Raw genomic sequence first — 122,411 nt, 5'->3', positions numbered from 1 at the left:
GGGAGAGATGTTGTCATCAAGAATTCCTCTTGGAGAGGGCACTCACTATTTAGAAAGAACACTTTAATAAGAGTAGCAGTCACTGTTACTGTTCAGCCTGTATCTTCTTGGATCCCTCTTCCTATTTCTTCATGCCCCTTCACCCCAGCTTCAAAGTGCACTTGCCTCTCAGGGCCCACAGTGGTACCTCCTCTTTGAGAGACTGCACTCAGGCTACTGAGTCCCTCACCTGCACATACAGAGAGCCTTCAGTACATGACAGTTCCTTCAGGTTCCAACCCTTCAGGTTGGCTCTGGCAGCATCAGAGCACGGAAGCCCAGTCTTCTTGGCTCAAGTCAGAAACTAGGAGTTGTAATTTATATTGCACAGGATCTGGTCAAGTCTAGGACTTCTCCTGAGGTTACACCTTTGCTTGGCTTCTTCCTCCTCTATGTTCTGCTTCCCTCACTCCTTTTCCAGTTTCTCCTTGGAAACATCTTAAATAAATCACTTTCACTCAAGATCTCATCTCGGGGTTTGCTGCTGAGGACCCAACCTAAGACAATGAGCCACTTCAGTGTTGGCTGCAACCCCAAAAGGATGCATAAATAACAAAAGGTAATCACTATCTGCCTTCTAAAATTGGTGGGACCTATTAATTGGAGAGCCCTTTGTTTCAGCAGTTTTGAGAATATGAATGTAGCAGTATTTGCTAAGATAGAGCTGATGATTTGTGCAGTATAAGCACTCCCTCACCACCACACACACACACACACACACACACACAAATCATCTCCTCTATAAAATATCAAGTAATGTCTATGTCACACTTTAAGATGTTCACACACAAGCAGATTCTTTTGAAGAACTGGACCACTTGCTGAGTTCTTCATTAGGGTGGGCAAGAAGCAAATGTAGAAATTACTCTTGTGAAACTACACAGGGCCAGAGAATTAGGGCACTTTTCTCTCTGGTTACACGTATAAAAGAGAAGATTTTGAGTTGTGATCAACAAGATGGAACACAAAAATATAACAGCAACAACATTAACCTAATCCTTTTGTGCCAAGTTTCACATTCTGTTATCTAAAGTCTAACATAATGAAGACATTTGCTTCTCTCTTTCCTTCAGTGATCAAACACTACCCTCTACCCTCCCCACTCCTCGGCAGCTCTTCTCCCACCTTCTCCTGTCTCCTTCCTTTGGGTGTCCTCCCACCTTCCTATAATTGAAGGCTGATGTCATCTTGAAAGAACATGCAGTCTCTATTTTCAGAGGCTCTGTCATCAGTGCAGCTGCCTGGCATCCTATCATTGCCCATCTCTGTCAGTTAATACAGGAACACAAACCTTCGGTGACATTATGCTAATGCATAACCTTCCCTGGACACTTTGTGCCTGATGCCAATGTCTAGGTTGCACTGAAATAACACATTGCCCACTTAGACAGCTAAAGCCTACTCTAATGGGTGTCAGAAAGACAAAGAAAAATTATCTTGACCTCATTTGCTAAGGGAATCTATAATTTCTAGAGTGGAGCAGCCTTCTAAACCAAAGATTCTACACGGAAAAATGCCTTTAGAATTCCATAATCTATGTCATCTAGGAGGAGCCCTCAATAGCAGTAGAACTTAAAACTCACTGAGCAAAATCCTGGTGCTCTAATAGGCAATGTAGGCTTTTCATGATCCATACCACACCCAAACTGAAGGGGAAGCAGAGGAAATCCAGTCTTCCCATGTTAATCACGTTCTCCTCTCCTCCCTTCTCTCTCCTCCTCTCCTTCAGGTTCATCAGGCCAATGCAAGTCATCTAGATGCACTAACATTCCAAGATGTTGAGGCATATAAACTACTGTTATTGAAGCGTCCTATTAGACTTGCTCCCCTACAATGGCTTCTCGTGACCATTTTAGCCACCAATATCCCTAGTCTTCTCTTTTACTCAACAAATATTTCTTAACTATGAACTGTGTTCAAGCACTTAAATCTTGGGAAAAACATAACATTGAATCACTAAGGGCCTGTTTTCAATGAGCTCTCAATCTATTAGGGGAACTAAAACACCTAGACACAAAAACTCCGTGAGAGATCATGCATTGCTTTAATGACTAGAAGCATTTCAAGGAGAAGTTACCATTTATAAGCAAAGATAGAGAAGGAGGTTATAGTAATTTTCTTGTTGCAGCTGTAACAAATTACCACAAACTGAGTGGCTTAAAACAACACAAATTTACTCTCGTGTAGTTCTGGAGATCAGAAATCTAACATAAGTTTTAGAGAGATAAAATCAAGCATCAGCAGGGCTGGTTCCTTCTGGAGGATCCAGAGGAAAATCCAATCCTTGCCTCTTCCAGCTTCTAAAGGCCACATTGCATTGCCTCACTCCAATCTCTGCTCCCATCTTCATGTTGCTTTCTCCCAGTCTGATCTCCTGTGTCCCTCTTATTAGGACGCCGTGATTACATCGGGCCCACCTCAATAATACAGAATAGTCTCCCTATCCCAAGATCCTTAACCAAATAACATCTGCAAATTCCCCTTTTGCCATGTAAGATAACATGTTCACAGGTTCCGGGGATCAGACATGAACGTGGACATCTTTGGGGAAAGAGGAACATTGTACAGCTATCACAGAGGTGTTCTTGGCCACAGAAGTTTTCTGATGAAAGGCATGGAAGCAGGTGGGGAGATCACTGTTTGAGGAATGACAAGGTAAGGGTTTATGTGATGGAGATGGGGAATCTCCATGTATCTGGTGGGACAAAATGCTACTAAGGAGGCTGAAAACTTTATTCAAAGATAACTAGAAACAATTGAAAGTGTAAAGTAGAAGAGTTTTTAAAATTAACACGGCAGTAATGCACAGAAGGATTTGGAATAGCAGTCTCAAATGTAAATGCTACAGGGGCCAACCAGGCACCTTACATAGGTAAAACGCTCTTAGTGCAAAGAGAACACAGTCCGGGGAGAACTATGGAGAACAGGAGAGCGTAGGCTCCATTCCAAAAAGGCCAGCACTGGACAGCCCAAGCCAGTTGCTGCCCCGAAGGATATAGACCCAGTGGTATCATAGCATCAGATTTTTCAAAAGAAGTAAGAAACCAGGATTTTATATAATATCTCTCAATTTTTAAATATTAATAACTATTCAAAACCTTTTTCCAAAACATTGTAATATTGAATCAAATATTACACTTAACACACACACAGCTGGCAGTTTGCAGCCTCTGGATTAGAAAAAGGCAAGATGAACTGACAGAGCTCATCCCACGTTCAGGGCTGGTCTCCACTCTCTATGTGGAAGCATGACTGAGAGTAGGAACATGGTTATGGACTTAATCCTTAAATTGTCCTTTGTCTGATTGCCACATGACAAATATTATCTACCACTATCATCTAGCTGGGGAAACAGAATGTAGACATGAGAGGATAACTAACTCCAAAAGGTTAGCTGTGCTAAGTGTCAATGAGTGCTACCTCAATGGTTGCTACAGGAATCAAAAGGACACTTGGATAGTTTGGCCTGATGGAAGGTTTTAGATAGCATATTTCCTAAAGTCTGATCTCAGTTATTTGGCCCCAGTTCTTATGAGTATAATCAAATATCTTCATTCCTGTAGTAGACGTGGTTGTGGCCTACCTTATAGCCAATCCCATGGCTGAGTTCTTGCTAACAGAACCTTGATTCTGCCCAGGAATCTGTATCTGTGTGTTTAGGGGAAGCTGGGCTCCTCCCCAATTCTGGGAAAAAATCTTGTTTGGTATAAGCCAATCATGGCAATTCCATTTCCCTCCCCAGTGACTGGTTGCAGAATTGGTCCAACAACACAGTTCTGACCATTGAGATGGGAAGGCAATTCTGCTGGCATAACTTATGAGGGAGTTTAGGGAGTTTCTTTGCTCTTATAAAGGCACAGACACTCTTCCAGATGTGGAAGACTGCTGTGCAGTGTCTGGAGCTGTGGCAGCCATTTTATGTCCGTGCTGGGGCAAGCATGAAAACAAGAACCAACATGCTGAAAGTGGCATGGCCAAAAAATAGCATGAACCAGTGTCAGTGGTGATATTAGCTGCTAAAAGTTAAACATGGGAACACTACAAAAGGTGATGTGTGCTTGGTTCAAGAACCATAAGGAAGGAAATCTGCAAACTTTTATAGCACTGTTTTTAATCAGACCTTTTGGCACCAAAGCCAGATTAGGTGGAAGAGCAACATGAAAAGTGAGAAAGAAGAGAACAGATGAGCACAGTGAAGTGCCAAGGGAGCAGTTAAGAGCAGAACCTGATACTGAACTTAATCTCAAGTTCATGTGCCCATGCACAGTAAGCCAATCACTGAGACTCTGGTACTTGGAGATGGAGAAAGGTTTATTCCAATTGGCCAAAATGAGAAGGAGTGAGGATAGGTTCTCTCAAATCCACCTTAACAAAAGAAGAAAGCAGAGGGGTTTATAGAGCTAAGGGGCGTGAGAGGAGGAGTTTAGGAGAAATCTGTGTTTCTTTCACTCCAGATAAGCCCTTGGGCAATCAGACTTATGGGTGTCAATGGGGGCTGGTTATCTGGTGATTGTAACTTCCTTAAAAGCGTTCCTTTTCTTCTGCAAAACAAGCTCCTAAATCCTTGTGACCCTTGAGTCACCTCTCAGGTTAAATAAGAAAACAGCAAATTAACAAGATTAACTTCTTTTCACCTCTGTCTGTGCTGGGAACAAGGTTAAAAGGTAATTACGTTCTTTTTTTCTTAAAGATTGGCACCTGAGATAACAGCTGTTGCCAATTTTCTTCTTTCTTTCTTCTTCTTCCTGAAGCCCCCCAGTACATAGTTGTTGGTCCTTCTGGTTGTGCTATGTGGGGTGCAGCCTCAGCACGGCCTCACAAGCCCTCCTAGGTCTGCGCCCAGGATCCGAACTGGTGAAACCCGGGGCTGCCGAAGCAGAGTGCACAACTTAACCACTCAGCCACAGGGCTGGCCCCGGGTAATTATGTTCTTATTGAATATCTACAATAACCCTCTGGCGCCTGGCTTCAAACTGACTGCAGAGATTCCAGGCAGTAATAATCCAGAGAAGAGCAGGAAGACACCAAGCATGGCAGCACAGGAAAGGGGCAAGCTACACCACCTTCAGGCCCTGAGGGCATCACCAAGAGCTCACCAGTCCAGCCAGCCCAGCAATCTGGAGAGTGTTCACCAAAAAGAGGATGATCTCTTAAAGAAAAATTTCAATAACTGCCTAGAGAACTGCAAATGGTCACACTGAAACCCTGCTACGCAGTAAGAATGCTGGGTACTTTCAGTGAATGGGCAGGTTAATTTCCACTCATTTAGTAACAAGCTTTACTCTATCAACTCAAACTCTGAAATAACTGAGATTGTAGGGGCTAAAGGAGGCATGTGCCTCCTTTATGATCAGACAGTGGGGGTAAAACAATAGAGTGTACAAGTGGATGAACAAAGCAAAGGAATGAAGCCAAGAAGCAGCAGAAAAAGCTGCACTCATCTTAAGAGGATGATGAGATTGTTATGCAATTTAACTAGAATAATTTAATTAGAAAAAAACTTTTATCAATAAAATATGACTTCATTGTAGTATGACCTAAAGATCAGAAAAGAAAAAGCTAGTTGAACTATGAAAATTATAATCAAGTAAAGTTAATAAGAAATACTCTGTTGGAAACACAATTTGAGAACCTTGACTATATTTTTTATATGTAATTCTCAGTAAAAAAAGTACAGATTAATTCTCTCTCCCTGTTTATTGGTAAATGAATATGTAAATTATTTTTTATTAGCAGATGTATTATGTCTCAGTAATATGTATTTTTCTGAAGGTGCTGATAGTATTTGAAAAGTCCAACACAGCTTTGAGAAGCTATATGTATTTAGGGGGAAACTCAGCAAATTGTAACTGCTGAACAAGTTTCCAAATTCAAAGATAAATTTAATACCATTAATAATTAATACTACTTCACAGGTTGCAATGCAATCTATTTTAAGGACTACTTTATAAAAATTCCACCCTACCAGGGGCCAGTGAATTACATTTTTAGGGAATTTGACCAGTACAATGTAGTTACTTGCCTAAATACCAATGCTGCGGGTGTCTCATAAAATACGGTCATATACATGTATAAATATTTTTACCATGTAAAAAAACATATGTGTATTCCTGGATATATATTATCCTATTGTCTACCTTAGTGATTCTCAAATGTTTTTTTCAGCTTTAACAGATGTAATGGATGATGTTCACATTACCATGGTCATACAGATTTTGCTGAAATAAACAAAGAAATAGCTGAGACATAAGAATTTTTAAATAGTCCCATGGATGTAATACAGAGTTAAGATTCACATTCTTTTTTATACTTTCTTTATCCTTACTTTCTTCCTTATTATAAATTTACTTATTTGGTAAAATTTTTAAAAAATAATTCAGGATGCAACTTACAAGGATTTAAATGATTTATATCCTCAGATATTATCAATACATTAATAATAGTTGCATTTCAAGGACAAGGCAGTGAGTTGTGTACAGTTTCCACCTAGCTAATGAATTGAAACTCAACTCTTTTCTCCCATACCAGAAGACAGGTGATAGAGATAGCCTTGAGTCTACCTTAATTTTTAACAAAAGGTAACTCATTTATAAATTTTGGTACTCTTGCTAGTAACAAATGACCCATACCTGGTTCACAAACCTTTTCATCACAGACATATAAGTGTAGCTTGCTGTGATTTTTGAGAACAGCTAGCCTACTAAATGCAAACTAATATGTGTTTGCAAAGAAAAAATTCAACTTCATATGTTTGCGCCTTCAGTGAAAAAAAAAAATGTGCTCAGCATAGTAATTCTGAATCTTTATAGAACATGCATTTGGAGAGCAGGGTCAGTAAATATTAATAATTTTTATTATTTTCTACCTCCCGAAGTCATTGCATTCATTCTACCTATGGATCAGAGTTTAATGAAAACATGAAATGTTATTATAGAAAAAACTGCATAAGAAAATTCATTCATCATGCAGATCCTATGCAGATTTCTAAAAATCTCATTATGACCTTAATATGGAATTTCTAATGTTTCTTGTGCCTGGTGATACACGATGGTGGGGGAGGGGCAGCAGGGAAGAAGTGGCTTAAAGGACTCAGGAGTCTGAGTTGATAGCAAAGCTCAACGTGAGTCAACAGTGGCAGGAGGCAATCAAAAAATCTCACATATTCTTTATTAGAAATGCAATATTCAGAGTGAGTTCTCTTCCCTGTCCCTCAGACTATGCCTGGATTAATATGTGCTGTTTGAACCTTAGCTTCTTGAATGGGATATGGACAAACAGGAGAGAATTCAGAGAAGAGTGACAGAGATGGGTTTGAAATCCTGTCATAAAAGAATTGCTTGAGGACATTATGCTAAGTGAGATAAGCCAGTCACAAAAAGACAAAGATTGTATGATTCCACTTATATGAGGTCTTTAGAGCGGTCAAATTCATTGAGACAGGAGCTCAGGGGAGGGAGGAATGGGGAGTTGTCATCTAATGGGTATAGAGTTTGAGTTTTGCAAGATGAAAAGAATTCTGGAGATTGGTTGCACAAAAATGTGAATGTACCTGACACTATTGAACTGTTCACTTAAAAATGGTTAAGATGGTACATTCTCTGTTATGTGTATTTTACCATAACTAAAAATTTAAAATCTGCTAAAACAACTAAGATTGTTTAATCAGGAAAAGAGAAAGATTCGTGTGGCAGAAGATAGAAGAAAGAGGGCCAATCTACTAATGATGAGTCACTACATGGAAAGTAAGTCAACTTATTCTTGTGACCTTAAGAAAATGCCAGCACCAACTAGTATTAGCTATTGGGCTACAAATTGTAGCTCAACACAAATAAGAATAACTCAACTGTCAGAATGTAAGACAGAAAGATAGAATAAATGATTGAGATCTGTGGTCCATATTAGTTACTCTGGAATGATTCATGCCCCAAGAACCAGTTAGTAGCAAGGAACTAGTTTGCAGCAGTGATATAATATGAGAAAGCTGCAGGATACAAGATTGATACACAGAAGTCAGTCGTATTTCTATACAGTAACAATAAAAAGTCAGAAAATGAAGGGCTGGCCTGGTGGCTCAGCAGTTAAGTTTGCGCACTCCACTTTAGCAGCCGGGGCTTGGCCTGTTCGGATCCTAGGTGTGGACCTATTCACCGCTTATCAAACCATGCTGTGGTAGGCGTCCCACATATAAAGTAGAGGAAGATGGTCATGGATGTTAGCTCAGGGCCAGTCTTCCTCAGCAAAAAGAGGAGGACTGGTGGCAGATGTTAGCTCAGGGCTAATCTTCCTCAAAAAAAAAAGTCAGAAAATGAGGTCAGGAAAACAATTCCATTTACAGTAGCATCGAAAGGAATAAAATACTTAGAAATAAATATAGCAAAAGATGTGTAAGGCTTATACACTAAAGAAAACCACAAAACATCATTGAAATAAGTGAAAGAAGAACTAAAGAAATGAAAGACATATCCCATGTTCACAAATTGGAAGACTTAACATTGTTAAGATGGCAACACTCCCCAAACTGATCTACAGACTCAATGCAATCTCCACCAAGACGCCAGCTGCTGTTTTTTGCGTAGACAAGCTGATCCTAAAATTCATATGAAAATGAAAGAGACATGGACATAGAACAACTAAAGCCATCTTGAAAAAGAACAAAGTTGGAGATCACACTTTCCAATTTCAAAACTTACTACAACCCTACAGTAATCGAGACAGTGTGGTACTGGCATAAGACTAGTTTTATAGATTTAAGAAATAGAATGGAGAGTCCAGGAGTAAACCTTTACATTTGTGATTGATTGATTTTTGACAAGTGTGCCAACAATTCAATGGAGAAAGAATAATCTTTCCAACAAATGGTATTGGGACAACTGGATATCCACATGCAAAAGAACGAAGCAGGATACCCACCTGACACCAAATATGAAAATTAACTCAAAATGGATCAGCAACCTAAATGTAAGAGCAAAAACGATAAAAGTCTTAAAAGGTAACAGGAATAAATTTTCATAACCTTGGATTAGACAATGGTTTCTTAGATATGACACTAAAAGCACAAGTGACGAAAGAAAAAATGGATAAATCAGACATCATCAAAGTTAAAAAAGTTTTCTTTCAAAAGACACCATCAAGAAAGTGAAAAAACTCACAGAATGGGAGAAAATATTTGCAAATCATATACTTGATAAGGGATTTGTATCTAGAACACATAAAGAACTCTTACAACTCTTACAACGGGCTGCCAAAGTGGAGTCTTACAACTTACAACTCAATAATAAAAAGACAACTAATTTAAAAAATGAGCAAAAGATACAAATAGGCATTTCTCCAAGGACAGTATAGAAATAGCCAATAAGCACGTGAAAAATGTTCGATATCATTTGTCATCACAGAACTGCAAATTAAAATCAAAATGAGATGCCGCCTCATACCCACTAGAATGTCTAGGATCAAAAAGTCAGATAATAACAAGTGTTGTGGAGGATGTGATGAAATCAGAGCCCTCAGATACTGCTGTTGGCAATGTAAAATGGTGCAACCGCTTTGGGAAACAGTCTGGCAGTTCCTAAAATGATTAAAAATAGAGCTACCACATGACCAACAATTCCACTCCTGGATGTATACCAAAGAGAAATGAAAACACATGTCCACACAAAAACTTGCACACAAACGTTTATAACAACATGATTCGTAATAGCCAAATATCCATTTATTGATGAATGAGTAAACAAAATATGGTATCTCCATACAATGAAAGTTATTCAGCCGTAAAAAGGAATGAAGTGCTGATCAAAGCTACAGTATGGGTGAACCTTGAAAACGTTATGCCAAGTGAAAGAAACCAGTCACAAAAGGCCGTATATTGTATGACTCTATTTATATGAAATGATCAGAGTAGGCAAATCCATAGAAACAGAAAGTAGATTAGTGTTTGCCAGGGGCAGGCGGTAGGGCTAAATGAGGAATGATTGCTAATGAGTATGAAGTTTCTTTCTAGGGTGATGAAAATGTTTTCAAATTAGATGGTGGTGCTAATGGTTGCATACCTCTGGATATGCTAAAACCCAGTGAATCATATACTTTAAAAGGGTAAATTTTATGGTATGTGAATTATATGTCAATAAATCTGTTATTTTAAAAAGTAGTCCACACCGTGAGCATAAAAACACAATTCAAATGAAGAAAATAAATTTTCAGTCTTATATGTAAATATTTCTATTTTCATAAAAATGTATTTCTTTGTATCAACCATTGATTATATTAGTCACACTAATGTTAAAATATCTAACTTTCTACTTAATTTTAATTGGACTTACTCGTTTTCTGCTTGGAACTCTCAGTAGTGCTCTGATAACCAAAGAAACAAAGATAAAAGAATCGACTTTCTCTGGTGTAGTCTTTGGCCAATTACATCTTCACAAACAAACACCAGAATATCACCCAAGGCCAGCTTTAAGGTTTCCTTAATTGTCCGTGCATGTAAATGAGCATGTATGCAGGCACAATGTTTCTTTCATTGAAACCATTAAATAAGTGCCAGGCCAAAAAGCAAACAAGAAAACCAAGAATCATGTTTAACACATCACCGATAGAGAAGATATCTATCAACATTGACTATATTTTCATTATGTTTAAGTCCAAGATGAAGGACTTGCTTAGCAGGTGAACCAAATCAAATTAGGCGTGGCTCCTTGTAACAACGACAAAGAAATCCAAAATAGAAGTAGTTTATACAAGACCCAAGTTTATCTTTCTCCCATAGAAGAAATGCCAAGTTTGGCAGCCCTGGGCTGGTAGGGGCTCTCCACAGTGTCCTTAGGGAACCAGACTCTTTCCAGCTTCCCACTCCATGATATCTGCATGTGATCCTTGGCCAGCAAATAAATCCATCCACTTTCAACAGTAAAATGAAAGGACACCAGAAAGACTCATCCAACAGTTCTTGTGACCGATCATTGGCACCTAATCCCACAACTAACGGCAACGTAGTCTTTTAGTTAGGCTAAAAGATTATAAATCTATACTAAGGAAAGAGAGGAGAACGATTAAGAGGAGGCAACAACTCTTTTAGAAATAGAAATCTATGCCATGAAGAATATATGCAACAATGATCAAAACTGCTGTCAGCCCAAGTCTAACTAAACAATGAGCACAGGCAGTTTCAGTTTTCTTCTATGTGCTGACGGTAATTATTCTGCAGCCATTTTAAAAACATGTTTTTCCAAAGCTGTGTACTAGATGAAAAAGTCATGTTCTATGTATACAATGAATTGTTTTGAATCATTAAGCAGTGAGGAAAGATATTTAGAAAAGGCAAGCAATCATCTCAGTAATGGCAGAACCTGAAACAGCTTTTAGGATGCCATGACAATTTCTCACCAAACGTGGAGACTTTTCCCCCTGCTGTGAATTGAAGGTGGCTGTCAATTCTTCAATCCCTCCTTCCCATGAGATGCGGACTCTGTTTCCCCTCCCTTGCGCCTACGCTGGCCCTATGCTACGCTTCAATCGAGAGAATGCAGCACAAGTGATGCTATGCAACTTCTGAGGCCAAGCCTCAAGAGATTTGCACTGTCTTCCCTCCTGCTTGAAATACTTACTCTTTTGGAACCCAGCTGGCATATTCTTAGAGGTCTAAGCCAAGTCTACGTGGAGAGGCCAAGTGGAGAAGAACCAAGACACAAGGGAGTTAGGTAGCCAACACCAACTATCAGTCATGTGAATGACACACGTTGAATGACCCAATCCAGTGAAATCTACAAATGTCTGCAGCCCCAGCTGATGCTATGTAAAGCAGAACCATCAGGTGAGTCCATTCAAGCCATGGATTCATGAAGTATGACATATTTTTTAATCCGCTTTGTTTTGTCATATAGTAATATATAACCAACACACACACCCTCCCATGGGAGATCGGTAATTAAGTACAATTCGTTTTCATCTGACTTAAACTTAAAATATTCATTGTCTTTTTAAAATGATTCTCAGTCTTCTCAAATCATCAAGAAAAACGCATTTCTCCTCATGAATCAAAAACGATGTCTTCTCTTTAAATCCGTACTGCCTTGACTAGTAGGTCTGGTCATCATGTAAATATTTATTCAAGAAATGATGCTTTTCAAATGATATACATTCATACTGGCAAAAGTAAACGGGTTGTAAAGAATGAAGACTTTCTGATAAGCAGTGTAAAAATCTCAATACAAGACTTACTCCTTTGGAAATCATTCTGAGCATTTTAAGGAGAATGACATTTACAGATGGAATGCTTTTATTCAATAAAAAACAACCCCGCCCCCACATGAAAAGGAAGGAAAATCACTTTTGGTAATCTCTTAGTCATATTGAATTGACCTTTGATTTTTGACTACTTTTCAGAACATATTTCCTGTACTGTTACGCAGAGTTTTGCAAGTTTATAAGTTCAGAACCAAATTTTGATTTTACATCTCTTTACTACACTGTAAAGAACAAAACTTCAGACGACAGACATTTTTTAGATCCCTCTCATGTGATTGCTCTGTGGATTTAATAGTCTATGCCAGTAAAGTCTCCCTTTCTAATTCTTGAAGGTGATACTGAATCTATGCGTGACTGAGAATTCAATGTAAAGATTACTCTTGATTGCAATTTATGATTCTCCTATACCACTGAGAGTATATAATTATGAATAGCTCAAGAAAATATTCTTTATATTCTGTGAGGTTAAAAAAATTATGAGGCTTAGGAATAAAACGTTTTTATCCAAGAATATCTCCTTTATTTAACAATGTAAAGAACCTCTTTCAAGAAATAACTCACTACCTTGAAATCATATGAAGGAAGGATAATAAATAATCTGAATTATTATCAGAACTACATACTAGCTGTATCTTGGTGTACAACCAAAGTATTCCATCTATGATTTTAATAGATTGTAAGGCATTTATTAAAGATATCATTGGTTTTATTTATATTGGATTACACAGCATCTATAAAATATTTCAAATTTAGAGAGGTAGATTGTTAATATTCTGACAATAATATTATAATTATTGCCAATCTGAATCTTGGAACTGGAGAGCTTCTGGAGTTGCTACCATCTCTAAAATATCAGACCTATTTGATGCCAAAAACTCTTCTTATTTCTCCTGACAGCCAATAACTTTGTCTGCTTGGTCAAGTACATCTATCAGCTATTTTTTCTTACCCTTGATAGAATAAGCCCTGAATTTAGAAAGGCTAGTATGGTGTCAAATGCTTCCTAAATTATAATTCCTTGTATCTATGGAGGACCTAACAATTTACACACACATTTATTACTGATGTGCCAAGCAACCCATAGGATAGTCAAAGATTATTATTTTTTGATATTGGTCAAGAAAATGAAGGTCTGAAATGCTCTTCTGTCAACAGGTAGTAAATGGCCCAATGGAAATCAATCCAGAATGGACTCCTGGTCTAATGCGCTTGCTGCTGTACCATGCTGATTCAGATCACACAGTACACTCTAACTTGAAGAACTGATAGCAGAACCTACAACTGCTGACATATAAAAGGAAACTGTAAATTGATTTTATGTTGTATTAGAAACTGCAGAATATTGCAAAGGACAGAGACATAAAGTGTGGTTGCTGCCTAAAAGAGCCGTTGCGGAAATAGCACCTCAGAAGAACATATACTTCTTTCCCGTGTGTCTTCTTCTTCACATCCGCTTAGTGTACTCAGAAAAAATAACATTTTTACCATCACTTCCTCTGCAGAACCAAAATTGCTACAGGAGAGCAAAATGCATGCTATTCTGCCTCATGAATCCAAAATGTTGCTGAGTAAATCCTAATTTCAGAGTCACAATTGTTGGCAATGATATAAAGCCAAAGGAACCTTTCTTTATTAAAATTTAAAAAAAATAATAATGCTTTCCATGCTATGTTCTCAATATATAAAATAAAAACAAATATTTGGCAAAATGTTATATTTGAACCCTGTTTCAGAAATACTTGACTTTGTTCTGATAGAGACAGAAATGTTCAATATCTAAAGTCGTGGATGTGAGAGTGTGCTCTGATATAAGATAGCGGTCACAGATCTTATTATCAGGAGATAGTGATTTAATAAATTTTTGACTTTTATGTGGTATAAATATGTAGCAAAGCTCCAAGAAATTGAGCAACATTGTACTGGCCCAATCGTGCCTGGCAGTGATTTGAAATTAGGTAAAGCAGAATCCTTCAAGCCACAGAGAGCACATCTACATAAATATCAGGAGCTTCTCCATGATTACATCAGCTCTTATCTTTAGAATGGCAAAAACCCAGCAGCTGAAGCCAGAAAACTCCATCAATGCCACAATGAAATTGGCTCGACTCATAAGTGCAGTACGCAAATATGCTTATCTTCCTCCAAGGGCGATGATGACTCTTAAACCTGCAACATTATAGGCTCAGTTCTGGATTTTTGGTAAAATCCAATGACAGCCAGCACTTAAATATTTCTCCAAATATTTTTATGTTCCTTTTTCACTAGATCGGACAAATTTTGCCTCTTTTCTGCATTCTCTTGTTACTAGTACATTTTGCCTAATAATTAGTAAGACTCTTCTCTGAAATGGCCTATCTTCTGAAAGGGTAAAAATGAATTTTATCAGATCAGAGGCAAAAGAAATGTATACAGGCAGTGTCCTCTCTCAAACGCGGGCATATTAAAATCACATTACCTTCATATTTTAAAGCAGATGGGGGAAAAACCAGTTACCCTTTTTAGCCAGGCCATTTCCCAGCATTATAAGAAATTCACCATTTAGCAGTGAACCTGGATATCATTTTTCATGGATTATATTTCTGTTTCATTCATATTGCTTTGGAACTCTTGAAGATTCTTTTATTTAATCCATAAATTATATGGCTAAAATCTGTATTTACCTGTTGTTCATCATTTTAGTGATTAAATATTGCCAGTTTAAACTTTTTCAGTGATACTCACTAACATTAAAATTACCCTGTTCTATAGGTGCACTTTCCTTGTTTTATCTCAGCCTTAGAAATGTTCTTGGCATAACTGTATCTGCATATCCTCAGATGAACTCAAGCTTTGTCAAAAGAAATGACACCAAAGTGCTATCTAAATATAATCTGATCATGCACCCAACGTTAAATTAACCTTTGATTATATAATTGTTTGAACAAAGGAACCCAGGCATTGAAAGTCTTTATTCTCCATTAGAGATCAATAAGGAGAATGAAATCAACCACAAGTCATCCACTGGATCGTCTTGGTAAGGAGACCTCCGATGTGAAAGGCTCACTCCAGCAAACAATCCATTGTGCAGTAGGCTCCATGACAAATGGGCTCCTTATGATGGCCATAATGCTCCAAGCCAACCACGTACAGTCCATCATCAGAGACTATCTCTTGTCTTTTAAAGCAAAGACGATGCTATCAGTCCATTATCTATTAAGTGAATGTTTTGTGGTTTGAGTTTCCTTTTCCCCTCGGAATGGAGATAGGTTGAAAGATCCACATTCATTAGTGTCTGGACTACACTCATTTATGGGAAGGTTGGCCAAGGACAGAGGATGAGGGGGCGGCTAATTAATCCCTGTGGAGTTCAAGCCCAACACAGAGGCTTTGTCATCATACTGCCTAACCAATTAAGGTAACTTCTTAAGACCTGAATGTGACCATTTTTAAATATATATTTGCATGTCATTCTTTTGCAACAGTCAAGCTCATTTTTTCTGTCTTACTATTTTAATGCATGGAGCAGGAACATCTTCTCATTCCCTCTCCAACTTCGTCCCTCTGGCTTCCACTACTGCTGCAGCTGCTGTTTAGGTTCGCTACTGGCTATAGCTACTGCCACTCCACTTCTTCCCTAGTTTGATGATAGTCTGTTCTTTCTGCTGTTGCCTCTGGCAGATAATACACACGTGTAATCACCATATATAAACACACATACACTAGCTAGCTCCATCTTCCTCGCTAACAGTTCCATTTTTTGTTGCTGAGAGTCGACACTTTGTGGGTGGGCAGATCATGTGACTTTCTGGTCAAGGAGACATAGGAATCAGCCCTGGGGGGGTGGCTAACAGAGCTGGTGGGCTCTTCTGCCACCTCCTTCCAATCTAAAATGCAGATGAGATGGTCAGAGCTACAGTGAACACGTTATAACAATGCTGCAAGGTAGAGAATGGGCCCCACTGTATCAGCCTTGGACCACTTGGTTCTAGACTTCATGTTACATAAGAGAAAAATAATTTCCTACCTGGTTTGGGCTGCTGCCTTTCAGATCCATGGGACGGATCTACTCCTGACTGAGACAGGTCCCACGTAGTCATTATTTTCTTTATACCAAGCACTTCATACGTTCTCATGTAATCTTCATGACCCTTTAGGACATTACTGTCCCCATTTTACAGATGAGGAGACTGAGTGTCAGGCACAAAATTACCTGCCACAATCATTCAAGTTAACTTTTATAGTTTAAAGTTAGCCCATTACTAACCACTATAGCATGTTGCCTCTTTCACACTGCTTTTCAAAGTTCTCTTTAGAATTGTTGCTTCAGTGAGCTCAGGGGCTGATTCTTTGCACCAAAGACTCTCCTGGAGCCACGTCTGGGTTCAGAGATGCTACGGAAGACTGAGGTAGTGGTTAATAGTTCAGGCTCTTGAGTCAGAATATCTGGGCTCAACTCTCAGCAGGACTAAAACGCGCTGTGTGACTTTGGTCAAGGTACTTAAACTCTCAGGGCCTGTTTGCTCATCTTTAAAATGGACAAAAATAGTACTGAGGAAATAAAGGCTGTTGTGAGAATTCTTTAATACATATATAACAATGAAAACAGTCTGATCATGGTAGGCATATGACAACAAAGCATTCACTGCTGTGATTACTATGTAGTCTGGCTTTAAGGAGCTTAGACAAATTAGGTCACAGTTTCTTTAATAAGAGACAAAGACCACTGACTTTGACCAGTAACTGGAAATGAAGATTTTGGTAATGTTTTGATAGCTACTCTAAAGAAATGTTGAAATAAAACACAAATTGGAGACAATGGGGAGAAAAGAAAAAAGAAAATTAATAATTTATAAGGCAAATTTTTAAAAAGTAGTGTCCCATTCATTGAAGTGGATGAATTTCTGATAGCTTTATAAAAGTAGACAATTCCAAGAATCCCGTGGAACATCTTTTCCTCTTGGATGAAAAAGCGAGAAACTCAGTGGAGAGTGTTGAAGTTCAGATTTTTTGAGACTGAATGCCACTGACCAGTCAATGAGGGGCAGGAGAATAATGGTATGGAGGGAACGGAAGTCTAGCAGAGAAGAAAAAGAAGGTAAGCCACAGACAATGCCATCAGTCTTCTGTTCCAGATGTAGGACAGGGATGGAGGCAGAGACCTTCTATGAAGGAAGAACTTATTAAAAACTTCTGGCAACAGAAGTGGCAAGAAGAAAACACCCAAGTATACAATAGAGAAAAGAGGAAAAGCTAAGAGTCAAGAGGGAAAAGCGGAGCTCCAGTTCTGCAGCCTTTGAGCTTACTTAACATTTTAAACGAGACGACTGAAGCCATGTGCTATTTTTAGTGATCCTGGCTTTCACCTACAAACGGAAATGATTTATAAAGGAACGAAATTTTGGAAATGATTCAAAACAAGAGAAAGAAATGGCTCAGATCAAGATTTTTAATCCACAATTTCCTGAAACACCGCACACACTGACGATTCTAGTAGGGATGATCCCATGGAGGAAATGTTCAACTTTTAAATTCCTCTTGCTGGTTACATGGATTCTTTTCCTTCAAAAATTATTACATATTTAAGATATTCCCAGAGGTAACTACCTGGACATATTTCTCTGAATTATTTACTATGCAAAGCAGGCCCTGTGGTTTACTGCCCCTGACTCCCCCAATTACAGGTATATTGAGAGTTGAATGATTGTATTTTCTTCCAGATGAAATGCCACAAAACCACAAGCCTATCTTTCAGTGAAGAGGCCTAGCCAATTCTTAACAAATCAGAGTGTAACATAAAAAGACATAAAGCCATTGTTTACACATATTTTTAATTTATTCTTTCTTCCTCTTTCCTCAACCACGGTAAGAGGAGATTAATAGGCTTTCTACTTGATAGTCCAGCCTCAAAAATATCATTTGGAAAAGAAATGGTTGACTAAGTTCTGTGAGCAAGTTGCTCCAAGCCCCAGACAACTAATCTGCCTTAGCTCGTCAAACGTTACTCTCAAAGGGCCAGATTACACCCTTTTAAACCAGGGTATGCCCAATTATTTCCAAATGGCAGAAACAATTCAAAGCCTCAAATGTTGTATTAACTATATATAAAAGGTAAGAATTTCTGGTTTTCAGAAGAATGAGTACAGATATTTAAGGCATTCTTCCATTGCGTGCCCCTTTCTCTGCCTGAAAACCACATTACGTAACCCGATGTAACCCTCAACACAATGCATGGTAGGGGAAAATGACTTCGTAAATGGGAGGAGGGTCAAAACAATGTGCTTGCAGAGGGGACACAGACAAGAAGGAAGAAGCTGACTCACCCCTCAAAACCCTACTCTGAGGGGAAACAACTGCCACTTGAGAAGTATTTACCAAAACAAAGTCAGGGGTGATGGCAGAAAGAAAACATTTTCCCATAAAATATTTAGGTTGTACTCTTTCTCCTGAAGCTACTGAAGGATATACTCCATTAAAATACAGGTGTAAGGTAGAAAACGGATTCCAAGAAAGAAGAGAAGCAAAGGGGTTTCCCGGACCTGGGAGGGAGGGGAAGTCACAGGACGAAAGCTATGCAGCAGATGTGACAGTCAAATGGTCCACACTGGAGTGGGAAGGCAGGGGCTGCGGGAGGGCTGTTTCTAGCAAAGACTGAAGCTGGTCTACTGCCCAAACAGGTTTGTCTCAAAGGAAAATTATATTGTGAGCCCTTTTCCAGAGACATCAGAAAGTAGTGAAAGATGTAGACATAAGTTCTAAAGCTTAGACATTTTAAACTAATAAAAATTCAAGGGAAACAAAAAGGTTTACAAAAAGGGAAAAGCAATCATTGCAAAACACTTGGAAGAACAGGGGATATTTCCATAGTCATCAGTGTGAAAACCCTCAAAAGAGATTTAAATTCCCTCCTGGGAAGATGGGGAGAGGAAAGAAGGACGCTCAGAGTGCCAAAATGATCATCTACCACGGTAGGAAATCAACAGATGTCTATGATGGATGAATCCACAGAATGCAGTACACAGGCTTACTTCCATAGAAGGCGAATTCCAAAGTCAACTGCTTATTGAAAGAGTACAAAGTGAGGGTTTTGAGTCGACATCGAGAGAGGGGTGAATGAGACTCATGCTTTTTAGTCCAAATCCTTTAGCACTATTTGACTTTTTAAACTACATACACAAAGGTTTTTCTATGAAATGGAAATTTTTTAAATGCCAACAATCCATTTAAAAAAACCTTTCTTACATTAACAAAAACCTCCTTTCTAATGACTACATCTGAATTCATAGAAAACCAGCATGAATATTAAAAAGATGCATTTTCTAAAAAGGTAGATGAAATAAATCTGGAAAGCTTTAACTACTGTTTAAATTATCTTGAGATTAAATTTGCCAACATAGAAAATGTAACACTGAAAGCAAAAAATTCATTTCCCATTTGTGCCTTCAGCAAGCTGGATTTCCTATTTCTGCCTTGGCTTCCTAATTAAAGAAAAAAACTCTCCAATAAAATATTGATAGAATGTCCTTCTCTTTTGCCAGAGAGTAGAAGTATCACTCAAGGGGAATCAAAAAATGCTTAGTGACTATCATGGGGATATGAACTTATCTGGTCCTAAGAATGAGTCCTAGATACCTTTTCAAAAAATACCTACGTCCAGAGCAAACACTGGTTGGTTCTTCTGCCAAGTGAGTCATGTGTGGCAAGATAGACTTCTGGAAGTCTGTCCTGACACAGAAATGCCCACTAGTGTGCAGGTCTCTACAAGGGCATTCTTCCTGCACACGTGACATGGGCCGGCCCGGCCAACAACAATACCTGTGCAACCATCAGCTTCCTAGTTAGGCTCTCCTGCCAGGGCTTCAGCCCTGTGAGGGCCTTGGCCATGTCTCACTCACCTCACTTGCTCCCAGAAAACAAGAGAGTGATATCCAGTACTTTCCCAGTAAATAGCCCATGAATCAATGTACAAATCAGTGAATCAATATCAGACTCTTGTTAACCTCCTTTTAAAATGTAAAACCAGATACATATTTTTTAAAAGGATAAAATGCATAGGTGTAATTGCTAGTGACTCTTTGCAGAGCACTTTAAATAAGAGGATACTTCCAGAAAAAGTCAATTGCCTGCTCTTTGTGCTTCTGCCACATATCTGCAGCCAAAGAAAGGTCAATAGAAAAAACATCTTCAGATTTCGTTTAGTTTTCAGAATGTATTAATTCCCTTTTAAAATAAATTAAATGTCATATTTATCAATCATTACTTCCACAGCCCAGAAAAATAATCCAAATTTACCACGAGGTGTCAGAACTTCAGCAGTCATAGAAAAAGGAAATGATTATTACAATGAGAATGGCGATGACTTCAAGGCACATGCATACCCAGGGCTGTGCGTTTCATATCCCCCCCACCCCCACCAAAATTCCACATCCCTTAACTTTAGAGATGTGTGTCTTGGGGGATCAGATATATTACACACACACACTTTTTGCATTGCAGTGGGTGTCTCATCAACTCATGAAAATTATAGCAATCAATTAAAGCTCATTTTCTAATTTTTATATTTTAAGCATAACTATAGGTCTTAATTTAAATGTATAAGGTGTGCACTGCATTTTGTAGAGATGGTAATGACAGATGGTGACTTAGTTTGACATTTTAAAGAAAATCTCCCGCTTCCCCTAGGAGTAAAATCTACTATGAAAATGTTTATGCAGCTTTATCTATAATGGAAATAATCCAAATATTCAATAGCAGGGATTTGGTTAAATAAATTACAATACATCTTGTTGATAGGCTGCTATACAACTGTTGCAAAATATCTACAAGAATATTTAATTATATGGGAAAATATGAGAAGTAAAGTTACATTCAGAGTTTCATTCCTTAGTTATAAAACCTACGTGTGTGTGCTAGAACAGAAAAAAAGACAAGAATGTTAATAGTTGTTATTCTGGGTTATGGATTAACTCAATATTTCCAAGGCCCAAGTAAATGAATAAAATGGAAGGGAGTAAGACAGTAATGCGTGGTGGGACTGTGAAGAACTGAATACATGCCCTTTCAATAACACTCAGTACGTTTTTTTAACACTGTGAAGGCCAAAAAAACTATTTTTCAGTTTATGATCTCTGCATTTGGGGACTATTTTCTTCCTCATGTTTTTGTACTTTGACAATTTGCTACAGTGATTATGTAATACTTTTGAATACTTTTGTAAGCAGAGTTATCTGAAAACTCGAAGGTAGCCACAGTGGTAACATTCAGAAAAAGACCTATATATTTCATCAATGGCAGAATATTTTGGTAATATTATTTTAGCCCCAGGCAAAGGGGTAGTGATTTCAACAAATTTATAGTATTAATAATGAAAATATAAGAGTCTCACAAATTATGAACTAAAGGTAGAAAAGATCAACTCCTTTCTTTAGAGATGTGTAAGGTAAGGTTATCCCAAGGTCATACAGCAGAAGGCCTGAGGTGGCAAGGGGGCTTGTGACACAATGCTGACAGAAGTTTGGCCAGTGCTTTCTAAGGTGCGTTTCTTAAGTGTGGAGGCCACGGAGTCCTGGTATCCAAAGGAAATGCATTTAGAGGATGAAAGATACGCAAAATCTTAGCTGTATGGGCAGTAGAGGCTATCCAGATGGGGGCACTTCACTCACAGATGGGGAGAGAAGTCAGAGGTGAGAAATTAGCCCCATAGCTGGGTCCTGGTTGTTGTTAAGGTTAATACCAGTAGAGTGAAGACAAGAGGACAGCCAGCAGTCAAGCTGGGGCTGGGCACAACAGCCAGGACTATTCAGGACTGAGATGAGCTGTGCTACCAAAAGCTACCTTCTAATGAGCTGCTTTCTTAGACACATCTCTGGTGCATCCTGCTCACAGAGGTGCTGGAAGGTGAGGGTGTGTCTCTGAGGTGCTCAGAGCTGTCACACATCCTTACATCCTGGTGAGAGGGACAGTATTTCCCTACTTTATAACTGTAGACACACGTTAGTATAAAGATGGGAAACACACCCAGGTCCACTGACTTCCCAGCCTGTGCAGGGCCGTGCCCGTGCTTGTCCTTACTCCAGTCTGCAAGCCTGACTGGAGGCTCACTTGACCTTCTTGGAGGAGCCTGCACAGGGCGCCTCCTCAGGGCTGGGTGTTAGTCAGTAACCCTGTAAGCTGCTTTCCCACGTCTCCCACATGGCCATTCGGAGAGAAACTTCCAGGTATCAAAAGGTGCACTCTGTACCTTAGAAAGCTACACAAATAATCAACAATCTCTAATTCATAAGAGAGCAGGCAGGTAAGGAGCCAAACATAATACCTATTGGTCAACTGAAAAAAAAAATTAGAACTGCTCAGTTTTCATTTACTAGGTGCTTCGATGTGCATATCTTTGAAAAGGGTTGACTTACAAAGACATACATTAAGTTCACAATTTGTAGTTCAGTCCATCTTCAAACAAAACACTGGCTTACAGTAATTCAATCAAAGAAGCATTATTTCCTCCCATTTTAACGTGCTCTGGTTAGAGAATATAGCAGACATTTGTGACTATGATGAGGTCCACGAACCATTAGAACACAACTGACTCTGCTCCAACCCGTGGAGGCAACAACAGCTAATGTGTAATGTGGCCCCCGCCCAGCCGCATCTTCTCATCCCCACGGGAAACATCAAACCTCCCAAACAGTCTTCATCTATGCAGAGGTCATTTAATTGCCAAATTCACAAAGCAGACAAAAGAAATCAGGGCAGCTGAAATAAACAGAGAATCTGATCTACAAAAATGTAAGTATCTAACTCTTAGGTAAATCACTAAAACCTTCACACATTGTTTATCGATCCTTCTTTCAGTCATAATTCTAATATACTTCCTATGGTTTCCATTCCTCAGCAAGTCAAAAGAAAAACATTAGATAGGGGAAAGTATTAATGGAAATAAGTAGCTACAAAGTAGCAGCTGTCAAGGGAAACAGGTAAAAAACTACAAAACGCAGGTGGAACCAGATCTAGAAAACAGCCACGTGTAATACTGTGGATATGCTACCGCCCCTCTGATTAACAGAACCACAAAGGAATCACTGTGTGATGAGGAACGCTCTGAATGATGATTCCAAACCAACAAGGTTACATTGCATTCAGAAAAATTTATTTAAGGTAATAAAGTATCTAATATACTTTAGAAATATTTCTATCCAAAATTAATTAAAAAGCATTAGTGTTCAAAAAGATAAGCCTTTGTCAGCTGAAAGATGTCCTCACAAGTCTTGTGAAGTCTTATTCTTTAACAGCGCAGAATAAGTCACTTCTATAGAGGAAGCACAAAGAACTTTAATGATTTATGGTAAACAAAAAGGAAGCTTAGATCTATGACAGAAAAATGAAAATAATTACAAGTTTACCTACACACAAAGTACAAGTTTCAAGAGCTTAACATCAATCAACTGCCGTCAAAACAAATATTTAAAGAAACCAAAAATAAAACTGCTTAACTGTGGGGAAGAAAATAGGACAGGGGGAGAAGGGAATACACGAAGAAATTGAAGGAAGGACGGTAAGCAGCAGCCCCCAGACATGTTTTTACCAACAGAGATTCTGCTGAGAGGCACAGACACAAACCCGCCTAGGGTCGCAACCACCGAGGCAACAGAAAAGTGACTGAAAGTCAGTCATAAATCAAAAGTGACAACCCGAATCCCCGAGAGTCTTCAATTATTTAGTCCAGACATTATCTACCCCTCCGACTTGTCTGGGGCTACGGTGTTCATCACTCTCCATTAGAACAACACGTGGGACACACACACCACTGGCTGGAGAGAGGGAGTTGAGCCAGTTCACCCTTGAAGGTCGGGGTCAGCAGTATATTATCTTGTTCATATGATATATTTCTTGATATGAAAAGTAACATGTTAAAGAAAGAATTAAAGTAAAATTTATTTTGAAATAATGAACAGATCTCAAATTTCCAAATAAATGGATCTTAAAATGTTCACTAACTTCAGACTCTCAGTCTCCTAATGCAGTGGTTATCAGACTGTTTTTGGCCCACGAGGGACCAAACTGGCCGGTCTCACAGTGTCTCCCTTCCCATGGTTTTAACATTATGAGTACATTCAATTTCCAGGAAGACCTATTAAAGAATTCTGCCTCTAAAAAAAGGTCTTAAAATGATCTAACCTATAATCTAGCTCGTTGATTCACAAATGAGAACACTCAGACCAGAGTAACCTCCCAGCCCCGCCTGCTCCTCAGCCTTGACCGTCCTGTAGCATGAGGAATCCCTTGCCATTCCTCCCTCTAGACTTATTGTCAGGGCCTTTCGTGTCATCTGGACACAACCTGTTCTAAATCAAGCAATCCCCAACTTCTGCCTCCAGAGCAATCTAAAATTAAAAAAAACTTTACGAAAGAAGAAATTAAGGCCTTCAAAATAATTATTTTTGCAGTACGTAGCAAGGTCTACCGGAAGAAGACTGCTTCCTAATTTAGCTTATTAACATTTGACAGACAATTTGCTAGTCTAGTGAGACTTTCTACAAAATGTCGATACTAAAATGTGTTAGCAAACATGCTCTAAGTATATATACATATATTGTAGATAAGGTTATAAACTGATAGTTAACAATAAGCAAGTGTATATAATAAAAATATGTACCATGAGCCCCATGTTGGTCTTCACCACCAAAGAACAATAATATTAAGGTTCAAAACATGATTTCCTGATGAATAGACAAGATAAAAATAAGGAATAAAAACGGAGAAACAGACATTCAAGTAAATTATAATAAACTAAATAATCGCAATGTGAGATGAAGACAATTGTAGATAAAAGAATAGTTTAACATCTGTGGTGGCACATTTAGACCAGGTACACTATTTTCATTACAATAAAGCCAGAATAATTATTTGACAATATTTTTTGTTTACTAAAAGATGGGAAGTGTTTTTGCTGGTGGCAAGGGTAGATTTTTTTCATCAAAGAACATTAAAAGGCTGAGACAGTAATGATACCACTTGTATATTTAACCAACAGTTCTGATACCCTCTCATTAATCTTTGATAGCTGATAATTTGAATAGAAAGACATGATGAATCAAAACATATGTCAGTTTTAAAAAGAAAAATCCTTGAAAGCAATCCCAGCATCTAAATGGTAAACACAGAATGATTTCCTAATCTGGCATAAAATTCCTTTCTAAGTTAAGGGGGGAAAAATAAGAATGAGTCTACCTATCTGTAAAAATATGAATGATCAACACAGTGCAATGGCTGGGTTCTCACACTGTGTAAGTTCAATGTGAAATGTTCGTCCGGTGTAGTATTCAGCTGTCAAGAGGGAGCAACTCAAAGGACATCACGCAATCTATAAACCAGCTGGAAGGAGCCATCCAGACTTTGCCCTGCCGAACCTTCTCTGGGCGATGATTAGACAAATCCTCATAGATGATATACTGCGTGCAGAGGCGCTGATCAGAATCGGGTTTGGCATGGTACGCGACTGTATTGATGGTCTGAGTCACGTCACTGTCTGGCTTGGGCTTTCTGCTGAGGATCTGGCCCCCAGCTGCAGTCACAAGCTTAATAAGGTTGTCCTTTGGATGGTGTTTGAAAGTTCCCCCAAAATAGAAGTAGCATCCATCAAACAGCTTTGGCAACTGAAATAACAAGAAAAAGCTTGTTAAAAGCAGACCAAAATATTTGAAAACACTGCATATGAATGAGGGAAATAAAAATAATAATCATAAGCAGTTAAGAAGCTATTTAATGAGGTGCTGGCACAAGTTGTCTTTCAAGTGAACTACTTGGGTCAAGAAAAACACTGATCCAGGGGCTGGTCCGGTGGAGTACTGGTTAAGTTTGCACGCTCTACTTCAGTGGCCTGGGGTTCATGGGTTACAGACCCGGGCATGGGCCTACATACCACTGGTCAAGCCAGGCGGTGGCAGCATCCCACATATAAAATAGAGGAAGACTGGCAACAGATGTTAGCTGAGGGCCAATCTTCCTCAACACAAACAAACAAATAAATAAATAAAAATACTTATGCAAATAAAGGCTTCCTATTTACAATTTTTTCCCTAGAACTGAGTCACCATCTTGGGTCCTTTCCACTCTCCTCAGATTTTAGGTGTGCTTTCTGTGTGTGTGTGCGTGTGCGTGTAGCAAATGAAAACTGTACATCAAGCTTCTTTTATCAGAATATTTATTCACATTTGGTAGGACTTAAAGCCCTAAGAATTCCTAGCGTATCTGACATCTGCTTCAGGGAGACCAAGCTCAACTTAATTAAATTATAAGAGAAACAACTTTTCCATGAACTTTTATCCAGTTTTGCCCATCCCTATTCAGGTCCCTTATATTACCAACCTAAGGTCTCCAGGGCAGCCACGTGGGAGCGTGGCCTCCAGGGTTCTAGAAATGTATTCCTTGAGACACAATGCATTATGAAGCCAGGGTTAGGGATCCAGTTATCTATGAACACACTTCTGTGTGCTTTATTTTAAAAAAAGTTTCACAGTTCCCTTCTATGAAAATTCTTCTTCGTCATTTCCCATCTACCTATATATCAACAGGCTAATGGAGTATTATCCATTAAACCTGCAGTATGTGGCAATAAAGACATATGGTGACTAAATCCGAGCAGCAGCTCTAAGTTTTCTTTCAAGTTACTTCCTGTATCTGGGACTTACCTCAGATTCTGAAAGGTTTATGAGAATGTTCAAGATGCCAAAAATCCATTAACAGTACGAAATTACCTTCTGGATTTTACTGCTCATCGTGACCCCCTCTCAGAATCAAGTGCTTGAAATAAGCACAATTAAAATTTTAATCAGTCACCTGTACTTGTTGAAAGGGCAGGAGTTCTTCCTGATGGTGATAACAATATTAAGTTATAACAAGAACAATGAAAGTAGCATCAAAAGGAAAATACCAGCTGTTCTCTGTTGAGCCTGGCTCTCTGTGGTCCTTCAGGAATTTCATACTTTTCTTCCTGTTCATATTCTTTTCTTTGTAGACATACTTTCACCCCTGGCAGAAAACAAGGATAAAAGCAAAATAAATAGCAAGTGAGCATTATTTCTTTCTCACTGAAATTAAGCAATTAACCTAAGTGATTTTTCTTCTTCATGGTTGTTTTAAGTATTGCTCTGAAACAGAGAAAGAAACCTTACTTATGCCAAAACAAAATGTAACAAAACTGGTTTTCCATACAAAGAAAATCTAAGAAATGTTTCCTTTAGAGGACTGAGCAACGAATAAGATTGAACACTAATTTTAGTTTCCTTCCTGAAAAACCAAAGTCAATACACTATTTCATATACAAGAATAAAAATCTAATTTTTTATTTACAGCAATTACCAAAATTAAGATGAACACAAAGTCCCTGGTTTAGTTCAGCCACGACGATCTGACCTTGAGCGCTGACCATCTGCACTGCTCGTTTTGGTGGCCATATGTTCAACCTCCCGTCAGAAGATGAGGGATCTGACCTTAAGGGAAGTGTGTTGGTCCTCAGCACCTGGCTCAGCTGGCCACACAAGAGGGCTCTACAGAACTTGTTAAAATAAACAATAAGCAGAGCTTGGGTCATGTTTGGGATTTGACAGGTGCATACTGAAGTTGCCAGTCTAGAGATGACGTGGTTGAGTTTTACAGGAAACAGAACATTCTTCTGCTGGCTTGCATAAGTGTGTTCACAATTCCAGATTAAAAAGCAAGAGCAACAGAGAGCCCGGCCTGGCACTGTCTAGAGTCATTCTACTCACTAACTCCTGGTTGGTTAAGCCCTAAGTGGGGCCATTAGCTGACAGCCAGCACTAACTTTCTGGCTAAGCTCTAGAAATGACGTGGCCTCAGGAAAGCCCAAGATCACTCATAGATGGTAGGACACAGTCAGCTTAATCTGGAGGCCACATGTTGAGATACTGCCTGTCACCATCAAGGGAGGGAATTCACGGCACATATATATTTATCTATACCTACCTATCATGCTCTTGTTTTGATGGTATAGAACTAACCTAGATTTGGGATTTGGGGTCAAATGACTTAGCTATCCCAATTACTTGCTTTCGGAAAATTATTTAAACTCTTTGAGTTTCAGCTGCCTTGCCTATGGAAAAAAAAAGAACAAGGAAAATAACAATACCATCTATTTCACAGGGTTGCTGTGGATAAAATGCAAAAATGTTCTGGAAAGCGGATACTATGATAAATTATTTTCATATAAAAACAAACCCTTTACACAATTTGCTATCTGTCTTTAAGATTATTATGCTCAATAACCTCAATTTGATCGTTGAGGGAACTCCAGGAGGGTGGGAACCCTACATCAGTCACGCTTGCATCCTCCAGCACTTAACACACTCTCCCATGGAGCTGGAGCTTAATAGCTGAGGTTACTGCCAAAGTCAGGACAGTAACTCAGGGCTTCTACTCACTGTCTGGTGTTGTTAATATAAAGGAAAAAAGTCTTTATAAAATTCACTAAAGATGTAAATGTTAAAGAATTCTATCTGCACTAATTGAAAAAAAATTACGTAGCACTTACAAGAGTTCAGAGCAACAGTCCAAATTCTTAACTATTTTAAACTAGTTTTGATAAAGTACTTTATCGCTTGCTATCTAATGGCTTGAAACTTCACCAGAAAGATTTTATGGTGCATAAACATGTACTTTCAGTTGAGAATTAGACATATATGCTGGAAATATACTGCTGGAACAGTATTTTGAAAAACTCTTGAAAACTGCAGTGATAAAATTCCATGTAGCTGATCCTTACTTAATTCAACAGTGCAATGACTCCAAAGCAAGACAAGAACCACTGCTGGGCCTGTAATCGGGGCCTGCAAAGTTCACCCCTTCTGACTGAAGGGGACCCAGAACCAACAGTTAATCTGATACAGCTACCAGAACAGTCCCAGGATTTCATCTGATATACAATTAAATTCATTTGTGTACGATAAAAAAAAAGGCCTCTTGAACTATAAAAATTATCAAGAGAGCAGGAACCATCACTGGAAAAGACAAAGAAATTCAAGCCTCTCCAAAAGTTTCTATCTAATGGTCCACTTTAGACTGATCAAGACTTCATTACCATTTTTAAACTTTTGTAACCATGTGCCCACTAGGACCCAGTTCGAACTGACCCCATCTCTTATCAACAGAGTGACTGAGTTGTTTTTCAGAAAATTTGCAGTCACGTAGCTAGAGCATATGCAGAAGAGGGAATCTTGACCTGAAATGACACCGAAACCAAAGATTCTGCCCCCCACAGAACTAAAGGACCAGAATATGACCGGAACTTGAAAGTCAGACTCTCATCAGAGGCGAGGGGTCCGTTGTCTAGGAAGATCCGGTGTAAGCCCCTTCCACACCTCAGCAGAAAAGTTTAAAACCTTACTAGAAACGTATAAAACACTCCAATCAAAACTGGCCTGGCCAGTGCTTCCATGTCCCAGCCTGCTTCCTCACCCTCTTAAATTTCACCCTAAATCCTGGATCAGGGAGACAGATCTGAGAGCTTATGTCTCCTGTCTCCTTGCAAATCGATCTCACAATAAAGCCTTTTCTTTTCTCAAAAGATGATGCTGTAATAATTGGCTTTTCATGCAAAGAAGGTAGGAGAACCTCATCTTTGTGAAGTACCACGTTCTCTCTAAAACCCTAAACTGACATCATAATATTTCATCTCTGTCTACATGAGTTAATCTGCAGAACTGAGAGGAAGAGAGGAGACAGAATTGAAACAAATGGTATCTTTTGAGAAAAAAAGTGTTTGAATCCTATTTATTAGGCATATTCTACTTATTCCAAAGTAATCCAATGGCTAACCTTTTGAAGAAATAAATGTGAGAACAGATCTGATTGTCAGAAAGATATTAAAAAAGAAAATTATTCTTTCACATTTCATATTTAGTTCAAATATGGTAAAAGCAAGAATAACTGTTTTCTTGAATAAAACTATCTAAATGCAAAGTTGATTCTGAAAACAATGTAAGACCAGTATAAATATAAAAAAACTGGCAATCAAATATTCTGGAAGTATTAGTGATTCAGATGTTTTAATGAAGTGGGATTCAAAAATATGAGTAATGTGAGAAATAATGCACAACCAATTTTAGTTCCTATTTCTGGAACCATTAAAAAATATTCTGGAAATATTAAAAAAAATTGAACATCATTCAGAAAATATGAAACATTAAGATGTTGTTTTATTGTTACTTTTCCGGGCACAAATGAACAGAATGTGAATAGAATTTACTTACCAAAAACCATTAAGTATATTATGTTGACTGTGTATAAGTTTATTCTTCTTACTCCTGTAAATCCTCTAAAAACAAACTCTCTTCTCATAAATTTTCATTAGTGGAGAACCACCCTAATTTTATAAATGCTATATTACCAAATATTCATCTTATGAGCAGAACGTATCATTATAATCTGAATGTGTAAACACTAGCCAGTGCTGGAAACCTTAATTTTCCATAATTTAAAATAAAATACTCATAATCACAAGGCTTAACCAAAGCACTCTGGAAGGAATATACTTTTAAAAAAGCAGAAAACCAATGTTAAAATCACACCAATACTGTCTGGTTAAAGAATTTTAGAAAAAAGAGAAAAAATTCTTTAAAGCCCAATTTATTCCATTCTATTTTCTTTCTACCCGTCTCCCTTTAAATGACCAACAACACAATGATTGGTTCTAAGGAAAGGTAACACAAGCGTTTGCTCTGAAAGGCACATCAAGCCTTCTTGTGCTTAGGAACACTAGACAGCACTTCGGTTCTATATTGAGGGGCCATTTTAAACAGTGAATGCACAAAAATGCAAAAAACGTGGCGCTAAGAGACAGAGGAAAGGACACTTGTTTACAGTGTGAGAGCTGAGACAGGAGGCCGAGCATCAGTGTCTGACTTCAGCTGGGAACAAGCTCATTGGGCGACTCAAGTGTTTCGCTGCTGTGTGCGTGTCTACAAAGGCACCGTGAGTACTGATCTGTGGAGTACAAAACATTTTAGCGAGTAGGCAAATTCGCAAATACAGAATCCAGGAACAACGAGGACTGGCTGTATATTATTTCCATTTCAGGGAACTGAAATGCAAAGAAATTAAGTTGCTTACAGACACTCAGCTATTAAGTGGCAAAATGGGAATCTGAACCCAAGTCTGCTTAGTTTTCTAAAGCCTGTGCATTTTACACTAAAATATACCTTTCTGGTATACAAGATACACCTTGGGGTCGAAAAGGCATGATGTGAATATTACAAATGCTTTAGAGCTGCTTCAGTTGAGATGTTCCAAGATGCTGCCAGATAAGTAAAAGTCAAGGTTTTAACAACTGAATAGTCCATCTCTCCAAAAGCAGTGCTTTGTCAAGAGACCAGAATTTTTCTTAACTTGGGACTCTGAATGCCTACTCACATTCCACCTTGGAATAGCTATCATCCCCAGCACGGGATTCTGACTTTGCGAGTCTTGCCTGTGCCTTGGTGTCACTTTTCCCCAGTATTCTTAATATGAGAAGTATATTTAGCCAAGTTTGCTATGCTGAATTTCTGAACCCCATTCTTCTCACTAACTTATCATAAATATAATGGTTCCACAAAAATTGTTGGGCTTTTGCAAATTATATTTTTAAAATATTGTAATTTTTAATAATTGCTCACTGAATAAAAAACAGTATTTCTAATATGAAAATATGAGCTTTATTGTATACTGAAAATGAGTCTCAAAATAAAATTTTTGAGTAGGTCAAAATATCATACCAGAAACACTGCCAGTGAGCTCACATTGCGCCATACACTGTTCCCACATTAAACACCAACCTAAAAAAAGGTAGCAAACTAACTAAATCACTGACTTACCTCAAACTCATTACTTCAGACGTAAAGTAGTATTTTTACTTTCTCTTTAATCACTTAAGCATGTAGTTCCCTTCCTAAATTTCCTAATGATATTTACAGAGCGTTCCTAACAGTATCTGTAGATGAGTGAATATGGCAGCACTTACGGCCACGGACTGGACTGAACACTAACCACTCCTCCGATACCTGCCGTAACAAGTGACTGGCTAACGTCTAACCACAGAAATAAACCAATGAGCTGTGCCTATGCTGGCTGCTTCGCCATTTTATGGGTTTATTTGGTTGATTATTTAAAACGTCAAAAAAAAAAAGCATATTAAAATGGTATCCATTAATCCTGACAACGTGCTGGTCTTAGTCAGGAGAATGTAGCCTTAACAGATACTCAAATGAGATAAGCAGGGCATCGGGAGCAACGAGATGGCAGACACCAGAAGGCAACAAGGCGCTTCCATGGGAAGAGGCCAGTGCTTTTATAGTGCAAGTACACCTCAAGTCACAAAAATTCCAGCCCTACAGCAGTCGTTCAGTAAATTTCTGTAAAATAGGTAGAAAAAATCAGTGCTCTAATTACAATTAATGAGCTGAATAAAGAACACATTCCTGATAGTCTCTTGTTCCAGTAACAATTTGCCAACTCCCTATGTCACCTAACACCAACTAAAACAGAATGAAAATATAGCTATTTTTCCCCCTAAAAACTGAAGAACAGTTTCCAGGTCTATAACAACATGCTTGAATGGTGACAAAGTGTTCTACTAGAGTGGCTCTCATAGCATAGAAAACTGAGAATTTTTTGAAAGCTGGGAGTGACATCTAGTCCACGGGTTGTAACTCGAATGCCTACAAGGGCCAAGCAGACCACACGAACACGTGGGGAACCTGGGGTTAAGTAGTAGGAAGTCGTGGAGACTGTGACAAATAGGAAAATGCACATAACACCCAAAGACACAAAAATTAAATGGTTATGCTGGACTAAACCACATAAATTGTATCTGCTTTGGCCTTTACGCTGCCAGTTTTAAACTGATGCTTTGTCTAATCATCCTCTTCATTGCATAGACAAGGAAACTTAAGTCCTAAGAAATTTAAGCAGCTTTCTCAGTGACACAACTGAGATGAGAACTCAGACATCCTCCATCCTACATCAGTTGTTTTTAAATCTTTATTCTTATAGTTGTAAAAAATAAAGCATCTAAGAAAATGGCAGCCATTCTCTACTACTCAGATTTAATAAATTATACCTTACAATAAATCACATGACCACTTAATAGACTACTAAATAGGAGGATTCTGCCTTTTAAGAGATTAGCCAAAAGCTATACCAAATGGCAAAAACTGCTGGCTACCTTGGAGGTGTGGGAACAAGAACATATCTGGCTTTGTCTTCAGTGGATCAATGAGTTTATTCAATCTGACTGATGCCAAAATTACCACTCTCTAATTTGCACCCTGAGAGTTTCAGACTGAAGGGGAGCTCTTAGTAGACATTTACAATAATTACAAATGTGTATCAACTTCCTAGTGAACCTCTTTTGGAATAAACTAACTGAACTGCTTTACCAAACAAGTAAAGAAACAAGAATGAAATACTTTATAAACTTTCAGCAATTTAAATATCACTAATGAAATGGAAGAATCTACCAGCCAAAACATTACCTAATTAACAAGCCTAAATGAGATGATATTTTAAGGTTTGATTTACTCAATAAAAGTTAAGCAAACAGCAGCAAGAATTCTTAAACCTATTTTCCATGTTAAACAAAATATCAGAAATTTCACACCATTCCTCAACATAAACTCATCTAAAGTATAATATATACTGTAATCCTTAATCTCTGGATATACATCAAGATTTTAAAATAGGCCATTTTCTACCAATTTAAAGATACTGCTTAAAATTTAACCAAAATATATTTTATACTTGTAATACATACTTAATAGAATCCATATTATTCCATCATCTGCCACTAAAATATATTAACAGAAAGATGGAGTCTTATCCTCTCTTCTGAAGAAATAAGTATATTCGAGACCATTTCTTAGCTTTCTCAGTGAATAATTTCCAAACTGAAATGACTTTACACGAATAAGCTGTTATTTATATAAACATAGGTGATTTCTGCATCTGCCAGAATGACACATATTTCAAAATGTGTCAAGACACCATCCTTATAAAATGTATGCTTTATTTCATCTTTTGTACTTCTCACATGTTCCATTATATTTTAAGATTTTGACTGAAGCTATCATTTTGCAAAAATATAGGAATGAATTACCTGTTTCATTAAAACTAAGAGATTCTTTTAGCCCACATGTATTCTGATCATGCCTACCATCTCAGGTAAGCTGTCCTTTTGCCATGATCTTATTATTTTTTATGTACATAGGTAAGCAGCACAATTCCCAAAGTACTGCTTAACTCAAAGTCATCAACTCCAAGTCATTAAGGCAGCTCTGGCTACCCACGCAAAGCCGGGAATATCTGTATGCTAATGCAGCTATGACTTCTGGGCTATAACGATTTTTTGCAAAGAAGCTTGTACTATACAGAAAGGAATCCTTTTATTCTAAATCTCTAGTAACCACTCTCACCTTCTACCTCATAAAAGCACAGACATCAATGGATGTACATTTTCATTTTAGCAGCATGAACCACTGATGACGTTCATGGATCTCTATTAAGCTTAGTCACTTTTCCTAGTTTTAGAAAGGGAAGGAGTAGAAGAAAAGGAGTTCCTGAATCTACAGCTACACAGAAATGATTAGAGACTCCAGTGAAGACAGAATAAAGCTTTAAAATGGAGATCTGTTAAATTTCCAGAGGGGGAAATTACCCCTCCATTGAAGGCCACAGAATTTGCTCACTCTCTTCAAAAGCTAGAGCAGTAAATAAATCCATATTTTCAAGAACTGTTATTCTTCTGGAGCAACTGGCTATTCGTAGCTGAAATAGCACTGAAAATCAGAATTAAATATCACTCTGCCAACACCAAATGACCTAAAAAAAATAAAATACAGAATCAAACGTAACTCTATGTCAAAACTAAAAGTCCTAACAAATATGTTATTAGATCCAAACTAGGCACTTACATCACTCAAGATAACAGCATATTAGTAAAATAAACTTTGAAAAATTTCCCTTCTGAATCTATTAAAAATGAACACCCAGGATATAAAAACAAAAGAAATTATTTTTTAAGTGCTTTGATATTAAGCTTTTTAGTTAAATAGGCTATGATATCACCAACCTTTAGAAAAAAGGAAGTCACAAGAGGAAACCTACGAAGACAAAAATGGAAAACCACCACTCATACTCTTGTTGCAATTTTTGAAAAACTGGGTGGCACGTAAAAGAAATACTAAGCCCAGTATTATGAAATTCTACAGTAAAGAGTGAAAGGACAAAGAGGTGAAGGCTGGAAATGTAAAGTAACTGCTGAGTGCTCTGCTCACACCGTCAGGAACATCTAGATTTGAGACATCACAGATCATTAGATTTTGTAATTCCATACAAATACCATTTAACATCTGGTTATTTGGGATATTTTTTAGGCCAATATTCTAATTACAAGCATGTTTATCTATCAAAACATGGTTCCTCATAGGATAGTACGCTGAACTTATTTTACTTAATGCAAGCAGATCAAATTCTACCGCAAAGTATGTTACTGTATCATAAAATTTTCTTAAGCAAAATTTGGGTATTAATTCTAAAACCTTGTATTATGAATAATAATATCAAAATAATCCTTCTCTTTATAGACATGGGTTAAAGACCAAACTCAAGCCTAACGTCCAAAAAGTTTTCTAACAATTTAAATACTGGTGTTTTTTAGTCATATTTTTAAAGCTGAAATATTTATGTAACAATTTCCACTTTGATTAGGCCAATCACTATATTAAAATATATCTGTGAGGTCTGAAGAACAGGTATAAAAGATATGGTGTATCAGATCAAGAAATGTACACACATAGGTTCTAATTTTCCTGTTTGAGACTGAAGCCCTTACCTATCCAATTAATCTTTGAAAAACACTAAAAAGTAGATATACTTTCTAACTCTGTTGTTAGCATTTTTGAGAAGCTGAATTTCTTCCGGGAGAAGTTGAATTTCATTTAACGGACACACACTGCTTTTAAGACTGTTCTAAACAAAGAGGTCATACCTACCAATAATCTACCACTATTGTTTTTAATTGTGGTAAAACTAGTATACAACACTACATATATTTCAGGTGTACGCTGTAATCGCTATTTGTACACATTCACAGTGATCACTCTAAGCCCAGTTATCACCCTTCACCATAAAACTGATCCTGACCACTATTTTCTTTTGGTTGTTTCTTTGTCTGTATGCATTCACACATTTATATATTGTTGAAAGCAAAGATATAATTGTTTTGCGTTTTTAAAAAATTTAAACAATCCTGTTTTTTCATAATACTTTAGTCTTCTATAAAATGTGAATTTTTTCAGAGAATATCTTTAAGCATTCCAGAATTTTCTTAATTCTCTCATATTTAAGTTACTCTTCCTACTTCTTGCTATTAGAAATAACAATGCCAATAGTTTTCGTCTTTCATCTATATTACTTGCTCAGGGTAAATTCTCAGAAGCGGGACTACCAGACAGAAGGAGGCTAATTTTTTTTTATTCTTAGAGAAAGTTTGGTAGGGCCAGACCCATGGTGTAGTGGTTAAGTCTGCTGCACTCCACTTCGGTGGTCTAGGTTCTCAGGTTTGGATCCACGTGCGGACCTACACCACTTGTCAAGCCATGCAGTGGTGACAACCCACACACAAAATAGAAGACTGGCACAGATGTTAGCTCAGAGCTAACCTTTCTTGAGCAAAAAAAAAAAGGAACACTCACAGTGGATGTTAGCTCAGAGTGAATCTTTCTCACAAAAAAAAAAAGAAAGAGAATCTTTGGTAAAGGATTTCTGTAAGCGTGAAATTGCCTAAACAATCTTAGTTGACAGAAATCCTTTAATATATTTTTGATAATTACAAAAGTTTAAATAGAATAAAAATTACAGTTTATTTTTAAAATTCCACAACACTCTCAGTATCCATTTGAAGAAACAAATTTTAATAGAAAAGTGTTTGTTAATCTGATTATGAAGTTATGTATGAAACGATGATGTAATAATTGTCTTTCAGGTTCCATCCTCCTCATCGAAAACAAGAACAAAAGAACACCCTGTTTGGCCCTTTCTCACCCCACGAACCAAGTCCATTCTCAAATGCTGGCATGTTCCTGCAGCAACGCCCTCAGGTACGGAGGACTTTCAAAAGTTTCACGGCAGCAATTTGACTTTAACTTAGACGAGAGAGGGGAAGAGGGAGAGGTTATCAAAGAACAGATGACAGCCATCTGCTCTCCCTTTCACCACGAGATGAGAAATGAGGGCACAGAATTAAATCTTTTGAAAAAGGTCAGGCTAACGAAAATTTTGAAAGCAGTGTACTAAAAGAACAGGTCAGCAGGGGCCAGCCCAGTGGCACAGTGGTTAAGTTCGCACACTACACTTCAGTGGCCCAGGGTTCATGGGTTCGGACCTCAGGCATGAACCTACACACCACTCATCAAGACATGCTGTGGCAGTGTGCCACATATAAAATAGAGGAAGACTGGAACAGATGTTAGCTCAGCGACAATCCTCCTCAAGCAGAAAGAGGAAGACTGGCACAAATGTTAGCTCAGGGCCAATCTTCCTCACCAAGAAAACAAAATACAAAAAAAACAGGTCAACAAAAGATATTTTATCTTTCTGAGGGCCAGTTTACATCTTCAGGATGCAGTTCCACCTCATTCACACTCTCTCTAAGAGATGAATCAAATGACCTACTTGTACATCTTCTATCTTTCATTCTGGATTCAGAGTCCAGAGTCCTCACCATCACACCACAGAGCTGCCTACTCTTTCATTCTAATCACCTCTTTAATTACCAAATTCACCCTGTACAGGGGGAATCAGCAGCAAAACTAGGACTAAAGCAGAATCTCAGCCAGAAAATTAATCCTGAAGAAGGAACTTTTTCTGTCTATTTCTCTCATTTCTGTAAAATAAAGACAAACACCATTCTGTAAGAGATCTGTTAAATAAATATGATGAGATCGAATGGTTGGTACAACAGAATAATTACAGCCTGTTCTCAGAATGTTCATGCTACGTTCATTAACTGTGACATTGTGAGATACTCTACCTAAATAATGTAGGAAAATAAGATATATCAATTAATTAAGACAAAACACGTTTAAACAGAAAACTTCCAATAGTCAAATTTAGATCCAATGGATCCAAATTGTTTTGTATAGTTCTTTTTCTAATTTGTTTAAATTTGTTTAATTTGTTAAATGAGTCAATTATCTACAGAGAAAGCTTAGATAAAATTTCCTCTTGAATTTACTTGGTTACTAGAAAATACCATAAGAAATCAATATTAAAGTCTCTATATAGCTAAGCCAGTAAAGGTTTTGTCTACCAGCAAGCTAATGGATATCCTCAAATATAAGATCTACTTTTAGAAAGTCATCAATCTTTACAATTAATTTTGAAAGCTTTGGTCCACTTCATCATTCTTTAATATAGATGGTTTTCAACTAGTTTTGAAAAGCTCTGAACATTTTTTTAAATCAAACTGAGCTGCCTGACGCTAAGAACAATATAGAAACTGTGAGAAATATATATTAGAAAAGAAGGTATTTGAGGGTTCTTGCTTTCTTTTTATAAACTCAGTAACTACTTAAATTGTCTCAAACCCTGAATCTATTTCTCTTTAGACTTTGTATTAGAAAATATGGGGATATAAACTTCAATAAGAGATTCCATCCATCCTTTATCCTAGAAGAACCACTGATATGAGAGTACTTTATTCACGGCTGTGAGAATCACCAATAGCACACTATGAAGTCAGCTCAAGCCCATCAGTGATTCTATAAAAATGACACGGCCAAGCCATTAAAGTGACAAAACTTCCATTTCTCAAAGACGGCGATTTTATGGAAACAAATCATGTAGTCTGACATGCAACCACATGCAAGTTCAGCATATTCACAAGAACCAGACTTAACGTTAAGTGGTAAACGCCTTAACATTCAAAACTTCACACGGCTTCTTTATTACTGAGACCTTATTATTATGAAAATCAGCTCCTTCCTAGAACCACTGGCAAGGTTTCTGGCACAAGTTCAGCACAAAAGCATCTACAATCACGGAACCATTTTTAAATCAATTTTTTAAACAGTGAGGCCCAGTAAAAGTTGCCACAGATTTGAAAGGAAAAAGAAGGTTCAAAAATAAGAGTGAGACATAAAGAGAAACTTTTTTTGCTACATAAATGGCCAATCGGTCCAATTGCTTACACATCTCTTAAACTGGTCATGACTGGCAGAGACTAATAACAGACACTGATGACAACAGATGGCATGGCATCACCAGTCATAGCCACTTAGCTGGATCAGACCACACCGTGGAGACCAACGTCACAAGAAAAGTGGTAGCTGCATTTAAAAAAGACATGAATATCAATTGCTAAAAGGAAGCTGTTCTACAAACCAAACTAATTTCAAACTACAGGTCAAATTAATAATACAATTAAGGTCTTGATAAATCAAGCATTTCTACCATAAAACCTTCAAAGCACAAAGCCATAACAGTTTTTTAAAACTAATCCTAATCCATCATTTGCTTCTTAAAAACAAAGTTTCATTAAAAATACTATTCTTTTTTCTTTAACTTTTTAATAGGAAATAATTATAGATTCACAGGAGGTTGCACAGAAACGTACAGGGAAGTCCCATGCATCCTTGCTCCGGTGTACAGGGCTAACACCTTACACAACTACAGCACAATATCAAAACCAAGAATTTGACACTGATACAATCGACAGAGCTTATTCAGAGGTCACCAGTTACACACGCATTCGTGTGTGAGTGTGTGTTCAGATCTATAAAATTCAATCATACGTGTAGCACTGTGTAATCAAGATAGTCAACTGTATCCTCAAAGACATCCCAGGGAACCCCACTGCAGCCACTATTCTTTGCTAAGCAACTAGTTAACAGAAAAGGTCATTCCACTGTCCTATGTTAACCATCGTATCAAAAGTAGATACTTTAGTTACTGAGAAGTAGAAAATAACCCTGTATGAGCTTTCTTTATTTTATTTTAAGTCCGAGGTGAATCTAAGGTTAAGAAAAGCAAATAAGTGGGACCTTGGAGGACGAAAGGCAGCTCTGAAGGTGGTGGGGGTTGACAACCAACAGGAAGAGGGTGATGGGACACATTTCCAGGGGAGGCTTCGATGACAGCTGGAGTAACTGCCCTAAACCAGGTGATGCGAGGCAGTCTAAATTTCCTAACAGCTTCCTAAAATATACTAGATTAGCAAAGAAAGCCAAAGGGTGTTATACAGGTAAGTTTCCGACATCAGAAAGGGAAAGCAATAAACTATTTTTGTTTCATAGTCGCATTAAGTTAAACATCTCATTTAATAGTAATATGGATTGCTAAAGCTTAAAAGTCTACTATGTAATCCATTTACTCTATTAAAATAGTTTATTATAGAAAAAAGATTTTTTAAATTTATTTTTAAATTTTATTTTGTTAATTGCAGTAACACTGGATTATAACATTATATAGCTTTCAGATGTACATCGTAATATATTTTGAATTCTGTGTACATTACATCATGTTCACCACCCAAAAACTAACTATAGTTCAACCCCTCACATGTGAGCCTAATCACCCCTTTTGCCCTCCCTGTCCTTCCCCTATGGTAACCCCCAACTCAATCTCCATAGCTACGTGTGTTTGTCGCTGCTTTTATCTTCTACTTATGAGTGAGATCATATGGTATTTGACTTTCTCCCTCTGACTTATTTCACTTCGCATCATACCCTCAAGGACCACCCATGTTGTCACAAACGGCCAGATTTCACCAAGAAAAAAAGATTTTAAAACCAGAACATACTGTGGACATCTACTAAGAACATCGAAATGATACCATTAATATGAGAAGCTTTTTCAAAATGCAGTGACTAACCAGAGGTAAGAAAATTAGCGTAACTTCCTTAAAAGTTATTGGCAGTAGTACGCTCTGAAAAATGAAATTATTCTACTTAATTCATTTTGTAATTCTCTCAATCCAACACTTACATTCAAATTTGAGGATCCAGCATCCATTGAGAATCCCAAGCATGTATTTCAGGGTACTTTGAATCGTATCACCAGGAACAATGACGTGAGTTACTAGAATACAAAGAAGTAAGAGAAATAGAGATAGAAACCAAAATAGTTTTTTAACTAGTCTGCTTTTCATAATCAGTTAGTCTACATTTTACAAACTTATACAAATTTTCTTCTAAGGCAACAATATTTATACTTAGGTATAAGACTTCTTTTATTTAGTATCATTCTCAACCTGGCCACCAACATAAAAAATCAGATCACAAACTACGTATCTTAAAGCCATAGTTGCAAACACAAATTTTTCTTTTATTTTCAAATTATAACTAAGGAATTAAAGCACTACATTGCATTATAATTTATTTGTCATTAGCAAGCTCACAAAATTGCTCTTCTGACACATTGTTCTGTCTTAAAATATGCGCAAAGCTTTAAACTTTACATTTCCTAACTAAATTAAACCTCTAAGTAGTTTATAACTGTAAAAACCTTTTAGATTTATTACAATATACAGTCGTATCCCAATGGTTACAACATATAAATTATCAAAGGGATTATCTATTTAAAAAATTTTTCTATCGAAAATAAATTAAAAAAACCTCACCTGTACTGTCAAACTCAGTACATTTTTTAGCCTTAAGAACTGCTGCAAGTTCACTGAGCATTTTCTGCTGTTCTGAAGAAAGCCCACTGCCTATAAGCACACGAGGTCCACCCCTGTGCTGACCTGTGCTCATCTGTTAATGAAAACGGAGATGCCACAGTTAAAAACATTGAAAGACTAGAGAAAACATTATTTAAATGACTTTCACTTGATGTAAGCTTGAATTTCTTTCCTTAGCTTACTCTATCTAGCAATTCCCAATAATTTCCACTGAACTGTCACTCTGAAGCTTAAAGCTCAATGCATTTGAATAACTATTTTTCTATTTCTTTATCTTCCCCCCATAAAATGCTACTTGTGATGGCTCTCCATACCCAGGGCATCTTGTTTCTTGATTCTAAATTCAGTCTTTCCAGGGTTTTACAACTTCACTCTGTCACCAGTAAGCCTTTTTTTTTTAAGTAACCCAAACCACTCACTTAAAATTATCAATTTCCTTTCTCCCCTCCACTCACTTATTCCAATACAGTTAAACTCAACTTGGTCTGTTTGGTTTAAACTGAGACTGTCTGAAAAATGAAAGAATACTCGAACAGCACTGATCTCAAAGATAGAAAACACATTTTTAACATAGAAAGTTACCTCTCAAAATCAAGAAAATGAAAACAGACAAGGGAATATCAGAGTTAAATCAGATCCACCAACAGCAATAAGTCAATGCAGCCCATGAAATGGAAAGAAGCGCTCTAACAAAGACTAATATATGTTCACTTTAATAGAAAGACTTAGAACTGAGAGGAGACAAAAAAGCCAAAAGTAAAGAGAAGGTACCCATGGATAGTATTAGAGATTGGAAGTGAAAGATTCAAAGAAACACTGAGATAGTGTTTTCAATAGCAGTCAACAGAAATTTAATAAATTGAATTGGAGGAAGAGTTAGCCAAAAGCTACCTGACAGGAGAAAAACAATGAGCCAGCAGAGAATGGGAAGGTGAATCAGCAGTACTGTACAAAAGATCGAAAGCCACACACTTCAATCTTCAAATACAAGACACGGGGCCCTCCTACGCGTGAGCGTGTATGCATACAGACATGTGGGCTTTCAGAAGCTCTGAAGAACATGAGTGAAACACTGCAGGAGTAATCACCAGTACAGTTCAGCAACTAGACTGGAGAAGGTTGGTATTTAAATATTCACTTCAAATATCAGAGTAGAGAGAATTTAATTTATCCAGTCCAATGCCTGCAATATTACATGGAAACTGCTGGCTACATCTCTAAACACATGATCTCAAGATTCATTCACTCAAAGTATATTAAATGAGATTCTACTATGCATTAATAAGCAAGTATGTATATATTTTTTAAAAATACGTTTATAAAAAGTTTTTCTAAATGGCAAGATTCAGCACTTCAAAGTTCAGCTTCCTGAATTACTTATTCCTCTAAGGTTCAAGGTGCAAAGGTTTTACTGGCCATGCTATGTACGCCACACACATATTTACAACACATTTCTATCCATGTATCTTTCCTAGGCACTAAACTCTAAGATGATGTAACCATGTCCAACCCAAACACTGTAAACACTCCATAACGTGAAAATGATTCAGTGTACTTTATGGATCATTCAATTACTATATGATGATAATACTAAAAAACAGCATTTTAAACATTCGTGTCAGTTATACAAATAAGTGCCACAAAAATAGCTCTAAATTGAACACATTACTTTTCCATTTATGTAACTCCACTTCACCTAAATTAGCTCTCTGTACAAAACAGTGAAAAGATATCAGTTCTAAATATAGCATAGGATACTATTTCCACCAATCCAAGGAAAACACCAAAGTGGGTCAAGAATTTTCCTATCATAGTTTTTAAATTTGAATAAAAAATAGAAACTGGCACTAATTTCTTGCAGTTAAGGAATGCTATTTAAAAAAACCACACAAAGCAAACAGCTGCCAAGGCCACGTGTCTGACACAGGGGGCAGGCGGCACTTGATTTGAATAAGCAGCGGTCTCAGAAGCATGAGGTTCCGAAGGTGCTCAAAAAACATCCTGAGGGGTCAACACCTTATTTGCAGAGATTAGATACTGTGCACAGTGGCATTAAACAAACTCTCATTTAAGGAATAATTAGATCTGGAACTTTTTCTTAGATAAATTAGTTATTCTGAGTTGATCAAAATTAATATTTAAAAAACTATAGACAGAATACAAAAGATAAACAGGCTGCTCAAAGGGAAGAAGGGCGAGAAATCACACAATGAGCATGGCAAGCTGCTTTTCAAGTCTTTCTGCTCAGAGACTGCTTCTCAGATTTAAGGCAGTGCTTTCCAACAACCATTCATCTTATTGGAAACAAAATTCTCAATGGGCAGCAGACGACTTCAAATCCTGCCCACACAGCACCCCTTCCCTTCTGCACGTTCTCCTGCAGCAGTTCCCAGGATGGCCTGGGAATTACTGAGTGAAGGATTTCAGACTCAGCTACCAAGCACTTGTGCTCATCTCAGGGGCAAGCACGCATCAGGAAGGGCCCCCGGTGCTCATTCATGCATTCGACATCCACTGACTGAGCACCCACTATCTGCCAGCCATTACTCTCAGTGCTGAGGCCACTGCAGTAAACAAGAGAGGCAAGTCCCTGCCCTCACATAGTTTATATTCTAGTTTGGAGGAAAGAAAATCAATAAAAACAAAAAAGAATTAGGTCAGATGATAAGTAGTACGGTAGAATAAAGCAGGGGAGTACAGAGTACAGAGTAATACAGCTGTACAGAGATCGCTCTGATAAGACCACACTGCAGTCACATCTGAAGGGAGTGAGGAAGCATGCCACGTGTTCGCCTGGCGCCCTACATTTGCTCCTGGCAGAGAAAACGGCTAGTGCTAAGGACTTGCAAGGAGAGGATGAGGGGGGCTTCAGGAAACAGGAAGGCAGCCCATGTGGCTGAAAAAGAATGAGTGAAGGGGAGTCTGCTTGTGGCTGGGGAAAGGCAAGCGCCAGAGCTTAGATCTCCAGGACTACACATAAAGAAACAACCCTTCCAACTTAGTAGTTGTTATCATTCATTATCTTTTCCTTAGTCGAGCATCTCCCATTAAGACGGGGGACAAGCCATGTCCATGTGACATGCAGAAAGTATAGATTTCTTACATTTAATACAAAGCAATAGTATTTGGAGAGTTGAATTGAGAGAAGGATAATCACTTTCCTCTTTCTGAAGGGCACTGCCATCCCCACACTACAAGAATACCATAAAGAGATCTTTATTTTTGACGCCTTAAAATAATCCTCTCCAGCTTTTACATAAAAGGAACATTGGCAAATGACAACTTAGTTATGCTATGTTCTGCCAGAAGAGTTCAAGTCCAAGTGAATAAAATAAATGGCAATTTATAGTTGTAACATATGGTTAGACCAAATGGGTACCAACCTAAGATTTAAGAAATCTGAGTTCTAATTGATCCACTCCAAAAAAAAATTTTTTTAGGATGCTTAACCCTGGGCAAATCATACTAGGTCTCAGCTTTCTCATTTGTAAAATGAGATAATTAACCTGCTGATTTCTAGGTTCCCTTCCAGTTCACTACCAAAACTATAGCATGGAGCACACTTACAGGACTGAAGTCTAGAGCAGAAGGTACAGTTTCAAAGCATAAAGGCAACTACCCGTGACAAATTCTATGCCCACATCAAACTCTACATACCGTGGGTGGCCTCCGTATCTTAAACAATGGCATCAATCACTACTCCACTGCTCTTACCAGACAGACAGTGTTCCCTGAATGGTCCTAGACCTCAGCTCACCCCTTTCTCTTATTTTTCCCCATCTGAGCAGTTGCTAAGATACAGTGAGTCCACCAACCCTCTCTCTCTAAACGCCTCTTCTTCTCTCCATCCCCACATCACTACCACCACCTATGGGTCCAGTCCTCACCATTTCACACCTGGACTCTACTGCAGCAGCCTCCTAACAAGTCTTCAGTCTCATCCCACTGCCAACTACCCTCTGCGCAGTGCCAATCCATTTGAAAACACTGAGGGTGCCCTATGAACCAGGGAAATAAAGGCTCAACTTCTCCCCAGGGATTTCAAGACCCTTTACAACCTGATCCCAACCTACCTCTTTACCCTTAATTCCTCTTTAACATGTCTTATGCTCCTCTCACCTAAACTTTCCAACGAAAATCCATTCCTCACTTCCTCCATACTAACAGAAGCCGAATTCTGTTCAGATATCCACTCTTCAAGGACTAACCCTATCTTCAATCATGAAGTATGTCAAAACTGCTATGTGATCAGTTCTGACCAATATGACATAAGAGGAAGTCCACTGGAAGGCGTCTGGGAAGGCTTTAGTCCTTCTTGTAATGCTGGACACTGTCATACCCAGAATTATGGCAATCACCCTATAACCACTAGTAGGGAGATTACTGAGGTCAGAGCCACCAAGCTGAAGAGGGCAAAGTAGAAAGACAGCCAGATTTTGGGTCTCTGGTGCAGCCACTTACCTGCTCAACTCCCCAAATGGAGAGCTAGCCTACATGGAGATTACTTTAAATAAGATAGTACACTGTCTTTAAGCATTTGAGTAAGAATTTTCTGTTATTTACAGCCAACAGCATTCCATTCGATACTTTGCTAAAACTTTCACCTTTCAAGGTTTAGACACCTTTGCCACCTTCTCTGTGAGGCTCTTCAGATCCCTCCTGAAGTCAGCTTCTTCCTTCTCTATGATTCTACTGTACATTTTTATGGCTCCTATTATAAATTTATGACAGTACATAAGAAATTCTCTTACATTTATATACCAACTAAACTCTAGCTTCCCAAGGAATAGTCATTCTTTCCACTTTATCTCTAGCGTGTACCTCTCTCCTCAGCTACAGAAGCACCTATCCAACGCCTGTTCAGCATCACCATTCGATGCCTTATAGACATAACATTGGCAAAGAGAACTACTGCTTTCCTTCCCCACAGCAACAAATGGCACCACCATCTATTCTACTGCTAAAATCATACTAATTCTACTCTTTCTCCACACTTCATACATAATCCATCAGAAAGTTCTGTTGTCATTAACTCAAAAATATATACTAAACCTCATTACTTCTCATAATCTCCAATGAACAGTCCCAAGTGGTCTCTTTGCTTTCATTCTTGCCCCAACCCTGCAGTCTCTTTATTACAAAGGAGCAGAGGGAACTTTCTAAAGCATAAACCAAATCCTATCATTCCCATGCTTTAAATCCTTTCAGTGGTCTCCCATTAATCTTTGACACTCACTAGTCACCATCAATAATGACTTTCTCTCTAACCTTCCAACACTCTGAGCTCATCCACTGAGGAGCCTATACACTGGTGTTCCCTCTGCTTGAAACACTTGTCCTCCAGCTATTCACCTGGATGCCTCCTCTTCATCATTCAGGTTTCCAGTCAAACATCAGTTCTTTAAGGTCTCTCCTCAAGGCCCCTCACTACAGCAGTGCCTTTTCTGGAGCCCACAACCCCCACTCAAGTACACTCTACAGAACCTTCTTCAAAGCACTCATTTAGAAGGTCCTGAAAGTTTTTGTTGATATTAGTTTATGTATTGACAGTCTGTCTTTCTCCTTTCTCTCACTAGATTGCAAGCTCCTCGAGAATAAAATTCTATCAGTCATGTTTATTGTGGTATGAGTGCTGCCTAAGATATGGAGGAGGGTCAATAAATATTTGTTGATAGATTTATTCTGATTATGTCTTTGAATTCACAGTAGCTAATACACAGGAAGTGCTCAATAATTGTTTGGTGAATGAAAGCAATTTGCTAACTGGAAATTTTTCTATTATGTTCCTTTCATAACCAATTTCAATAAAAGACATAAATTTCCCAAAGCTAAATCCATACTTACTACTGAGCAACGGCTAGTTGATGATGATTCATTCTTCTCCGGGAGCAGCAACAGCGATTTCATATTTTCACTGTCCGCATAATCCACAGGCCGCAGACCAAATATGTTACTGGTAAAATAAGTACAGATAGGTTTAAGCAAATAAAATGTACGACTTGATTCTTAACTAAATGGATGCACTAATGGAACAATTTCTTCAACTTCCTCAATAATATACAATTTTTACTAAAATAAATGACTCTGAATACATGTAAGGCATAAGGATCAAGTAACATAAGCTGCTGAATTCAATGGAAAAAAGACGTGAAATTTCAATTTGAAACAAGACCATTACAGGGAGCATTTTTAATTGACTATATTGCTACTAACATACGAATTTTTCACAACTCTGCATTCTTCTGCATTCATATTCATATTTTAAAACATAGCCTCATAATCATTAATCACTATGGGTGAGATGGTTTCAAATGCAAATAAAAACCATTTACTGTAGCTATTATAGGCTCTGTAGTCTATATAAACAAATACAGAAATTAGATAAATTCATAGGCTAGGCATTTAGATCCACTAGAAGGAAAACCATGCCCCACAACAAAGAATTTAACAAAGTAGTGAACAGGGCACTTTTAAAATTAATTTCAGGGGCCGGCCCAGTGGTGCAGCAGTTAAGTCTGCACGCTCTGCTTCACTGGCCTGGGATTCACCAGTTCAGATCCTGGGTGCAGACCTATACACCGCTCATCAAGCCATGCTGTGGCAGCGTCCCACACACACAGAAAAGAGGAAGACCGGCACAGATGTTAGCCCAGTGACAATCTTCCACAGCAAAAAGAGGAGGGTTGGAGGTGGATGTTAGCTCAGGGCTAATTTTACTCAAAAAAAAAAAAAATTTTAATAAGTAGACACCCTATAATCTATAATAGTCACAGCCATCACAGAACAAAGTGGTATGGTTCAGAGAACAAGCTGATGCAGACCTCTCAGCAGGTATTAATTCAAAAGCCACAGAACAGTACACTGGACAAGACTTTAGAGATCCAGTACGACTGCTATTTCGTAGATGAGAAAACAGAGAGAGAGAGGTTCCAATGACTTGAGAAAAGTCACATTTTCCTTGTTTATTCCACTAATATTCAATATTGCCCATCATTAGTCTTTCAATTATAAGTAACTTGTTAAAATTATGACTTTTGTCTACCATTCCACTTCCTTACATATGGTTTCAAAATAATTTTAATATATTATACTGTCTCCAAAAGTTTTCTATGAGCATTTCTCTTATAATCCTTTATGGTTTTTAAGATTATCGTATATCCATATAATGGCCATTAAAGTTCATGTGAAAATGCAATGTGCTAAACAGGATATAAAATGATAAACATAGTACAATACCAGTTTTTCAATTTGTGTTGAATGCATAGAAAAAGATCTGGGAAGAAACAGTGAATCAGCAGGGGAAGAGGAAGGAGGAAGCTGCCAGCTGTTTGAGGCTCCATGGAGGGTGCACAGATGAGGGATACAGCATCTATTGGGTTTAGAGACAAGGCCATTGACAACCTTGGAGAAAGATGTTTCGATGGCTTAGCAGGAAAAACAGGCTAGTGGATTAAGGAAAGAAGGGAATCCCCAGTCTTGCAAATGTTTCTTTAATGACTGCTATTCATGACTATCAGGTTCAGCCACTCTTTCTTTTTGGGACGGTGCTGGATAAACACTGGTAAATTCATATTCTCAGATTCCCCTTTAAGCCAGGTCCAATAACATGTAACCTTCCTCTGGCAAGAGTCTTTCTCTAGCCAAGGTATAATACCTCAATTGTGTTTCAGCTTTCTGATTTACAACAAAGTGATACGAGTCACTGTGCTGGAATTTGGGAAGACCCATACACTTAGAGCAGACAATCAGCTTGCTTCAAAGGGTAGCTGATCTCATTTACTACACATGATGCTTCTCAGTTTCATTCTCTAAATTATTATGCCCACATGCCAAATACACAATCTCCTTGCACACATATGCTGTAATATGACAATCAAAAATTAGAAGTCTAAGAACCAATATTCTAGATCTTACACCACCAAGTACACAAATGAATAAACAATAAAAAAGCCACACTATATGCCATCAAAAAATCACTGCATACATAAGGACGTTTTCACAAAGATAAATGCAGATTTTACACTTCAAAGAAATAAAATTTAAGAGCCCAATCAAATGCACTGTAATGCTCAGTAACTATAGTATAGCTATTTTACACAAATACAAATAGAAGTCTACTATGACAACATGAAAGATTGTCACATGAAAGTACTTCCTAAAGTATCACCATCAGCTAGTGAGGACTTTGAACCAAAAAATAACCAATAAAACAATGGTCTGAACAAGTAAGATGCTTTTACCATCTAAAGAACAGCTTCATAAAATGATTAGAAAGATTCTAATTTACATTTAGAGTCTTTACTACATGGCTTACTACCTCATGTGGTCTTTAAACATGTGGTTTCTCCACAGGGATTACGGACAGCTTCTGCTTATACACACAGTCGCTAAAACCCTTAGGCCCCCTTATTGCTACTGGAGAACGGCACATTACAAATGCTACAGACTGAAAGATAATCAGCCAAACCTCAGCCCTATAGCATGGGAGATGGAGTCTATGAAATCCTGGTGCATTTTGGCTTTGTTGTGGACCACTGAAATTTGGAATTAGACACTAGTTTTGCTTCAAAACACCATAGCAAGAGAAGACAGGGCACACGTTAAGATTTCTCGTCTATAATGTAGGCACAAAAAAGTCATAAAACTTTTTTCCCCATAATGATATATTTGAATGAATTAATACTTTGCTTACAGACTTGGTGTGAAAAATCAGTTTAAAATGTACATAATTAAATTTATTCTTTTTTTAAAAATAGGTAATACATAGAGGAAAAATCACATGTTGTCACTTGCACAAGGGACTATCAATGTGACAGATTATTAATTGAAGACAGTGAAAGTCAGTTATTCTCCATTACTACATAGGAAAGAAGACTTTTTTAGATTTACTGCAACATCATGGATTCTGAATACATACCAATGATTTAATTTGCTATTTATTCAAATGGGTTACCAAGGGAACTTACAGAATGATTTTTTCTAAATGTTCTTAAATATAGTATGCTTTCTATTTCCTGACATATTTTAACCTAAAGCCTTAACACTTAAACTAGGTATTGTGGAGGGGTACCTAGACTCAGACAACCCTGTCCTTGCAATCCTACTGAGAACAAATACTCATTCAAGAGATGAGTATAGAAGTGCTAAAGTGGAAACTAAAGCCCAAGTATGAGGTGAGACGTGAGAGGGATCCCGAAGGAGGCAAAGAGCACACGTCAGCAAACAAGACGGCCTTGAGCTCGAGATGAGAAACCGGAATGTGGGGCATGAATGTGAAGGGTCCGTGGGGTTAAGCAGCGCGATTGTTGAAATGGATGGAATTAATGGAAGAAAGCCTTCTATTAAGGCTGAAGAGTCTAATCGCTGTATGCTCGTGTGTCAGAGCCAAATACAATATGGAAAACTGATGAATAATCAGGCCTAAAGCAACGGTCATTAGAGACAAAAACAGTACGTAGCTGTGAAGTCAGAAAGGCACAGGGTGTACGAGTTAAACTACATGGGTCCATGCGACACCAATACAATTAAAACTATTCTCCGAATATTGGAAACCATCGACATCTTCACCGCTGATCACACATGTAGAGCACAACAGCATGTTAGCACCTTTCACAGGCACCACTTCTGACAGCTCAGTTCCCTCAACGCCCTACTCAACAAAGTCCCCTATAATTCAGTGAATCCCACATAATTACATATAGATAATATGCTTTTATCTAAACTAAATCCTAAAAATGTTGGTTTTTTCTGGTTACTGAAACATTTTACATGATCATTAACCACTCAGGAGTTGTGTGACTTTAGATGAGTTACTTAACCTCTTGTGCCTCTCTTTCCTCATCTATATTCACAGGATTGTTGCAAGGACCAAATAAATTAAGACATCAAAAGCATTTAGAGCCAGCCCGGACGGCAGAGTGGTTAAAGTTTGGCACTCTCATTGCTCCGGCCCAGGGTTCGTTTCCTGGTCATGGAACCGCACCACCTGTCAGTTGCCAAGCAGTGGAAGTGGCTCACAGAGAAGAACTACAGGGACTTACAAATAGAATATACAACCATGTACTGGGTCTTTAGAAAGAAACAAACAAACAAAGAAAAAAACAAAAAGCACTTAAAATAGTGCCTAGTAGACAGTAAACACTCAGTAAGTGCCTGCTATTAATATTACTATATTTTCATTTTTGGAAGACAGATACAGAATGAAGATGAGGGAACATACATTACACCTGGAGCGTTCACCTCTTCTCTTCATTTTCGCCAATTTGATGATGCCTTTCATGCATGCTTTGAAAGGATAATTTGGATGTGTACTAAGGGAAAGTACAGAAGCCTAGTTTCTCAGCAACATTAAAATAGGAGTAGATTTTCATTTTCCTGTATGGTTCAATGTAAAGAGAGAGCATCAACCAGATGACTTTGAAAATCCTTTTCCTCACTAGGTTTCTTTTGGATCACTCAGACTGATGAAAAGGAAGCACTTACTAAAGGATTAAGTTGCGGTGCTCAATGTCTCAGCTTCACCCCAAGGGCAGAGCTCAGAATTGAGTAGAATCCTTTAATGTCCTTTTCTACTCAAGAAAGATATGGCAGCCTCCCACCTACAACGATGCCCGAGGTGAGTTTCACCACTAGTAAAAGGGCAGGAGGAAAGACGGGCAAATTTAAACTTGCACTTGCACACACAGATCGTTGAATCCCAAACACACATGTGGGACGGCATTTTTATGAATGCTAACCCTATCATGCACAACAGGATACTAAGGCAGTCCGTGAATGTAACCCCTTATGAATAAACATGAAATTGCAAACACATACACTTTAATTTTTTAAGTCATTTGGCTTGCTGTGGAAGAGGAAAAAGCACAGAAATTCAAAAGAGCAACTTGTTTTTTTAAAAGCTATAACACATAAATTATCTCTGTTATAGGAGATTAATTTTTAAAAAATTAACTAGGGCAATGGGACAATTAATAGGTCCAATGGTCCATATAATATTTTCTAATTAAGAATTCTAGATCCTTGCACGGAAAACTCTGTTAATGACAGACCAAGTACTAAATCCTAAACTCTACATATCTGTTAAAAAAGAAAAAGGACAAATGACATTATGACATTCTGCATACACCCAAAATGGTTCTGACGTGACTGCAGGAGTTTTCGTTTTAGGTTCACACTGGGATGCAGAGAAGGCAGTGGTGAAGAAAGACAGCTGATGAGGTTTTGAACAGTTATCAATATAAGTATTCTCAGGCAACAGGCAACAAAGAAGTATATATAGAAGATATGAACCTTTTTCTCATTACCTGAGGCTCTAATTTTCCCTCATGGGCAATGGGACTCCTATTTTAGCTCATAAGAGGTAAGTTTCTCATACAAAGCACAAGTAAATTCAGAGTTAAATGAATTAATACTGTACTCAAATGCAAGATGCATTTTAAAAATGCCAGTTTGCACAGCAAAAGCTCAAAGCATATTAGAAAGTATTTTAAATAAAATGTGACTTAAAAAAAACAGCAAGGTGTTAGAACATTAAAATTAAATCAAAACAAAAGATAAAGTCTGGAGTAGATATATAGCCTTCTACTGTACACATATTCCCTCTATAATCAGAAAGACTTAAGACCCATACTCCTTGCAGTAGGAAAATCCATAGTTGAAGATCACAGCCTCTGTGGGAGAAAAATGGGCTGAGGCGCCTTCACTGGTGACCCGTGAAAGTCCTGTATTTCTTAAAGTAAGTAATGAAGATGGCAGATAAAGAGTATCAATAATATATCTAATTAGAATGGATGTGGGGTTTAGTTATCATGCCTTGTCTTATAAGGTTTCAAGATTTCCCTCCACCAGTATTCAATAAGATGCTTTTAAATTCACCTGGCTTTGCAGTAAATAATACTCCATTCTTTCTTTTCCTATGCCTGGTCTTCCACAGACATTCAACACCTAATTATATTTCTGAGTTGTTGACTCTCCCTACCTCCTGAGCTATAAAAATGTTCTCGCTTACATTCTATAAATATACTGAAAAGATAGTTCTTGAGCCTTCTCTCCAATATTTAAAGTCATATGGTCTTAGCACCATTCATGACAACTTAATACCAGAACATACCAGAATATAGAATTTTCTAACCTGGATCCCTTAGCCCTCGAATACAAGCTTTCCTCTCTTCCAAAGACATCCAAGAACAACTCTAAGGCTGCATTTCCTTCATCTCAGGTTTTCTTCTCTCCCAGGGCTAAGTTATAAAAATCTTTACTCCTCTTTACAAGTTTGCTTTACCCTCAATTGAACTAATTCAAACTAAAATTCTCACAGTAGCAGAAAAGGTTTAAGTCAATCAAAATACACCAAATGTTGAGTAAGAAGAATCTACATTTGGTGTGAGGACGTGCGCCTTCTATCAAACATGCTTTCAATATGAACTCCATTAACCATCACTTCTTTATGTCTATAGTGCAATGAAAAGCAACGGGTACGTCCGGTGCTGGCTTACAGGCCTACTTTGGCTTACAGGGCCCTGAAGGATGTGGAAACAAAGATAGCATTTTTTAGCATTCAGTACCCAAAGACTATCACAACATTTGACTAAAAAATATATAAAGGAAGACCTGAAGCTTTATGAGTTTGAGACACTCTGAGATACATACGAGAAATATAGTAAGGACAGTACTTCTTCTCAGACCCTGTCTCATTGGTGTGCCCTTTGCTAAGCATCAGTAAGATGATCTTCATGGGCACCCTCCTAAAGATCACAGCCTCAGATGAAAGAGCAAAATAGGCAAACTTTATTTTTATAGTCCACAGGGACTATTTAAAAATAAACTCAATAACAAAAAAGTCCATTTTCTCCTTAGTATCTACAGTCTACTATTAATACATTAGTATTTCAGAGAGATAACTACCAGCAACAAAACTGGAGAACTCTCCAAATATTATACAATATGCAAATTATCAAAGTCGATAACATTGTGCCGGGGTCGGGGGGAAGGGGTATTTCTGTAAGAGACTCCACTCATGTTTCGGAGACCAGAGGAGGTGGAAGCACCCAGCCTGCCTTAAGAAGCTATGAGTATAACTCTAATATCAAAACCTGAGGGCAAAAGCGAAAAAGAGAACTACTAATCATTTTAACTTATAACTACAAATACAAAAATCCTAAATAAAACCCTAGCAAACTGAGGTACTTGTTTAAACACCAACATACTACACTAAGTTAAGTTTGCCCCAGGAACACAACATGGTTTAATATTTAAAAATTTATTAACACCATCAACAGGCAAAAAGTCTAAGATCATCTCAGTATAAGCTGAAAATCATTTAATAAAATGAAATACAATCTTGTTAAAAAATTGTAAATTAACTGAAAGGAAGATCTTTATTTTTAATATTAATTTTAATATTGACTGTAAACCTACAATTAATATTTTTCAAAAATGAGAATAAAACAAGTATGCCAACTATCACCATTATTTTATACTATTGTTCTGGAAACTTTGACAAATGCAGTAAGAAGTGAAAGTTAATAAACGATAATTAGATCCTCAGAATTAGATGTTGACTAGATCTAAGAGAAAAGTACTAAAATAAACAGCTTTCCTATACATCAGGAACAAGTTATATTTATTAATAGAACATCCAGTTCACCTGGGCAACAAAAGAACCAAATACCTAGAATAATCTCAATAAATAGGTGCATGTGTATATATGCACACATATGAAACAGATTTAACGCTTTACTAAGATGTATAACAGAATGCTTAAACAAAGAAACATACCATGGTCCTGAGTGAGAAATCAACTTTATTAAACCTACTATAATCTATACACTTACCAATTTCAATCAAAACCCTAAGTTGAAACTTAATACAGTAAATCAAACTTCACGTGAAGAAATAAATTGATAAAATTACCTAATTCTCCACTCCACCTCCCATCCCTACCGTCACTACTTTAATTCAGACTCTCACTCCTCCCCTGGATCACTGGACACAGCTCTGTACTGAGCTTCCCGTCCAGCATGGAGGAGGGAGTTTTCAAGTTAAAATGTGAACTCTTCAGCACACAAGGCCTTTCACTGCCCTGTCCACCTTCTCTGGCCTCTTACCTCCTCCTCCTCCCTCTCATTCCAGTCTTGTGTCACTAACAGAAGCTCCTAGAACTAAATGGAACTTGGTTTTATGTTGGTGGAACTTGGTGGATGTTAGCACCCATCATCTCCTCTTTCTCAAAATCCATCCTCTGTTCTTCTTCAAAATTCAGCTGAAGTGCTGCTTTCTCTAGAAAGTCTTTCATGACGTCTTCTAGTCACATTTACAGCCCCGACTCTAGACTTCCAGAGAATCTTGGGCACTGACCTATGAGGGCACGTATCACACTGACCATAATTGGTGCTGTACCTGTCTGTTCACGCCTGCTAGAATACAAGTAGCAGACGAAACAAATGAGAAGATGAAGTGAAGGAAGCAATGGAGAGAGTATGAGGAAACATAGCAGGATTTCGTTGGAGACTCAGAAAAGGAAAGCATGTAAGTAAAAAGAAGATTCCAACCTTGAGGTAATAAGTTTGCCAAAATGTCTGTTCTAGAGCTAAGGGATGTCATTTAGAAATTTAGAATAAAGGAAAGGACCCCACTTATCTACAACTTCAATTATTCAAGTACCAAGCCCTAAAGAAGGAGAGACAGAAGAATAGCTTTTGCCATTTTTGATTCCTACCCTTCTTTCAGAGATGAGAAGAGTCTAGTCCCGGTTATTAAGAGAAGGATTCCATTAAGAGTAACAGTAATGTAACAAGCAGAGGAAAAAAAAGAAAACATTTTTGCCAACTCAGATTCTAGAGTCTGAGATATTAATGGTTTAAATGGAACAACAGCTTCAGGCAAAAAAAGAAGAGTAGAACAACTGAGTCCCCATCCTCCCCTAAACAAATGGAGGAGGCACAGGAATGAATTTCATCTATTCTCACCTGTCAGTACTCAACTTTAGAAAGCCAATATAGAGAACATTGGCAGAAAGACAAATAGAACTTAAATATTTCAAGGCTGTAGAAATTACTTTGGGTAGCCATGATCCTATAAACGGTACCATACTATGGATGCCCGATGCGCAAGAGACTAAGAATTCTTACCAGGGAGCAGACATCATTCACTCTGAGATCTACCAGGAACCAGTTCCGCCACCCTAGAAAAGGAGCAGCTTATGGAAACTTGGTTTTAGACATTCTCTTCACACTTACAGTGAAGTTGGGAGCAGAGGGAGGCAATTCCTATTTTCATATCATCTGACCCTTTATCAAAAGAGAGGAAAAAATACACCATCTTTCCATGCATGTAAACACTAATTCATTCTACAAATGTGGGCGCAGACCGTGTGAAGCACTTGGCAGGACCTGCGAGGGAAGACATGATCCTTGGTACACAGAGCATACAACCTAACAAGAAGATAAGAAGCAAATATACTGCCACCTAAGTTCGATGACAGGGAGGAAGCACCGAAGACAGACAAAAGAATCAGGAAAGCCAGCCCGAAGGAAAGGCCACCTAACGTGAAACCCAAAGAATGAGAAACTGGCCACCAAAATGACTATTCCAGACAAAGGGAAGGCCTATTTAAAGGCTAACAGGCAAAACAGCCTAGCACATTTAAGGAAATAAAGATTTAGAAAGGCTAGTGCAAAGAATGCTTGAAGGAAAGGGGACAGGAGGAACTGTGGGAAGACGAGGCTGCAGGTGTAGGCAGCACCAGACCATCCACGGTCTTATAAACCACGTTTTGAAGTCAATTCTTATTTTAAAAACATTAAGAAGTACCCGTGAAGAGTTTTAAGCAAATAAGTGATTTGGCCAGAGTTGTATTTTTTGAAAGCTCTTGGGCTGCAGTTTGGAGAATGATTAAAGAAAAGTAATCCTCAAAGAAGAGATCAGTTAGAAAACTGGTGAAGCCTCTCAGATGAACAACTACTGCTATAAAATAGAACAAAAAACAGCAAATCTTTAATATGACCAACAGTCGGAGAAGGAGGAATAACAAGTTTAGGAACAGCTCCCACACTGTTAGACCCGAGGTTAAATCACCCCCTGCATTTGCCCCACAGCTGCCTTACTATCCTCTATCCAACATCATTCCCAACCTCTTTCTTCAAATGAACCCTCCTTCCCCACGATCCTAACTCTATTGACCAGCTATCCAATACAGTAGCCACTTGGCCCATGTGGCTATTTAAATTATTTAAAATAAAATACATTTTAAAGTTCAGTTCCTCAGTAGCAACAGCCACATTTCAAGTGTTCAATAGCAACAGATGGTTAGTGGCTACTGAGTGCTCAGCACAGATACAGAGCATTTCCATCACTGCAGAAAGATCTATTGGACAGTGCTGGGCTATAGATGTACCTAAACCTGCCACTTCACTAGGTAAGCCGATTTAAAACAACACATCCATCTGAGAAGGCACCTGTGAAGGCAGACTCGCTCCCTGCCTCATGCCCACAGTTTGTATATTAATAAGCTTCACAGTGTGGTGAAGAATCATGGTGTACAACCACAAGGCGGGCCCTGTGTTTTGGCTCATTAATCCTCATACTAGGCTCTGAAGAAATAGAAAAGCAGCAGGCATCACCCATGCTTTATAGGTGAAGACACCAAGGCAGAGAAATTAACCTGCCTGAGGCTATAAAGTCAATAATGGAGTCACAAATAAAAGCTGGCTTCCCTAATGCCCTGACCAGTGCTACATTCATTAAAGTAGTCATGACTGATTTAAGAACCCAAGGATGGAAACTATTCAGTCTCACCTGATCCAAACAACCATTTGCCTTATCAAATGGCTTGCCACACTCACAAGAGGGTCATATCTGTTAGGTCCACATATATATAAATGCACACACACACACGGACCTAATATGCGTATGTGTGTATGTATGTTGTGTGTGTACGCACACGTGGAAAAAAACAGAGAAGTCAAAATCAGAAGAAGATGCGTCCCTTGAGCTTGCCCCAACTATCTCATCACATGAGATGGGAAATAAAGGCTATGAGACACACTGACCGAGACTAACAGCACCAAGGTACGGCACATTCCTGCATTATTAGCTTTTCAATTATGTTATATGGTTACCTATAAAAAATTACAACCCAGAAGCAATCTGCCTCTGTAACCAGAGTAAGCCTGACTTTCGTGTGCTCCTTCCATACCTATAGAAGCAACAGAGGCACAGAGAGGCAATTCCTGCATTTTCATTTCAACTACCTCATTAAAGAATACAATAATATATAGGGAGACATGAACCAAGTTATAGATTAAAGATATAAAAGCCACATTTGGCACTTGCTTGTGACACTCTTAACAATAGTAATTTTAAAATGCAGCCGCCAGCATTTACTAATGCATCTCTGTGCCCTGACACAGCAAAACAATTTACCCAGAGCTTCATCTGAACGACGTGAAAATCTAAGAAATCATTCAACTGCACTTGCCCAACGTCTGAATTCGTACATATTTTAACTGTTGTTATAATACACAGAAACAGCATAAAAGGAATAGAATATTTAAAAGAATTCTCAAGTATTGGGAAGCAGACATAATAGTTATTTCTATGCTTCTAATTCTTTTCTTATTAGTAAGTCCAAATCAATCCACAGAATATAAAAACTAAGTGAATTTTTGCAGAAAATCAAAGCTTCCAAAATTAATTTGACAATTGTTTCTTAATTTGAGAACTGTTTCTAAAAGTGTAAATATATAATTATCATAAAGGAAAAAGGCATGAATGCTGATTTTAAATCCAGAACATAATGGTCACATCTAATTTCAGTTGGGAAAGAGAAGAAAAAGAGCCATCAACTTTATTAAAGTCTTGCTTCATCACAGACCTTGACTCAGGAAAACAAGTCAACTAAAAAATGTGTTTTTAAGTTAAACTACTTACACTGCATTCCTGGAGGCTCCATAGGAAAGTAATAACTTGACTATATCCACATGCCCATTCTTGGCCGCGTCGTGAAGTGGTGAGTCATTCTGATACCCGGTGGTGTTCACCAAGGCCTTATGCTGGAGCAACAATTCCACTACCTTTAGGTGCCCATGATTGCAGGCTTCATGCTAATTAAATAAATAAAAAGAAAAGGAGTGAGAAGAGTGATGAGGAAGAGCAATAGATGTCATAATAAACCCACATTCTAGAAAAACAAATGTGAACCTCAGTCAGGAAATTGGTTCTTCCCTAAATACTCATACAGACCTAAGTTGTTGAGAGAGTAAAAGCCACTACTAATAATCTTTGTGATAAGATACATGGGGATCAAGATCTATGCAATTCATGGAAAAAGATGCTATTCATTTGAGCCTTGGATCAAGTGCTCTTTTTTTAAGAAGAAAATGCAGCTTTAAACCAATATTGGTTCCTAAATTGTTCCACAATAATAAACTAAAAACAACAAGAAGAAAAAGACTTAGAAAGTATTTAACAACCAGATCATGCATAAAATCTGAAATTCTCCAAAGCTGAACAGAATTCACTAAATCAGGCACTTAGCAACATGCTCAGTGGTGCACCCGCACATACATATAACCGTCCAACAAAGTGAATATCCTAGAGAGCATTTACAAGACAAGCCTCTCTATCTGCTGAAGCTACAGATTACTGTATGGCTGTTGTCAATGATAACACAAGCAACACGGAGTAGGTGCTCAAAAAGAGCTTACTGAATGAATGACATAACTGGTAACAGAGGAATATTCAGAGATGCCTCACATACAAATCTCTCCTTAGGTCTAATGAACTGTTAACAACGCCATTACGTTGTATTCTAATAAATCTCTAGGATACTGTGCTTTTTAAGTACATCTATTCAATTCATAAGCAATACCACACTAAACGTCTGTAGGTCTATTTCTAGGAGAAAGGAATCCAAATTAGGCATCGGATCGCCTAACTCACCAACTTTGACTACAATTTGCCTTAGTGGCTTAAAAAAAAAGAAGTTAACCTTCCTTTGAGAAGGTTAGTTAGCCTGTGGAGTCAAAACAATAAAGTGCCTCTGATCCAGACTAAACCCTCCGAGCTTAAAGATTTGGCAAGAAGTCATTGTACAGAACTTTAAACCTGTATTTGCACCTGGCCTAATGAGAATCTCCCCATTTCTGTGCTGAATCTGCAGTTCACAGGGTAAGGGCATCCACCTCATCTGCTGACACTTCTATGGCTGCAAACCGCATGCTTATTGTCCTAACTAGTCCAGACAGCACTTGTTCCCACGTATTTGCGCCATTCTTTTTCCAGACTATACTTCACACTGCATTTTTAGTAGTCATGCATTGCTTAACGATGGGGATACATTCTGAGAAATGTGTCAGGCGATTTCGTTGTTGTGAGAACATCAGAGTACACTTAGACAAACCTAAACGGTACAGCCCACTAGACACCTAGGCTCTACGGTACTAATCTTATAGGGCCAGCATCACATATGCGCTCCGTCGTGGACTGAACCATCATTAAACACAGTGCATGACTGTAAGAACAAGCAAAGACTTCAAAATGTTCAATGTAAGCAAAGATTTCTACTGCCTCTATACATTTGCAATTGGATAGGATATGAGTGAGGTTAGGATACATCCTCAATAAGAATCACTTCTTTGTGATACATTCTTATACCTAGTGCCTCTGACTTCTCTGTTCCAAGAAATCTGGTTCCAACGACATGCAATGCTGTAGAATGGAGCTGATGTCAGCTGCAGCAGTCACCTCCATACATTAGCTAAATTCAGCAATATCCTGTAACTGGATTCCTAAACCTAAAGGTAGTCAGTCAAAAGGTAGCCAACTTCTTGCCTGTCACAATTGAAACGCTAGATGAAAAAAAAATCATTTTCTCTTGGTGAAAATATAAGTTCTTCAGTTTAAAAAAGAGAGAGTATAGGGCAGAGGATAATAAATAGACCACTGAATAACTATAATAATGATATAAAACATACACAGAATGAGCATAAAAACAAACAAATGGAAAACTACCAATGGTGTCCATCCAGCATGGTCTTTAACATTTGGGTCGCTCCCATTTTGTAAGAGGTATTCAACAGAAGGTATGTCACCCTAGGAGAACAATGAAAAAATAAAAAGAAATTAAAAATCATCAGGAAAATAAGATATTGAGATTGTTGGGGTTTGTTTTTTGAGATTCTGTCTTCTTCTAGATAGAATAAAACAAATCTTTTCTCTTATACCTATTGCTTATGAGTTAATAAATAGTAAGCTATGTATGTATGAATTGTTCTGAGGTACCCAGTCACGGAAGTGATATGGGCCATCCTTGAATACAGAATGCAAAATCTCTGCTCTCAGCAACCCATATCAAAATTCATTTCAAAATACCAAATAAAGGACACAAGCCAAAGACCACAAAACATAAGGAAGTTTTTTTTTTTTGAGCAAGATTAGCCCTGCGCTAACATCTGCCTCCAATCTTCCTCTTTTTGCTGAGGAAGACTGGCCCTGAACTAGCATCCGTGCCCATCTTCCTCTACTTTATATGGTTTGCCAAGTGATGGCATGTCTGCATCCGGGATCTGAACCAGCGAACCCCGGGCCGCCGAAGCGGAACTTGCGTCCTTAACCACTGCGCCACCGGGCCAGCCCCCATAAGAAAATTTTAAAGTCATCATTTCATTTGTGGAAAACATCCTTTTTAAGCATACATGAAAATGGATTCTGAGTATTGTTTAAAACAAAATTAAAGACAAGAAGGCTGCTCAGTGAAACCAACATTAAAACTGCCAAAAAACTGTCTTCTTGGAATTACTCTACTTACCTTGAATACATTAATTTAGTTCATATTCACCTTATTTGCTCAAAGATATTCTTCTAGGCAGAGGCAAGGCTTATTTTCTCCAAAAATAACTGACAGCTTACTCTGAATAAGGCTAAACAAACAAAAGTTAATTTACAACTGACAATGTTGTGTCCAACCGGTTTTGAGAAGTGCTTCTTTAAGGAGGAAATCTCTCCCCTCCCACTCTCAGCCCCAATACTCTTCTGAAATGAGCTTTGTCCTCTATTTACTTGATAATGCAGAAGTCAGTAAGTCCCCTGAAACCAGCAACATTTGCTTTAATTGATGGTTTGGGCTACCTCTCAAAAACAGCCAATCTAAGATGGTACTTTACCTAGTTTTCTAAAAAAAGCCAAATCCACAAGGAACATAAATTTTTATGTTCCTAAATTAACAAAATGACCTGAAATATTTAACGGGACAAAAAAATTAGTATTATATATATTTCAACATATATATTGCCTCAGTTCCAATTTAAAATATTTTCTCATAGTTCTTTAGGGGTCCATACACCTCTAGTACAAGTTAACATGTATGTAGCATCTTTTGCTCTATATTCAAGTCAGTTCCAAGTGAAGTCAGGAACATCTGTCGAGATACCAATGTGAACTTTTTAAACAATCTCATGAATACTGGGGCAGATGAACTGCCAGAACCATGTATTCCCAACACTCAACACGAAAGTATCCACAAAAACCTTCTCAAAAATTTCCCCATTTTAATTCTACATGATAATCACAAAAATACATTAACCTAATGAAGCCCACAAAATATTATAAACATATCTGTGGAATGGAAGCCTCACACGGGCATAGTCACATAGTAATACAGAGACAGTTTACAAAGTAAAAGCAGAATCTCTTGTAAGCTTGCTAGACAGCGGCGCTTTTCTTTCATGTTACCTCTTCACATTATCAAAGGCGTCTTCTGTTAACATTCCACCCCTAGGCTTCCCACAAATGTCAGCTGATTTGCAAACTGCTGGCTTTTTATATCCAATCTGCTTTCTCCTCCCTAATACTTAAAAGTTTGTCATATTTTTATCGTTCTACTTTATGTAAATTTAGAGTCGTGCACATAAATAAAATTATGATAATTAGATAGGGTCCACAGTAACTAGGTAAGCTTGAACCAATATGAAGTTTCCAGGAAATAAATTAACTTCTGCTTCTGATTTCCTTACATTACTTTTTTCCCTAACAGAACATTTTCTGAGTAATAAGCACTCACTTCTAGGCTCCTCACAACTTAAAAGAATATGAGATTTTCTTAAACCACAGCAAGAAAAAAAATTCATCTAAGAAAAGTATTTACCAAGACTTATAAGAAATTTTAAATGGATTTGGTACTTTCAAGTAATGTCTTAAAGGCTGAAAATGAGGAAGCATGTGTGACACACTGAATTTTCTTATTGCTAACCTTTCATTCAAAGGAAAGATTCTTCACATATTTGTGCATATTACAGCAATATAATTTACTTTCCAAAAGCACACACACAAACAAAACTCTTTTTCTTTATTATAAAGGTTAGCTCTTCTGAAATACTATCACTAATAAATATCTTTATAAAAATACTGCAGGACATTCCAACTAAGTACAATAATGATGACTTGCCCAAAATGATGGAGCTTTTCCAAGTAAATTAACTGACCAGGTACCTAAAACTACTCCTTTCAGCAACTAGATGTCATTAAAAAACGTTGAGTCATCTGGGACGGAGATCTAGAATATATTAAACACTTCCCCAGCTTCTTAGTCAGTGTTTACTAAATAAAATAATTTCCCACTGGATTCTAACAGCCTAGTCGTGATGATAAGTTACTGGTATTATAAAGCTATTGCTATTACAAAGGTGGCAGGTGACACAGGGAAACATGGACACTGACTCCAAGAGGTGTTCTAGAAATTAAAATCTTGAAAATATCACCAATGCCAGTTTGCTTGAGTCCTTTGCTCCTTTCCCAGGAAGCTGGTATGAAGGACATGGAACAACACGACTTTACACGCCACACAACATAACTGCCTTAAAGTCTAACGACTTACAAAGTCAGACCTTGAAGGAGGCTCCTCAGGAGGGACTTTCTCTCTACCCGGGAGATTCTCATCACTTTTGTTATGTTATAAGCATGTCATGCCTCGTCAGTTGCCTTCAAAATATTATCTATTATGTCTGCATCACAAATACATCACGACATGACAACTTCAAGCCATGCTTCTATTTCATAATACATTCATTGCCGTGGCATGAATTATGAGTATTCATTACCATTTTAAGAATCTGTGCTAGAGAACTTTGGGGAATTTTATTCCAGCACCTACAAATTCTCAAGCAGGTAACATAATAAAATGGTGACATAATAGAACAATAAATCAAAATTCTCTATGTCTAGAGAAATGTCACATACTAAGGTATTTTTTTTTATTAAATCAGAAGAATAAACCATATGAGTGCTTATCTTAGTTTAGGCATAATGCTTTCTCATAAAATCTCTCATTTATAACATAATGTTCTCAGTAGCATTTTTTTTTTTAAAGATTAGCACCTGAGCTAACATCTGCTGCCAATCTTCTATTTTTTTCCTTCTTCCTCTCCCCAAAGCCCCCCAGTACATACTTGTATATTCTAGTTATAGGTCCTTGCTTCTGGTTCTGCTACGTGGGACGCCACCTCAGCACGGCTTGATGAGCGGTGCTAGGTTCGTGCCCAAGATCCGAACCGGGAAACCCCTGGGCCACCGAAGAGGAGCACATGAACTTAACCACTCGGCTACAGGGCTGGCCCCTCTCAGTAGCATTTTAACCATAGGTGACATATATGTTCTAATAGAAACATGGGGAATAAAGAGAGCCTCGAGATGCCAACTTTTGTTCTGGTTAAAAGAGAATGTTCACAACATCCCAGGCATCACATTAATAAATATTCTGCCTCACGTTCCATAGCATAATAAAACAAAAGTATAAATAAGGAATTCAAGAATAATCCTGTGAGGGTTTGCATTCAAAAGGTGCTGACTGTCCAAAAACTAGGTGGCTGGCCTATAAGCCCAGGATCCTGAGCTGAAAAAAGAATTTGAGAATTGATAATATAAACTGTATCTGCTGATGATATAGTAAGCAGCCTGGATATTTAGGCAGTCTGAATATTTAGTAAGAGCCTTCCATTACCAAGTATGGAGGGATCAAGATAAACAAGATAACAAATGCTTTACATTAACCTGGAAGTCCCACTTCTAAGGATTGATCCTAAAGACATACCTGCTCACACATGAAACAAAGATGCCTCACTGCAGCGCTGTTTATCAAAGCCAAAGGACAGAAACAAACAGGCACCCATCAGTAAGGGACTAGTTACAAGATGCAAATTCATGGAAAGCTACGCTACTACAAAATGTACAGAAAGCTCTGTGCTAATATGGAAAGATTTGCTTATGTTTGCATAGAGAAATTCACAAAAGATACACAAGAAAGTAAGAGGTAGGGAGCAGGGAGGGCTTGTCAGCAGTAGGGTGGGTGGCTGGAGGCAGAAACAGGAGCAAGGCTTTCCACTGTAAATATTTTTCTTATTTTTGAAACGTGGAGTTATTACTCATATTTTGAAATTAAATTTTAGATGAGGAATATACTCCAGATAATCACAAAGTTTAACTGAGGAGTCATATAATAAATAGAAACCTAAATGAATGTAAATGCAAATAAATAATGTGAGCAGAGAGAAGAAACTAACTCTGGGAATTCTGAAAAAGACTTATAAGAAGGTACAACATGAGCTGGATTTTGAAGGTTAGGTACAAAAGGACCAGGAGGGAAAAGAGAAAGATGTAGAGGAAAGGATATAAGAGGCAGAAGAAAGAACACATGCCCAGTATTGTTAGCACTAATGAATGCACCTGAATAATTCATAAAGTTAAAGTCCAGGGTGATAGGAGAATGGGGCTCAGATCATGGCTGAGTGGAAAATTCACTCATTTATTCAACAAAATATCAACCTACTATGTGCCAGGCAATGTTTAGATACTGAAGATACAACAGTGAACAAACAGAATTCTTGCTCTCATTCGAAAGAGAGAGACAAGAAACAAAGAGATCTAAAACAACGTCAGGAAAGAATAATAGGAAGATAAACAAAACACCTAAGGGTATGGCAGGGACTACTACTTTAGATAAGTTAGGAAAAGTCTCTCTGGGGGCTGGCCCCGTGGCCGAGTGGTTAAGTTCGCTGCAGGCGGCCCAGTGTTTCGTTGGTTCGAATCCTGGGTGCGGACATGGCACTGCTCATCAAACCACGCTGAGGCAGCGTCCCACATGCCACAACTAGAAGGACCCACAACGAAGAATATACAACTATGTACCAGGGGGACTTTGGGGAGAAAAAGGAAGAAAAAAAAAAGAAAAGTCTCTCTGAAGAGGTGGCATTTGAGCAGAAGCCTGAAGAAGGCAGGGCTGCGGAGGCCATGAGAAGGACTGTGGTTTTGTATTCAGGGGGCCAGGAAGTTACCCATACCAGAGCAGAGAAAGGTAAGATCTGACTTGGGTCAGACTACTCTGGCTGTCATGAGAACTCACCGCAGGAGGTATAAAGAAAAGCAGAGCAAGGCCACTGCTGTGGTCGGAAGAATAATGACTCGCCCCAAAAATGACCACATCCCAATCCCCAGGATTTATGACTACGTTACCTTATATGGCAAAAGGGTCTTTGTAAAGCAAATCAGGGACGGAGACATCCTACAGTCTGGGTGGCCCCAGTCTACTCCTGGGAGTCCACAGAGACAGTGAAGCTTTCCCGCCAGATCAGAAAGACGGCATGTGCGAAGGACTCCCACTGCTGGCTGTGAAGACAGGACGAGGGCCACAAACTAAGGACTGCAGTGGTCTCCAGAACCTGAGAACGGCCCTCAGCTGAAAGCCAGGGAGAAAACGGGATCTCAGTCCTACAACCACAAGGAACTATGCAGTTCCTGTCAACAACCCAAATAACGGGGGAAACGGGGTCTCTCCTAGAGCCTCCAGAAAGGGACATGGCTGACAAACTGATTTCAGCCTGGTGACTAAATTCCAGACTTCTGACCCAAAGAACTGTGAGAAAATAAGTCCACCTTGTTTTAAGTCACTACTCTTGTGGTAACTGGTTGTGATTGCAAGTGGTCAGGGCAAGACAGACAAGTGGCTTCTACCAGAGTGGCAGCCACAGAAAGGTGATGGCCGATGAAGATGCCCAGCAGTAAGTTTGGGTAAGACAATAAAGAGTTCCTTTAATAATGTTACCAAGTTCAGAGATCAGTCTGGAAAGCTGTAATTGCAGCAAGGGACGCTAACTAGCCCAAGAGAGCAGTGAAACTACTGCGGGGCCCCTGCCCACCGTGCACACACCGAGTATGCACAGTGCGACCATACACACTTAAAATCTGGGAGAACAATGGGCATCGGAAGCACACCAAGATGCTGCAGGGGAAACAACAGCTACAACTACAACAAAACCTTTTTCTTTTTTTTGAGGAAGATTAGCCCTGAGCTAACTGCTGCCAATCCTCCTCTTTTTGCTGAGGAAGACTGGCCCCGAGCTAAGACCCGTGCCCATCTTCCTATACTTTATACGTGGAATGCCTGCCACAGCATGGCCTGCCAAGTGGTGCCATGTCCGCACCCAGGTTCCGAACCGGTGAACCCTGGGCCGCCAAAGCAGAACGTGTGCATTTAACCGCTGTGCCACCGGGCCAGTCCCAACAAAATCTATCTCTGACAGCAAAAACCTGGCACTTCCCCTTATCTGCTTTGGCTGCCTGAAAGGCCATCAGCTCTACACTCATTATTCAGCGCAGTAACTCTGTCCTCTGTCCCTGTCCTTGGTCCACTGTATGGTAGTTTTAACTTTAGAGCCACCTCAAACCCTTTCTGAAGCAGGTGGGTACAGAGCATAAATATGACAGCATAATTGCAATATTCGGTTTTCTAGTACACAGATTATTCATTCTCGGCTGTAAATGAACAAATTAGGGTAAGAAAATGAAATGACTACTATTTATAAAGAGGTAAATCTGACAAAGCTACTGTTTGTTTTTTTTCAAGTATTTGTTCTGACTCAAAATCAAGCTGAGATGGAAACATACATTCAACTCATAATAAATTTCTAAAAGAGAAGACTTGTTAACTAGTGATTTCAAAAACAACAGAAATAAATTAACTTTTTAAAATATACTATATCAGCATCTGCCAACTAACAACAACAGTATTTCATAAATTCGAGAGAATCAAAATGGGCAATCACAATTCTGACAGGACAATTCTAAGAAAACTGACAATCTGACAAAACTTGCATGAAGTAATCTTGAACATATCAATGGGAAAAATTCACCAAGGCAGCATCATGCCACCATTTTTTCCTGTCTTAAGATTCTGCTGGGCTTTTTTCCACAGCCTAGGCCAAAGATAGGCAAACTGTGGCCTCTAGGCCAGACACTAATTTTGTATGCAAAGCTTTACTGGTTTACATATTGTCTATGGCCGCGTTTGCATTACAATGGCAGAGGTGAATGGCTGTTACGACTATATAGCCTGCAAAGCTAAAAATATTTACTCTAAAAAACAGTTTGCCAAACCACGGCCTAGACACTTAGGTCCTAGAGATCCTCACTAAGAAAGAAACTATTCTTACGAGTAAAAAAAAATTCTCTACCAGTGTAAGTTGATGCCTGCCTGGTGGTGTGAAGGTAATTTCCAGAAAGCAAAACGCAGAAACTGAAGCAGCTGACATTCTGATGTATGAATCAGAAAAAACAAACAAAAATAATTATCATCATGCTAGCTATTTATGTCTATAAAGTATTAATAACATTATAGTGTTAGGATTATAATAGTGTATATTATGCATGCATTATACATATAAAACAAAATATAGCCTGATTTTTAAAATCATGCTTTGCAAAAATCAAACCAAAATATAACCAGAGACAACTCTGAAAACTCAAGTTGTTCAGGGGATATGTAACCCCCTGCATACTCATGTGGCACGCTCCCCCGGGACTGGCATCAGATATAATCTACATTCACCATTTATTGGAAGACAAAGCAAGGAAAAAAAATAAAACACTAACGGTTGGGAGAAACTCATTTTGTGCATTTCCCTGTCTCCACACAACAACACAGGAATCCCTGGACCCAACGTCTGCTCCATCTTCTTCCCGGATGTTTGACGTTGCTCAACAGCCTTACATTTGGGGGCCTCCACGGGTTCCTTCCAGACCTCCCAAAGCTCTCTATCCTTGCAAAAGACCCAAGGATTTCCCAAAGAATTTACTGAAACATCATAAAAACTATCCTAATTTAGTTCTAAGCTCTCTCATATTATATTTTCATAACACTTGCACGAAATAACAGATCAAAGTCTGTAAAGCTATGGCGCTAACTGCTGCCCTTGACGTGTGGTACTTGCCTCAATTTCAGAGATCAGCCCGCGCAAGTACACCTCACACTCGGCGAACGGGCCTGGTCCCAAGAAACGAACACTGCCACACCCCAGGTTTTGAGGCAATAAATAAAGAGAATTAACTTCAATGAACAGGCTAGTAAAACGAATAGCTGGCCGTGGGGCACGGGGAAGCTTCTTCGTGTTGAACCGCAGTAGCCTTTTCTGACAAGCAACTTTCTAGATCATTGGAGAGATGTTCAGACCACATCTTTCAACCTTCCAAATCCTGGCAAACATACACAGAAGCTTGTGGCCTCTCACACTGCCCTTAGCTCCTTTGCTAGGTATAAAGATATGTTGGCAGCAGTAACTTGGCAATGGTCTATATTCAAAAAGCACGAGAAGAATGGGTAAACAAAATAGTGAAAACTGAACCAAACCATTATGGGATAGACAAAAACAAAAGCACTTGGGTAAAGTAGAAGCTGAAATATTGAAATACTGGTTTTCTCCTGCAAGATCCCGCTCCCGGGCCCAGGGGCCACTGCTCTAACTGAGGTGGGGATGCAGTCCATATGAATTTTGCTTCTCTGGTTCAGAAGTAGTACATCTGTGGCAGGTTAATTATCCTAGTAGTCTTATGTCATTTTTCACAAACCCCAAGCAAATTGTTTTACTGTTGGTCTCACTCCAAAACTGTATTTCAGAATAAGCATCCTACCTTAATAGAAGCAATATGGAGCAAAGTCTCTCCTCTATGATTTCTTTTTGCAGCCATAAGGCTGTTGGGTGACAGCTTCATTGCTGAGGGGCTGGTCATCATTCGTCTGTAACTTGGACTATTCAGTGCAGAGGGTGTTCCTGGTGAAAGACTAAGAGACTCATCTGATATATTACTGTTTTTACTCCCTAATGCGTCATCAACTTTAAGTTTGGTTGAAGGTGGTGAAGAACAGCCAGGCAATGGGAGGTTTTCTGAGAGCACTGTTTGCTCGACAAAACTTCCACCAGTGCTCAGAATGCTGCTTCTAGATCTCTTAGAAATGGGACTGGAAAGTCTGTTGCGACGACCACGTTTTCCACTATGACCTAATGGCAAGGATTTCTTAGAAGAAAGATAATTTTCACAGAGATTCTTCTCAGGAGTCACTACTTCATCTCTGCTCTTAATCTCTGGAGATTCTATTTGTTCAGCCAATGGTAAAGAGACTTCAGTTAAGCTTCCAAAACTTTCAGATTCTGTTACAGAGCCACTTGCCAGGAAGTCTACTTCACCATTTATCTGAGGACTAGCAATAATAGATGGTTGGCTACAGAAGGAGACCAGCTTTTCCTTACATTCCTGTTTGGGATCAAGTTCACCATCTTCTTTTTCCGCCTCTAAATTCCACTCTTGGTTGATTTCAGCTAGAGTTTTCTTTTTTTGCTTTTTTCTAGATCTTGTAGAAGCCTTTTTAGCCCTCTCAGAAACATCTCCTGTAGGACTTGGAGAAACATATTCATACATTGAGGCCTGCTGACTATTTTCATCATTTATCATTTGAGGTTGGGTTTGCACTGAAACTTTAGTGACAACATATCTGACCTTCTTACTTCGAGGACTAAACCACATTTTTATTGAATTCTTCTTATTTTCTGCATCATTAAATAAACCTTTCCCAGGTGTATCTTCTTTTGAATCTAATTTAAAAAAAAAAGCAAAAGAAATCTGTTACATGATTAATCTCTTCCATCTTGAGCTCCCAGAAAATTCTGTTTATAGTTCTCCTTTTATGTGTATACCTCTTTCTCCCTCCTAGACTATAAACTCCTTGAGAGCAGATATTTACTCGTTCAACAAATATTTACTGAATCTTACTTTATTCCAGACAATGTTCCAGGGACTGGAGATACAGCAGAGAATAAAACATAAAATGTATATTCCATTGGGGATAGGCAGAATATGCAAATAAATAAATAGAACATACAGTATGCTGATGGTGATAAAGCCATGAAGAAAACACATGCTAAATAAATAGACAGATACGGAATTTAATAAATAATAGTCAAAAAAAACTAAGACTTGTTAATTGATGCTTAATCTAAAAAAAGAATTTTGAAAAACAATCAATATAATTTACTATATTACTAACAAACTAAAGGAAAACCATGTGATTTTCTCAACAGACACAGAAAAAAATCATTTGACAAACTCCAACATCCATTCACAATTTTAAGAAAGACTCAGCAAATTATGGACAGAAGGGAACTTCTTCAACCTGATGAAGGGCATCTACAAAAATACTCATAGCTATTATCAAGCTTAATGGTGAAAGACTGGAACTACTGTTTTGTTCCTATTATCTTGTTACTATTATCAAGAACAAGGCAAAGATATCTACTCTCACCACTCCTACTCAACATCATACTAAAAGTCCTAGACAGCACAGCAAAGTAAGAAAAAGATATAAAAGGCACACAGATTGTAAAGGAAGATACAAAGCTGCATCTATTCACAACTGACTTGACTATGTAAAATATCCCAAGGAAGTTTTTAAAAAAAAAAACATTAATAAACTAACAAGTGACTTTAGCAAGGTCGTAGAATACAAGGTCAATATACCAAGTTCAACTTCAACTGCATTTCTATATACTAACAACAAACAAATGTAAGCTGAAATTTTAAAAAACAGTATCATTTACCCTAGTACCAAAAATAACAAAAAATTCTCAAATATAAATCTAACAAAATATGTACAAAGTTATTTTTGCTGAAAATTACAGAACATTTATGGAAAGAACTCCTATACAAATGGAAAGACATACCATGTTCATGAATTAGAAGACTCAATATTATTAAGATGTCAATTCTCCCAAATAGATCTACAGACTATAACATAATCCCAATGAAAAGTCCAGGAGGGTTTTCTTACAGACAAGCTAATTCTAAAATTTACATGGAAAAACAAAGAAACCATAATATGGAACAGCAAAAGACCTAGAATAGCCAATACAATCTTGAAGAAGAACAAAGCTGGAGGACTCACACTACCTGCTCTAAAATTATTTCAGAGAAAATGAACCGAGGGGATTAAAGATAACAGTGACAAATGTACCATCTCATATAACCTCGAGTCATGAAAACCAAAACTAATGAGAACAAATGAAATATAACTACATACTCAAACATACTCCTGAGCAAAAGAAGCCAGATACAAACGAGTAGATAAAAATGGCTAAAACTAATGTAATGTGTAAAGTCAGAAAGGTGGTTATCCCTCTGGGAAAAGGAGGCAGTCACTGGAAGAGGACAACAAGAGAGGCTTCTAGAATACTGTTTATTCTTCTGGGTGAGTTCAGTTTGTGAAAATTCATTAAGCTATACACTTTTGATATGTACGTTATACTTTAAAAAGAAGTTTTTTAAAAAATACAAATTTATTATCAGGAATTAAAACATAAAGATTCATGAGAGTTAAAAAATAAGAGTCATTGTTTATTGTCCCTAAGTAGACAAGGTCACATTTTCTTGTACAAACACCTTGCTGCTTTAGCTAAGGTCATCAAGGAAGGCCTCTCTGGGGAGCTCACTTTGGAGTTGAGAGGTAAATGATGAAAGGGAAGCAGCCACATAAGGAGGCAGGAAAGTGTTTCCCAGGCAGAAGGAAGAGCAAGTGCCAAGGTCTTAAGATGGGAACAAGTTTAGCACATATTCAACGGATAGAAAGCCAGCGTGGCTGGAGCTTGGAGAAGGAGCAGAAAATGGAGGGAAATGAAGTCAGACAAGTGAGCAGAGCATTCTATAAAGAGCTCAGTCTCGGGTTTCTCTGCTGATAATCCTTATTCCACCAACCTGTGAAGTGGGAGGGCTTGGGACTTCTCCATCTGCAGTCACTTCCTCAGTGACCTTATATATATGTACATCGTTATCTATATATACACTGACAACTCCAAATGTGTAAGTGCAGCCCAGACCTCTCCCCTGAACTCCAGACTCCAATATTCAAGTGCCTCCCTAGCACTACCTGCAAGTCTCCTCCTAACGAGCTATCTCATACTGAACAGCCCCTCAGACCTGCTCCTCCTACAGTTTTTCCCCATTTCGGTAAATGGCATATCCATAATCCAGTAGCCTAGAACAAAAAACCTTAGAGTCAAACTTGCCTCTGCTATCATACGCAAAATGCAAGTTCTATCAGTTCTACCTGGAAAATATATCCCAAATGTGACCACTTTTTACTACATCCACTCCTGCCACCATGGTGTAAGACAATCTCATCTCTCACTAGATCATTATGATACCCTCCAAAGTCATCTCCCTGATTATGTGCTTGTCTCCTCCCCCTTAAGTCTATTCTGAACACAGCAGCCAGGTGTCCTTTTATAATTGGTCAGATCATGTCAATGAAACCCTCCAGAGAGTTCCACTCTGACTCTGAATAAAAGTCAAAATCTTCGTAGTTGTCTACAAGGCCAAATACATCTTGATTCACCCCTTTCCTTCCTGATCTCATCACCCGTTCTCTCCTCCTTACTCACCATTCCAGCCACTGAGCCTCCATGTTGTTCCCCAAACACACCAAGCTGCTTCTGCCTCAGAGCCTTTGCGCTTGCTGATCCTTTGCCCAGAGGCCTCTTTTCCAAATATTGGCATGGCTCGCTATCTCCCCAACTTCGGGTCGTTGCTCAAATGTCACATTTTTGTGAGACCACATCTGACACTCTATTTAAACTTACATACCCTCACCTCCCACTTACTTTACTTATGTTTTTGTGTCTTATCTGTCTCTTCCCATCAGAATATAAGCCCTATGAAGGCAAGCTTGTGCCTCAACCCTCCCTATCTCTGGTACCTACATAGTGTCTAGCTCATAGTAGATGCTCAATTAATATTTACTGGCTGAATGAATGGGATCTTATAATCCAGGTAAAGCAAGCCGGATCAGACTCAATTCAGGGAAAGGATATAACAATTTACATTTTAGAATGATCACTCTGGCTGCTATGTGGGAGGAGGAACTTTAGAAAGAAAAGAGTGGTCACAGTGACCAATTACGTAGCTATCATCCAAGAGAAAGATCATAGGAGCTCTGATAAGCATTCTAGCAGAAGAAATAGTAAAAAGCATCAAATATAAAATCTAAAAGACCCTAAATAACTAAACCTAGAGGTAGGGGAGAGATGATAAAATGTTTAAAGACCCAGTAGCAGGAGGACATATAATAACTTAAGGAACTAAAAGACGGTTAGTATACTTGCCTTGCAGAGACCAAGGAAGAAAGTGGTATAAAGACGAGACTATAAAAATAGGCAATAGCCAGACCACGCGAATTCTTGCTGCAATGTTAAAAACTTCGATACCTACGCTAAGAGCAAGGGAAAATCGTCAAATGTTCCATGTAAGTCAGGTGGTCATGCCTACATCTGCGTTTTTAAAAGATCACTCTTGGCTGTAGTGTGGGAAAAGAGACTGGAAGAAGGCAAGAGTGGATGCAAGAATAACAGTTAAGAGGCCAAAGCAGGAGCATAAGTAGAAGATAACAGACTAGGGAGGTGGCAGCAGACAAAGAAGAAGATTTGAAAAATATTTAAGAGAGAAAATTTACAGGATTTGGTGATGAAATAAATACAAGAACAAGGTGACAAGGACAGCTCACAAGGTTCTGGCTTATAGCACTGAGCACACCTAAGGAAACCCTGATGCTGGGAGAGACAGTCTGCCAGGGGTCCTGAGAACCCCCATCCCTGCAGGAGCACAAGAAGGCAAGGGCCTGGCTGCTCTTGACGGGGGCCATTTCTCAGGACTATGCTTGCAGCAAGCAATTCTGAGGGATGTGGCAGTGTCTCCCCAGGAAGACACGCAGGGCTATTTCTGCTTCCTACGAAGACATCCATTCCCCAAGCTCAGAGTTCCTTTCCTCTATCACAACCCACTGTGTGTGCAGGAATCCATATGGGCCTTTGGCCCATAACGGCTAAAGATACAAAACTGCTAAATAAAACATTAGCAAACCAAATCGAGGAATTTGTAATGTATATATCCTTTCATAAAGCAATTTCACCTCTAGTAATCTATCTTACAAAATAGTCATGCATGTGCCTGCAAACATGGATGTACAAGAATGTTAATCGCAGCAATATTTGTAATAACGTAAATTAGGGAAAAGTTCAGTCAGTGTTCAAAGACTGGGGATCTGTTAACCATGGAGCATTTATACTACAAAATCTTTTTTTTCTTTTTTTTTTTTTTGCTGAGGAAGATTCACCCTGAGCTATCATCCACTGCCAATCTTCCTCTTTTTGTATGTGAGTTACCATCACAGGATAGTCACAGGATGGTCACAGACGAGTGGTGTAGGTCCCCACCTGGGAATCGCCAAAGCAGAGTGTGCTGTGCTGAACTTAACCACTAGGTCACAAGAGCTGGCCCTACACTATAAAATCTTATATAGCCATTGTACATGTCAACTAACATGCAAAGACCTTCAGGACACTTGTAAGGGTAGCACAATCCCGTTTATGTTTTAAAACTTCTACTGCATTTATGTCCAAATACTTTCATAAGTCATAAAAGAAAGACTAGGTTAAACAAAGAAAACTACCTCTGAAAAAGAAAGGGATTTTGTGCTTTTCAGGTGGGGAAAAGGGTAGAGCAGGACTTTCACCTTTCAGTCTGCACAGTTTCGCACTGCTTAATCAGTTGCAAAGAGAACGTTCTCCGATATTTCTTAGGGAAATTAAACAAATAGAAAACACAACTTGTGTGAGGTCATATACGTGGCTGGTGATAGAGCTGGCCTTCGAACTCAGGGCTGTTTTCACTACGTACACACTATATGTGATACTGTGACTTATTATAAGAAATTAGATTTGGTCTTCATCCACTGTTCTTGGCACAGAGCTCCTCAAACCCTCCTCATTTCCCATGTAAGAACCACAGGGGCATCTTTTCTTATATTTAGTTGTGTGCCCAGTTCCTGAGTGATGAAGGTGAAGTGGGTGTCTTTTGTTATTCATAACAAGCTCCTTTCAATCACACCTGAGTTTATGTTAATGAAGGTGACTTTCGGAAAAGCCCTGCAGGATGGAGGCCGGGTGCCACCAGGGGAACCAGCCATGATTAGAGGGCTGGAACTTTTAGTCCCGCTCCCTGATCTCCAAGAGGGGAGAACTGCTTGAGGCTGAATCAGGCACCAGTGGCCATGACTTCGCCAGTCGTGCCTCTGCAGTGAAGCCTCCATAGAGACCCAGCAGGACAGGGTAGGAGAGCTCCCGGGGGAACGCAGGGAGCTGAGGGGGTGGTGCGCCCAGAGAGGGCAGGGGAGCTCCGCGCCCCCTCCCACATCCCTAGCCCTGTCCGTCTCTTCCACCCGGCTGTTCCTGAGGTATATCCTTTTATAACGAACCAGTAATCTAGTAAGTAAATGCTTTCCTGAGTTCTGTGAGCCACTCTAGCATATTAATCAAACCCCAGGAGGCCGGAGGAACCTCCAATGTACAGCTGTCAGTCAGAAGCACGACCTGGACTTGAGACCCGCATCTGAAGGGGATGGGGGCGGTCCTGTGGGACTGAGCTCTCAACCTGTGAGATCCGATGCTATCTCCAGGTAGGCAGTGTCAGAACTGAGTTAAACTGCAGGACACCCAACAGGTGTCACAGAATGGTTCATGTGCTGAAAACCCACACATCTGGCGTCAGAAGTGAAACAGTAGGGTAGTGGAGTTTTTCTTTGTTCTGTGAGTATCACAATCTCTATACATGGTATATTTTTAGACCTACCAGGCCTGCCCATTAACAGATGATCAGGAAACAGTGAATGAGCTGTACAGCTACCCACTTTCTGATTCTGCCAGCAACCCCCTTCACCTTGTCTTATTTTGGTTTTGCCTTTAGGTTCATTCATTTTTCTTCAAAAAATACTCCCTTACACTTCCCTCCTCCCAGCCCATACAGACGTAAAACCAACCCCGGCCGGCCCACAGTGGTGAGCACAGAAACAGTGCTCAGCAAATACCGATGAATAAATGATTTGATATCCTCTCTTAAATCCTGACGGGTATTTATTCCAGGGAGGTGAGAATTCATTTTAAGGGCTAGATGAAAACGTGAGGCTCACTTGTGCATTTCTCTCATTTTAAGATGAAGAATTAACATTAGAGAGAAAGGAGGCGGAGGGTGTCTCCCGCCTCCCCACCCAGTGCTCCTCTCTCCACACACACTGTGGCACAAAAAAGCACCCAGGAAAGACAGGGAGATGGAAAACCAGCCCGCCTGAGACAATTAACAAACTGTTCCACACTGCCCATACTCGCTCTCCAAATTAACACAGACTTACCACTCTCCTCTGACCAACTGGACATTTTGAATATGTTTTATTTGTTCTACCAAAAAAAATAATAGAGGAGAAGAAAAAGGAAACTAACTGAATTATGTTTTTTTCTCCAGAGAAGTCACTTCTCACTTAAGCTAGAGAGAACTCTGTGTAAAACTTTTCTTATATTACAGAACCTATAGAAAAATTTTAACAAACCGAGTTCTAAAACTAAGTTAGTTTAAGAAGAAAACCAACAGCCACTTATGCATCTTACTCCTAAGGACTGGAAACATCCACCATGTGGGAAATAAGTGTGTCTGATGTGACTAAGGTGTAATATAAAATTGTCAAGAGTGCTTATTCCTGAGAGGTTTTAATAGTTAAGAGACATAACATAATCTTAATTTCATTTCTCTTATTGTTTCTGGGAATAAACTTCTTTTCAACATTCTCATGTTTTAAAACATCAGCAAGAGAAAAGGAAGCTATGAAATATTTTTTAATTCCTTTTAGATATTTTATTCACACAGAACATTTTCTTATTTTACCAGCTTAAAATTATTAAACAAAATTAGTAAACTAAAAGCTCAAATCTTCTCTAAAGTTCAGAATCTCTTCTTCTGCCTATTCTTCCTTCACCTCGTTTCTTGAGTACCAGAGTACTACCTTTATAAACACATCTGCCAAGCAAAAGCACCTTGAACAGGTAGGAAAAAACAAAAAATAATGGATTTTGAAATACAAATAATTAGTATTTAACTCTAGAAATTTCAGAGACATGATCCCTGCCTAGCAAAAGAATTCGAACTTCACTCCACAGTAACCACCCACCCCTCCCTCCTGGTGGAAATGGAATTATCACCTTGGAAAGACAGACGGTGAACCCAGTTGGAAGCAGGCCTGTGGATCTGAAGAAGGGAGACCCTCGGACATCCTTTTTGTGTCCCAGCTGAACATCGCCTGGTCCACAGGGTGTTGCTAGGACAGGATCTTGGAAATCAAAGCAATCAGAATGGGGTTTCCATTCACACAGAGACTTTATGTCTCGAATCAACAAAGGTCTTTTCTCTACAGGGATAAGTAGATTTCAAAACCAAGCCATTTCTGATACAATCTCAAGTCTAGAGGAAAGGTCAAAATGAAACGTACTTTACAAGAAAGACTCAGGATTACAAAGACTTAAAGGTTAATCCTGTGGAAGTCTGTAAAAACTTGTATTTGACTTTTTTAACATAGATGATGACATTTTCATTTAAAAACAAGTCAAAGCCTGAAGTCCTCAATGCTTATAAAACTTAAAAAATGTAGGATTAGGCACTTAAATGAAAATCAAGGCTTATAAGTAGCAAGAACATTACTCAAGTGACTAAAAAATCTAAATCTGAAAAGACAACAAATTTCACACTCAGGTGTACATATTTTCTAACTTATAAAGAAGTAAATGAAAAGAGCATATATTCATGCACTTTATATGTACACAATAATTTCACTCATCATCCAGTAATAATAAATGTACTCAAGAAGACTTTAATTATGTATCTTTTCCTAGCTAAGCAAGGACACAGCAGCAAACAGGACTGTAAAGTCTGGAATTTAAGCAGCATATCGAAGTTAAGACTGTAAAAAGCAAAACCACCACCACCAATGAAACATAAATCATACTATTAACAGCTACAACAGTTTTATGGGTGAACGCTTCTAAGCATGATAAATTACCATATTCATTTCAGGAAGAAAAATATTGATCCTTCCTCTACATAGTAAATTTCTTAATGATGACATTTAAAAGAATCTATTCTCCGAATTTAAATATTTCTGAGTATACCACAAAATATTGAGGAACAGAGATGCACATGTTGCTAAGGAACTACTTAGCCAAGTTTTTTCCTTGAAATTTAATAATAAACTATAGAAAAGGGAGGCAATTAGAAAATGTGATTTAGCCATCATTAATCTACATCAAAGGATTATAATCATGTACATTGTGTGCCTTTCAAATTATTCTCTATTATAGCTTTCACAACAGAAGTTGAGAAATCTCTTTGACAACTAGTCCCTTATTAAAAATCAAAGGGAAGTACTTTGCTACCATCTGTGCAACATTAACGCCTTCACTGAAGAATGATTATTTTGTGAGTTAAGAAGTATTCAGTTCTATTTAAAAAAACAACACCAACACAGCTACTCAAACGCTCATCTTCATCTATTATAAAAAAGTCACAGCATAAATGAAACACTGTGTAATTCACTGCAGAAAGACCAGCATCTCTCCTGAAACCAGAAAAGGAAACTGTGATGCTCTGAAAGCATAATCAAAGTATTTTTTTAAATGTCACCAACACCAACATACGCTTCACAGAATCTGACCAGCACCTGCAAGGTCTGATTTAATATGACGCGGGGCAGGAGAAAATAAAAACTTTTAAATTTATCTCCATTAGAAGAAAGCAGATTATGTTACAAAGAATAAGGTAAAATTATCTACAAATGGTTGTCAGAAAAAATCATGACAGACAATCTCCTCTCTTTAAAGCACACTGAACCGAGAAAAATCTGTTCAAGTATTTAGAAGCTCATTTTAGAAAGTATTGCCATAAATCAGGCTTCTTTATTGCCAGGATACCATATACTATGTCCATGATTTGACAAGTTCTTCCTAATTACCCACCTAAATTACAGTAATTATATATTTTATAGTAAATGCAAGTAACAAGGTTCACTTGGAAGATAAATTGTGAACGACAGAGTTTTTTAAAAAAAAATAGAGAAAATGTGAGAGATGTCCAACCATTCCACTTCATCATCTTCAACACTTGAGCATTTAACAGAACGATACGATTTTGGAGCTGGACCTCAGAGATCACTTAAGCGAATGCCCTTATTTCATGAGATCATTTTCCAATTTCCTCATTACAAAGAGGATCAGTCATTATCTGTCCCCAACTGTCAGTTCCCCCTACTATTCACCTAGTTCACCTTATACCACTTTAGTTTTAGAAATACTTGCTAGATAATAAACTAACATAAAAGAACTGAATAAAATACACTGAATAGTTAAACTATAAAGAAACAAAGGGAAATACCCACAAAGAACCCTCAAATACCACAAGACTAGTTTGTTTTGGGGGGCCTTGGGAGGAAAAGTTGATGATGAAGCAACTGATAATAAATAAAAAAAGCTTTGCATCATGGAAATTACAGATCTGGACAGAAATTTATATTTCAATGTTTATACTCTAGATTATCATCTTTTACAAAAATAGCAAAGTAGGATGCTACCATTATAAAAGGAATTGTTGAAACCAAAATCTAAGAATTTGTTTTAAAATAGTTTTAATTAAGTTTGGTCTCTGGGATATAAATTAGTCTTAACCCTGCCAATTTTTCTCCAACTCAATGCAACAAATACAACGAACACCTATACTTCTAATGAAAGCATTGTGCTAAATGATAAAACAGTGAGCAAGAACTAACAATATGACCGCCCTGCATAACCTGGGTCCTCAATTTCCCCATCTACAGAATAGAGGGATTAAAGGTGACTTTCTACCTCCTGAAATTCTGACTATACTGTATCCAAACGGTGAAATTTCAATTCATCCTAAAACAAGTAAAATGGTAAAGCCAGCACTGCTAAACTATGGTAAGGATTAATGTAATGATTACTCATTTTAATAAAGAAAACGAACACAAATGGCCTTTGGAAAATGAAGCACTATAATTCTCTCCCCAGACTCCACCTTCACTCTTAAACGAAAAAGAGTATTCCAAAGGCCTCAGGTCCCACACAAAAACTTGTTCTAAACTCAGTAATTTTCCTAAATATCTCTTTTTAATGATGAAATATTAAGGCATTTCATATTCCATGGTCCACAAAATATGAAAACCATTCTCATGATCCAACATCACTAACCACAGTAAAATTTCCTGAGGAGTCATCTAATTCTTCTTTGCACTCCATGGTACCCCACACCCCAGTATGCCATAATCCACTACAGTCAATCCATCAAGGGTTACTCTGCTCCCCCTTTTATCACCATTAAAAATGTCACATTATGATGAGAGATGGTTACTAGTCTTATCAGAGTGGTCGTTTTGTAAGGTAAATAAATGCAGAATCACTATGTTGTACACCTGAAACTAATACAATATTGTATGGCAACTATACTCCAATTAAAAAAAAGTCACATTACTTGTTATGGGTTAAATTGTGTCCCTCCCAAAACTTATATATTGAAGTCCTAATCTCCAGTACCTCAGAATGTGCCTTTATTTGGAAATAGGGTCATTACAAATGTAATTAGTAAAGATGAGTAAGGTGGGACTCTAAAACAATATGAATGGTGTTCTTATAAAAAGGGGAAATTTGGGGGGCTGGCCCAGTGGCCAAGCGTTGGGTTCGCGCGCTCTGCTTCGGCGACCCAGGGTTTCACCGGTTCGAGTCTTGGGCGTGGACATGGCACTGCTCACCGGGCCATGCTGAAGCAGCATCCCACATGCCACAACTAGACGGACCCACAACTAAAAATACACAACTATGTATCGGGGGGCTTTGGGAGAAAAAGGAAAAATAAAATCTTTTAAAATAAGGGGAAATTTGCCACAAAGATGCACACAGGGAGAACACATGTGCACATGAAGACCACCATCCACAAGCCAAGGAGAGAGGCCTGGAACACATCCTTTCCTCACAGCCTTCCAAGTAACCAACCTTACCCTCACTTTGATTTAGGACTTCGAGCCTCCAGAACTGTGAGACAATAAATTTCTGTTGCATAAGCTACCCAGCTTGTGGTCCTTTGTTATGGCAGCCTGGCAAGTTAATATATTACTGTACAGCAACTGGGGAAGAATCAAAGCAAATCATGACAGCCACAAGGAAGCACCCCAAATTTTAACACATAGCCCACATTCCTAACAGACCACACATCTTTAAGAATCTAACGAAAGCCACTTTCACACAGACATGAACTTTTCCGTACTGTACCCTTAACTCAAGAGGCTCACTAATCCTCCCCTCCCCCACCCCAACACTGCCGAAGATGCACGACTCCTGATTAAGAATTCCTGCTTCCATCAAGGATACTGTGTGTTTGTGTGTGTGTCTGGGGAGGGGGTGAGAAGCCAGATCACACCCCAATCTTTTAAACTAGAAAATAAACACTCTCAGCACTGCCTTTGAAAAAGAAGGAAAAGAATACAGAGAACTAAACAATGAAATTTTGCTCATTGTGCTCTTAAAGAGGTTTATAACACAACATGACTTTTTTAAAAAGGTAAGTACTTTTTAACATACACGCATATTTACATGTGAAAATAAGTAGAACTTTATCACGATAGCACCTTTTATCATAAAAGAATGGAGTCTAATACAACAAACTGATAACTAGATGAAGAAAACTTTTCATAGGTGGACTATGACTGAAATTCTTCTTAAAAATAAAGACCTGGTCAATAAGACTCAAAGTATCTGCCTTGTTTCCTTATTTTGTCAAATCAGCTGCACCTTTAGTAGCTGACAATAATACATCAAGCCAGAAATCTAAGATCAAAAGATTTATGAACATAAACCCAACCATTCTCTGTGAGCATTATCGATCATTCATGGCATCCTGGCAGTCAAGGCAAGGTTCTCCTATAAACATGTGCTAAAATGGTGTAATCTGGTCAATAAAAAGCTAACTCTAATATGTAGTTATGAAGATTGAAAACACTTTACTTTCTTTCCACAGCTAGTGGGTTCTCAGCAGAACGCACAATGGGAAGACGTATAGTTAATACACAGAGTCTAAGAGCAATTTGAAAGACATTAACCCCCATTTAAATAGAAAAGAAAATGAATATTAGATTTTTGCTCTTTCAAAACGTGTTAATTAATTCAGTCTAGAAAAACAATCCACGAAAGGTTGTATTCTATCTTGTAAAGTATATTTAAGTGAGTTTAAGGACAAAATCACTATTATTAAGGACAAAATCACTATTCCACATATATTATAGAGAAACTATCATAATTGTAAAAAGCAGGCAGTGCAGGTGGTGAAAGTCTCTGGGCTGACAATGGGAAGAAACAGGTTCCATTTCTCCTGCTTCTGGTACTAACGACACGTGTGACTTTAGGCAAGATCATTGAATCTCTCTGCACCTTGGTTCCTCATCTATAAAATGAGGGAGTCAGACTTAATTACCTCTAAGGTGTCTGCCACTTCTCAAAATGATTCCAAACACCATGAATCTTAAAATCTGAAATACGTCATTCATATTTGACATACTTTATGTGACGAGTATGAATTCATCAGTTATTTACCAGAGGGAGACAGTGATTTTTCTCACCTGAAAGCTCATGGCCATGCAGCAAATGTCGAAGCTTACTGCAAAGCTGGATCATGCTGTCCAACTGTCTGTTTATCTTCACATCTTGTATCCAGGCTGGGGTATAACACACTGGACATCCGGTTCCAATGCAGTCACTTACACAATTACTTAAAAAGGATTAAAAAATATACAGATTTATCAACACATGCAGCAGAAAAGGAATTCCAAAAAATAAAGAGTCTGAACAGAAGTCAATGAAGAGGTTGTTGTAACAAACAACAATTATAAAACATTTGTTAAAATAATGTTTTTGAAAGAGTGTGATATACAACACACACAAAATCTAAATCTAAAGTTGCTTACGTAATTTGCTATGAAGAGACTTGGCCAGACATTAGTCTACCTAATTTTTCCCTGCAAATAACTCTATAGCTTCCAAAGGGTGAGAGTAGAGAGGGAGAGATAAACAAACACATTTAGTACCCAATGCACAGCAGCCATGGATCGCAACCTTGCCCAGCCCAGACCCTAACACTGCACTGCATGGAGCCCCCCAAAATCACTGCAGAGAGACAGGGAAAGGTATTTTTTGTCTTGTTTTTGGACAAGTGTCTAAAGGCTTTAACGCAGTTTTTGAGAAAAGCTCTCTGATTCTTCCAGACAATTTTATAACCTGTAGACTCAATTAAATTACCTTGGGTTATCTGTCCAGGAGTTAGAAGGGTTTTCCTAACTTTGAGGTTACAAAGTGTTTGCTAATCTAATGAAGATATACACAAGCTCCTGTAAGAAAAGGGGTTCACAATCCCCCCTAAAGCCTATTTGTGAATTCTGAAACGAGACCTACAAACCCACCCTTCCGTAGCCTTGCCAGTGGTCTCCAGCAGGACTGGGTAATGTAACCACTGCGGAAGCCACATCTCCCCCAAACACTACATCCCTTTCAGGTGACTCACTCATTTGTAGGCACAGAGGATTCTTACAACATGAGCTTCCTTCAGAAAAAGCCTATGGCATTGCTAATCTTTGCAACCTTAGATCCTAGCGTAATTCCTGCCACAAAGTAACTCAATAAAGGTTGTAAAATGAATCTATAAACCACACCGGGGCTGGGAGGGACCTTCCCGATCACTGGGTTCAATAAACAGCAACTCTCTAGCAAACAAAGGGACTTCTGTGAGTTTGCTTGCTCACTTGGAACTCCAACAAGTAAAATATGTAAACCGATTCCTCAGGAATTTAAATTGTCAACTGTTGTGCAATACTTATTTGAGGAACACTAGTGAAATATAGTCAAAATCCACTCATCAAGGACCGCAACCTCATTTTCAGATGAAGAAAATGAGATCCAGTTAATTAAGACACTGACCCAGCACCACACTAGTTTTCCGATCAGTCTAGTTCATATATTCCATAATGTTTGTTCATGACTCTTCTCCAATTATTTTATATACATTAATGCAGAACTCTGGGGAAATATCTCAATAGATCTGCACAACTCAGCAAGTCAGTATTTTCCAATGACCGATGTATGATGCCATCAAGTCATGCTGGGTAGAAGATCTAGTCACAGTGCGGGAAAAACGGATGCAATTTAACAGAACAGAGCAAAAAAGTTCATTGATACGGTTTTAGATTTCACACCAACAAATCCGAAGAAACTGGCACTTCACAAGTGGTGGTGTAGTATCAAAGAATAGCCATAATTATCTGAAAAGGTTATTAAAATATTCCTTTTCCAACTATAGGGATGTGTAAAACCAGATTTCACACACACACACGCTTCAACGAAAACGCCCCAACAGACTGAATACATAAGCAGACATGAGAATCTAGCCATCTTCTCTTCGGCAAGTCAATAAAGAGATTTGCAAAATTGTAAAACGGTGCCACTCTTCTATTTTTCCTTTGGTTTATAAAATATTTATTTTTCCTAAAAAAGCATTATTTATGTTAGTTTGTAAAGGGCTTACTATTGTTATTTTTAAATGAATTAGTATTTTTTAAATGTCTCAGTTTTATATGGTAAACACACACACACACACACACACAAACAAAAGCTCTTTGGGGTCCTCGATTTTCAAGAGTGTAAAGTGGTCTGAGAGCAAAGTTGGAGTCCCCCGCCAGGTGTCATCAACGACTTCTATCTTAGAGTCCATGTACAACTTTTATCAGGGATTGGCATGGACGTACCAGAAAGCACCACCACACTGTCAATGAGAGAAAAGTCTGTGCCGCTCCAACGCCCCCGCACGCTCACGCTTCAGTTAGATTGGGATAAATACAGCCAAACCAGTTTTTAAAAAACGGCATGGTACTTAACAGCATTGCTCGGCCATTTTACATAGCTCCAACTCTGCCAAGAACACAAACAGCAGCCCTAGTTTTTGGCGTGATACATTCAAAATGAACCAAAACCGCACTGGATCCATTCTTTCCTGTGTTTGTGTCATAAACAGACGACTGTTTTCTCTTTTAAGATGTCCTCATGCCTCTCGTAATATCTCTTTGGCCATTGTAAGTCACAGACCCCTCTATCCAATTAAAGGTATGGATCTCTCTCTCTCTCTCTTACACTCTCTCACACACACAGCTTTACGTATACTTTCATGGAGTTTGTTAGGCCCAAGTAGCTCTGTCACTGATCTATTATATACAGCAAGTGCATCAGCTGAAACAAAACAAATGCGCCTGCTATGGAGTAGGAACAGGGAGCAGGCATCATTTCATAAAGGGATCGTGGGAGGCCTTCTAGAGGAGGTGACATTTGAGCTGAAGTGTAACTGATGAAAAGTTAAGTTTCAGAAAAACTTGGCAGAAGTACATTCCAGATGGAAGAAATAGCAAGTGCAGAAGTCCTGGGGCAGGAGTGAGTTTGGCACGTTTAATGAGCTAAAAGGAGAAGGTGGCTAGAACGGTGTGAACTAGAGGGCAGTGTGGTCTGAGAAGCAGACAGGAACTAGGTCCTGTAATGTTGTAATTGTTTTGGGGTGCCACAAACCACACCTATATAAGACAACGAACTTAATCAATCAATGTTGTGTGTGTTCTGACCGCTCCATCAACTGACAGTTCCCCCATGTCTCTCCTCTCCTTGGGCCTCCTTATTCCCTGAAACACAGTATTGAAAACAGGCCAACTAACAACCCTACAATGGCGTCTCAGTGTTCAAGTGAAAGGAAGAGTTATACATCTCTCACTTTAAATCAAAAGCTAGAAACGATTAAGCTTTGTGAGGAAGGCAGGTCAAAAGGCAAGACAGGTTGAAAGCAAGGCCTCTTACACCAAACAGTTAGCCAAGTTGTGAATGCAAAGGAAAAGTTCTTGAAGGATGTTGAAAGTGCTACTCCCGTGAAGACACGAAGGATAAGAAAGTGAAACAGCCACACTGCTGATATGGAGAAAGTTTTAGTGGTCTGGATAGAAGATCAAACCAGCCACAACATTCCCTTAAACCAAAGCCTAGTCCAGAACAAGGCCCTAACTCTCTTCAATTCTGTGAAGGCTGAGAGGCGAGGAAGCTGCAGAAGAAAAGTCTGAAGCTGGCAGAGGTTGGTTCATGAGAATTAAGGAAAGAAGCCGTCTCCATAACATAAACGTGCAGTGAAGCAGCAAGAGCTGATGTGGAAGCTGTGAAAGGTATCCAGAAGATCTGGCTAAGATCACTAAGGAAGGTGGTTACTCTAAACAACAGATTTTCAAAGTAGACAAAACAGCCTTATATTGGAGGAAGATGACAGACAGGACTTTCATCGCTAAAGAGGAGAAGTCACTGCCTGGCTTCAAAGCCACAAAGGACAGGCTGACTCTCCTGTTAGAGGCTAATGCAACTGGTCACTTTAAGTTGATGCCAATGCTCATTTATCACTCTGAAAATTCTAGGGCCCTTAAGACTTAAGAATTATGCTAAATCTACTCTGCCTGTGCTCTACAAATGGAACAGCAAAGCCTGGATGCAGTACATCTCTTTACAACACAGTTTACCAAATGAATATTTTAAGCCTACTATTGAGACCTACTGCTTAGGAAAAAAAGACTCTTTTCAAAATATTACTGCTAATGACAATGCACCCGGTCACTCAAGAGCTCTGATGGAGACGTACGATGAGATTAATGTTGTTTTCATCCCTGCTAACACAACATCCATTCTGCAAACCATGCATCAAGGAGAATTTCGATTTTCAAGTCCTATTACTTAGGAAATATATTTTGTAAGGCTATAGCTGCCATAGACAGTGATTACTCTGATGGATCTGAGCAAAGTAAATTAAAAACTTTCTGGAAAGGAGTCACCAGTCTAGACGCCATTAAGAATATTCATGATTCGTGCAAAGAGGTCAAAATATCAACATTAGTAGTTTAGAAGAAGTTCATTAGAACCCTCAAGGATGACTTAGAGGGGTTCAAGACTTCAGTGGAGGAAGTAACGGTAGATGTGAAAACAGTAAGAGAACCAAAGTTAGAAGCGGAACCTGAAGATGTAATTGAACGGCAGCATTGTGTGCTGCAGAGAAGTCGTTCACGGAAGGAATAGTCAACTGATGCAGCAAACCTCATTGTTGTCTTATTTTAAGAAATTGCGACAGCCACCCCAACCTTCAGCAACCACCACCCTGATCAGTCAGCAGCCATCAACATGGAGGCAAGACCCTCCACCAGCAAAAAGATTATGACTGGCTGAAGGCTCAGATGACAATTAGCATTTTTTAACAATAAAGTATTTTTAATTAATGTATGTACATTCTTTTTAGACATAATGCTATTGCATACTTAACAGACTACAATACAATGTAAACATAACTTTAATACGCACTGGGAAACCAAGAAATTCGTGTGACTTGCTTTATTTCACTCTTCGCCTTATTGCAGTGGTCTGGAACCAAACCTGCAGTATCTCCGAGTTATGCCTGTACAGGGTCTTGTGGACCTTAGTGCAAATTTTCAATTTTATTCTAATTGTAACAGGAAGCCACTGAAGAAGGATTTTAAGAAGGGTAATGATATGGATGATCTACATTCTTAAAAGATCTCTGACAAGAATGTAAAAACGGGGAAGACAACCAGTTATGAACTTACTACAACAGTCTGAGGAGAGAAAATATGATGGTGACCTGGACCATAGGGTAAACAGCAGTTAATATACAGAAAAAAAGGGAAATTCAAGATTCAGGGCACACTTTGAGGTGGAACTGACAGAACTTAATGATGTGAGATAAGGAAGAAAAAGAGCAATCAGATAAGACTTGTGGTTTTTGCCTTGAGCACCTGTGCAGTCGGTAGTACCATTTATTGCTATGAAGATGAGTGAGGCAGCCACAAGTTGAAGGGGAGGATGATCGATAGATCTGCTCTGAGCACATCAAGTCTGAGATGGCTTTTCATCACCCAAAGGGAGATATCAGGTAAGCAATAGGTACTATTTCCTACCCCATCCTTCTGCTGGTATGCCCCCTATAGCAGACCTACGTTTCTACAAACCAAATTGGGACCCCAAGCACAGCTGCCTCCCACACATCCCCAACCCACTGAAATCACACAGTAAATTATTTTCATATATGCTTCAACCTCATCTTGCAGTTTGCTCAGGCCAGACAGTCGGTCGTAACTTGAAATAATTAAAAGACTGATTCGAAGGAGGCTATATTAACCTTGTCTCACAGACAATTAAACTAAGACATTCAGTCCTTTAATTGATTTCTCCTGAATTAAGAAATAGGATGAGATGAAAATCTAATATTCTAATCTATAAGCCAGGGCTTTCATATTATAACATGAAATAACTGTTATGGCTTGAATTGCATCCCCTGAAAAGATACTGAAGTCTTAATCCCCAGTACCTGTGAACGTGACCTTACTTGGAAATAGGGTCTTTGCAGATGATCAAGTTAAGATGAGATCATCATCATGAGCCCTGATCCAATATAAGTGGTATTCTTATAAAAAGAGGAAATTTGGACACAGAGAAACATGTACACGAGAGGGAATGCCATGTGAACCGGAAGGCTAAGATCAGAGTGGTGTATCCAGAAGCCAAGGAAGGCCCAACTGCCAGAAAGCAATGATGCTCCACCAGAAGGCAGGAGAGAAGCATGGATGGATTCTCCCTCACAGCCCTCAGAGGGAACCAGCCCTGCTGACACCCTGCTCTCGGACTTCTGGCCTGCAGAACTTTGAGACAATAAAATTCTGTTGCTCTAAGCCACTCAGTTTTTGGTACTTCATTACAGCAGCACTAAGAAACTAATACAATAACTCTAAGAACTAGACTTTCATAATTTGGAAAGTTTACATTCAAAACTAACTGGAAAAATAAAAAAGACATATTTGAATTATATAATATGTACATATTAATGTTTTTTCCCCAGGCTTAGCAAAGCTATTTACTAAGCTTTGTAACTTTGGACAAGTCATCCTCTATGAGCTCTGATTTTCTTTTTGTCAATTAAGACAGCTATGAGGATCAAGCTGAGATAATGTACAGTAAGTTACTTTGCAGTTTATGAGAGTTACACAAACATAATGTAACATTATTATCAATATGATTACATGACTATGACCTAGGAAAAAATAGAGTTATACTATATACATAATTACTTACCTACAGAAAATGTGCTCACATCCTCCTAAACACACAGGCTCCCTCAGAATACTAGTGCTGTTTGAAGAAAAGAAAATAATCAAGACTTAGGTCATTGTTAGATAAAAATTTTATACCCAACATTTCATATATCCAAAGCCCAACACTACCATATTGCTCTCTTCCTCAAAGCAGAAGATATTAAGGATGTATTCATCCAGGTTAAATATTGTATCATCACACACCCACCGAATTCAAATAGCAAGTATCAAACTCAGTACAAATTCTAACACTTTTCATAATGTATATACTGTGAAGTCATAGAAAGCAGCAACTTTGTTCAAGCATTTCTAAACCTCTTACAGGCTAACCTCTTACAGGCTAACCTCTTACAGGTTGCTTCTTTCAACTACTAAGATAAATCTTCACCTAATGATTCCAACGGTAGACCATAAATCTCAAAATGAGACTCTCAAGCAGGATGACCATATAACGTATTGTCCAAAAGAGAACATTTCTGAGAATGAAGGGGAGTGATAACTGGATAAGATGCTGGGACAGCAGGACTGCCCCAGGAAAACCAGGACATCTGGTCACCTTGACCATAAGAATTTATGGTGTCCCACAAGAAAACTTTGGTTTCTGGCCATTGTTAAGTAGTCACCTATTTTTCATAGATGCCTTGTCACAAGTATAGCCCTTCTTTCAGTTCACAGGAAGTTAACTGTCTTGTTCTTTAAGCAACTGCAAACAGGAATGAATCATCAGGTGGGCAGTCTGCAGATGAATGAGATTCATGGCACAGAAACACAAGTATTCCCAACACTGCCCATCAAAACACCTGTGATATTCGATAATCCTCAAAAGGTAACGGTAAATGGTACTTACTAATAAACACATATCAAGCCATTATGTTCAGAGGGCTTAAGGTAGCAAGAGCAAACAGGAGAAATAAAGCTTTTAAAGGATGAACATTTTTGTGCTTGGTTTATTACACTAACCCTAGGACCTTTAGGTATTTACACCATTATTATCCAATTACCTCTGTACACAAACTACATGGCAATAAAAACAGTTTTCCACATTTCTTGAAAGATCAAAAGTATCACACTGCACATTTTAATAGATATGAACATTAAAGTGAAATTGAGCTTTCAGAAAGAGTGCTGAAAACAGAGTGTACACCCACAGTGCTATTCTCAAGATACCAAAAATGGTGCTCACTGACATTATAAAGCCCATTACTTTTTAAAAACTCAAAATATTTGATTTTTCTATCACACTAAGTAGAACATAGTGATAAAAAGATGACTTGGATGTGCCAGCTGCTTTTGTGATCCTGGCAATTAAGATGATATCTGTTACAATGTTCATGCTGCTTCTATAATTTCTGTTTGTTATTTGACTTACAAACCTAATCTCTTATCTCTCCATCAAGTGTGTTGAATTCTACTTCCCTACAAACTCTGCCTCTAAGATCTCAAAAGTGGTGTTATCTCCCCTCCTTCTATCAAAATATCCTCCCGCTATCTCTTTTATTCCATCACCCTGACCAATCCCCCATCGTCAGGTTGCTCTCCACCCCGAGAGAACTCCAGTCAGTCCATTAGCTCCCTGGACTCCCTATCTAGCCCAGGCCATAGAGTTAACCACTTTAGGGCCATCTTCCCCACCATCCTTCCGCTGATCTCTTAGATACTCAGGGATGCCAATCTATAATGCTAGATAAACCCCAAAGTCCACCCCTTCCATGCCTGCTCTCAGGCTATGAATAACCATTATAAATAGAAAGATAAACAAACATGTCTCTATACATTTATCTGGTAACTTCTCACCTTTGTACCTCTACCAAAGGGATGTATTAGATGCTCTGTGAGTAAACAAACAAATGAATAGATGGTTATTCAAAACACTCTCCATGCTCCTAAATCCCATTAACCTTAGTGGAGCCCACAGTGTGAGCGTTTCACCACGCAGATTCATATCCTACCTCTTCAGCTATAATCTACCCCTCTCTCCAGGAAAAGCCCTCCTTCAGTCGTTCCTCCTCCTTAAGACATGCTGCTCCATTGTCCCTGGACCGCGTATCTTCCCCGTCTCCTACAGGAGTCCACTCTCGTCCTTATGGTCGCCTTTCTTCTTCTACCTGCACCTCAACACGTGCAGATAATCTCTCCTTCCACCTAAAAACAGCTGCTTAGGTCATGCCTCCCGCTCCACTTTCTGCTCCAGCTCTTCCCCTTCTTGTAGACACGTGTGAGGTCTTAAATAAGTGCTCTGCACCCGCTAAATCCATCTCCTTACCTGCCAGCTTCAACTCCCAGCACTCTGCTGAAACGGCTCTGCGAAGCATCTGTGGCCCTCATTCTCCCGACCTCTCTGTGAAATAACACTGAGCTCGCCTTCTCTCCTGAAACCTCCCCTTCCACGGAGTTTTAATTTTCTTTTGGCATTTTCTTATGCTATTTCAGCCTTTCCTTAGCTGCTGCTTTTCCTGTCTCTCAATGTAGGCCCACCCCCGGCATGCGGTCCACAGCCTTCTGCTTTCTCTGGCAATATTTGACTCAACACTTAATTCTTCTGTTTCTAAACTTAAATTTCCTTCGTAAGATGACTCTGAATGCTTTATCTATAGTCTGTACCCTTCACCCTGGCAATAAGGTAGTACACTGTAATTAGCAAGAAAGCTAATATCTATGAATAACTGATCAGTTGCACTAATTACTCTAATTAGTGAGTTAGAATGCATTTTTTGTTGCTATTAATAGACAAGGAAAGACATTGGAAGAGTGAAGGAAAAGCATGTGCAGTGTGTATATCGGGGGAAGAAGTGGGGAGGGGAGTCTTAGAGCCAAAGCTGGGAGATGGTAGTGCCAAATTCAAAAGAATTTTCATGGAAGTGCTCAAAGGGTAGATACACCACACAGAAGGTGGCACTCATCTGTGTCAAAGCTAGACTTCCTGACAATGTCTAGAGCGTAGCTGAGAAGACATACTAGAATAAAAGAATTTTTAATACAACCAGGGAATATCTATCAAAACTGTAAATGCACTCAGCTACTCCACCACCAGGAATTTATCCTTGAGATGCACTCAGATGCTTGCAAAACTGAAACTTCGAAACACCAAATATACGTAGACAACATACCAAAAGCTTTGAGAGATTAAGAAATAATAAAATTAAAATGTCACAGATAAATTTTCTTTTAACGAAATCAAAATAGCATAAGACATCTCAAGGGTAATAAAGGATGCTTGGCCTTCAAAATAATGATTCACAGTCCCACCCCATGGCCTAGTGGTGGAGTTTGGTGCACTCTGCTTTGGCAGCCTGGGTTCATTGGTTCAGATCCTGTGTGCAGATCAACACCACTCATCAGCCATGCTGTGGTGGTGACCCACATATAAAACAGAGGAAGACTCGCACAGATGTTAGCTCAGAGCTAATATTCCTCAGCAAAAAAAAAAAAAAAAAAGATTGAAAATTATTTTGTAATTCTAATTCTGTATCATCATGTTCCATGGTAGAAAGTTTACAGATAACAATAAAAAATTCATCTTTCAGAGTAGAAAGTTAATAATGTTTAAAATGAAAAAAATCAAGAAATAGCAATAAAAATGTACTATTTGGAAATGTAGAAGTAAATACTTGAAGAAATAAAAAAGATGAAAGAGACTATGTCTGGAGTATAGAACTCAAGTTTGATAAGGATGAGGCAAAAGAATGTTTTCATTACAGTTTTGTCCTACTGACTTTGTCAACTATGTTCATGTCTAATTTTAATAAGCAACTTTAAAAATGTAAAAGCACATGGAAAAGCATATTCACTCCAGCACTGGTTATTACAGCAAAAGACTGGAAACCATCTAAATTTTACCAAGAAGGAAATGGTTAAACAAATCATGACACATCTACCTGATGTATGTTAGCTTCTCAACTGAAGTATATAATGCTTTTATAGAGAAACTTCTAAAGGATACACAAGAAAATAGTGGGTTCTTGAAGAAAACAATTCAGACCTACTCATCATTCATTTAACAAATATTTAATGACCACATAGCGTGTTAATTCTTTGACATATGCATGCATTACTTTCAATTTTTAAAAACTTACTATTAAAAAGTTCTTCACCATCTGGTAAGTTCCAAGCCAGGCACCCTTCTTGATCACTGCACCTCAATGAAAACCCTGTGTGCTCCTCAGGCCAGTGTCTGTCACATTTCTCAAATACCCCAAGTCCCATTCCAAGCCGAGGACTGATCAGACTCTTTTCTCCAGCCTAGAATACACTTCCTCCTCCCCAGAAACTACTCAAGCCCAACACAGCATCCACATACTGTCCAGGATGGTAAAACAAAAAAGCACAAGAATTCTTGGATTTTAGTTTCCATGCCATCACTTACGCAAAATCTGTACTCTGCCCCAGCCATGAGACAAGACAAAGTTACTGTGTTACGCCCTTTCCTAAGGGGCTTATAATCTTGTTGTGTAGTTTTATAAACCAAGTGACTATATGACTTCAGAGAGGGACAAAATGTTCTAAAGTTCCACAGAGACGGCAACCAGCTGGGGGCTCTGGAAATCAATGTTGAAAACAAAGTACTTTATCTTTGATCTGCCTGATTCCTTTTTATTTATCTATTTATTTTTGTCTCAAAATAGACTGTAGCCCTAAAGACAAGAGATCCCGACTTTCATTTTTTTCTGAGCTCCCCAACACACCTTCCTAGCACGTCGCCATAGGAACAGCAGGACTTCAGTAAGTCCTTAGTGAAGACCTGAATGGAAGACTACACAAAGAAATGCATGCACGTTAACAATTCTATCTACCCTTTCCCTATTTTTTGTTTGATATGCATACATATTAGAAAGAAAAACTCCAGGAGAAAACGAGAAGACATGTGCATGGTGGCAGGATGTCTGCGCCGTGAACATTCAGCTCCTCTTCTCCTTCCCGTCTGCACTCACATGTCTCCCACTTCAGACGCAGCTGCTTTGGAGAGATGGGTGCAGCCAGAGGATTATAACTTGGGCAAGAACTAAGTAGAGAGAACAAACAATTTTTTTAAAAGAAGGTCCTATTGATATAAAACTTTCTTTGCAAAGAAAATTCGGTTGGGATTACAATACCGAGGAAGATCTATTTCTTAACTGAATGGCTCCCTGAGCTTCCATGAGATATCAACAGCTACTTAATATGAGGCAAGAGAGCTACCACGGTGCTTGTGCATTTGAGAAAATCCCCAAGGCATTTTTAAGTGTGGAGCAACATATTTAACACCAAAATGCACAGGCTCTCCAAGCCAATTAAACAATTTCTCATGTTTATCTTTAGGAGAATAAACACAATTGTTAACAAGTAAGGGATATGGGTAACGACATGGAAGCACATTATTTTGTATAGTTATTTTATATACCGGATCCAAGTAACCCACATGGGAAAAATAAGAAACCATGTCTATTTGTTTAGTGTCAACAAATATTGAATAAATCAGTGAGTCAAATATCCCAAAAGTCAAATGGGCAATAGAATTCTATTACTGACTAATTAATTACTCTAATTATCAATGACTAATTATAATAGAATCTACCATATGAAACAGATAAGCCACAGAGACCATCATGTATACCCAAATCAAATTGTGTTGGTTATTCTGTCTTCTATCCCCAATAACTTCACTTGCAAGCCCGTCCCCTATGCTACAGGGGACAGGAGGGAAGAGTGCTCAGTGTCGGGGAAGTTTTTCTGGCAGTCAAAAGCCCTATATAACACCAGCTGTGTGCAGGTCTGTAAGGGAGCTGTGCATGTCAGTTCCAGCTCTGAAGCCCAGGGAGAAAGACCTGTCCCTTTCATACCTGCCCTGAGACCTTACCTCCGTTTACGATAGGCTATTAACCCCAGAGACCTCTGGAGGCTTCTTGGTGATTGCAGAGAATTAACCACATTCTTCTGGTACTTCCACCGACAAAGTCTCCTTAAATGTGATCCTAATTTAACCTAAATTCTTTTACGTGTTAATTTAACAAACATTAAGAAACCATGTGTCCAGCACTGTGGCTACAAATGTGAACCTGTCTTTATGAAACATGTGGTATAATTGAAGGAGAGAGACATCAATCAAAGAAGCAAAATACCACATGAGTAAATAAAGCTCACAGTTTGGAGGGATATATGATACATGCTGAACAGCAAATGTCTGTGCCCTTTCCTGTACGTATGTTGTTGCTGTTGTAAGTGCCATCAAGTGGATTCTGACTCCTAGCGACCCTGCGCAGAGGAGAGCGGAACCCTCCCCAGTCTTTTTGTGTCATCCTCTCACCTTCCAGCACTCTACCACCAGACAATGCTCCGCTGATCTTCACAGGGTTTTCATGGCCATAATTTTGGCAGTGGGTGGCCAGGTCCTTCTTCTTAGTCTATCTTAGTCTGGAAGCTCCACTGAAACCTGTCCACCATGGGTGACCCTGCTGGTATTTGAAATCCTGGTGGCATAGCTTTCAGCATCACAGCAACGCACAGCTGCCACAGTATGACAGCCGACAGACGGGTGGTGTGGTTCCCTGATGGGAAACGAACTCGGGCTGGGCAGTAAGAGCCCTGCATCTTAACCGCTGGACCAACAGGGCTGGCATATGAATATTAAACTTCAGTCAAAAGTTTTAAACAACATTTTGCATCCAATGGACACTAATAATTATGGAATCTGTGAACTGGAGGGAGCCTTAAAAATCAATTCACCCATTTTCCTCATTTTATACATGACGATGCTGAAGTCTCAGAAAAGTTACATGAACTGCTCTCCTTAAGAAACTATATGAACCAATTGAACAGTCCGCTGTTAGCCTACTAACCACTCTACAGTCCGGCCCTGTCTTAACTCCCTGACCACCTGACCCACTCCCCTTTTACTCTGCAATACTTTTTAGCATGTTGTTATTTGCTAATAATCCCCCACCCGGCCCACCTATAAAAATCTATCCAAGGCCCAGTTCACAAGCCCATGAAGCTTTCCTCCGCTGGCTCCACCCCAGTACTCCTCTGCATCCCCTGGGCTCTCACCGTAACCGTGCCCGGGACTGTACACACACTTTATCCCTTATAATTAAGCATAGGCTCCTTAAGGGTAGACAATGTCTCACCACTAATGAATGCCCTCAGTGACGGCTTGTGGTCCTGATGAATAACCTGCACCAGAGCAAACGGAGGGAGTGTTCGTCCCGTTTACGGATCACTGGCCTGTCCAAATGCCTCTGAACACTCAAAACTCCTCAAGAAAGGCAAAAGCTGAATGCTGGGGTCAGGAAACTTCCCCTTTATTTCACAAACATTCATACAGCACTTAGAACATAACAGGCACTGTTCTAAGTACCTAATACATATTCAGTCATTTCATTCACAGAACAACCTTACAAAGTAGAAACTACTACTAACTCATTTTGCAGATGAAGGAAGGGAAGCATACTAAGATGAGATAATTTGTCCAAAATCACCGAGTCAGGATTTGAAGTCAGGATTCAAAATCCATGCTCTTAACCACGAAACTATGCTGCTTCAAAATATAAGAGATAACTTTAATCCTCATCACCTTTTAAACGACAAGAGAGAATTCAAAAAACAAAATCACCTATCCTAAAAATCACAAGATTACTTTTTGACATTTTACTAAAAGTTGATTTAAAAGGTACTAGAACTCCAAGATACAACTGTCATAGATACCAACCTGCCCCCCCCAAAAATAAGTCAAGAGGTACCTAATTAGCGTAGTTCACAAAATAGTATCATATGGCACCTGGGCTTTTACAGAGCAGCCCCTATTATCATCTCCTGCTTCCTTTAGGAACACATTACTATGCCTGCTGCCAACCTCTCAAATGATAGTCTTCCTGTCTCATTCTTCCAAATCTTTAAATAGTTTCTCTCTGGTTGCAAGGCTTGGACCTAACACAAATGTCACATGTGGCCTCTTGAACAATTTCATCAGCTTCACCTTGGAGCCATACTTATGTTAAACGTCAAGAAAGGATGCCCTGTAATGTGGCCAATCCACCCTCAACCACAAGATTCTTGCTATAAGACAGATCCAGTGTGCTACACAAGGCAGGTGACAGCTGGGAACACCAGACAATGACAGCTGCTGGCTGAATGTGAGGGTAATCGGGGTCATCACTGGCCCGCGGGGTAGAACTCTGAAGCTCTGTAAAAGGACATACTGACAATTTCAAAGAATATGACATTGCATTGAATGGTTGGTAGCAAAAGCAAGAAGCAGACCATCCTGAGTTGCTCTTTCCAAGCAATGATGTCAGGTCGCTACTAAGTAAAGGCAGAGGTGGAAAGAATGCTTTTTTCCCCATAGGTAAGGAGCCACTGGCCGTGCTTTACTGACACAGACAGTGTCAAATGTGCAGAAACACCAAGAGGAACGCAAAATCATTTCTAAATATCAAACTCCATGTGACATAAAATTTTACACCAAAAAGAATTTTTTTTTTTGAGGAAGATTAGCCCTGAGCTAACATCTGCCACCAATCCTCCTCTTTTTGCTGAGGAAGACTGGCCCTGAGCTAACATCCATGCCCATCTTCCTCTACCTTATATGTGGGACGCCTGCCACATCATGGCTTGACGAGTGGTGCACAGGTCCACACCTGGCATCCAAACCAGCAAACCATGGGCCACCAAAGCAGAACATGCAAACTTAACTGCCGCATCACCAGGCCAGCCCCCAAAAATAATTTTTAAGCTAAGACATTTTACCTGTTAAAACAAAATTTGGCAAACTACTGCCTATGTTCCAAATCAAGCCAGTGGTCCGCTTTTGCACAGCCCTTGAGCTAAGAATGGTTTTTAACGATCGTAAAAAAACAAAAATAAGGGCCAGCCTAGTGGCACAGTGGTTAAGTTCGTGAGCTCCACTTCAACAGCTGGGGTTCATGGGTTCAGATCCCAAGTGTGGACCTACACACCACTCATCAAGCCATGCTGTGGTGGCGTGCCACATACAAAATAGAAGACTAGCACAGATGTCAGTTCAGGGACAATCTTCCTCACCAAAAAAAATAAAAAGAAGAAGAGGGACTGTCTGTGGCCAGCAAAGCCTAAAATATTTACTATATGATCCTTTACAGAAAAAGTTTACATAGCCCTATGTTAAAATATGCATTCAAAGAACAGATGAGATTTAGTTAATCCATCAGTGGTTCATATATTACTTTTTTTAAAAAACCACTGGAATTCAGTATCATCCTCCAGCCAACTGGATGAGTTATACGAAAAGTCTGGACCTTGTTACTGATATCGCCTTTCAGTCCTTTGGCTCTTATTATCTGCTCACTTCCATTAGAAACTGAAAAAATATTTGAGATGGGATAAACAGTGAAACTGGCTTTATTAGATTCCAGGACCACCTACAGATTATTAATATAGATCACGTATTTTGTCTCCCCCAAGCATTCAGCAAGCAACTTATGCTTTTTAAAATTTTTATAAGACAGCTATTATTTATCACTTATTCTAAAACCACCACAATACTCAACACTTTACACGCATAATTTCATTTAGTTTCTTTCCTCCCACAGAATGCCAGCTTCCTTAGGGTAGGGGTTGTCTGCTTTGTTCACTAATACCCAACGCCTAGAACAGTGTCCAGCACCTTGCAGGTGCTCAGTTATTTATTATTGTTATTATTAACGAATCCTCACAGGAGGATGAGCTGAGCACTATTATCACTCAGATGGGGAAACTGGGCACAGCGAAGTTAATGCCTTGGGCCACTCGATGGTGTCACAGCTGGAACCTGAACTCAGGCAGTCTGACTCTACAAGGTAAGCGAAGCGCAGCTGCTGCCCTAGAGCCTTCCATACAGAAACGTCAGGTAGGAATATCTAACTTTTGTTGAACTATTAAGGTGGGACTAGCATCACTTGTATTAGCAACTAACAGAGTCAGATTTAAATTTCTTAATCTCAAATGGATGACCCATGTGCTATGGGAAAACACACACAACTCAGAATATCTTCATGTATTCATTCTAGCAAAAGTGCCACTTTTCTAAGGAGTGCAATGACGTCATTTTGTCACAGGTTTTAAGGTTTCGTAAAACAAAATAGAAGTGCAAAACGGTGACAGTTCAGTCATTTTCATTTTTAAAGAAAAAGCTGCTATGTTACTTATACTCTATGTATAATTAAGTTCTGCAAGCTGAAAATCAGAAGGAAAACAAACATCAAAACAGAGTCCAAAAAAGAAATATGGTCGAGACGGCTACAAGCAGAAAGAAAACCTGCCAGGGTGATACCGATGCAGAAATACTGAGCTGTGCAGAGGGCGGGTGCTCAATAAACGCTTCTGTAAGAAATGAAAAATGAGACAAGCCCTTCTTGGGTTTTACAAACCTTCTGGTTTCTATACTAGGAAGAGCTACAGGAAAAAGACAAGGAGTACTGGTCAGAACGATGTCTTCAGATGGAATAAAAACCTTGAACCGAGAGGACTTGACGGTGTAACAGCATGAAGAAAAATAAACAGCAAAAAATGATAATAAATAGCATCTCTAAGAGCTGGAACCCCAGATCATTACAGTCTTTCGCCCAAAACAAGGAAATGAGAAATTGAATGATAAATAGAATGGTGGTGTCCATCACACTGCCATCTTCAATCTACCCCCAACAAGGGTCGCCAAAACTCTCCCCTCTCCCCCAAAAAAAGCTGCTACGGGGAAAAGTCAAAGGGGCCAGCTCAGCAAAGAGTGCCAGCTGCTTCAAACTTCGCAGGCCTCTTCAAACTTGGCAGCCCTAGGCGTAAGTTTCTGAAATTACCTTCACAAGGACCCGGAGCCAGTAAAAAGTGCAGATGCCTTAGCCCCACCCCAGCTCTGCAGATTCAAACTGGAGGCGGGCCCAGAGATCGAAATTTTGAACCACAGCTCCAGACGATTCTTAAGCCCGCCAAAGTTGGAGAACTACCGTCTTAGCTGGGTTTGGTGCAAGAAAAGGCCAGAGAGCCGCCCAAAAAGGATGTGAATGGGGGCCCAGGAGGGGCTAACGAGCCCCAGAGGCCCAGGCAGGTCGTAACTCTGCTCGCCGGCCCGACCGTGGGGCGGGCATGGAAGGAGGAACCCAGGGGTTTGAAAAGACCCCCCGCGCCCGCCCCCTCGAGGGTCGCTCTTTACCAACGCGAGCAGCGCAGCAGCCTCTCCAGCCGGTCGAGCGCGGCGCGGCTGTGGGCCCAGGCCCCGGGCCCCGCCGACTCCGTGGCGGGCGCGGGTCGAGGCTCGTTCCCGGAGCGGACCCTCGGCGGCCGGTTGCCTGGCATCGCCTCGCCTTCGCGGGAAAGGCTCCTCGGAGAGCGGGAGGCCAGCGGACTCGGGCAACGACCGAGACGCGGCCGGCCTGCGACCGACCCGGCCCAGCAGTTCCCGCGTCTAGGCCGGCGGGGCGCGCGAGGGGCGGGGCACGACTGCGGAAACGCGCGGCGGCTCAGCGCGCGGGCCCGGGAGGGGCGGGGCCGCGGCCGCACGCCTAAGGGCCTAGGGGCGGGGCCGCGGGGCCTAGGGGCGGGGCCGCAGCCTGTGGGCGGGGCCGCAGCCTGTGGGCGGGGCGCGGCAGCGCGCTCAAGGTTGGCGGGAAAGGGGGCAGGTCCAGGGAACGCCCTTTCCTCCTGGCGGAAAGCCCCGTGGGGCCACTCGGGAGGGATAAAGGCACCAAAAAGAGAAAAACGAGTCCTTGCTTTCCCGGAGCAAGGATTCTAGGGACCCTCTGCCTAACTTAACCGAGGGAAAATCAAAAACCCAGAAACTTTTGGTTGAGCATTGTTTATAAACAGTGCTGTTTCCAGACTGTTGAGCTTGGAAAAGCTTTGCTCGTGAGCTTATGACGCTCAAGGTACCAATCCCTTTATTCTGAAGAAAGGTGCTTTCTTTTCTCCTGTCTTCTCCCCAGCTATGGAGTGTAAGAGTCGAGTAAAAACAAGGAGAGTTTCTCTGTAATATTAGCTAGTTACAAATGTCTGCTCAAAGGCATGTTTAAAACGCTCTGGTTTATTTTTGAAATATTGTAGGAAGGAAGAACTATTCCTGTACTCTCTAAGTTTTTCTAGCTGGTCTAAGAATTAAATTGACATGAGATGGAGTAACAGGAGAAAATCAAACAGATTTAATAATATGTATAAAGGGGAGAAACCAAGATTAACTGATTAACTCACGAAAATGGCTGACGCCACCACTTTAAATACCATCTTCAGGTAAAAACAAAGGAAGATGTTGGAAGTAGTAGTTTAGGACTTAAAGGGGTGGAAGGCAATTTACATGGAGATGAAAAAGCAAATGTTTGGTAAACATGTTTGCTGGGCCATTATAGAGAGAAATTTGATTAGAATGGGCCTTGCTAGGTGCCTTCCTGTCTGCTACACCCAGAGTTATCTCTGGTGACAGCTCCTTCTTGGGACATGCCTTCTATCCTGAATTGTTTTAGGCAGTTGAGGGGAAGGTCAAAGTTCTTTCTGAGTCTTTTGTTCTTAAAAATAATCGAGTCAAAGAAACACATTTTGGGGTAGCAAATTCTGATCCCCCACAATAAGATTGGAATAAAATTTCAAAAAACTTTTTTTGTTTGTTAAAGATTGTGTCTGCTGTCAATGGTGTAAATTGGGGATTTCAGGAGCCAGAGAGTCCCACTTTTAATCCTTATTCCTCCACTAAATAATTGTGTGATTTAAGTTGAGTCTTAAGTTCTCTGAACATTTGTTTCCTTATCTGCAAAGTGGAGATAATATTTATCCTGTAGATTAGGGGTTTATTAAATGAGATAAATGTTAAATCACCCACATCAGAAGTACTCAATAAATAGTAGTTAATATGAAGATGATTATATTTATAATCAGTACCATTAATGCTTCACTTACCATAGAACAATGTTGAACATTTTTATTAGGGTATAACTTTGTGAATAGAATAAATGAGAATTTCACATTTTGGTAAAATGCTTTAAGGACCAAACCCTTGCTACTGGCCTGTTTGTACCATGCTATTAAATGAATTACGATGCTGGCGCAATGAGTTCTTTTGAAACTGGTAAACAGCCATTGATGATTGGGTAGCTAGTGACTAGGTTTTTTTCTTTTTGCAATTACTGATTATAGTTTTTACTTGTTCACCTGCCCATTGTTAACTGCGCTGTTTAGGCAATACACTACATGACTCCCACTGGGTTCCTATAGGTAGCATCTCCCTGGAGCCTGGGTCACCATGATAATGGGTGTGTGAGCTGTTTTTCAGGAATTAGGACCCCTTGTCCAGTTCAGGCCAGTTGAGACCACCAGTTCATCAAATGGGCCCACACAGATGCCCAATAAGTGACCATTTGACATCAAGAGGCTAAAAACTCCACCCTCAGATCATGCTAATGACACCATTTTGTGAACACAGGTCCTGTGAAGAGGCATGAAGTCTGACTACCGTTGTGCAAATCATCAATTACCTCACCTCTCCTCCATCTCCACCTTTCCAATCATCTATCTCCACATTTCAGACCACCTTGCTCTCAACCCATTAATATCCCTGAGCCCCTATTTTCAGGGAAGTGGATTTGAAACTCATGTTCTCGCTTCCTCGCATGGCTGCCTCGTGATTAAACCCTCTCTCTGCCGCAATCCAGGTGACAGGCAAAAAGCACCCTGGTTCAGTAACACTTTCTCCTCTTATTTTCCTCTTTTCCTTTCCTCTGTCATTGCCCCATTACCTCTCTCCAAGGCCCATGAAATTCTCGGCAGCTCTTTGATGGTGGTCACAGTAACCTCATCAAGGGAATAAGCAAGATTATTCTCCGTTTGCAACTTCTCCATCCATTTCCTCCCTCCCCGCCCTGCTCTGCTACACCTGATGATTTGCTTTCAGTGGAGACAGGATATGTGTTTTTGAATCAACTCATCTCTCAGCCCTGGATCCTGAACTTCAAGAGCCAATTCCTTCTCCCATGCCCATTTATATGTGCAGGTAAGAGATGGCCCACCTGGGGCTGGCCCCTTGGCCAAGTGGTTAAGTTCACACACTCCGCTGCAGGCGGCCCAGTGTTTCATTGGTTCGAATCCTGGGCGCAGACATGGCACTGCTCATCAAGCCACGCTGAGGCAGTATCCCACATGCCACAACTAGAAGGACCCACAACGAAGAATATACAACTATGTATTGGGGGGCTTTGGGGAGGAAAAAAAAAAAAGATGGCCCACCTATCCAGGATGAGGTATGCCATCAAAGTGTAAAATCCTGGAACTCTGCTCCCAAAGGAAAACTTCCCCAGGGAAATCCAGTTCATCCATAGGTCTTGTTAAAGTCTTAGCTTAGAGCATCGACAACATCCTCTCCCCACTTCAGAAAGGGCAAATTGTGTCTTATTTCCTTTTTGTTTTCCTTGCAAGGACCTCCTGAGTACATCAAGATTTGGTTTGTTGCTCCATTTCACTTCTAGTCTATTCTCCTCTTTCAGTTAAGCAGTATTCCTCAGTACCTTAAACTCTTTCAGAATTATCCATCCTACCCCAGGGGAACACTACGGTCCTGGAGGCAGATTCTCAGGCGTACAAACTATCCTGCTATAGCCTATTTACCCTTCCTTCTCTCTCCATTCCGTGGCCTCATTGTTTTGATTATCATCTGTGTGCTGCTATCCTCCAAAGGTGACCTGGATCTCTTTCCTGATCTACAGGCTCAATATAATGGTTTATTGAAAGCAGTCTAAATGCTAATTTTTGTCTTCTGTTGTGTTGTGAAGTATTTTACAAAGTAGTAAATCTTTCTCATATTCACTTGGATAAACAAATATAACAAGCAGAATGGAACATAGATAATACCCACACTTTGCTCCTGTGGAAGGTGAAGATATCTCACACGTTCAGCCTGTACCTTCACTCTTCTGTGGCTTTTAATTATGGTGTCATGCGGTGGGATGGACTACTTTGACTTTTTTAGTGCATTCTCTTTGTCAGATATAAATTTTATTTGCAAGGACCTCTATGAGGCCTAGAGTTCCCTCCCCAAAAAATGCAGTTTAAAAACAATTGATGAAGAACAATTGAATGTGGTATTTGATGAAGTGGAACCAATCTCCACAGCATCTAGGAGTGTGGTAGCTGCTCGCTACTTTTGACTGAGCTAGCCTTCCTATGTGAAAATGCTGCTAAGCTAAGTTAAAGCCATAAGCTTTGTGCTATGTTTTCTGGAATCTGATGTGGCACAACGATTAAGTGCATCGAGCTCTAGAGTCAAGCAGAACTAGGTTATAAACCAAACCTGCCATTTCTTAGGATTGCATCCATGGGCCTGTTGTTTAACCTATCTTGGAACTTAATTTCATCTTTTGTAAATTTAGAATTCAAATATACCAACCTCACACTCCTAGGGCGGTTGTGAGAAGGAATTACAAATTATGAAACTGTTCTAAACCAGTAGTGTCACACAACGAATGGAAATCCCTTCACAATGGACTATACTGAGCTTTAATCCTATATTAAAGCTTAACTCACAATAAGCACTCAATACATTTTCCCATTTTTAGGACTGGTTTTAGCATTGTTGAGTTGCACTCAGCCAGTTATACTTGCTTTAAAACTCTCTTATGAAAGAGTACATGTTCTGAGCAAGCAGGAGCCACTCCTTCCATGACTGTTGGAACAGAGATATGTACTGTAACAATTCCTTTGAAAAAATGATGCAATAACTCTGAAAGAAAGCTTGAATTCTATCTAATGATCATAATCTCTTTTAGTATCATCGCAAATAACGTATCCACTGGATTCCTAACACCATCTTTGGCCTGATGTTAGGATCTGGTATTGAAAATCCCTGTAGTTTTTGATCAGTCAACTGGGAGAGCTTTCATTTACAACATTTTGTTCTTCCCTTAAAAGCAAAAAAACCTCAGCAAAAAGCTCATCAGTACCTACCACCCAAGGATGCCGTAATGATGAATGTGGATCCCCTCCTGATCAGTACAGTTATGCATAGATATATTGATTAAGTTATTGGCTGCAGTGGACCGTACTGAAATGTTTTAACATACTGCAGTCTCTTTAACCTGCCCTTATAGACACAGTCTCGATGTCATGTAGACCTTGGCATTTATTGAAAAATACCCAAGTCTCTAGAAGCATCTAGATATTTTGAGATGGCTTTTGAAAGGAGGTTAACTCCATTCTTGTGAGCACCTGCCAAATTTCTGTCACAGGATCAAAAGTAACAAGTCTAAGGACATAGTTACATTAATATGTCCCTACAGCAGTGATTTTAAAGGTTTTGGTATCTTCTATATTTCCTGGTCATTTATCAAATTCAGTCTGACACAGATGTTTCATTGGTCACTGTTTTTTGTGCAACAGACTTCAGAGTTCAGCCCATTCCACTGCCTTTTATTGCTTGCTATTTTTAAGGAGACACCTCAGTAGAAACCCCTTTTTTCTGTACAGTGTAATTACTGAAGCACATAAAGTGGTTATAGCAGGAATTTATCACTTTCAGGTGGAAATACTCCCAGCCAAATAAAAGATAGAGTAGGAATGCCAGAAGCAATTTATAACAGGCTCACTGACATTTTGTGTTGAGACGTTCTACCACTGAATAAGTAACAAGTTATAAATCTCTGTAAACGTGATTAGAGCAAGCAAGTTATTCTTTGAGGGGACACTGTAATCAAAGAATGCTGTGATGCAAAGCAGGAAAATTCTGTTGACAAAAATCACCAAAAACAGCTGTCAGTAAAATTTACAAACAGCTTGTTTTAAATTCTGTTGAATTCCAGCAGCTGTTTGTTTGCACATAAAATGTTCATTTCAGAAATGAGCATTGGCCCTAGTTTGGGTTGCATTGTGTTTCAAAATTTTGTAATCAGCTTAGTCAAAATTCATGCAATAATTTAAATTTCTTTCAAAGGACAAGAGGTAACCAGTGCATGTAAGTATGCTTCATGCACAGTATGTGTTCAATACACATGGGAAAAAATGAGGAAATAACTATATAATATTATTTCTGAAAGCAATGATCAATTAGAAAGTGCATTTCAGCTTTTTTTTCCATCCACATACACTGTTTTGGAAATTATGCCATGTTCGTATTGGATTCATTTTCCTAATATTGGTAATAACCTTAAAAGCCCTTCAGCAATCCATTTTAGAGCATAGAAAGCTGAATTAAAATTTAGTTACTGTTATAAAGTCACTGTGAGAGATAGTTTATTAAATCTCTCCTCAGTATTTTTGCATATGCCTTTGTTTAGTTACTTTACTCACTATCTCAAAACATAATATATATTTTTTCATCTGTGAAGTAGGGATAATAGAAAATACCTCATTGCTGTTGTATGGATAAAATAAACTAATGTACTTAGCAATGTCCTTGGAAATAGTAAGTCTGTAGCTACAGGACCAGGTTAAAGTGACCCCATATATATATATATATATATATATATATATAATTTTTTTTTTAGGAAGATTGGCCCTCAGCCTACATCTATGCCCATCTTCCTCTATTTTCTATATGTGGGATGCCTGCCACAGCATGGCTTGATAACCTGTGCATAGGTCCATGCCCTGGTCCAAACCAGGTGAAAACCTGGGCCACTGAAGCAGAGCACACAAACCTAGCTGCTGTGCCACTGGCCAGCCCCAAAACTGGCCCCATGATATCAACAACGGAATGTTAAAGTTGTTTGGCAGGGGCAGTGAGAGCCCAAACTGCAAGTCATGTAGCTGGAGCATGTGTAGAAGAGAAAATTCTGACCTGAAATAACACGTGGAACCAAAGATTCCCCGCCAAGGAACCACAATGACTGGGACCAACCGGAACTTGACAGGTAGACCCTTTCCAGGAGGGAGGTCTATTGTCCAGGAAGCCTCTTTCCATACCTTAACACAAACGGTCTTGTTTGGAGTCTTGCCAATGGAAACATGCTGCCAGCACTTCCGAATACCAGCCTGCCCTCTCTAATCCCTTAAATTTTACCCAAAACCTTGGCCCAGGGAGACGGATTTGACAGCCATGTCTCCTGTCTCCTTGCTGGTCGACCTTGCAATAATGTCTTTTCTTTTCTCAAAAGCAGGCGCCATAGTATTGGCTTCTCTGCGTGTTGGGTGGTGGGCCGTTACCCGGTAAGAAGTTCTTAATGAATGCTAGGACTTGTTGCTGTGCAAAAAGCTCTAGGTTCAAGGATAACAAAATGATCAAGAATTTATTCCCAGGTAACAAGAACCACAATATCCTTCTGGATACTCAACTAGACCACAATCCAGTATGTTTCAACTTTTAAAAATGTCTGTGTTCCCCCCGAAAATATATATATCTGTGCCATTTTTAGATATTAAGTTGAGAGATTGGGAAGTTGAGTCAAACCAGAAAACATTATCTTAAAAATAACTATGACAACACTTTTCATTCTCAAGCCAGACATACACAATGATAATCTTTCCTTCCCCTGAATGACTGAAATCACTGAGAAAAATATATTCCATTGGTTTTAAATTTCCAGAAAAGAGTCTATAGAATCCACATTTATCATATAACCCTAAGAATCACCAATGGTATAAAGCCATTACCTGTCCATTTGACAGAAGAAGAAAAGAGGTGTCAGGTTTTTTAATAACTATCTCACGGACTCAAGGCTTGTAACGTGGCTGAATGAGGAAATAGATCCAGGTCTGCCTGACTTCAAAGCTCAAGTTTTAAGAACCTACATAACCTTGTTTTAATTAAGGTCAACTTCAAAGGACATTGTTTAGGGGCAAATCAGTTGAAATACCAGAGTGCATCCTGATTTTCAGTACAATTATGCATTGTAAGCTTACAGAAGTTTAACCTATAGTCTCTCCCCTCAGAGAATTTACTGTCTAGTTACAGACAAGACTAATATAAGAAACAGTACAAATAGTATGAGACAGATTATAATTAAGTGTTCAATGGTGTGATGCAATATAAGTATCATAAAAGCCCAGGGGAGAGAATGCTTAAAATTGCTTAATGAAGATTGGAGTGGTCATGGTTATCTTTCTGGGAGAGCTGGGAGTGGGGGTTGTCTAAAGACAGAGAGCTTTAAAGTAGTAGAAGGAAGGAGATGGATTATTTCAAATGGGCAAAATCACCTGCACACAGAGACACAAAGTATAGGGTAGATAGCACCAGTTTGACTGGACCAAAGATATTAGATTGACACCTATGAAATTACGGTTTGTGGATCAAAAATGGTCAGATAACAGCAATTTTATCTGGCTCAACCTAATACGTATTAGATGTGGTGATTATGGATAGCAGGTAGCTGAATGCAATAATAGCTGAATGCAATAACTCCTAGAATTTGGGGAGGAATCAGTGAAAAGTCACCTTCTGAAAGGGAATCAACAAATAATAACTGAGATTATTATCTGCCCATTTATGCACCCGAAGAGATATTTGGAAATATGTTGCTTAGATATTCAAAGAAAAGCCCAAGTCCTATCAAAAAGCAAATAGAGCAAAATTAAAAGACTGAAATATTTTTTTTAAAAACTTACCTTTTCAGGGTAACTTGAGCCTGAGAATTAAAAATTAAGTTGCATTATTAATAATAACAACCCACCTTTGCATAGTTTTGTCGTCCACCAATGGTGTGTGGGAGCTGTTTGTGCACGCCCACAAGAACCAATATTAAATTTGCAGGGATTTTTTTCTAGCTGTTTCTTAAACATAGCCTTTATTAAAAATCATATTATGTAAATTTAGAATTAAATAAATTGTTTCTTAAAGCAAAGGTAAGAATACTTAATATCATCACTTCCTAAATATTGTACGACTTTTTCTTATCTATCCTCCTGATGTTATTTACATTTTTTAAAATCTCTATAGTGAGAATGCTCTAGTACATAATGGTGTGCTCTTGCACATTTCTTGCCAACTCTACGTTTCATCACATCACCTTGGTAGCTTGAAATCAGCAACGGTAAGAGTATTTATACCATGGATATTGGTCAATGCTACAAATTAGGGCTTGATATATTGTTCTGCTGTTTGTTTATTCTAGACTTAGATGAAGAAGATGCTAATAATACAGATTAGTATGTCATGTCTGCAGCTCTCGTATTGCACAAAAAATAGATGTTTTTTTTGCAGTATTCAAAACTGATTCAGCAAACAATTCACTCACGTCATTGAGGAGCAAGTTTCACTTTTGTCTTACTCATTAATTTAACAGGAATATCAACCAGCATATGTGTCTGAATTGCACTCAGAAAGCCAGTCATTCGACATTCACCGCCGCCTCGGTGCATCTCCCCATTGTGTCAGCTCTGGTGTCTCTCTCGCCTGCCCCCTGTGGAAGTCTCAGGCTGTTTCAAACTTACTCACAAATGCAGTGGTATTGGCTGCAATATGACATCCAACTTTCCCCTCTTCTCAGGCTCTGATTCTGAGCCCTGCAGTCATTTCTGCTGCCTGGCTCAGGAGCCTAGCACTCCCAAAGGTCTTGGCATCCTCACTCCTTTGGGCCCCACAACCCCTCCTATCCAAAACTGTCTCTCGCTGCTGCCTTTGGAAGGTTCTCCATGTCAACACTGATCTGCTCAAATAGGGAGAATCCCTTTCCCCAGTTCCATGCCTACTCTGAACTAACTGAGTCTTGCCTTGTGCCTTCAGTGTGTCTTAGAACTGCTGTATGGAATTGACGCTGGTTTTGCCATGATTTTTGCATTCACATCACAAGTCCACCAGGGTCTGGTTTGAAGGATCATTTTCTACCTACTTTACCACCTTTATGTTTTTCTAGCAGTTATCACTAGCTAACATATTACACATTTAACTTATTCATCTAATTTATTATCTGTATCTCTTTATGGAATGAATGCTCCAAGAGAGCAGTGATTTCTGTCTATTTATTGCTACATCCCCAGCACCCAGAACAGCACCAACGGCATAGTAGGTATTAGAATGAATGAATGAGGACAAAGTGACACATTATGCTTTAGTCAAAATCGGCTTGGCCCTTTGATGCTGGGGGCATTATTTCTGAATTAAACTTCCTCTATTTTCTCTTTACTTAACATCTAAAGTAAATACTTACTTATGTTAAGTTATAAGTTACTTATGTTAAGCTAATACTTACTTATGTTACTTAACATAAGTAAACTTCCTGGAGATTCCTCAGTCATCTGTGCCCCACAAGTTCTCTAACTATAACTAACGTCTTCTGCTTGGGGGGTGCAGCTTAGATTCCCCTCCCACACCATCCCCCAACCATACATAAAGTTGTAACTGGAACATTATGATGTAACCTAACTGTCTGAAGAAAAATAAACCCTATGAGTATGTCAAATCAGAATGTAAAAAATGCATTTTCTTAATAGTTCAGACCAGATTTCGTGGGGTGGTTTGGGAAAATTCCTTTTTTTTTTTTTTAAGATTGGCACCTGGGCTAACGACTGTCGCCAATCTTTTTTGTTTTTTCTGCTTTATCTCACCAAACCCCCCTGTACACAGTTGTATATCTTAGTTGCAGGTCCTTCTAGTTGTGGGTTGTGGGACGCCACCTCAACGTGGCCTGACGAGCGGTGCCATGTCCGTGCCCAGGATCCGAACCCTGGGCCGCCGCAGCAGAGCGCTCGAACTTAACCACTCGGCCACGGAGCCGGTCCCAGCAAAATTCTTGCTAAGAGGCTTAGCTATGAGGGATATTAGCAAAAGCCAAGGTAGCTATAGGCAATATTTAAACTACTTTCCATGGGACAAGGAGAGAGAAGTTAGATTTGGGGCCTGGGAGAAAGGAAGAGAGGGGAGAAGGAGAAGGGACAGAGAAAGGAGCCAACAACATTGTCATGACATTGGTCTTGCAACAAGAAAAGACAGCCAGCGAAAAATCCCAGGAGTTGGGTGGCTGGGAACTATAAGAACAAATCCCTGGCTATGGAATGCTTCTAGCTGGATATAGGGTTGCTATGGAAACAAACCTGCCATCTGTGGATTTATGGGGCGTGGCTCCCTGGAAAATGCCATGTAAGCTAAGATACCTCATGTTTGAACAGGTAGGTCTGTTTTGTGTAAGTGAAATAGCTACACACATTCTTGTTTCCAGATAAGGGCCAGAGTACATCGTTACGTGGCCAAAAAATAAAAGGTGGGAGGGTGCCTGGCAATCTGGGACCTTGAAATGATTAGGAAAGTATGAAATTGTTAGCCAAGATATAAGAGCTCAGTTTTCTGAGAGTCTGGTTGGAAATCTCATCTTTTGTTTTACCTCAGTAGGGCTGGGTAAGAAAGGCTTCTGAGTTTTTTGTTTTGTTTTGTTTTTTTAAATATCACATACTTTCTGTCCCCGAGGGGAAACATTTTGCTACCAGAATAAGATGGGCAAACACTATGATGCTAGAAGGTATTTCAGGTTTCTATTGACCCACTCTCAAAACGGTCCATATCCCATGAAATGCAGGCTTATCCTTCCAGAAGCAAGAAATGACAGTCCTTATCAGATATTATATCCCATATTGCCTGAAATTTTTTCTGATCATATTATCTTCTCAAAAGAGTTCTATTTTCACACACTACCTTGATGTCAAAGATTTTCACATCTTTCTGGTTTATTGCTTTAGGTGAATGTGGATGCTGTGATAGCAGTAATTATCAAAACAGAGAAAGAACAAGAAAAGGAAAACTACCCTTTGTTTTCCCGCTATTTTTAATGGTTAAAAGCAGTTAAAACTCAAAGGAGACATATAATTTAAATGTATACTGTTTTTTTTTTTTGAGGAAGATTAGCCCCGAGCTAACATCTGCTGCCAATCTTCCTCTTTTTTTTTGTTGTTGAGGAAGACTGGCCCTGAGCTAACATCCGTGCCCATCTTCCTCTATTTTATATGTGTGATGCCTGCCACAGTATGGCTTGCCAAGCGGTGCCATGTCCACACCCGGGATCCGAACCTGTGAACCCTGGGCCGCTGAAGCAGAACATGCACACTTAACCACTGTGCCACCAGACTGGCCCCATAAATATATAGATTTTTTTAAAAAAATTCATGAGCATCTATTTTTTCTTGAAGGGGAGCAGTAAGGGGAAAAGAGAAGGGATGGAATAACCAACTCCACGTTTTTTAAATTAAAACAAAATTATTAACTTCAATTGTTAGTGCACAATTGCTTCTGTAGAAGAAAATATCTTTTTAAAAAAACTATCAAGGTTTTGTGCAACTCCCATTATGATCAATAGATAATGCAACTTGCTTTGAAATTTCTTCTCTACGTTTCATTTCCAAGTAGGAATTAAATTTCCTTTCTTGAATTATAGGGTGCCAGGATAAACTGTTGAAGCATCGGGCAAGAATCACAAAATCTGAATCATTGTGTCCTAGTACCTGAACCACCGACAAAGAAAACCCTGTAATTTGAATAGAGATATCCTCAGACCTAAGATAATTTTTTATTATATGACATCAGTACAACACAGTAAAAAAAAAAATCCATACATAAAGATAATTTTCTAAAATATTGAATTAAAATAACTATTTAATCTGCTCACTCAGAGAATAGCTTTAATATCAAGTCAAACAGAACCATAGCCCTATGTTCCATCTTATTTTCATTTATATACTGTATCTCTTTAAATAAAATTACAACACTAACATGTTCACAAATCCAGCCATCTTGACAAGCTCAGCTCTGCTAAGAGTTTTATAATTATTCAAAAATTAAGTATTACTTGGAATGAGTATTTCTGGTATTTCAAGTACGACTTGTTGATAAGCATACCAATTTTGAAATAGTGGTAATACCAGTTTTAAATCGTATTTGATCAATTGATCTTCTAAATAAAGTGGCCGTTAACTTTTGAAAATGAAGGATACCAATATAGACTTCGTAAGACAATAAAATAGATAAATGGATCATCTTCTTTTCCACAGACTGAAATATGTTTGCAGCCTTTGTCAATACATCAGAATGTGTATGCATTTCTCTGTCGGGCTTTACTTAAATTTGCAACCAAGTAAGCATAGAACAAAGCATTCCACATTACAACTAAGATCAAATATACATATACATACATAATAGTACACACATATAAATATGTTATTGTAGTAGGATATAAGATTAAACTGATTTATTTTTAAATTCATAAGGTTAAAGCGTTACAGATTCTAGAAATGTAGGAAAGTATTTTTTCTGCTGTAAATTATTGCAGACAATTGGACCTTCCAAAGTGCAAACAACTTGGTGCATGCAAGCATGAAAAATAAACAGATCACTAAATTTGGTTTATGCAGTGTTTAAGAATAAGCCTTGCAGTTTTGCCTTTACAAGGCAAAGGCATTTTAAAATCGATTTGTAATGTAACAGAAAGCCTGTAAAACAGTTTCAGTGGTCGGATGATAGACTGTGGTTGTTCAGTTCTATGCAAACGTGAATCGAGACCTCCGTGATATCCTGTCAAGGGAACAAAACCTAACCTTGCTAAGAGAGCGGTGTGAATTCCAACAGTGTGCTCCTTAAAGAAAAAGCTTAAGGTGAGAAATGGCACCATGCTTTTTGGAAGAGAAGAGAAGTACAATCACCTTCCGAGTGGATTGTACTGCAGACTCTGTAGTTTAGAGGAACTTCACATTTTTTTTCTTCTTGATGTACTGCTTAGTACAAATGGTTTACTTACAAAATGCCCAGTTTTGAAATTTTGAATAAAAGTATAGTCCTCATTATGCCGCAAGGTTTGATATGTTTTATAATATAGTAAAAGTTAAAATATTCACGTTTGGGAAAATCAACATTTTAACTCGCTGAAATGAAGCACAGGAAGTGTAACTTTACAATTGTGAATTTGTTTTTAAAATAATAATCCTTTTTATAATTACCTTCCAACGTGACATTAGAGGGGATAACAGCTCCTTTCCACAATGTATCACTCATATTCTCATATTCACTCATAAATGAAATGGAGAATATCATGAAACAGTTTATAAAAGTTTTTAATCACATCGATGAACCACATTTTACTTAATAACTGTGTAAATGAGGTATAATAAAATCCTATATAAAGCATGTCTTTGAAAGGACTAGTCATTTCACGTTTCTTTTTTCATTTTCTTATTCTTTTATTTTTACTTTTTATTTACTTACATATTTTTTGGTGAGGAAGATTGGCCCTGAACTAACATCTATTGCCAATTTTCCTCATTTTGCTTGAGGAAGATGGTGCCTGAACTAACACCTGTGCCAGTCTTCCTCTATTTTGTATGTGGGATGCCACCACAGCATGGCTTGATCTGAACCCACAAACCCTGGGCCACCAAAGCAGTGCTTTTGAACTTAACCATCATGCCACTGGGCTGGCCTCTTTTTATTTTTTTAATTTAGGTCATATTGGTTTGTAACATTGTACCAATTTCAGATGTGCATTACTATCTATCAGTTTCTGGATAGACTGCCTCATGCTCACCACCAATAGTCTAGTTTTTAATCACCATACCTGTGTGCCCCTTTACCCCTTTCACTCACCCCTCCACCCACGTCCCCTCTGGTGACCAGTAATCTGTTCTCATTACCCACGTGTTTGTTTATCTTCCACATATGAGTGAAATCATGGGGTATTTGTCTTTGTCTGACTTATTTCACTTAACATAATACCCTCAAGGTCCATCCACGTTGTTGCAAATGGCACAATTTTGTCCTTTTTTATGGCTGAGTAGTGTTCCATTGTATACATATACCACATCTTCTTTATCCATTCATCAGTCGATGGATACTTGTGTTGCTTCCATGTCTTGGCTATTGTGAATAATGCTGCAGTGAACATAGGGGTGTAGAAGTCTCTTTGTATTACTGATTTCATGTTCTTTGGGTAAATACCCAGTAGTAGGACAGCTGGGTTGTATGGTATTTCTATTTTTAATTTTTTGAGAAATCTCCATACCATTGTCCATAGTGGCTGCACAAGTTTACATTCCCACCAGCAATGGATGAGGGTTCTCTTTTCTCCACATCCTCTCCAACATTTGTTACTTTTTCTCTTGGTAATTGTAGCCATTCTGACAGGTGTAAGGTGACATCTCATTGTAGTTTTAATTTGCATTTCCCTAATAATTAGTGACATTGAACATCTTTTCCTGTGCTTATTGGCCCTGTGTATATCTTCTTTGGAAAAATGTTCATATTCTCTGCCAACTTTTTGATTGGGTGGCTTGTTTTTTGTTGTTGAGTTGTATGAGTTCTTTATATATTTTGGAAATTAACCACTTGTTGCATGTATGATTTGCAAATATTTTCTCCCAATTGGTGGATTGTCTTTTCATTTTGTTCATGGTCTCCTTTGCCTTGCAGAAGCTTTTTAGTCTGATGTAGACCATTTGTTTATTTTTTCTTTTGTTTCCCTTGCCTGAGTAGCTGTGGTATTTGAAAAGATGCTGCTAAGATTAACGTCAAAGAATGTACTGCCTATGTTTTCTTCTAGGAGTTTTATGGTTTCAGGTCTTACCTTCAAGTCTTTAATCCATTTTGAGTTAATCATTGTTGTGTATGGTATAAGATAATCTACTTTCATTCTTTTGCATGTGGCTGTCCAGTTTCCCCAACGTCATTTGATGTTCCTTTCTCCATTGCATGTTCTTGGTCCCTTTGTTAAAGATTAGCTATCCATAGGTGTGTGGTTTTATTTCTAGGCTTTCAATTCTGTTCCATTGACATGTGCATCTGTTTCTGTGCCAGTACCATGCTGTTTTGATTACTATAGCTTTGAAATATATTTTGAAATCAGGGATTATGATGCCTCCAGCTTTGTTCTTTTTTCTGAGGACTACTTTGGCTATTTGGGGTCTTTTGTTGTTCCATATAAATTTTAAGATTCTTTGCTCTATTTTCAAGAAGAATGTCATTGGGATTCTGATTGATACTGCATTGAATCTGTAGATTGCTTTAGGTAATATGGACATTTTAACTATGTTTACTCCTCCAATCCACGAGCATGGAATATCTTTCCATTTCTTTACTCTTCTTCTTCGTCTTTCAATAATGTCTTATAGTTTTCAATGTATAGGTCTTTCACCTCCTTGGCTAAATTTATTCCTAGATATTTTATTCTTTTTGTTACAGTTGTAAATGAGATTGTATTTTGACTTCCCTTTCTGCTAGTTCATTATTTGTGTGTAAAAATGCAACTCAATTTTGTGAGTTGATTTTGCACCCTGGACCTGTGTTGTAGTTGTTGATTATTTCTAATAGTTTTCTGATAGATTCTTTAGGATTTTCTATAAATAGAATCATGTCATCCACAAACAGTGAGAGTTTTGCTTCTTTCTTTCCACTTGGGATCCCTTTTATTTCCTTTTCTTGCCTAATTGCTCTGGCCAAAACCTCCAGTACTATGTTGAATAGGAGTGGTGAGAGTGGGCACACTTACCTTGTTCCTGTTCTCAGAGGGATGGCTTTCAGTTTTTCCCCATTGAGTATGATGTTGGCTGTGGATTTGTAATATATGGCCTTTATTATGTTGAAGTACTTCCTTCTATACCCATTTTACTGAGAGTTTTTGTCATAAACAGATGTTGGATCTTGTCAAATGATTTTTTTTTTGCATGCATTGAGATAATCATGTGGTTTTTATTCCTCATTTTCTTAATGTAGTATACAGCCTTGATTGATTTGCAGATGTTGAACCATCCCTGCATCCCTGGCATAAATCCTGTTTGATCATGATTTAAGATCCTTTTAATGTATTGCTGCATTCAGTTTGCCAATATTTTCTTGAGGATTTTTGCACCTATGTTCATCAGTGATATTGGCCTATGTTGTCCTTGTCTGGTTTTGGCATCAGGGTGATGTTGGCCTCTGGAATGAGTTAGGAAGTGTTCCATCTTCTTCAATTTTTTGGAATAGTTTGAGAAGGATAGGTATTAAATCTTCTTTGAATGTTTGGTAGAATTCTCCAGAGAAGTCTTCTGGTCCTGAATTTTTATTTTTTAGGAGGTTTTGATTGCTGTTTCAATCTCTTTACTTGTGATTGGTCAGTTCAGATTCTCTATTTCTTCTTGATTCAGTTTTGGCAAGTTATATGAGTCTAAGAATTTATTCATTTCTTCTAGATTATCCAATTTGCTGGCATATAGTTTTTCATAGTATTTTCTTATAATCTTTTGTATTTCTGTGGTATCCATTGCAATTTCTCCTCTTTAATTTTTTTTTTTTTTTTGAGGAAGATTAGCCCTGAGCTAACTGCTGCCAATCCGCCTCTTTTCACTGAGCAAGACTGGCCCTGAGCTAACATCCATGACCATCTTCCTCTACTTTTTGTATGTGGGATGCTTAGCACAGCATGGTGTGCCAAGCAGTGCCATGTCTTCATCCGGGATCTGAACTGGCAAACCCCATGCTGCTGAAGCGGAACCTGTGCACTTAACCACTGCACCACCAGGCCAGCCCCTCTCCTCTTTAATTTTTAATTTTATTTGTTTGAACCTTCTCTCTTTTATCCTTAGTGAGTCTGGCTAAGAGCTTGTCAATTTCGTTTATCTTTTCAAAGAACCAGCTGTTAGTTTCATTGATACTTTCTGTTGTCTTTTTTTATCTCTATTTCATTTATTTCTGTTCTAATTTTTATTATTTCCCTCCTTCTACTGACTTGGGCTTTGTTTGTCTTTTTCTAGTTCTGTTAGATGTAGTTTAATGTTACTTATTTGAGATTTTTATTGTTTGTTGAAGTGGGCCTGTATTGCTATAAATTTTCCTCTTAGTACTGCTTTTGCTGCATCTCATAGGAATTGATATGTTGTATTTTCATTTTAATTTGGCTCTAGGTATTTTTTGATTTCTCCTTTGATTTCTTCATTGATCATATCATTGCTCAGTAGCATGTTTTTTAGTCTCCACATGTTTGTGACTCTCCCATTCTTTTTCTTTTTCTTTTTCTTTCTTTAGGAAAATTATCCCTGAGCCCACTGCTGCCAATCTTCCTCTTTTTGCTGAAGAAGGCTGGCCGTGAGGTAACGTCCATGCCCATCTTCCTCTACTTTGTATGTGGGATGCTTACCACAGCATGGTCTGCCAAGTTGTGCCATGCCTGCACCCGGCATCTGAACCAGCAAACCCTGGGCTGCTGAAGAGGAACATGCACACTTAACAACTGTGCCACTGGGCTGGCCTCATTCTTTTTCTTGTAGTTGATTTCTAGTTTCACAGCATTGTAGTCAGAAAAGATGTTTGATATGATTGCAGTCTCCTTAAACTTATTGAGGCTTGCCTTGTTTCCCAACATGTGGTCTATCCTAGAGAATGATCCATGTACACTTGAGAAGAATATGTATTCTGCTCTTTTTGGATGGAATGTTCTCTGTGTATCTATTAATCCCTTCTGATCTAGAATTTCATTTAAGGCTACTATTTCCTTGTTGACTTTCTCTCTGGATGATGTATTCATTGATGTAAGTAGGATGTTGAGGTCCCCTACTATTATTGTGTTGCTGTCAGTTTCTCCCTTTAATTCTGTTAATAATTGTTTTATATACTTTGTTGCTCCTGTGTTAGGTGCATATATATTCATAATTGTTTTGTCCTCTTGGTGGAATGTCCCTTTTATCATTATATACTGTCCCTCTGTCTCTTATGTGTTTTTTATCTTGAAATATGCTTTGTCTGAAATAAGTATATTAGCACCCACTTTCTTTTGCTTGCCATTTGCTTGGAGTATCATCTTCCATCCCCTCACTCTGGGTTCGTGTTTGTCTTTAGAGCTGAGATGTATTTCCTGGAGGCAGCATATTGTTGGGTCTTATTTTTTAATCCATCCAGCCATTCTGTGTCTTTTGATTGGCAAATTCAATCCATTTACATTTAGAGTGATTGTTCATATATGAGCGCTTAATACTACCATTGTATCTCTTGTTTTCCAGTTGTTGTATATTTTGATTGTTTCTTTTCTCTTATATTTCTGACTGTCACTTCAGTTTGGTGGTTTTTTGTGATGGTTTTCTCTTTATTTGTGATTTGTGTCTCTGCTCTCTTTAGCAGTTACCATGAAGTTTGTATAAAAATTCTCATAGATGAGATGGTCCGTTTTCTGATAGCCTCTTATCTCCATTAGTCTAAACAGTTTCCATCCGTCTCCTCTTCCCCCTTGAGTTACTGTTGTCACAAATTGTTCTTTTCCGTATTGTGAGTTTGTGACTAAATTGAAGGGTTTATAGTTATTTTTGAGGCTTTCCTTCCCTTTATCTTTAATGTGATATTATTTACTAACCTATTCTGATATAGAGCTGCAATTTTCTAATTCTATCTCTCTGTTTATCTCCTTGCTCAAGGTTTTGTAAACCTTTGCTTTTTCATTTCAGATGGGAGAGCTACTTTCAACCTTTCTTGTAAGGCAGGTCTTGTGGCAATGAACTCCCTCCGCTTTTGTTTATCTGGGAAAACTTTTATTTCTCCGTAGTATCTGAAGGATACTTTTACTGGATAGAGTATTCCTGGCTAAAAGTTTTTGTCTGTCATTATTTTGAATATTATCATTCCATTCCCTGCTATCCTGAAACACTTTTGCTGAGAAATCTACTCAAAGGCTGATAGGGGTTCCTTTGTAAGTAATTTTCTTCTGCCTTGCTGCCAATATTTTTTCTTTGGCATTGACTTTTGCCCTTTTAATATTATATACCTTGGAGAAGATCTTTTTTCACTGGTGTAATTAGGAGTTCTATTGTCTTCATGTACGTGTAAGTCCAGTTTCCTCCCCAGGTTTGGTAAATTCTCAGCTATTATTTCTTTGAGCAAGCTCTCTGCTCCTTTCTCCCTCTGGAATACCTATAATCCATTTCCTAACTGAGTGAGATATTTCTCAAAGAATTTCTTCATTTTTTAAAAATCTTAGTTCTCTCTCCTCCACCACCTGAAGCATTTCTATATTCCTTTCCTCTAAATCACTAATTCTGTCCTCCATAACGTTAGCTCTGTTTTTTGTGGTTCCTAGATCATTTTTTATCTCATTAATTGTGTTCTTCATCTCTAGAATTTCTGTTTGTTTTTTTTTTTTTTAGAGTTTCAATCTCTTTGGTGAAGTA

General features: G+C 38.8%; 1 protein-coding gene across 2 annotated transcripts; it reads right to left on the bottom strand.

The window, feature by feature from the left end:
* Positions 1–23,378: 23,378 nt before the first annotated feature.
* On the bottom strand, positions 23,379–102,855 carry BARD1 (BRCA1 associated RING domain 1). 2 transcript variants are annotated; one of them, XM_014843589.3, is made up of 11 exons: positions 102,562–102,855; positions 91,411–91,467; positions 84,831–84,979; positions 70,928–71,886; positions 61,988–62,068; positions 59,906–60,078; positions 47,822–47,930; positions 41,918–42,050; positions 41,284–41,376; positions 27,182–27,279; positions 23,379–25,904 (listed from the first exon to the last, which is right to left on the bottom strand). In XM_014843589.3, exons 1-11 carry the CDS (start codon positions 102,702–102,704, stop codon positions 25,572–25,574), a joined length of 2,328 nt encoding a protein of 775 aa, XP_014699075.3. In that variant the 5' UTR covers positions 102,705–102,855; the 3' UTR covers positions 23,379–25,571. The 2 variants fall into 2 exon arrangements, with proteins under 2 accessions (XP_014699075.3, XP_070345882.1); XM_070489781.1 differs by lacking the exon at positions 102,562–102,855 and adding an exon at positions 95,504–95,809.
* Between the last annotated feature and the right edge of the window lie 19,556 nt (positions 102,856–122,411).

This window comes from Equus asinus, chromosome 19, assembly GCF_041296235.1.
Source record: "Equus asinus isolate D_3611 breed Donkey chromosome 19, EquAss-T2T_v2, whole genome shotgun sequence".
Lineage (NCBI taxonomy): Eukaryota > Metazoa > Chordata > Mammalia > Perissodactyla > Equidae > Equus > Equus asinus.
Note: the sequence above shows the minus strand (reverse complement) of the source record. Positions and strands in the feature narration are given on the sequence as shown.

Bases quoted from the DNA above. Each gene is read 5' to 3' on its own strand.
- BARD1 (XM_014843589.3), bottom strand. From the start codon at position 102,704: ATGCCAGGCAACCGGCCGCCGAGGGTCCGCTCCGGGAACGAGCCTCGA. The intron at 91,468-102,561 runs GTAAAGAGCGAC...TTCTTCAAACAG, and splicing joins CTGCTGCGCTGCTCGCGTTG to CACTAGTATTCTGAGGGAGC. The intron at 41,377-41,917 runs GTGAGGTTTTTT...TTTGTATTCTAG, and splicing joins TACTGAGTTTGACAGTACAG to TAACTCACGTCATTGTTCCT.